The sequence below is a fragment of the Tauraco erythrolophus genome, chromosome 5 (assembly GCF_009769465.1).
Source record: "Tauraco erythrolophus isolate bTauEry1 chromosome 5, bTauEry1.pri, whole genome shotgun sequence".
NCBI lineage: Eukaryota > Metazoa > Chordata > Aves > Musophagiformes > Musophagidae > Tauraco > Tauraco erythrolophus.
In genome coordinates this window covers 46154363-46285478 of record NC_141469.1, presented here as the reverse complement: position 1 = coordinate 46285478, position 131116 = coordinate 46154363, and the positions used below count along the sequence as shown (strand labels likewise).

Here is a 131116-nt window from a genome sequence, read left to right as displayed (position 1 = left end):
TGTGGAGAGCCTGATCAGTAACTGAAAAGGCACAGGTTATTTTCAGAGTGGTAAAAACAAGCTGACAAAAGGAGAGATCTTGATCCACAGCTGAAAATAGGCAGTAATTGTCTGGAAGAGCTCTGTGGTCTTGCCAGTTCCTGGGTACATGGGCTGAACTTCCAGTTGCCATCTGTGTGAGTTGAGTTGTGCTCGTTTTGCCATAAATTGAAAATGTCATAAACTGCTGATGTGTTGGACTGTAAGAAGTGGTATATGTGCAAGAGATTTCTGGAGAATTGCCGCCTTTCTGTTAGCTAAGGCAAGAATAATGCTGTCCGTTAGTTGATCTTGCAGTCTACTATCTTGTGCCCATTTGTGTCTAGATACAGGTTCTTAGCTATAGTTGTCTTCTAGTGAGACTCCTTTGGATCATTGGCAGAAAGGGATATTTGTGTTCTGTTTGTTCCACCACTTTTGTAGACCGTGCTGGCTACCTCCATTTCTTCCTGGCAACTAGTGACCATGAGAGCTGTTTTAGATGGTAGTGTTTTTGTCCCTAGCAGGTTTTCTGCTGCCTGGACTGTGAATCACAACAAAATTAATTTGTCTTATGTTTTTATGACGTCATACAGAATCATAAAATAATCAATTGAAGGGAACTCCAGAGCTTATTCGGCCCAACCTTCTACTCCACAGAGGTCGATATAGGTCTACAACATGGTATGAAACATACAACACCTAGGTTTAGCTCGTTAATGCATGGGAAGCTTTGATCTTTATTGGCAGTGTCTGCAGCAGCAGCATATGGCTCTGCTGGGCAGGTGATGCAGTGTCAATATACTCTGTCTATGTTTGTAGAGTTCTTTATTAGTAAAAATCTCCCAGAAGCCTAGGGTGAAAGTTAAGCCTCCAAAATTTTCCACTGCTGTAACAGTTTCTTGTTCTTAGCTTGGATGTTAAATGTGTTCTGATTGCTTACCTCCAGATTTCAGCCCAAAATGCTAGCAATCTGTCTTCTGTTGCAAGAACCTAGAAGAAGAAGAGAACATACTGGTGTATTGCTCTATGTTGTTATTTGCCTATATTGCTATGTGCTATGGCAATACAGAGACATTAATATTCCCTCTAGCAGAAGGTATTTGTGGCAATTTCCCTGAGTCTGTTGTTAAAAAGATAACTTTTTGTTGCAGTCGATTACACTGTTCCTCAGGTACCGCTTTCCCGTTTTAAAGTTTTTGTTGTCAGGACAAGTGAAATAATGATTAGATAAGAAACATCTAATGAGTGGGACCTCTTACAGCTTCATCCTGCAAGTTGCCTGGGCACAGAGACGTTCAGGTACCCGATTCCTGTCGACGCTATTCAGCCAGCACTGAGAAACCACGACAATCTGACAGACAGGACTCTGTATGGAGCAGCTTCCTTTTCTTGCTTTGTCAAAATTGAGGACATGCAGCCTTTCATATGATCAGAATCTGAGAAATCAAACTACCCAGATGCTTAAAAATTAGTTAAGGGGAGGGAGCGAGCAAAACCAACTCCTGTTCCTGCAGCTGTCAGTGCTCATAAATCAGCTCTGTTTTTCCTTTTGAAGCAGGACAAGAGCATGAATTTAATTAATGGGTTTGACTTGCTCTGGAAACACACAGGAGAGAAATCACCCTACCCACACCTTTCGCAGATGCTGTAAACATACAAATGTTATTGTGTGTTTACTCATGAATGCTTTCCAGCATCATTGTGGTGGATACAGTTGAATGCCTCAGGCAGGTGGCAAGCCAATGACTGCAACAAATCCTTGTTCTTTGGACACCCAGATCAGAGCCACAAAGGAGCAGCAGGTTAGCTCCTGGTTTCTTGGTTCCACTTGAGTTCTGCTGGACAAAGGCATTAATAATGGCTGCTACAGAAGACTCAGGGGAAAGCAAAAAGAGTGGGTTTTGTCTGTTTTCCATGATCTCGAATTTAATTATAATATGAAAAAAAAATCTAGTATATTTATCCTGTCACTTTGTTTTTTTAAAAAAAAAAAAGGAAAAAAAGCTTATTCTTTTTAAAACTGTCCCTGCAATGTGTTGTCAGAAATATCTCTGCATTGTTTGATTTTTCTTGTATTTTTAATTCTACCTTATTATATGCAAAGAGACACAGAAACTGTAAGGCTGGATCAGACCCCAGTTCAGTGCTGTAGTCAGCACTGGATACCTCAAAAGAAGTTGTGCTATCACCCCTCAGGGAGCTAGTATTGTGCAACTTTTACATCACATCAAACATGACTTAAGTCTCTGAGTTTTGAAGATTTACGATCTCCTAAAACTTTTAACTCTTTAAAACTTATATTTCATTTTGTGTTCACTGTTGTGATGCTGGATAGTGGTGGTGTTTTCTGTGGAAACCTCATTACACCCGTTAACCTCATTACACTCTTGGTGACAAACCAACAAACCCTCAGTAACAAATTTATAGAGCAATTGCCCAGACTAGTTATGCTGGAGGAAGAATCTTGTTTGCTCTATTCTGACCTAGTCCCTTTTTTGACCTGATTGAATGTAACAATATGGTTACACTTTCCCTTCAGTCTACAATGCAGTGTAGGATTTCACTGTCTAGATAGGTGGAGGATTTTGAAAAACATGTACCGAGAAATGCAGCTTTTTTTAGAAGGAAGAGTTATTCACAGCATTATTTGAACTCTTCTATGTGGATGGGACTTTTTGGTTAGCATGGATGTCTGAGATGTGGAGTTAATCTCTAAGTAAACTAGAAAACAGTGGTGCTTTATTCAAATACTGAAAAATAAGCTTGAAAATACTGAAAAAAAAAAGGGTTGAATGTTGCTTTATATTCCCTGTGTTGCCTACAGGTGTGAGAGCATTCTGGAAACTTTAGGTGCAGAATGGCATCCACTCTCCTATGATTGATTGAACACTGTGATGTTGGACTAACAGTATCTGTTCTAGCTTTTTTTGTTTGTTTTTTTGTTTGTTTGTTGCTTAGAGAGAGTTGTTGGACAGGACCTACGTGGGGATTCAAGGAGAATCAGGCCTCTAAATTTCAGAACGTTATCAGACTTGTGGTGAGTGCATTTATGAATATTTATCTGGAGCTTAAGATTCAGAGTGAGTGTTAAGAGTGCAAGCCACCGCACATTTTAATCAGGCAAAATCTTCAGACCTCTCTTCCTTTCCCTGTCATGCTCATATCCTGACAATATCCATGATCCTTGGTTTTTTCATGCCAAAACAAGAACATCCGTAACAACTTTCAGTCAAAAAATGCTGCTTCTTTTCTAAGTTTAAATATTTAAACACACTTATAGCTGTACTGACCAGACACTGACATCGGTAATTCTGGGAAATGTTCACAAAGAGTACCAGACACCGGGTGACTGGTGCGCTGGGTCTTGGTGTTTATTATAAGAGAACATTTTTTCATTTAACTGTAGAATAAATATTTTAGCTTTCTCATCTATATATAACAACTTTAATCAAAAGACTTTAATAATTTCCTAAATTAGTATTAAAGCTATACCTAGCAGCATTTTATCATGTGAAAAACATCTTCATCAGCACATCTTTGTGTAACGGCTGTGGTGGACTCTCTAGGTTCTTATGTAGGGATGGCTGAAAAAGTAAATCATCATCCCCAGCTGTTGGCTTCATCTCATTACTGGATAAGGCCATATTCAGTGTAGGGAAGGTGGAAGAGATGACATTTCTTCTACTCCTTTTTACTAGGGTTCACAACACATATTAATGTGAACTGAAATTTATTGCAGTTTAGCTTTCATTGCTGCATGTTCTACCATGTCTTCTCCATGGCAGTGGGCCTTCCTCCAAGGGGAAGAAACTTGTGTGGTCCTGAAGCTTGGTAAAAGCTGGACTGTGAATCACTTGTACTTGAGTGTTAGACTTAGCTCTGTGTTGGTTTTTTGCTTGATTGCTGAAGCATCTGACAAATTAAAGGCAGGACCTTATCTACAAGTTATGCCCTGCTTTTAGCTGTTGGACCTGTCTCTGTTGTGTCAGGAGCTTCGTGGTGGTGTACTGGGGGAAAGGCTTGTTTTCAACCTTTTTGTGCTGTACTGGAAAACACTGAGGCTCAGTGCCTGACTGTAATGCTGTGGTGTCACCTAACAGTGAGAGATGACTTTGAGAGATGACTTACAGCTGGGCAGAGCCAAGAACATGCTGTAAGCCGGACCTCACGCTTGTTTCACTGATGTTCTGCTCCCTGCAGCCCCTCTCTGCAGACCTGCTGTGGATCTTTTCCTTGCTTGCACTTACCGGGAAGCTTGTTGTCTATATTTTTACAACAAATCATGTATTTTCTGGTGGAGGGGAAGGGGAGATGTGTGTGCTGTGGATGTCTGTCTTCTCTCTTCAGTAACTTTTTTATTAAAACTTATGATGTGACATGCACTACCTGATGCACATGTATCCATGTGATTAGCCAGTCTTGCCAGCTTTTATCTGGGTTGTGGCTATCTCACTTAGGACTTGGCTCTGTAAGCAGTATTCCCAGACACCCAGTGGTCTCCCAGTCTCTGCCTATTTTCAGGCAGTGGTGACAGAACAACATCTAATTTAGCTACAAAAATTCTGAAGGTTTCTGAACAGTGTAATGCACTGTCATAAGCTTATTAGCTTTTCTATTGGCAAAGAGCCATGGGGAGACACCTGTAGAAATGGGATTTTCCTCCATTCATGTTTTTGAGGATGTGGAAATGGATTACTTTAAATCATGGGCTATAATTTAGACAGTGAGAAGATTGCAGACTGATTCTTTAAGTAGAAAAATCCCTTGAGGAAACTCATCTATATAATCCTGTCAGTCAGAAGATTAGAGATTCAGTCAAAAGCTCAGATTGTGCTAATAGAAGAAAGAAATGCATTTTGCTGAAGGCTATGAAAATTAGGTAACTTTGAGGAATTATATTTCTTTTTGAGTAGATATCGTAGCAAAATGTTCTGAGCTATAATTAGTTGAACATGACTCTTCTATTGCAACATTTGAAATCAGTGTCATTACGTAGATTCGTGGTTGAAAGAATCCCAATGTGCTTAGCATTCACTTATATATGTGGATAACATATGCAGCCTTTAAGGCCCCAACTTCAGAGTGAGACTTGTTTATCGTAGGTTGTCGTTGTGTGAATATTACACTGACACAATTAAAGAATGAACTGATTGGAATAGAGCTGCTTCAGATGAGATTTTGAATATTCAGTGCTAGCAAACACAGGCTTGGGAGCAGGTTTTCCCCATCACTTTTTTGTTATGTGCATAAATATATTTATTCCTGCTTGCTGTGGTTAGTGTATGGAAAGCCCTACGCCATCAAAGTTAGTTTTTAATAGTGTACGTTCCTCTAGGTAGAAAGATAAGTGAGTTACAGTGGCTGCTACTTCATTCTCCTACTTTTGATAGGGTACCCCCTCCTTTTGAAAATGAGTTTTTATTGAGATGGTGGAGCCAGGTTTCCCCTTGATTAGAAAGTACAACATTGAGTGGAACAAATGGATAGGCCCTTATTTTCTAGTTGGCATACATTTACGTGGCTCATCTTAGGTCAGTAATCAATGTAACCAATATATGCTCAAAATGACGCATATATTCATTTTGCAATTTGTTATGAAATACTTGCACCCACAGTGTGAACACCCCTGTCACGTCCAGGGGATGGGGGTTGCTGTCCAGGGGAGTTTGGCTGACAGCTTCCTCATGTCTGCATTTCTCCTGGAGCACCTAGTGCTGGAGAGCCAAGGCTGGAGCTGGTGTCAGTGAGGTGAAGTGTTAGTACAAGGCTTACTTGAGGCTCACTGATTTTCCTAAAGTTGCTCAGCTTGTGTGAGGGAGGTGTAAAGCTGTCCTCAAAGGCCAGAAAGCCCCATTGCCAAAGGAGTCAACAGCTCTACCTTTTTCTCCTTCTACTTTCTGTGCAGCCAGTGCACTGCATAAAACAGACCAATACCAGACTGCAGCAGGGTAGCTCCTCTGCACAAGAAACTTAGGCGTTTTTGATAAACCTTAATGTGCACATAAGGGCCTAAAATGCACAGAAAATCCTGCTGAAGCTAGCTTCTCCTGGTCCGTTTGAAAACTCTAGCTTTAATACTAGCAATATTTTCATCCTCCAGCCAACTAAAAGCTCAGGAGGATGTATCAGCAGTGAGTCCACTGAGCGAAGCAGGCAGCAGCAAAGATGAAGATTTTGGAAGTCTTCTCAGCAAAGCAGGCAGTAATGAAGAAGAAGATTTTGAAAATGAAAACATGTGGTCTCTAATGCCCTTTCAAAGTGGGTAGCAAAGGTGTTTTTCAGACAAGATACTGCAATTCAATTAGACTGACCTAATTTTCATTTCTTCTCTTCCTGCCACAGATTTCCACGGTGATACAATTTAACTTTCTTAAGATCATATTATGGCCTGAATAGGACTTGGGTTACAGCACCATTAACTGGCAGAGTTTAAATATAGAAAATGTTCCCCAAATGTTTGCCTTGTGTGTATGCTCATCTGAGCTCAGAAAACTGAAAAAGGATTTTTTTTTTTTATTTTGGCAGGTGAAACTTTTTAGAAGGTAAGCAAATGCTGTTGCAGCCCAGAGTAAATGCTAGTGGGTATGACTTATGCAATGTATGTACTTTTTTAATTAGAAAGAGTGGAGGTTATAGGCGCACTCTTTTGTATTTATATCATTATCTTTGTGCTGAATGCTCACAGTGACTTATTAAATGGCATAAAACTCTCACTAAACACCTATAAACTCAGTCGTGTGCATCACATCCCACAGTTAGCAGAACTGGTTATGCATTTAAAGCAGTTTTATCCAGAAATAGAAATTCTTACTGGGCATTTCTTCAGCAGCATCTGTTTTCTTTATTTAACTTAATTAAAAGCTGCTTTAAAATGCATTGACGACATCAACATTTGGATAAGATTATGGAGTGATGGTTCTAGGTTCCAAGCCTTTGAAATAAATAAAAGTTATTTTCGAAGCATGAAATTACTTTTTCTTGCAACCTATTCCTTAATTTAAAATTGCTAATCCTATGAGACTGACAATCCAAGCATCTACTTAAGACTGAAGCCTTGTTTGCCCACAGAAATGGCACTGTTGTGAAGCAAGAGTAAACTAAACAAGATAACCCAATTTTAAATCAGTGCATGATTCTTATGTACAAAATTGCTTCAGTTTAACTATGCCAGTGCAATACCAGCCTTTTTTCAGAGCTGTGTGTGCAGTACACTGGTCTTTCCATGAGCTGCTCTGAGCAGTGGTTTTGCAGCTGAAGCAGTGCCACTGCAGCATGTAATACAGGCTGGATTCTCACGTCTCCTGTGCTGAGAGACCGCTGCAGTGCCCTGGTGTGAGACTGGCTTCCTTGGGGTTTGCCAGGTGTTGGTGTTTACTTGCAATCTGCATGTGCAGGATTGAAGCCAAAGGGATAGTTTTAAATGGTGAGAGATATCCTCCCTGTTTGCAGTCTTTGATCATTTCATCTGTAAAGAAGGTCTCAAATTCAGGTATTTATTTTTCTGTTGTAGGTTTAACTTAACTGGTGTGATTTGTATCTATTCCTGGGATTTTAAGCAGACAATGCAAAGGTGATTGTTAATCAGAATTTCTTTTGATTTTACACCAACAAATGCTGTGTATTGCGTCTTGAATAAGGTTTACTTAAATGTTGGAGTTGCTGAGGATGGTTAAATCTGTAGCAAAGACTTCCTTTTTCTGCAATGTAATTAGATATGACTGTTGTCAGTCCTTCAGTCATATAATTTGATTCTCAGAATGGATGATTCCCCAGCTTTGACAAAACATATTTTTTCAATGTTAAAATCAGTTAAAATTAAAATCCTGGACCTCCGTTACACATCCTAAAGCCAATATTGACACAGTGCTTTTCTTTTACAAATTACCTTTAATTAAGAGCCTAAGTGATCTATGGAAACTAAAAATTAGTATTATCCCACATAATAAGGACTTTTCCCGTCTCTCAACTGTTTGTTTCTCAGGTCCTGGTGGCAGACACATCCATGTGGACTGGGGACACTGGAGCCCGTAAGGGTCTGTTCTGTCCCTTGCACTGCAGTGTTCTAGGTCTTTTGTTATGGCAATTCACCATACGCTCTTCCCAGCATTTTGAAATCTAGACACATGAACATTTCTTGTATAAATATTTTCAAATGGCATGTGGTAGTAAGGATGAGTGGGGAATGGTAAGTCTGTTTTACAGATGCCACAAAAAATGTAGCTTTGTTCAGGTTGAGCAAACACATATTTTTGTTTGTGATTTCTTTTTGAAATTATCTGTGAAAAGACCATTTCCTCCTTAACTTTACAGGATGATCTTTGTGGTGGTCTTTCCCTATTTGAGAGAGATTTGAGGTTCTTGTACCCCTGGAAAAAACACCAGGGCTTAGTTTTTGTGCACCTTATCAGGCTGCCAGTTTGATTTCCAAACAACTGAGCTTCTTTCCCAGTTTGGATCACAGTGCTGGTAAAATGAGATGGTGAAGTGACAGGAAAGTGGTTGAGTTGCAGATGGAGACCCAGATAGCTGCTAGATTCTATCAAACCCTGCCTTATTCATGTCAAAAAGACATGAGAATTCATTTCAGCTAGGATGGACTGGCAAATCTGCATCAAAATATAGTCGGTGCTTTCCTAACCCTTCAGCTATCTGATCAAGTTTCAGTCCACACTGCTTATTGTGATGAGGTGAGGAAGGGGTCTGAAAGAATAAGATATTTTTGTCCTTTACAGAAAAGAAAGCTTTTTCATACTGTGCTACCTGGCATGTTACCTCTTGAAATCCTTTAAATGTATCAAGCTTATATTTTTATTTTATCTGTAGCAAAACTTTCTTCCAGCAAAAGTGACATATGAGTGACTTTCAATGTAGTTTCCTGTCACAACTAAATTTCTGTGATGCTGAACTCCTGCCAAATGGTGACCTTTTTCTCACCTCTTCCTTGTGCTGTGCTGTATGTATTCAAAAGGAAAAAAGTGAATTTGAAGGTTTGACAGTGAACAAAAGTCCTGAAAAAAACCAATCCAGTCTACTGTGGCTAGAGCTTAATATGAGCCCATAAGATGAGAGCCTGTGAACCAGCGACCTTGACACTGGCTGAAACCATTGCATTAAACTTGCTGAAACTCCTAAGGCAGCTGGAGTTGAGGGTGTCTCCAAGGTGTCCCCTTTGCACAGCACCTGGTGGCCCCCAGCAATGGAGGCAAGAGGTTTTCCCCAGAGGTGAGAGGACACAAAGGCAGCTCTTGGTGGATTTCCTCCTTTCTTTCTTTCTCTAACAAAGGAGTTCCTTATTCAGGTGGTATTTAATAGTCCGAAACTAACAAGGGAGTTTGCAAAACAAGCCTGCTGTTCAATTTGCAATGCCTGTGCAGTTGTGACATCGTCTTAAGCCAGCCCTGCTGCAGCCTGTGTGAGGAGAGGGGAGTGGAAACTCTTCACTGTTGTTGCCTCTGGAAAGGAATACATTGTGCATAATGTTGTACAAAAGAGACAAAGCTTGGCTAGCTCAACTGATTTTGAAAGATCCCCTGATATTTTTTTTTTTTTCATTTTTTACTTTTTTGGATAGCAGAAAGTTTTACAGGCGTGAAAAGTACGGAACCTGGGAACTCAGGCTTAGAGAAAGGATGTCTCCATTGGCAAAGCCCAAGAAGAAGGAAACAGGTGGCAAACATTAATATTAGGGCAATTAGCTGTGTGGTTTGGGTGGAGCAATGAATGGAAATGACAGCTTTGTGATTAAGAGGCCTGACTAACACCCAGCAGCCTGTTTGTGGCTTTCCTGCTGGCACTGCTTGCCTGGGCTCTCTGTTGCCCCAGTGGTGAGTGGGCTCAGTGGGACACAGCTCCAGCAGTGGTCAAGCGCCACATCACAGCAGAACAATTCACAAAGGCCCTACCTAGCTGTGTGGGATGTTAGTGATTATTATAGATGAGATTTTGTCCCACAAAATCTGTGTAGCTGTCTAAAGTCCTGTTACTGGGCATGACAACAGCATGCTCGTGGCAGGTACCCTTCTGTCTGAGCAAGGCAGCTTGACAGCCACATTGTCCACAGCAACTCAGGGTTCATAAACCTGGTGTTCCCTTGACCTTGAAGAGTCCCTGCTGCTCTGGGTGAGCTCTGAGCCCACCTCACGTGCAGGGCAGACACCAGAACCCACTGCTGTCAAAGCCCCATGAGGCATTGGCCACCACACTTTGTGTAATAATCTCCTGATGTCACCCATCACGTGGGATTTCAAGTGCCTGTGGTTAGGTACCTCCTAAATCCAAAGGGATTAAAACCTAGAGCATTTATTTCTCACAGATGGTGTATTCTCTCCTAACAAGCAAGATGAGATTAGGTTGTGCTTTCTTATTCTCCCTAAAGTAAGCAGGTGCCAGAAGTCTGGATCTGGTCTGGAACGGTCTAGTTGATCTGGAACTGTTTAAATAGGGTATGCCTTAGTGGCTCTGTGACAGCCAGAGCAATGAGGCCTTTATCACTTCTGGTGCCTGTAGATGCTGCTGTAACACAAAGAAATACTGCAAGAAACTGAAGGTAACTCAGTGGCAAAGCACCTACAGCCTCTTCATATGGGGAAATCTTGCAGGAAGGGAGGGCGCAAAAGCCCTGGAGTATAACGGAAGCTGGGTAATTGCACACTGTGAATAACAAACACGTCAGTCTTCCAGGAATCTCACCTGAATAATTCCAAAAAGGCCATTAATGGAAAGCTTTGTGGCAATCAATTGCAATCTTTGCTTCCATAAAGAGATCTCCAGGCTTCCTGGAAAGCAAATGAAGTGCCTGGAGAAAGAAGAAGAGTGAAGCCCAGGCTCTGTTTCAGGCATACCTGTGTTACCAGACCTCTCAAAAGGGCTTAATGACACGGGTTGGAGTCTTGTTTGTGTTGCTTTTTGCTGTACTAGAGCGTTTCTTAGCGGGAGAAAAGTGTAGTGGGGAGAAGATTTTCTCTTATTGGGCTTTATGATGCTCTAGTCTTCATTTTCCACATAGGTATGTTATTTTTTCCATGGGAGGAAAGTAGCAAAAGATCTCTGTGGGAAGGTAGCATGGGAGGAGAGTGAAACTAATTCTGCAAACAAGCTTGTTTCAAATACCACCCTGGAGAGAGACACTGCAGATTTTTGGAGATTGAGCTCCATGTGGTAGGTGGGAGGGGATTTCTGTGCTATTGATTAATTCCAAATTGTCTGGAATTTTCTTGGCATAAATGAATGAGGTCTTCGCCAATTTCAGCTTCATTTTCCTTCTGTCAAATGAGCTGCAAGAGCTGTGTAATGAGGAAGTTTTGAGGAAGGAGGACTCCTGAATCTGCAGGGCTTGATGGAGTTAACCTTTCTCTTTGCTTGGGAGAGGGAGCATGGCCTTTTCTGGGTGGTAGTATATTTACTCACATAGTTTCTTTTGCAAAGTTTCCAGCAGCCTTATTCCAGGAACCCTATATATCTCCTGAAGCACAAAGGGCTTTTTTTATGATATCTTTGGATATTATGCTCCTTACCGGGGATGCCATAGAGATAAGGAAAACCAAAACAACCTGAATAAAGTACAAATCCTGCAGGGTAACAATAGAGACTTGCACAGATTGGGAAACAGAAGGCCAAACCTAGAAAACAGGTGGCTTTTGATGGATTCAGTCCTTGGGTTAGGAAATTTGTGCCAGTATCTAGGTGAGGTGTTCAACTGTGTTAGCGCTGCACTGCACCGTGAGCTCTGCGGACAGAAGAATATTGCAGGCTGTAGGAATGTGAGATAAAGGAGAATTGAACCAGCCAGAAAAAATCTGTTTTACTGAACAAAGAAATCTCAGTCTATGATTAACTTTATGTCAAGAGTAGAACATACAAATCTAGGCTCTTTCATGGCATGATACTGAACAATAAAAGCTCTGTGGCACAGAGAGCATACCGGCACTGGATTATCTGCCCTAAATGTACTTTCAAGAAATTCAGTCAGGTTTACTTTATCCTAAAAAATACTCATTTAATGCACCTGTTACAGCAGTGCGAACCACAGATTTGCAATAAGCCGTGCTTCTGGGGCTCATCCCAGATACTGGCCCCATGAAACACTTTTTTGCATACATGTCTTTGTTGCATCAATCTGGAATGATACAGAGAATGGAAAAGAATCTCATGAAGTTAGAAGAATCAATGGTTTACAGACTTCAAAATGCTGTGACAAAGGCAATTTAACATGTTTGGCAGCTTAACAAGTTAAGGCAACTCAACAGGTTTGGGGGGGAACATGAAACTTTAGCTCTTTGAAGGGCAAACGGAACCCACAGGGAAAAGAGTTGATGTTGCTTTCATTGTTTCGAAGGAAATTTAGGTTGATACAGGAAAAAAAAGTATTTCGGGTGGTTGGCAGACTGGAAAATCTTTTAGAAAGATTTCAATTTGTAACTGGATCTTCAAATTGGAATGTAAACAGAAAGAAAAGATACTGAAATATGTTTATAAATAGATCGAGTTTGCAAGAGTGACATTCTTGATTTGTTAACTGCTTGCCCAAAGTGAATCCTACACAGAGGAGTAGGTGTGACCCACAAAGCACGTGCTATAAATTTATTGTTCAGCTAAAACTTATGTTTTCCTGAGAAGACTGAAAGAGAACACCGTGAATTAACAACTTGGCCTCCTTCCCAAATTCATGGCTTCTAGCAGGTCTGAGAATCAGAAGGCTGTGCACAGGGCACAGTCTTTGGGCTAAGGCATAAACATAAGAAGTAAACGTAAAGTCTGGAGAACAACAAACTTGGTGCAGATGAGTCAGTGAGTTTGAAAGAAAAATTTAACTTTGTCCATCTTAAAAAACAAACAAACCTCAAACTCAAACTTTCCTTACCCAGTTGTCCTGTATAGAAACAGTAGTAAAATCAATTTTATCACTTTCATCATGATTTCTTATCCTTGTTGCTTTTTTTAATTGGATCACAACATGAAATCCAGATAAGTAATATAGCTTGGATTCGAAGACCTGAAGAAGATCTTTTCTCAGCAGAAGAATTTGACATGTTGTGGGAGCAAAGTTGATTTATTTTGTGAGCAAAATGATAATATTGTTAGTTATGTCAGATATTGGTGGTCTGCAGCTCAGATGAACGCCTAGCTTGTAGGGGCACCAAATGTTTAGAATGTGGTGTTTGGTGTGCTTGGCTCAGGCAGTTATTTCTGAGATGGTCTTGTAGCCTGTGAGTAGAACTGCTTAGAGCCAGTCAGGTATGGATGTGCTTGAGAAGGATCAAATACGTATGTGAAAAATAGGCATCTTTCTAAAACAGTATAAGCCATATAAATCAGTGTCTTTATCAGGTTATATCTGTATCAGCTCTCAGAGCAGACATAGCCTGAAAGATATTAATACACCTGATAGATTTCTTTTTCCTTCACCCTCTTCTTGCGTGGGGGCTGGGGTGGGTGGGGAACTCTTTTCCCCCAGTTTAATTGCTTAAGGTGCTCCCCCTACATGATACTGCTTCTACATAACAAGTGTGGGAAACATACTAGGATGCATTTTTCACGTCATTGTTCCTGAATGTTTCACCTAAAGAATGGTCAGCAGATAGTAGAAAAGCAGAGGATTGGGCTGCAGTTACAAAGTACTGTGAAAAGGGATAACAAACCTTTTAAAACAGAAAAATACAGAAAACACTAAAAGCCACACTCAAAAATCTTTGAGAAAAGACTGATAAAATATCTTAACAAAGACCCTTCTCTGTGATGTGACTTTTTCTTTTACACAAGTTCTTTTTGACTCAAAGGGTTTTTATTTTCTGTTAAATACAGTACTTAGATTAATGTGTAAAGCATAGAGATAATTTAATTTAGAGCTGTTTAGAGTGCCTGTGAACTTTTCCACTTGGTTATTTTAAACTGATTTCCTTCACAGACATTGCATGATGATGAGTGGCTAAGGGAATGAATAATAATCACAATGATTTTGTAAACAAGAGCAAAGAGTTTTTACGTTATAAGTACAATAATTATTTCTGAGCACAAGGCAGATCGGAAGTATTGACCACTGCATTAAAAAGGTCTGTATGTGGCTAAGATATGGTAATGGTGAGATAGCAGTGAAATACAGCTGCATTTCTGTTGTATTATTGAATTGCTTATCTTGATTTTATTTGCAACCTTTTTCAGTCTCTCAGTAAAGCAATACTTAAAAGCTATAGAAGAGTATTCATTGCCTTAAAAGACTTAGTGTTGTCCGGATTCGAGCCATTTTAGTAATCCTTTACTTTCCCTCCTTCTTTCTTTTTCTTTTAATCCTGTGCAAAAGAAGGGGTTGTAGTCACCAAAATTATCAATGAAAATTACACAATTAAGTCTGGCTTGTGGGGACTGTGTTTCGGCAGTGGAGTAGCTCATGATGCTGTATGCTAAGAACAGGCTAACATTTCCAGCAGAACTTCTTGTTCCAAAGAGTTTATGCCATGGCTGTAAATGGTGTGTCTCAGGTAGCTCTGCCATAAAGCAAATACCAGCTGCCTGTGTGTTAGAGCTTTATTTATTGGCGAGTCCGACATACTGCCCTGCGACAAAGTTATTGACACTGGGTTGGATTTTTAAAGGGTGTTGAGTCTCTAGAGGCATATTTGGCTCTTGGAGCATTTTGGAGACTTGAATTCAAATTCTGCTTCCTGCACAGAGCCATGGGCCAGATTTAGCTCCTTGCTTCTAAAACCTGGCTTTCCCTAACATGCAAAATGTGGGTAACAGTATTTGCTCTGAGCTAAGTAGGTGTGCCCTCACCCTCTCAATGAGGAAAGTCCGGCCTCACTGATTTCAGTGAGTGATTTCCAAGCTGTGTTGTGGAAGGATGGCAGAGAAATGAATGAAACAAAGCTAAGGCTGTAGTTTGGTGAATACCGTGTGCTGGTATTGGCTGTGAAAGCAGCAAGCTGGCCTTGCCTTAGCATCTAGCTCTGTCCTTGGCTTTGCTCTGTTTTCTTAAACTGTCTTGGTTTTTTTTTTTTATCATCTGTGCATTAGCAAATATGTATGTTCATACTCTATATAAACATGAAGTGAATGGAAACGTTTTTATAGAAGGTAATTAATTGGATTATTGCACTTGGATAATTGCACTGAGTATTAGTTTTTGATGCATATTAGTAAATATGGGCTAGCCTTTTAGCAATCTGTTTGCATTCATCCAAAGCAATGGAAAATATTCCCAAGTGATGTTAATTTAAAAAGAGATGTTAAGGACAGAAATTGGACATTGTACATGGCTGTAGCTTCTCAGGCCCCTGGATACCTTCAGTTCAGGGCTGATGACCGTAGCTTTTGTTTCATTTACATTGCAAATGAAATCTTATGGTATTTTTAGTTTTAATCCATGTTTACCTCTGAAACAGTGCCTGGCAATTGAATCTGTATCTTTCCTGCACAGACGTTGCCTATTCATTACTAATGTTCAGTGGAGACAGACACGTACTCTGACAACAGAAATGCAGGGCTGATATCAAGCCGTGCAACATCTGCTAAATTCACATGGGGAAAAGGAACATGAAAACAAATACACAAAGGGCACAGCTACTGAGATGGTAAATATTGTTTTTTCCATGCCACACCCAAACCAAAAATAGAGACAGAGGGGCCCTTAACAAAGCTTTATTCAGGCTCCTGACAGCTGACAGAAATTGCTTGTTTTCCGTAGAGCCATAAGTGAACAAGGTTGCCAGCTTACTTCAAAAGCCTGAATTTGCCTGACTTATGCTTCTTTTATTATGAGTACCTCAGAAGTAGATGAGAAGAACAGCTCCATGGAAATTTGTAGTGTTAAAGTCCTCTAAACGCGATCGCTATCAAGCTTGCACGCCATAAGCGGAGTAAGAGACGACAATGTTGTATTGAGGGGGAAAGAAACTGCCCGTAATGTGGAGCAGTGTGGATTTGCTAGCTGGGCAAGGGGAGCCGCAGGCAAGGGAGGCCAGGAGCTGGCTGCAGGCTGCTGTCCCGGAGCTGGCAGGTGCCCTGGCATGGCCGGCCTTGGGGAGGGCTCCTGCTGTACCAGGGTGGCTGTAGGAGCGAGCACGCAGCCCAGAAGGGAGCGGAGGAAACTGTTGGGCGGCTATGTCAGGGCACAGGCAGTGCTTTCTGCATCCTAGACTGTTGCACAAAGCTCAGGTGCTTAATAAGGTAGATAAAGCTGGGCACTCCCAAATCTACTGCTGATAAAAGTGTTGCAAAGTGGCTGTGAGATGAAGGGGGAAGTAAGTGTAATAAATACAACCCAGTCAATAAATACAGTCATTGCAATAAATACAGTGGGGAGGATAGGCAGTCAGAGGAGGAACAAACCCACAGCCTGGAAGGTCCTCAGGACTGTAGGAATGTGGCTCCATATGGCTCATTTGGGACACTCCCTGCCTCTCCTGCCTGAAAGCTGCCTTCAGAGACACTGGCTCGGAGTGTATCATAGGAGGACATCAATGCCAACTTGCCTGGGCAAAGTGCCGTAACATCCAGATGCAGCTGTCCTGAGCATGGGAGATTGGGCAGAAGTGAAATAATCTGTTTTGATATGGTCTGGAGAGCTTCTGTCCAGCACAGGCAGACCTGTACTGCTGCCGTGCTGTCGTTTCTGCTGGCAGCAGTGTGCTGGGTAGCACTGGCACAGCTTGCATCAGGCTATTCCTTTTTCTCCTCGCCTCTTTTGACAGCATGAGGATTTGATAACTGTTCCCTCTGGAGACAGTATGAGAAGTTGCCATGGTGGACTGCAGGCTGAAAGGAATTTCAGCCATTGGGTGTATGTTCTTGACATGGGATAGTCTTGTCCTTGTTACTGTGCTCTTTCAGAAAAGCAGATCCCCTGCTATAGCAAGACATTGGACCTTGTTTACATAGAATCAGTTAACTGCTCTTTAACAGAAATACATGACTATATTATATTAAAGAGTTGGGAAATGAAGCAAAGCTAAGCCATGCTCAGTTGGTGACACTAAAAAAAGTAAGCCACAAGGAGGTGGCTTACTCCTCGCTATCCCAAATGGAAAAGTAACTTATGTGAATTAATAATAGAATGTTCAACCAGAAATATTTTTCTAACCAGAAAGCATCTGTGCCTTTCCAGCAAACATCTGTGGTTAAAGTAAAAAAAAAAAAAAAAAAGGAAGTTAAATAAACTTGTATAAAAACTGCAGGCAGAAAAACGTCACACAAAAAAGAAAACTTAGGCCTTTTTATTCCCTGCTTACTGCTGTAAGTGATTAAATGTTTAGTTTCCAAACAATGTACTTGGCTCTTAATAAAATTTTAAAGTTCCTCCATATGTCTAAGTGAAAGTGACTCAGAGGAGAGCTCACAGGAAAATTGCTGCCTTTTTTTCACCGTTTCCAATAATCCCTCTTGACCTTTCTACCAAAAATCATTTGTTTTGTCTATTTTGCTATCAAACTTTCAGTAAGTAAAACTACATCGTGTTTTATACCTGCTCTCCTTAGCAATACATCCTGCTTGCCAGCAATCTTCTATGGCTCAGCAAAAATTTCTGTGCATCATTGCTTGGGTGCGAAGTTTTGATGTTACTTCTCCAGCATGATCACTGATAAATGTGATGCTCCTGGTTAAAGAGCAGTGGGGATTTAGCCTCCTGCTCTGCGTTAGCCATGCCCTCCCCACGACAACTTTGTTGTATGGAAATCACGGGAATGTTCTGCTGACAGGTGACCATATATATTCCTGAGATCAACAGGGTCTGAAGGAGGAATTGTAAGTTCCAAATAAATATTTATTGCCTGACTACATTTCATCATGTTTCAGTGGGTTGTGTGTGTTGAGCTCATCTGTGCCCAAGTCTTTTGTGAAACAGGATCAGTGGAAGATGTAGACAATGCTGAGGCCATGTTTAACCAGATACTGTGCAAACATAGCAAACGACCATCCCTTCCTGAAAGATGTGAAGAAAAACTTTCCTTGGCTTTCATTCCGTAAAGCCCGAGAGCAAATACTTTACGTAAGTTTGTTTCCCTGAGATGCAAACAGTGTGGTTAGAGAAGGGCCTCAGCACTCACAAATGTTTACCTTGCACAGTGACCACTTTCCACCAGGCTTTTGAAGGAAACCCCAGTTCCCTTCGCTTGCAGGTTTTGCTCTGTCTTCCCACTTGCCTAGAGCTGTGCAAAAATCATCAGCTGGATGATTTTCAGTATTAGCCTTAAATCTGGTACAAGTTTCCTGAGATTTGCAGGCCTTTTGGAAGATCTGGATTAGCTTTTGACCAATGTTTGTCTTAGCTTTGGTTTTGGGCTAGAGAAAACTATTTCAAACTTCTGGTAGTGTTTTGATTTTTATGTTTGCTTGACTTCCTCTAAAATCCAAGTGAAAATCTCTCTCTTGCATTTCCAGTAATCTGAGTTTCCAGGAACCTCTCTCTTTCCTCGTTTGCGAGCAGGAAGTATTCGATTTGTGTGCCTTCCTTATGAAACAACACTACATTCGACTCTATATTGATGTGACCACACAAGAGAACAGGTTGGTTTATTTAATCAGGGAAAAAAAGTAATAGTTGGAGCAGTGCCAATTCCTATAATAAGTGTAAAATTGTGGGTATAAAAAACATCTGAACTACTAAAGTGCTAGACAGCAAGCGGCTCATTTGTATTCCTTTCTTTAGGAAAGGCGTTACAGCTCCCTCATTCAATGGACAGTCTGTCTTTCTGGCCACAGAATAATTTCAGTGTTCACCTTCCACCCTGCAAAGATATTTTGTGTAATTAAAATTCAACAAATTTAACTACTGAGCTACTAAGTGCTGGTTTACCGTGGCACACCCAATCTTACAAACATTTCTGAAAAGAGGCTGGCCATGGCAGGCTGTTCCTAGTGCGTGAGGTGCAACGTTCCTCCTCCGTGAAAGCTTGTGTAATAGGTTGGCTGTTTATTTGGGAGCTGGTGCATTCCCCTCACTCTCCTGAGATTTAAATTTAGCTTAGCAAATAAGCCCCTTATCCACAAGAGTTTCCAAACAGATTTTTGGAAATAATTTAAGTTCAGAGGTCAGTTATAGTAAATTTGGAACAGTTCTTTTAAAGAGTAGTGCCTTCTTGCTACATTCTCACCAGCACAGTTGTGAGCAGCTCTGCTGAGAGGTTAGGAGTACAATTAGTTTGATAGGAAGATATTTGATGTCTCAGGCAGAACATACTAGGCCATAGAAGGGTCTTGGCCCTGCTCAACATTACACCTACTGTGTTTCGAGGTGGGCACCCTGAAAGTGAATGACAATACTCATTTTTTGAGCTCAAATTTTCTCAAATTTATTTTAAGTACTGTTAATGACAAAACCCTTCTTTGCAAAAAAAAGTTCAGAGTTTATCTGAAGCAAGTTGCTGTAGGTATTACACTACTCTCCACTTCTTTTTAGTATCCCCTGGCATTATGTGGGAAGAAGAAAAAGAGATGGGTTTTATAGAATAAACTGAGGAAAAAATACATTACTTGCAATCACCACCTGACTACTGTACGAGTTAAACAATAAACACTGCTTGCTGCTTTTGTGCAGTGAAAATCCTCAGGGGGTGAAAATCTTATGATGCACTAGAGATCTTTTAGTACATATAGATTCTGTAGCTCTGTAGAATGTAGTCTCTAACTAAATTCCTATAAAGGGATTAAAATGCTGAGTATTTAGAACACTGTCTGAAAACTATTACAGTTTTAAAAAAAATTGTGATGAGGAAAAGATCTTTGTGATAAAATGCTAGTGCTGTAGCCTGCAAAAATCCTTCAACACAAATGAAAAAAAATGAACTCCTGCAATATTGCCAGCAATTGTCAGTGAAACTTTATCACTCCATGTGCAAATGGATATGCTTTAATGCAATTTAAATTCTGGATTAACTGGGTTTTAACTATTTTTCCTCTTACTCCCCATTTTGTAATTTTTTCTCCTTTTATGGAGCACTGTAGTACTCCCCATCTGCCTTTCATTTGCTTTTGTAAGTTTTGTTGGTTTGTTTGGTTTTTTTAAAATGCACCAAATTCTAGGAGGGGAAATCAGAAATCCATGTAAGTTAAGTGAGGAAGCCACATCTGTTAAAATACACTTTGAAATGACTGGAAACAATGTGCAATTCATGGTACAAATGAAGTCAGAAGAGTTCTCAATTCCTTCGTTTCAGACATCAAAGACATATCAACTCCCCCTTCGCCCCACATACTCTCACACAACCATTTTAATAACTAAGATATTTTTTTAAATTTTACTTTTTAAGTAGATTTGGCTTAAAAAAATTGTTTTGTTTGGATTTCCACTGAGCCAACTGTGTTTCTGAGTATAAAACTGATACTGACTCTACCACAGGTGGAACAAGTGAGATCAGATATGTTCAGGATAAAAGTATTAAGACTGTTCTGAAAGCTAAAAAAGAGAGAGAGTGCAAAATACGCCCTGTAAACAGTTTCTCTTGAAAGCGTGTTACAAATTTAAAGGAAGAAGAACTTTTCCTACCTGTAGCTTTTGTGCGGATCAGGAAGTGTAGCTTTTTTCTGATTACAATCTTCCATGGCTTAGCTTGGCTTCTGCATTTGAATGTTAAATATGTAAGAATGCCTTGTTTAGCTTGGGAGTTTGCATGACCTCTTAATGAGACACTGTAGTTAGTGTCATTGGGTATTAAGGCGTCATGTGACTGTAGATGAAAATAAAATCCTTTAAAGTTTGCATTTAATACTTCCTAGAATCTGTAACCCTTTACCTGCAAGCTGGATAAAAACCTGTTAGAGCTCACCGTTTTCTGGTCAGGGTTAGAAAAAGGGGAAGAGGAAGAACACGTGCCAAATAATTCCTTTTCCTCCGGGACAGTCGCTTACAACGACCACAACAAAGTCCGAGCCCGTCAGTGTGTGAATGATGTCATTTGCATATTCTTAAAATGAAATCTCCCCATGTCACAAACGGCGCTGCAGGGATTTGGCAGAGTTCCTCTGTTACGCCGGGGAGTTGTGCCTGGCAATGGCGTTTCATCCCCGCCGGTTTGGGGCAATGCTCCGTGGAGGAACTCTGATCTCGGGTATATTTGCAGGCATCGCGTAATGTTTACCTGTGAAAGTCTCCGACTTTCCCAGAGTCGTTTTGGTTGGTTTGTGGTGTTTCCGAAAGTGATCTGAAAATTCTGCTGCCACAGTCCATTGAGGAGAGCGTTCCCTGTGCAGGAGGGGAGGTTCAACTTAGGCAGTATCTGCGAGCAGCTGGCTGAGGTGTTTGCCAGGTGTAATCTTTAACGTATATCGATGTACCTGGAACTGTAAAAAAAAAAAAAAACCTGGAAAGAACTGGCAGTAGCATTGCGTCATCTCACTGCATGTGTCACAGCTGGGGGGTCTAAAGCAGCGCTAACAGAGCCTACTCCATAATACCTTGGGAATGTTTTACTAAGTCCTTTGTTTGTATGTTTGTGGTGTTAAGCCTCATGGAAGCAGTTATATGAGGCTCGGCTGCTGTACGAGTAGGTGTGCTGTTCTCACCCTAAATTATGGTGGATTTAGGGTTGCCTCCCTGCCTGGCGGGGGTTGCGTCCTTGCCTTCCCGGTGCGAGGGGCGTGCTGGAGTATTGCTTGGGTTTGCGCTGCTGCGCTTCCCTTCGTGCGGGCAGCGGGGGATGAGGCCGCCGAACTCATTTCAGCGGTGGGCTGAGGAGAGCGGGGGGGGGGGAGACTCAGCTGCGCCGCCTCCCGCCGCCTCCCCTCAGCGGAGCCGCGCCCCCGGGCGGAGGCCTCGGATGCCAGCAAAGAAATGGATAAAAGCTGCTTTGGATACGCTTGTTTTAAGCAGAGAGCTATGGCGTAACGCGAAGGCGAAGTAGCGTTTACAGGCGGTGAGCTAGAGAACTGCAACGCGCTGCAGCAGCTCGTGGTTTTAGCGTTAGCCGAAGTTGGACTTCGAGATACATGTCAAATATCTAATTACAAACCCTTCACTAAACTCTCCCGACGGCTCTCTGGTCAGTAAGCAGAGAGCTGTCAGGCTGACGCGCCCCCGGGCTGTCAGAAGCGGCGAGGAAGGCGGCAGCCGGCAGCGGCCGGGGCTGCCTGCGGGGCGCGGAGCTGGGCGCCCCGGCGCACGGTGCCGGCGGACCCGGCTCGCAGCCCTGCGCGGCCGGAGCCGGCCCCCCCGGGCCGCCGCTGCGTCCGGCGGGGTTTTGTCGTTGCCCTCGTGGTGTTGGCCTATGAGCGGGGCTAACGGGCTGAGAAGTGTCCCAGTCGAAAAGCTGCGCTGTAGACCTCGGGGCAGCTGCCTCCCCCTTTCTCCTGATACCCGGCCTCCTCTTCAGACCCTTTCTAGGGCTGCCGTCTTTCTAGTGTTTCACGGACTTACTCGTTCTTGCGGTTTCTCGAACACACCCCGGTGTTTCTGCCGTAGTAGAGGAGTTCTGCCGCAGCCCCTGTAGTCCCAAGCATGCTGTGCTCCTATAGTACTGTTCCTGAAACCTAATGTTTTCTATGAATATGTGCAAACTGCTGCCATCTTTCCAGGCTGATCTTTTGGTCCGGTTTTCACAGACGTGTCCTGCATGACATGATCATTTGTCTCACCAATCTGTAGTCCTTGCTCAAAAACACGACTGTGACAAGCTTTTTTCAAAGGAAAAGTAGCTGAGACATTCAGCCTGCAGAAATCCTCTTTTTCCTCTAATCTCATTCTTGTACGTTAGTCAACTGTTTTGGCTGAGGTTTTCTGGAGAACATTCCTGCTGAGATAGAAGTCTGCCTTGAAAAATTACAGCCCAAAAGGTTAACTTTGTAACTTCAGATACTGTTCTCAACATGGTATTACAGCGGGAAGTGCCGGGCAATTTACTAACAGGCAATGGAATAATGGAGAAAAACAGCAGCAAACTATCTTGCTGCTTTTGAGATGTTCTGTTTTCATCTGTGCTACAGCATGTCCAGATTTTTGCTTCATCCCTCATCTTGCAAGTGTGTATTTCACTTTAAATACACTGAATAGATCTATTTTAGCCTAGCAGCTTTCTCACATGCACTGAAATGCGTATGGAATCCCAGCTGTGACATTAAAGTGAGGAGATGATTTTATTTATCTCTGTTATATGCTACATAAAAATAAGACCCGTGCTGATGTGGCAGTATTATGTAGTGAAAGCTGTGAGAGTGGGAACATGTGAACGTGCCTTAAAACTGCTTTTGTGTGTTGGCTGCTGAGGCTGGAGAGGGGACCGGTGTGCTGCCAAGAGGGCAGGCACTGCAGTTGGAGAGTGTACCATGGCTGACAACATGTTAGGGGCTTTGCTGAGTTGGGGTGGGAGCATCATCCGCCCTGGGAGGCAGGGGCATTGTGGGCCTGGGACAGTGGGGCAGTGGAGGCAGGGAGAAGAGCTTGCTAGGGGCAGATTTGAATGGTCACTTTGGGAACCACTTGTGATTTTAAGAGCATAGTCTACTGGACTGGACATCTTGGGAGAATGTTCTGTCACGCTTTTCTGGTTATTGGCCTGTGTTTTCAAGTGAAATTAGTACTTTCACTCAATAGTGAAAGTCTCATTTTCACAGAAGGGTGGTGGTGCAAACTGCCCCTTCTGGAGAAGCACATGATAAAATGCCTCATCCCGCCCTGGGAGGGATCGTGCTGACTATTCCTTCTGCCTTTGACCTCCCTGTTGAAACTGAGAATTGAGACTATGATTTAGACCTATACTGAGAATATCATTTCACTTCATGTAAGTCAGGAGACTACCTCCAGAATGCAAGGAATGATGTTCAGTGACTAGGCTCGAAAGGTAAAACACACGAAAAAATGTAGCCCATTACTCTCCCTGCAGCAGCAACATGGTGTTCCAGGAAGAGATAGCAAGTAGGGTCCTTAACAGGGTACAAGAACTTTGAAGTAGGTCATATTTGTAGCATAAATGATTGATAATGATTCTTAATTACAATTTCTTGATAACCAAAACTACCCAAAGGCCCTAGTCCATATTTGGATGATTTCATAATCAATTTTATTGTTACCTAAAAAATAACGTGAAAAAGTAAAATGTCTTTGGTTTTATAGTTAGAAGAAATAGAAACAGATTTCAGAATTTTGTCATTTTGCAGTCTTTATATTAAAACAGGTATTTTTGAATCCTTAATCAACAAAATAAACCAATGCAGATTGTTGCTACTAGCCTAATGGCAATGGCCCAAAGGACTCGTTTTATGATGTGTCATACAAACACACATAAGTTTTTGACAAAGGGCAAAATCTCAGGATTTTAAGCTGATCTGAGGCTGAAATAGTCTCCCCTGCATCTGAATGCTGTTTTAGTGATGAGTTTTGCTTTAAATTCCCTCTGCTGGATGGCTAAAACTTCTGTATCTACAGGTTTATTTACAGAGCTTGAGTAAGCAGCATGGAGAAATGAGGGCTGGGGAACCACTGAAACCTGAATGCCTTCTGAATGCCTTTTCCAGGCTACATGTTAACTCACATTTTGATGTTATCTCATAATAACGTGAAAAAAGTCAAATGGCCACAGGCTGTATGAAATGAAGTCACGGGCCGTGCATTCCCCAGCTGTGGTGCAAAGGAAATGACTGATAAAAATATTTTTTTCTAGCTGACCTCCGGCTTACCTTTGCCAAAGAATTTCCAGCTAATTCCCCTTTAAACCTTTCTTGCAGCTACAGCCTATTCCTAGAATCTTCTGTGTAAGAAGATAGGGACCCCATCTGAGCCTGTTTATTGATGCACTTTAGATAAAGAATAAATGAAAGCTTTGTTCTAGAAATGCAAATAGAGCTCCTTAAAAGAAAGTAAATTGCTCTATTCCTATGTAGAGATAGAACAGCACTTGGCATTCAGATGGCTCATTATTAAAGAAACTATTTTGTCCTGTAAAACTGCGTAGAGGTGCCTGGGGGCAGATTTGTGAGGGGCTGTGAAGCGCTCACCCTTGCAGCAGTGAGTATTTGGGTACTAAGCAGCCTAATGCCATTCAGAAACCTGAGTCTGCTGCTTAGGCTTAATGTGTGTGAGGAGTCTGACCCTTAAGAATAGATTCATAAAATTGGAAAGCTGAATGAGAGAGTTTATCTACTAAGACAGAGATAAACCATGAGGAGGGACAGGACTTAAACAGCATCCTTCAATGAGATTAGGAACCCAGTACTTGGCTGAAGGGCTTAAATGGATTAGGAGCCATCTTCATGGTCATCTTTCTCATTGTTTTACAATTAAGAAAAATAGTAGTGCTGCCTCACTCTTGCTGTCCTTGGTTAGAACATAAAAGACTGAGGTTCACAGCAGGACAAGAACACCTGTGCCTTTTTATATACAGCATCACGGCTTTCATGTGTCAGCTTATTGCTTTGACCAACTAGATAAGGCCTAAAACCAGTTCCCTCTTTGGCTCAAGATGTAGGGAAGCCTGGTCTCCCTTTTAGGCCGATCCTTCATTTTGCTGGGAACCATCTCCTGCCCCAAGAAGCTGTGCCGCTGTGCAGACCACAAAGTTCATTGAGCCAGAAAACAAGAGGAACAAGTCTGGGTACTCTATCAATAAGCCACTCAGTGGGCTGAGACCAGCTGGGTTGTGGTAGCACTTCCCAAAAAGGAAGAACATTTCTCTGTTTCTGTGTTTTGCTTTGTTTCTATGTTACCCTCCTTTACCACCCTAAGTTAGCCACCCTCCTGGCAGACAGGAGGTGTCTTTTTCACTTTTCCAAGATAACGAAGGAACTAACTTTCCAACATTATGCAGGTTATGCATATGGAGTTCAAGGCTGAAGTGCATGAGTCCTGCCCAGTGTTTGAAAGAAGGTGGAAGCTGCTTACCTTCAGGACAGGATCCTAGGAGGTGTGGATCCTACAGCCCCTTCCCGTAGCTCCACAGGTCTGAAGGGGAGTGGGTTTTCAGGTTTTCCTCTTTTTTCTGTGCTTTCTGCTGGGTAGGTTACATGTGCCTTTGTGTCCGTTAACTTGCACACTGGCAGTGTACAATCTAGTCATAAGCAGCATCTAAGCATGCATTTTTTTGGTGAATCTCATTGGTTTTGGAATGATTGATTTAGTTAACTGAAGTGGGAAAAATATTGGAATTTTTCCTTAGGAATACAGCCGTTAAAAATGATTTAAATACAGGTTAATGGGAGCTGCAAATGCCTTGTGTCCCTCTGCCAGAGGGAAATTTCCCTGAAATTAGGGAACACACACAAGTCTGTTTCCGTAGTTTATTAGTACAAACAATGCATACACAAGACTGTATATTGTTTGAAGACTGCAATAGATTTCTAATTTAACAACTCTGTAACAAAATTTAACTAAATTTGACATTTATGAAAATATAAATCTCTGATTGGGTAGGTTTTCCCAACAATACAAAGTTTACATAAAAACATTCAATATGATCTATTAGTTGCAAACGAGTTAGGAAAAATCATTCAAGTCACTTAATATACTATATTGGCTTGTACATTGAACATTCACACACTACATTAAATTCTAGCTTAGCATTCATTTCTTGGAAATTTGCGGCATGGAGTTCTGATTTTAAAAATAAAATTGTTTCGTTTAAATAATTTGAAAATATTTCCACAGGTGTGCCATCTTTAAGATATGTAAGGAAGGAAAAATCTTCTTATCCTGTAAGATGTTGTCCAGTATTTTTTTTTTTCATGTGGGCAAAATATAATTTTTTTTAAAGCATTTGTCATTATTTCACAATTTCTGCCTTGAAACCGCTAAAACTGTACAAAAGGCTCAGAACAGTTCTAAAGCAGAAAGTGAAGCTTGTAAATACGTGGAAGTAACAAAAACCCATTACAAATTTGACCAGTAAAGGAACTTTGGACAGCCTTTACATTTAGTGGAGTGTTTCAGCACATATACAAGCAGTCCCAGAGTGTTTGGTCATCTGATCTGTATTTATCACGGGAAAGAACAGAAATGACAGTAAGGCAAATGTTATCAAGATTAATACATGGCATGTCTGAAAACTTTCTATTAAGATTACTTTGGGGACATAGGGGAGATGCTTTAGACTTTCTTACAACAAAACGGATAGCAACCTTTTAAAATAGAGAAATTAATGTGTTTAACTGTTCAACTGTAGCGCCCTTTCTCTTTGAAAAAGTTTTTGTTATGACCTGTACTAATACACACTGCGAAGACAAAAAATTCCCCAAACCAAAAAATAAACCACAAACCTTATATTCCTTTTACAGCCTAGGTTTTTATCATTTTTATCACAGTACAGAAACCTGAAATCCCTGCATGCAATTAAAAAAAAAAAATCTTTCAGTCCGTTCTTTGAGGTGGACAAACACTTACCACCTCAAGTGTTGACATGTTTGCAACTGACTGGCACCTACTCCTTTCAACCCAAAAATTAATCCCAAGTAAAAATAAAAAAAATGTAGGTAATTTTAAAATGATGATGGAATGTATCAAGTGTTCCAGGTTGGCAGGTGACATCTTGTCATTGCACCATCAAGCAGAAAAACACATTTTTGCAAGTGGGTATAAAGTTGGCTGATAGCTATAGACCCATCTAGGCGACTTGGTATATAAAATAGTGGTCTGACTCTTTCTCACCGATCTTGTGGAGCTTTAGTTCTAGTTAAAACAGTTTGTCAATCCTAGATAAGATTACCTAACTTCTGTAATAGCATAACAATTTTGATAGTATTGCTAGAAATTTTTAATCAAGGCCCTGGTGAAATCCTGGACTGAACCTTGTATTCCGAAATTTAAAAAATCCTGCAGCCCATTTGCTTTATGTTTGCTTTTATGTTTATATAAATGTAAGAATATTTGTAGAGGAAAAACCAGCTGGCCTGCCCTCTGCTGTTCCTGTCTGTCTTTCAAGAAATGCACTGATTTTTACGTGAATTCAGTAGACAAATCTATCTGTGTATACTATTATTCAGATAAGCTCGTCCAGACTGTTACTTAGTTGTCAGGAGCAAAACTGTGTCCTCTGCAATCTATGGCTGAACACACCTTCTCATAGCAATAGTTGTGTTTTTTGGTTGGTGTTGCTTCACTCACCTCAGGCTCTGTAACCGTAATGGGGCTATCCCTTGCAAAAACTTCTGTTGATTCCCTCCAAATGCAGTCTGCAGTCGCTTTGAAGCTATAGTTGTGACATTTTGGCCTAATCACTTGTGTTGTGTTGTTGAAAATCTGACGGCTGTTTGAAGTAGCAATTTTGATTTTCAGTGCAGCGTCGACTCGATCTACTACAGTGTAAGTACCTATACTTCCGTCATCAAATCCAATAATAATATTTAAATGTCTCTGTGAGAGTGCAAGAAAAGTGGGAGTTTTATAAAGAGAACAGGCACCGATGTTTTTGCCATCTGCTAGCCTCATTACAATTAAGCTAGAGACCGCACCGTTATCGTCATCTTCTTCGCTGCGAAAACAGATGTACACAAGATAGCGGCCATCACGAGACAGCCTCTGCCGCCAGATGACACCTGGAGCGTGAACCACACGAAGTTTTCCGCTGTATAAATCAAGCACATTGATGTTCTCATCACCACGGGTTATAATTCCTAGCTTCCCATTTGGGGATATTTCAAAGTCTTCCAGATTTTTTAAGAAATTGGTAGGCAATTGTACGCGTCTGCAGATGACTTCCTCTGTTAGGCTCCAGATGTTCACAGTCTCAGTAGATGTTATAAATACTATGATATCTGGGCAGTCTGGTATCAGCTTAATATCCACAATGCTTGCACCATCATCACAGCAAAACTTCTTGGTTATACTGCCCGTCCAGAGACTCACTGCCAACACTTTATTCTTCGCCATTCCGACTACAAATGTATTTGCAGTTGTTATAAATGCATTCTGTAAGGCAACTAAAATATTGCAAACCCTATGTCCTGTAGCCAGTCGCCAAACTCTGGATGCATTTTGCTCGCAGAGAGAAACTACAAATTGATCGTTATGAGTAATCATTAGTTCTGAAATTTTTTGTCCGTTAATGCGGAAGATATTTTCCCCGCTAACTGTGTGCCATACGTACTGGCTGCATTTATCATCTGATGTAACCATTATGTCTCCAGAAGAGGTCAGCACACAGTTTTCAACAATACCTTCATGCTTGAATACAGCTTCAATAAATCCGGTGCTGAAGTTCCACTTATGGACAGAATCCGATCCATCCAATGTGTATATTAATTCACCTCTGGCTGGCAAGACCAGTCTTTGGATAGGCTTGCCAGATTTGTCAATATTGGACATAGCAGTTATGATGTCTATATCCCAAATAGAAAGGACACCACTGGTGGATAAGGATAGCAGCATGTTATGATGATTTGATTTAATTAGCCTGACTATAGTTCCTGAGATTTCCTGTAAGCTTGCCATACACTGTCCCGTATCTCTTCTCCAAACAAAAATGGCTGAGGTATTTTCCATTGAAGCAATTATACAGTTGCCATTTTTGGACAACACGGCAGATATAAAGCGCTCGTTGTGTTTAGCTCTAAACTTTTCAGCCACCTTCCACACACGAGTGTCAAGAAGTTCAATGCTGAGAGCCTTACAAATTAAAATGGCACTTTGGTCTTCAGAAAGCTCTATGCTGACAACTTCACTGTCTTCTCTTCTGCAGTCAAAGTCATCCGTAAGCTGGGGATTCGCGATTTCCTCCGTATTCCAAACAGAGAGGCTACCCTCGTTGTCCACCATCACCATTTCTTGGGCTGTGTCCAGGATGAGAAGGAATTTCACAAATCCACTAGAAAATTCAGAGGTCACAGTGGTCAGCTTCTCTCCGCTGCCCAAGTGAAAAATGGTCGCGGTGTTCAAATACTGTCCGCAGAAGGCATAAACCCCGTCTGGAGAACACTGCACACAGGTCACTTCGTACCAGCAGTGGAAGTGATAGAGAGGCCAACCGTAAAGCAGATCTATCACAGTAACGTCTTTGCTGGCCTCCAGCCAAGCAAGCGCGTGGTTGACTGATAATGTAAATCCATTTATAAAACTGGAGCCCCCCCCAATTCCACAATGTTTTGACCCCTTAATTTCCACCTCAGACAGAAGACAGGAATTTATGTTATCGTATATCAAAAGAGTGTTTTTTGTTGTAGCCACTACAAGGTACTTTTCATCACTGGTAAGCTTCATCCCTAAGATAACAGACGGAGATGTGGTGATCTGCCGTAGTAACTGGCGAGTCTCTACATCCCAAGTGCTGATGGAGCCATTTTCTAAAGCAGCAATAATTGTGCTGGGATTAAAAGTAGGCAAAATCTCAGTGACGTGCATGCAGCTGGACGACAGTGGCAGGCGCTCGGGGCTGTAAGTCACATCCATGGAGGAATGCAAAGGGACGATAGAGCAGTACTTGGGTCCGTCCTTGTCACATTCTAAGAGGAGATGTCTGAGTTTGGGCAATGAGCTTACTACTGGGAGAAGCCTCTGCTGCAATTCAGCGGAGAGTGAACCTGGGTATTTTACTACTTTGAACTTTATACTGCGAAGGGTACTGGCCAGAAATTTCAGCTCCTTTTCTTGAGAGCAGGTGTAAGCCAGTTCTATGTCAGAAAGTGCCTTATCAAACTGCCCTATTCTAATCATGGTGTACAGCCAGCTGAAGTTCATAATGACTCCGTACAGCAGATCATCTGTTTTTCCACATCTTGTCAGGTGATGAATAAGCTCCGTCATTTTTCTGTGATTGATAAAAAAGATATCAGGCTCTAATGGATTACACTGAAAGACCCATGGCTGATCAGGTGCCTGCCTGTCAAAAGCAGTCTGATCCAAGCAGTGCTTTTCATCCTCGTTCAGGCCTCTACTGTCACGGTCAGGACAACCATTCAGATATTGGTCATTGCTGTAAAAAGGTTTTCTTCGTCCACCTGACCAAACACCAAGGAAGTACTCTGCCATGACTGTGTGCATTTCATGCAAATCTTCTTCATTGTGCAGGTACAATTTCTGGGCAATTAGCTGTAAGTGCCTATTTGCCCAAAGAAGCAGCGTGACATTTTTCACCTGTCGCTCTATTAAGTACCCCTGTAAGCCCTCCTTAAGCCTTGCAATGTATATGTATGGAATTCTCAGTGGGTTGCTTTCTCTGACACGCTCACTTAGTTCATACATAACACTGTTGTCAAGGGCTAAAATATCTTCCAGTTCCATTTCACTTAGGCCAGATTTGGACATAGTGATGTAGCCAAGTGCTCTTGACAATAGCCTTGATCCACACTTGTTTTCCAGTGACCAAAACAACTGCTCTATGCTTTCATGGACAGTGACACAGAGGGAGGACTCATCCACATCTTTGTGAGATCTCCAGTTCCTGACCTCTCTGAAGGTTAAGTTCACAAACATAGGCAGTGTGCACTTGGAGAATGCTTCATTGACGTAGATTTGTTGTCCTGATGTTACCTTTCTTTTAACTCGCAGCAGCTGATGTTTCAGTACTTGGCTACACATCTTTCTATCCCTGGCAGTCAACTCAACGTAATTGTTTTCTTCATGAATAAGGCACCTCAGTTTTTGCAGGATCCCGTGCTTGTTTGGCAGTGTTGACAAAATTATCCGTACTGAACGGGGGAGGTGAACAGGAAGCCACCAGAGCTTCCTACCATCATCACTATCTGTTAGCTGTTCTAGGGCATCAAATATTATCACCAGTGGCCTGTGGAATGAAGACTCATTCAAGAGATTGATGAACAAGTCCCGAAGGTCGTGAATCTTTTTTGGGTAACTTTGTATGAGGCAACGATAGTTGACTGCTAATTGTTCACAAATGCTTTGAAGTATATTCTTTAGATCTGTACTTGTTTCGGTGGATCCCAAAAATCTTATCACTACCACAGGGTCGGAATTTGGTCCCATCTCTTCTTGCAACCAGGAATAGGCCTAGAATATAGAGTATAATTTAGTTAATATTTAAATGAAGCACAGTAACAGTGTTTATAAATAGTGATTGCCTATATAAAAATGAACATTTTTAAATGTTACTGGTTGAATGGAAATGCTTTCACTGGCAGAGTTCAAGGCAGGTTTGATTTACGTGCACGGAATAAAATTAGTATCATGTCATCTTTGTTTAGCACAGGTAATACCTTGAAACACTAAGACCCAGACTCGCAAAAAGGCTTACGTCTAAGGGGACACGCGTAGAATGTAGTCCCAGGGTACTCTTTTAAAATCTGTGTCTTACTTCAGAAAGTCAGTAGGTAGATTCTCTTATAAATAACTTCCTCAGACACTAAGTAATGTCGTCCTTGGCCAGGCAGACCAGCTTGCCACCTAAACTTGTTTAACATTGATTCCCAGCTGAGCATAAATGCACGCCCTGATGGTTTTGGAGGACAGGGATCAGAGCACAGATTGCCTGTTACTAGCTAGTTACCTTAATTCCTGGGCCACAGAAGTACGCTTTGTCTTGGTGTGCCTGTGGCTTTTGCACTTACACGCTGCTGCAAGGAGTAAATGTATCTCTTGCTGTTCTTTGGTTAGATTACTTTAAGCAAGTGAGAAATGTAGCTTTAAATCCTCTTGGTCTGTGCAGGCTAAAACACTCAGTTCTCTTACTTGCTAAGTCTTTTCACCTCACTTCAAGTTTTAACAGGATATTTTAAAAGAAAAGTGTAACCAGAGTCTCTAGGTTAACTTATGTACTCAGATCTGAAATGACATCTTGGGTTGCAAATCCCAATTTCATAGATGCAACTAATGCGAATCTATAGGAGGTCACATTTGGGAAAGATATGGGATTTTAAACGTTATTGTTCCCTTCTCCATTTCCTTGTGGCTGATATGGCTGTTTCCCAGCCCACTGTGCTAAATTCTCTGAGCACCCTGCAGGGAACTCAAAGCTGGGACTCCCAGCTGAAGAATTAGGCTTAGAGATGCCAGCTTGGTCTTTTTCTGCATCTGGTCCTGCCTTGCACAAAAAGTTTCACTCATATCCCTGGAGTACTCAGCTCAGTGACTTAAACAGCATATGTCAGATAAGTAAGTACAGGTATTTTTTCAGGTTATTACAGATTTGTAGCAAGTTTTTCAGACTAATTCCGGAATAATTTCTGATGAGAACATAAGATGGCATGACTTGGAAACACATATTGTATTTGTGATTAAGACTAAAAACAGCATATGATGTTTAGATGGTTCCAGATTTGTAGGACCTCAGTGGAACAAGAGGGAAAGAGATCCTTCTAAAATACATGTTGTTAATTCAAAAATATATTGGTGCCTAATAGGTTTTTAAGACCTCTGATAAAGTATTTTTGTTTTGGCGAAGCACATGATACAGACACGTTACTACTGAAAGTCTTTTTGTGAATATGTGTACAATAATATGCAGAATATACTTTTTATTATTTTTATTTTATATGTTGAGGGCTGAAATCAGATCTGTTGACAAAAGGAAGAATGAAAACTTAAGTTAGCCTTTACACACTAATACTCCTAACATCACCATATTAGGTAAGGTATTCATTTACCTTCTTTGCCACTTCAGCTAATAAAAGAGTCTTCCCTGTGCATGGTCCTCCGTATACGATGAGAGGGTTAATGTGTCCTGTTTTGCTAGGTAGAACGTACTTGTGGACTATGTTTAATGCCTCACATCTATATTCATAAAAAGTGGAGTATGTTTTACATAGTGACGAGTGTTGAAGAACTTCATCGTACAGCAAGTCTGTCTCGGTGTCAAAATTCTGCTGTACTGTTGCTTGGATTATATCAATCATGTCTTCATAGAACTGTTTACCAAGTCCTTCGATGTAGTGGTTCTCCACTTCTTGGGAGTAACCCAGTTTCATGTCACAGTGAGTGACAGATGTGTACACTCTCAGATTGGATGATGCGACGATGGTAGGAATGAATTCATCCCTGAGCTTGATGAGTTTCTCATGGGCTTCAGGATCTCGTAGAAACTTCCCAGCTGTATGTACCACATCCATGTATTTCCCCATCTCTGGAATTTTAACGAAACGCTCAATGTTGGCAATTTTCCGAATGTAGCAAACACACTTCTTGAGGAAAGCTGGTGTTTGTTTACCCAAGGCAAAATCAAGTTCATCTTCAATAGCTGAGGATGAAAAGAGAACACAGAGTCTCTGTTAACTCTTCTTTATAAACAGTTAAGAACATCCCCCACCCTCAACATGCAGACTCTTAAATGATTGCATCTGTTTTCTGTGAAAAACAGAAAAAGCACAGAAAAATCCCTGGGTGCTTTCATATGGGTTTTGGTCTCGAGCAAGCACAATGAATGTCTTTTTTTTTCTCTTCAATTGTAAGAGAAATGCTGACAATAATATATTTTCATGTTGTGGAAAGGTTGATAGAAAAGCTAGTAAATGAATGTATAGAAATAGTTAGTCTGAACTTTACCAGAGGAAAGATATCTCTTTGCTTGGCTGTGTTTCATTTTTCCTTTCTCATAGAGCAATTTCACAGCAGTCTTAAAAATCTTCTTAATCTCTTCTGATATATCTTGCCATTTGTTCTCATTCATAGAGTTTGAAGAAGCTTCCATCTTTTAAAAATATCCATAGTTAAACAGTAGCTGTAATACACACATCTACAACTTCAGAAAGTAAAAGTCTAATATTCAAGGTCATAAATAACATGATAACAGAGAAACTCATACACTAAAAATAAATAAAAAAGAGTTTGGCCTTTTATACTGCAGATAATCATTATGTATTCCATTTTCGAATTCTAAAAGATAGCTGCTTTGAGTATTTTCTGAATTCCTACTGTAGGCAGCTAATGCAATATTTTTCAAGAATAAGACCAATAACACCTTTATAGAAAGAGAGTTTTGAGAACCAAGCCTGAAATAATGATAATAAAGCAGCAGTGATACTGCTAAAATTATCACTCCTTTAATAAGAAGTAGTAGTAGTAATAATAATAATAATAACAACAACAATAATTTAAACTTGGATCTCAAAACTGAAAACGAGGTTCCTGGTACCTGTAATTGAGCACCTCATATTAGCTACTATATTTAAAAAAATGGGATTACATGTGACATTACTTTGGTTCATTCATTGCTATAGCAACAGTAATCTTACTGTCCCCAGAGAGGGACTCTCATATAGATTCACTAGTCCTTTCAGATGGTCTCGCAGATGCCATGACGGAGGTTTCTCTAAGGCAGCTAGTGGTCACTGCTGCATTACTTACTGCAGGTGAAGTGTTTAAAGGGTCTCCAGTTTTCCTGGAGGGTGTGATAGGAAGAAGAACAGCCTCCAGGATAAGCTCCCTAGCAACTCTTTCTTGACATGTTCAGAGCTGTGTATCTTTTATTACTTTCTGTAAATTTATGAGATGTAACTCTATGTTAGCTTTAAGTTATGAACACCTTTTTACTTACTCCTGCATATCAGCAGCTTGAGGAAAGGTACAAAGTTTTAATAACAAAAAAGCCAAGCTTCATTCAAAGGGATATTGTGGGCATTAGCAAAACATTGCAAAGTAACAAAATTTGTAATACTTCAGAATTAGTCACCTTATGCTGTCTTCAACTCATTAAAACTCTTTCCGTGTCTATGTTTTTCATGTTTTCAATGTTTTTTCATGCAACAAACATGCTGCTACAAGGTAACTGAGTGCAGCATAATGGTTTAATTTAATTTTATTGTATAATACAGTATGCACTCAAAATGAAGTGAATACTTTGTTAAGGACTTCACTTTTTTTTACACTGAAATCTGTCCTTTGGTATATTAGATGTGTAGGATGGTAGAACTGAGCCCTGGGTAATATACAGTTTTTATTGTCATCAATTAAAAATATATGCCTGTTTAAAAAATGATAATGAACAGTGTTCAAAAATCTTGTGTTAGAATACAGTTAATAAGTTAAAAGTATGAGATTTGACTCGGGACAGCACTAAGCACTTGTTTGACTGTTAACGAGCTTTCTTGTATGGGGATAGAAGGGAAAATGTGTATTTCCTCTGCAAATCCTGTTCATTGAAATCAAGCAAAAGCACAATACCAGGGCAGGAGAGGCTGAGCTCTCGCTATTCCAACATCAGGGAAGGGAAGGGCAGTCTGTCCCACTGTCCCACTCGCCCCAACAGGTCATGAATGACTACAGTCATACACTCATAGAATGGTTTGGGTTAGAAAGGACCTTAAAGATGGTCTAGTTCCAACCCCCCTGCCATGGGCAGGGACACCTTCCACTAGATCAGGTTGCTCAAAGCCTCATCCAACCTGGCCTTGAATCCACTTGCTCTAGCTGTTATCAGAGAGCACACCAATGCGGGAGCCATGACCCGTCGTGTTTCTTGGTGTTTCGCAGCTGCTGCCTTCCCTGTGTATGGGAAAAGAGCATCACAGCACCAGTTGCTCAGGTGTGCACAGGGCTGTAGAAGCTAATTCAGACACAGCAAACACCTGGCCCTGGGGACTGCCCACCACTGACAGAGGAGAATTTTGTAAGGAGGTGACTATGACTTACTGTATTCTGGTAGTTCTTCAGCATTTCAGATTTTGGTCTGAGGTAATATGCGGGTGGCACTGCGTTCTCATCCCTGCAGTACCACTCTTCTAAAATCCTTGTCTCTAGCTTGGCCTCTACAGCAGCATCCAGGATCATTTCAAATTCTGCTGACTCCACTTCCCCCGGTATTCGGATGTTCCCGTACTTCTCTCCCAACAGACCCTGTGTATTTGCAGAAAAGTAGGGATTAAATTTTTCTTTCTTTATGCAAAAACCCTCCTCAGGATCTGAATTAATAAAAATCAGTGTGGTAGTAGTTTAATGACTTTGAAATTACTAGGAAGGGAGACAGATATAGTATAAGATGAATTATTGTTAAGGGTACTGTACTGAGCTGTATGCTACTATGATGACTTGGTAAAATTTCAAGTAGATGCATTGTCTTTCATAATAAAAATACAAAGGCATTCAAAAGAAGTAATTAAAAAATACCCAGCATACTTAGCACGATATTGACTCGTGCGTTACTGATTCGTGTTAGTCACAGATTGGGATTAATCTCACATGCAAAAGTGAATGCGGAAATCCTTTTCTTTGGACTCAGGATAAGGATGCATGTCTGGATTCTTTACCTCGTGGCTTTATTCTTAGTTTCCACAGTAATGGAACAGATGATTTTATATTCTGTTTGATGAAAATTCACATGATATTATGTACAGCTCATATTGGTATTATTAAAGATGTGGCTTACACCAGCAATACCAAGGATCAATGTTGCAGAACCACAAGCTGCTTTGTTGTCTTATATTCCCTTGTTGCAAAAAATGTTCAATGTGTTTGCTCCAGTAGCTGTCCACTGAATGAACAGTGCGGCAAGGGAAAACAGATTTGACCAAATACCAAGTAGAAATGGATCAAGCCTCATCAGTACTTCAATGCATATTTTTTGTATTAAGGTAAAGGTTTGTGGGAGTCAGTTCTTAAACAGTGGTACAGGAAATATTTCACTTTAAAAAATAATGATTAAAATATCGGTTATGATGTTCTGAATACACTTTTTTGAATTTATTTGTGTAGTTTGCTGTCCATAAATATTTTATAAAAATAACATTTGTAATAGAATCATAGAATCATAGAATCATAGAATGGTTAGGGTTGGAAGGGACCTCAAAGATCATCTAGTTCCATCCCCTTCCACTACACCAGGTTGCCCAAAGCCTCATCCAACCTGGCCTTGAACACTTCCAGGGATGGGGCATCTACAACTTCTCTGGGCAACCTGTTCCAGTGCCTCACCACCTTCTGAGTGAAAAACTTCTTCCTTATATCCAATCTAAATCTCCCCTCTTTCAATTTAAAGCCATTGCCCCTTGTCCTATCACTACATGCCCCATGTCCTATCACTACATTACACTACATGTAATGTCCTATAACTTTATAGAAGATAGAGTTGTAGGAAATTACTGCATTCTTTTGACAATTTTTTTCAAATCTGTGATCATTAGATAAATTCTGCATTCAAATCTTGGTCCACAGAAGTCAGTGAGAATTTTGACTTCATTTCAAATAGGTGGGTTTTTTTTAAATTTCTTTCCTAATTTAAATGTATTCAGTAAAGATCCTGAGTTAATGAGAAAGAATACTTAATGTGGAGAGGAACCAACAGTATCAGCATCTTGAGTTGAATCGGAAAGATCTCTTAGTCAAGTAATGCTAATGCAAACACAGTAGTACCCTGAAGATGCAAATGACCTTGTTTGTAAATAATAAAAATCTAAATATTCATTATTTTTAAACCACTTATCATAATGAAAAGCTGTTTTAAACTCTTCCAGCTGTAACTAAACTTTGAAAATCTGTAACGGATGATGATGAAGCCCGCTTCACTGATCATAAAAGCGTGAAGCCGCAGACTATTTTTCTGAATCCAGTTGTGTTGGCAGCAGGTACTCGAGCGGCACATCACGCTAGATACTGTGGCCTCAGAGCAGAGACATCAGAGCAGTGCATGCAAACGCTTCCCAGCCTCTTTCAGGCAAAACCACCTGGGTTAGCTCCAACCACAGTTCACATTGTGTAAATTAACCTGGCTGATTTGTGCCTGGAGCAGGTTAGGAAGAGCTCACATGGACTACAGTGCTGGCTCTCATGTCCAGTGGTTGGCATCCTTCAGCAGAAGGGTAGTGAGAAAGAGCTGGTGGACAGGAACAAGTCAATGTCTGTCTGCTGCTTAGGAAAAATGAAGGAATGTAGGAATTGTGATAGTTCGTATAGTCCAGGTTCCAGTCTCTGACAAGTCCCAGCACCCAGGTCCTTCAAGAAGGCTGCTCCAATAGAGAGGCATTAGAGGAAAGAGGGGTTTGCCTGGCTGCCCATTCATGCCCCACAGTAGCTTCATTCAAGGTGCACATCAAGGAGTCAGGAGAAAGGAACAAATGTGTTCAGTAACTAGAATTAAATAATAACAATTTTAATTAAATGATCCAGTGTTTTTATTACGTGAATTTATTTTTTCTATGTGATCATTCTAACTAGTAGCTCCCCTCATAGAGAGACCTATGTTGCTTCACACAATGAGATAACGGGAAAACATCTACGTTTTTACTGTTCTGATCTGTTCATAGAGCCCTTTAATTCTGGAATTATGAAGCTGCAGAGGTTAAACAAAATATAATATTATTTTCCTTCTTTATTTAAGTGAGGTTAATAACTCATATCACGCTGAATTGCAAGCCTTTGCACATTCAGATTGATGTAGAAATCTCATAAATTTCTCTCCGAGGAGCTCTGCTATGCAAATTTTGCAATTACCTTGTATAGCAATTATTACTTGAAAATCATTAGGCTACACTTACTCTGAATTTAAGTCCAGTGGATTCAATAGACAGTTGCCCGAGCAAAGATCAGTAGCTGGCCCCTTCATTAATAATACTTAAATGTCAACATTAAAATGTCTGGTACTGCATTTAATCAACTAAATTTGTTTTGGAATTATTCTGTGTACTTTTCTGCTTCTCTGGTACAGTTTGTGCTGTTTTTTCTCCACTGTACTATAGGTAAATAGCAAATGGCAGTACTTTAAAATGAAAAGACGGATGTTTTTTTCTTGTATCTTATCTGTCACTGCAACAGACATTATGTAAATAATCTTGTATTAGGGATCATCCTCCTGGCTACTTGAGCAAAACACAATAAAAAGGAACTTTGACATGATCAGAATACTAGAATCACTGAGGATGGCTGTATCACGAGCTTTTAAATAAAATGGAGTCCTATGCAAATATTATTTGAAAGCCTTCACTTTTTTAAAGTCAAATGGTGAACAGTAGAGGACATACATTTATCACGGTGTATCTTTGTGCTATAGAAGGCATTGCTAATATTTTGCTAGAAGTCTAGCGTTAGTTGAGAGAAGAATAGACATACATAGATGAGGAATCACACAGACAGAAGCGTGTCCTCCATTTGGGATGATGGCAGTGAGTGTCCATAAAGATTAATAAACAACAAAATAAGCATTGTATCATTTTGCTTTCAGGTATTTCTTCTCTTCTTGTTTGGTTGTGGTTAATGTATAAGTTTTAAGGTTAGTCTTAAAAGATGACACATGCATAGTGCTAGGAAGAAAAGGAATGAAGAAGGGTAGAGGAAAGAGAAGTCTGAGCAAGAATACGTTGCACTGCAAGGTGAAAACTGAGTCTAGCTTGTTATTGTTGATGCCTAGTGTTTAGGAGAGCCTAAAGCTAACAGCTCTACCAAGAAACGAACACATCAGTTGAACATCATGTAAGGATCTGCCTGTGCTAAAACATTTAGGTTTAGAACTTAAAAAGTGGACCATGGCAAAAAGGAAGCTGCAGAGGCCATGTCAGCACCCCACTGCCACATATTTTTTCCCTGAGAACTGCTCAGGGAACAGCAGGCAGCACAATGCTGATCAGTCTTCTGTAACTGTAGCCACTGCGCACCAGAAAACTATTGTAGGTATTATGGTACAAGTCCTTCATACAAGCTGTATGAGCTGGCCAGGCTCAGAGTACACCTCTGAAATTTGTTTGTGTTTAACTCAGGAATACTGCTTCACATGACTGATGTGAGCGAGGACTCCATGTTTTAGCCAAAACTCAGGCATTTCTGCAGTTAAAACAAAGTGAAGTGAAGGAACAGTTGAACAGACACCTGAGGCACTTACTTGGTGATTATGTGCATTTAGAAAGGCAATTAAAAGAGTTAGTGCCTTTGATGTTCTAATACAGAATTGACAAGTAAACAAAGAGAAACAGAAACAGGAACAGGATAGAGAATAAAAAGAACAGCACTGGAATGAAGAGGGGAATTAATTATACAAGTAGAACCAGCAAATTGTAAATACTGTCCTGAGCAGGTCTGTCATTTAGTGCAGGCACTGCACTGCAGCTGTGTTCCTCTTAGTGCCCCAACAGAAGTTAGCTGAGGTTCTGGTATTAGTACCTGACTGTGTAGCCATTTGAAAAATATTCTGGTAAAATATTTTATGTGGCAGAAAACTCTTCATGGGGTCATTCCTGAGCTTTCCAGTAACTCCAGACTAGCCTTTATCTACAGTCCAGTTTCACTGGACATTTAACTGACGTATTGAAACACAACTCCTTTTCATTTTTCTGGAGAGGACAAAAGTAACTGACACTGTTTTTTGTAAAGGACTGAGATATCACACCCCGATGCTGGAAGTAAGAGGTGTGCTGAATAAGTGCAGCTGTTTTCTACTGAGAGACTGATGCTCGAATGCTGGGTTACATCACAAAAACACACCAGGTTCCTGGGGAACAGTTCTTCACCTAAACACACCTTCCTCTAGATGCACTGCATGTTTTCCACTAACAGTGGTCACTAGTGTAGAAAAAAATAAAAGGCTAAGGACTATAAACAGACTATATGTGTTTGCTTGTATCTTTATAAACTATTTGTTTGTTTATGACAGGCTCAGGACGGGTGCATTTGCATGCACAGGCTGTGAAAACTACACCTTCCCAGGTTTAGACACAGAGGTGAGGCTTGGAAGTACCTCATTCTAGCTGGTAACAGGGAATAGCCACTTCCCTTCCACTCTTCTGGTGTCATTATGGTTAGATTTATATCTGGGTGTATAAACATAGTCTATCAGGGTACCACAAACCCACTCAAACCTTTAGAGGCCTAAATGAGAAGCTCTGAATTGCACTTTCCCTCCAGGGGCTTCAGTGTCTGAACTGCACCCATGCCAGAGGCTTGCAATAGCCTCTGGAAATATCTGCCCTGTCTCCATATTCCCTGTACATTCAAATAAATGCAGATTTCTTCATAGAAAAATGAAGAAAAATGGAGCAACAGAATTTAAAGAAAATATAATTTCTCACAATCTTCATGATGTTTCATACTAAGTCTGCAAATAAGAATTACTGTTATTCCTCCAGACCTTTAGGAAAAATATCACAGTAGTCTGCAGTAATAACCTAAAACTTCAATTTCTGATAACAACATTGCAGCATTTTGATGATTATTATAGGAAATTATTTTTAAAAGGAACAGTAATGTTTACAGTATGTTTAGTACCAAGAGACAGTTTTATATGCAGACTTGTGAATCAAAATCTCCCACCTGATGAGTCATTTTCCTTTAATAGTAAAACAACAAATTAAAGATTCATTCGATTGAAGGTGGTTGAACTGCTTAAAGCTACCAGGCTGACAAACGTGCATGAAACCCTCAGCAACCATTTCTATCTAACAATACTTTATAAATTAACACAGAGCAACCTCAGCAGTAGTCTGAAGTTACTATTAAATGAAAACTGAAAAATTAATGTTTAGATCAAGATGGGAAATAGTTTTCCTTCTAATATTCTTGGTGTGGAAAAAAGATATTAAAATTATAGGCACAGTCACAAGAATGACCAAAAGGAGGAAACTAACAAGATTTGGATTTGATCTTGAGATATGATGGATTCATAGTGCATGTCATGTAATTAATTCAGACAACATCACTAAAATGTTCATCCTAATACCATACCTTATATTAATACAGAACAAGTTGAAATTTTAGATATATTTAATTCCAACTAAAATATTTAGTGATAATTTTAATAAAAAACAAGCTGTCAAGTAACAGCAAGGTATATTCATTACTGATTGGTTTCATTCAAAAGAAACTATATATTAACATTTGCAAACCAAGTAATTTGGGAAGTCAGATTTGTGATGTTTTGGGAAGTGATTTCAGATACTTGTCAACTTAAAAGTAACATTTTTTTTTTCTGTTTTGCCAACACAGAAAGCTGCAGATTCTTTGAAAATACAGTTTTGTAGCTGGTGAATGATCTGATCCAGTGATCTTTTGCTGGGCTTAATGGAATCAGTCCTACCACTTTTACTTCTTGGTCTTTATGAAGTGATACTGAAGCACACACATATGTCCTCTCTGCCTCAGAGCAGTCCTTGATTGCCAGCTTTTTGAAGAATAAGCATTCAAGAAATCATCCTTGAAGGAATTAAATCTAACCACAATTAATTTTTTAACATAAGATACCTCTGTGTGTCCAGATCTAAGCACCCCTTAAACAATTGTTTTTGCAAGATCCATGAGGGATTAGAAAGTATTATGGTCCCCATTTGACATAGGAATTAGGTGCAGGGAATTAAGCCTGGGTAGGGATTCAGAGCTGTGACAGGTATGCAGGGGTTAGTTAAAACTGGGTAGTGGAAGCTGCTGTTCCTAATTCTCAGTCCTGTCCTTGCAGAAACTGCTCACTGCTGAAGGAGGAAAGCCTTGCCCACTTGTGAATGAGGTCCCGAGTGACTCACATTCCAGCTTGCTAAATTAATGTAATCTTAAACTGAGATCACTTATTCAAAGTAGAACAGCTCCATTAGGAGAAAGAGTATCTCACATTACTGAAGATGGGGTGAACGTTTCAAGCTCTGGGCTGAAAATTGCCTGCAGGCACCCAGCATTGGCTTTCAGGTGTCACTGAGATGAACCAAGTGGTTCTTCAGCAGCTGCTTGACTTGTAGGGACTTAAGTGCTTTTAAAGTGCCTTGGGATATTATGTTGTTCATCTCTTGCCAGGGATTGGGAAATGTTGCTCTCACTTATGTCCCAAAGGTGTCCTTATACCATCCCTGAAGATAATGCAGTCCGGTATCACACCATGCCTCACCAGAAGGCTTCATACTGAAAGCTAGTGAGGAGCAGGCTGTAGCTAGAGGGCCATAATCTAGAGCAAGGTGGGTAATGAGTGAGCTCACCCATGAAGCAAGAGGCTTGTTTCAAAATCTCCCCTGAACTGGAAGAAGGACAAGTGTATGGGCACCAGGGATATACCCTACTCATCAGGCTTCTGGGTGTGAATGATGGGGAAACAGTAGCATGTCAAAGCTCCTGCTAGCGCAGCTCACATAGCGTTCTATGAGCAACTGAAGATTAATTGCAGCAGGAACATGAACCTTGTCTTTCCACAGTTTGCATGAGTGCCCTAACCAAGGGCTACAAAGTCAGTCCTCTGGATCTCTGTCTCTCGTGGTCACTTGCTCTTCACTGTCTTCTGTGAATCTTGGGGTTAGAGACCTAACTCTCCACTTCCTCAGCCTGTACTTCCAGGCTTCCTTTCTCTTGCAGTTAAATCTTTCTTACGAAATAAAACCTTTTTCCTTTTTAAAGCCATATGTTTCAGTCAAATGGCTGTTTTGCTCAGAAAAAGGTGGGTTTTGTTCTACTGCTTACTGTGATGTTAATACATCTATTAGCTGATAAAAAGTATGTTACTCAGTAGTAGATCAGACTTCTACAGAGAAAAGACACATAAAGAAAAAATACAAGTAAAAGATTGACATTTCTGTTTAACACCAGGTTTAAAAGACTTCAAATTTCTTCTAAATATTTTGTCTAAAAAGCATACTTATAATCAGATGCTAATACCCATCAATTTCTTTAAGTATATTTACTTAAATTTATTTTCAATGCAATAATGATTTCTATAATAATAAGAAAAATATATGAAATAATTGAAAATCTCAATGGAGTAACCGCTTGTTAAGGCAAACTCCAAGCCATTAAACTGGACTGAAGTGAACAGCAACCATGATGGAGAAAGCTGTAATAACACACTTAATCTAAACCAAGTTTTAGGAAGCTGGAGTTCCAGAGTAACTGGTGCCCCAGAGGTGCCCTGAAAATAGCTGCCTCTACTCCTTTTTCTTTCCTTCTAGCTGCAATGTAGTACAGTGTGAGGACCTCCTGATACAAGCACAGAGAGAATATTCCTCAATTAAATAAGTTTGACTGCTTTCCTTGCCTATCCATGGTAGTGATCAGAGGACAAAAGTTATGTTGCATTGGAATTAAGTCTCCCAAAAATACTTCCATTAGAAATCAAAAATGTGAAGAAAAGGCCAAAAACATTGTCATCTGCGATTTCTAACATGTACAGGTCAAAGTGCCTTCAGAACAGCATTTTTCTTCTGCTGCCAACAGTTGTAAGGCAGTGTGACTAGCAGACACAACCTCAGAGCTGCTGCAGGTCTCTTAAATCTTCTTTCCACGTTTGCTTCATCTCAGTATGGAAACTGGTCACTTCCTGATGCTTCTGCTACTGCCTTAGATTGCCTATCTATAAAATGAGGCTAATGATAGCTTGCAAAATAAGCATTTCTATTTTGAGTGTTGCTATGCAAAGGATCTTGTGTATTTATGTATCAGCAAAGATAGGACTGTTGCTTTACATTGTTTGTCCTGTTTAGTTTTTAAGAGAAAAATGATATCATAGAGCACACTATGATATCAAACACTTTCATTTGATTTTTCTCCGTACCTATGTGATAATAATAGTGTCCATGCCTCAGTCCTTTGGTTGAAGCTTATGGGTAAATAGATTTAGTTTTAGAACTTCAACTAACTGTACAAAACATAAAATAAGAAATACAGTTTTTAATTGAAATTACTGAAGTGAATAGAAAACCGAAGGCATTATAAAGGCATTTCTGTGCCGAAAAATAGATTTTTTTTTTTTTTTTCCACCTGCCTGGATATGCATTTATGTTTCTTGGCTTGAGAAATATTGCTGTGCATTGTTTCACAGAGCCATGCCCGAATTTCTCTCTTTCTTTTTTCCCTGGAGGCACTGCAGAAGTACACTGTGGGGGCTATATGTATTTCAGAAACTTGAGATGGGTATTGGTTTCAGTTCCATGAAAAACAAAAAAAGGGCTGTTAAACTACCTTGTAAGAAAACTGACTGGAATTGGGACAGGAAGGATGAGGTGCAAGTGCTGAAGTCTTTTGCTGTGAGTAAAGTTCCTGAGATAAGGTGTAAGATGAAAACAATGGTGGAGTTACTTGATGCTTAATGTGTTTTTCAGAAAATTAAAGAGAACAGCTGAATCCAGCTGTAAATGAACCAATTCCCTCAACTCTGAACTTCACCCACAGTGTGGTATTTTTAAATCTCAAAACTTTTCCCTAGTGGTAGGGAGATATGAAGTAATGATGAGTAATTTCTCAGGACATAGTGGGTCAGAGCTAACAGTCCATCATGCAGAGTGAATGTGCTTCCTCAGAATAAATTCATGACCTACTTCCCCGATAGCTTTGCTTCATCAGAACTCTTCTTTCTCCTGTCTGTGAAAGTATCAACAGTCTTTTTCCTCCACACTCCTTCTCCTGTCTTCTACATGATCATGAAGCATCAGTTTAGTTCATTTTGTTGCCTTTTCCTTCACCATTTTTCATGGCTGGGTCTTTAATCTCCCTGAGCATGGGTGCAGATGAAGTCAAAGAGAATAAAATTAGGAAAGAGGTCTGTGAATAAAGGTAGGGTAGAGGAAGAACTGGAGAAGATTTTGCCTACCTCTGGATATAGATTTGAGCTGCTTTCTCACTCTTACTCTCCTTCAAATAAATGTATCATTCTCACTTTGCTCTTTTTTTTTTTTTAATTGGGTGGCAGATTTCTTGACATGTACATTTTTCCTCTCACATAAAGCTCAGGACCTTGCAGGTAACTCCTACTGCAGTCCAGATTCCTGTCAGCTCTCTGACAGGTCCTGTAACACTTCATAATAGTGGAGCTGGGTAGAAAAACAAACTACAAGGGCTAGGTTTAAGAAAAGACTTTAGCACACAGCCCAGACTGGAGTCAGTAACCTTATCTGTGGAAATCACTACCCTTCCTACAGGGAGTGGGAAACAAACCCTTCCTGGAGACAGCAAGGCGATCAATTTTGTCTTTTAGAGGAGGGCATGGTGGTGTAACCTCCCCTCCTTTGTAAAATATATCACAACACTCACCCAAGCAGGAAGGAACTGTGAAAGGGTTTGAAATCCTGTCTTGCTTCTCACAGATGAAGTCTGGCTAATGGAGAAAAGCTTCTCCTACTGTTGCCGTTTCATGTGCCTTACTGAGTATCCAGGGATACTGGCATCATGGAGCCAGAAAGAAAGAAGATACTCTGAGCCTATCAGTGTAGGCAGCTGGGAGGACAGGGCACTGGCTTCTGGACACCAAACCCTGGCGTTAAACACTGGGGCTCTTCTGCGTTCTTACTGCCCTCTTTGGTACGCTTCATAGGTAAGAAAGTTCGCTGCCTCCTGCTGCAGCCATGCACCCTCTGAAAAGAAGAGGCCATATCTTTATTTTCCTGGAAATATGATCTTGCTAGTACTTGTCAGAAGGGCTGCTTAGTTTCTAAATTCCCATTTTGGGATAGTATTTAAGTGATAAAGGATGAGCCACAGAACTTAGATTGAGGTAAAGTTGAGCATGGCAAGAAGAGATGAATTAGGCACTTAAAGGACTGACAGAGGCATCTAAGTCTGTAGTAACCTCCAAAGTTGCAGCAACTGAGGAGGAGTTTTTAGGACTGCAAAACCCTAAATCCTACTGTAAGCACATACATACACTCTTTATTGGAAATAGACCTATATATTTATGCTTTTCTTTAACATAATTAAGCTGTGTTTCTCAGTGACATACATAGCCACTATGAAGGTATTAGAAAGTGTTAATTAAAGAGCATCATCAGAGGCAGAGATCACTGATGGTATAATGGAATTTTTAACGCCCCTCCCAACTTTAGGAATATTGAAGCTAGTTGTAACATGATATGACTTTTCACTGCAAATTTATTTTTGCTGATTTTTTTTCCTTCTTGTTAGCGCTAAACAGATTGGTATTCATTGAGTCTACAAATGAAAGCCTAATTTTGTAATTAAATGTCAAGAAAATGTTTTCACAACTTGGATAGAATATACAGTCATCATGAGGCTGGTGTGACCCATTACTGTGTAGTGTATAGTGAAGCACCTAAAACACCATTACTAAATGTTGAGCTCGACAAAAAGACGTGTTTTGCAGGGAGATAAAATAAATGAAGGCCCAAAGGCAAATTTTTAGTATAAGGGACATTAGCTCTTGCACATTATGATGCCATCTCTCTACAGCACAGAGAATTTAGATAGTTTATCATAGTATGCAAAATGAGTAGCATAACATAACATTAAATCTGCTTTGCAAATACATGTAGAATGGCCTGTATTATTTATTTTGACTAGTTCCTGCATTTTGATGACTTTTATTTATGATTTTTTGTATCCTTATGTGTCAACTGTAACAAAACATTCTTTTTTCCAAGCCAGCTGGCATTAGTTTTAGGGCCTGTTATTTGGGACAGTTGGTGGCTGGTATTCTCTGAACAGATTATCAATCTAGTCCTTCAAAGATGAAAAGAATTATTAGATAATTCCTTGCACAAATAGAGTATCATTTTCCTTGCCTAACAATGCTATCAGTATGATAGCCCAGCAAACTTAACCCTGATGCAGAAGTATCAGTCCTTTTTGTGTGTTCTTAAATTATTTGCATGCATTCCCTACTTTTCACACACTTGCAGGGAAGAACCATTTTTTCTGCTTATTAAATGACTATAAATTTGGAATAAGCTAGAAAATACAGTAACATAGTTAAAGGATGAAAGGAACTAATTCCTATGAGAAGAAACTAATAATCTAAACTGTAATAACACCTAAGGAGAGAAAGCAAAAATGTAGAAGGGATCTTCGAGGAAGCTGAACTGAAGGAAAAAGACTAAGACAAGCACTGTGATAATAGAGATCAAAGCTTTCCTTGGCTTCCTAAACCACACCCCTTATGCACTTGACAAAGACTACAGCTTATGAAGAACACCCTTACTTAAAGTATTCAGAGTGTCAACAATCTTTATAGCCAATTCACATCACCAAATATTAATGAGAATGCCAACCCTAATAATTTGAATAATATAATAATTTGATTCATATGAATCTATGAATTTAATTTTTATTAAATACAAATCCAGCTTTTCATAAAGACACCTTCACAACTGCCACATTTCAAAAATTATTGTTCTTCAAAATTACCCAATATTAGTTTTCCGTTTATAATACAGATGAAAAAAATCACCTTTATGTATCCTCTTAGCTTTCACTTGCCATACTTCTTCAAGAATGGAATAGATCAAAATAAAACCTTACCTATACTAGTTTTCTATTGGGATATCTTCATGCTTTTTCTAACACTAATTTTAAACTAAAAATAATCAGACTTAAAATTAGCAGTAAGTGTACAAGCACCAAACACTAAATGCTGCCTGCAGGTAATAAGTCATTAGCCAAATGTTTAAAAATTCGGTACCAAATCCCCATGGAAATGAGTGAAATATAGCAAAGAACATCAGGTCATGACACGTCTCTCCATAAAAACACTACCTTGCCTATGCCATGCAATGGCATGACTGAGAGGCAAGAGTATACGCTCTGCAAAAGAATGTGGCCAGGTAATGAGCTGTTTTTCCAGCCATGAGTAGGACTACTATTCTAAATTATTTTTTAACAGTTTTAAGCATTAGAGTAATTTCTATACTATGCAAAAGAGTTAACAAGAACATGTAGTTTACTCATAATAATCGCAGTCTCCATAGCATGCTAAGCAAGTATTCTCTGCTTCATTTTTTTCAAGGTGCAATCGAATAAAAAATTACTATATGAGGTTTTCCAGTTATGGAAGAAAGAAGCATACAATAATTACTTACTACATTGCATGCTAACAGAATATAACTCCAAAAAAAGCACCTTGCACTGAAAGCAAATATTTTAAGAGAAAAGAGGCAATACCTTATGGATGGATACCAGTATCACTGTGAAGAACACTGATACTGTCTCTTATTTTACTTTAGTAAATTAGTATCTTTCATTGAAGAAAAAAAGATCCTGTGAAATTACATGCTCTGATTATCTTAAAAAACCCACAACCACCAGCTACTGCTAGCTGGATCTAACAATAATCAAACTGAAAAGTGACCTAGTTACTTTCTGGGTAGGTGTTTGTTTCTGGGTCTGTTATAGGAGTACCAAAAGATTCCTGAAGTGAAGCCCTGTATTTGAAAAAAGGGAAGGTATATACGCTAGATGGAAGCAACAGCATTAAGAGCTGTCTTTGAACTTATCACTGCCTGCTAAATACGGTGAAGTATGCTGTTTCTTTACACAGAAGTAGCATTGCAAGGTTTAGGATTTTTTTCCCCCTCCTCACTTCTGCAGAATAGCTGGCTTTCTGACCTACAGTTTCATTTGTAGAGCAGACCATTACATCTAGCTGATTACAGTACTACCTCAGAAGATGGTTTGGTAAAGCTCTTGAGGGTCAAGAGAAGATAAATCTCATGCAGCCTATTTCTTCCTCTACACATTACATAGAATGATGGAAATTTGAGTTCGTGCTAATCTTGTTCTCACTAATATGGTCATTTATATTAAACATAATACTTACCCTTTCTGGAAGGCAGCATGAAAAATTCTATTTATGTAAAAAAAAAAGAAATACAGTGTCTTAGCAGAAAATATGTACAGTCTTCTGACTGTAGGCTGAAAATGCAAGCTATTTTAAGACTACATCAAAACCCATGCAGTTTCTATGTTCCATGGAAAAGCTGCCTGATGAATGCTGTAGCTATTTTCAACGGGATATGTTTAAAAAATGGGTAAGCATTTTTAGATCCTAGATTTTAGATTTAGAGAATCAGAGATGATTCACAGGAAAATACATTCTCATCCCTAAAGCAGATCAAGGAACTCACTTACAATAGCTTAACCATATAATATCACCCTGTGCTTGATTCCACTCTGGGAGTATATCTGTTGTTCAGAGACAAACAATGTGGAAATGGATATACACCCTTTGCCTGTTAGTCTGGAGGCTGTGAAAGGAGACCAAGGCTTGCTGAGAGGAAAGTTGCATACTATGTCTTCAAAATTTAATCACTGCATCTGCTTTAAAAGGTTTTAAAAAATATACAAAGCTCTACTTTGACGTTCACAGAAAAATCTTTTCTGTTGACAAAGTACCATTAAAACAGGATTAGCATCTGCAGACATATACTGTACTTCAGATTAAAGCCAACAAGTCCTATGGAGCCGTTCCTGATATGTTGTATGACCTCAAACCCAATTATGTTAGAGGGAGTTCTTATTTGGACCAGTCTGGAATCAGATGGGGAGTGAGAAAAAAAAATCATAATTTGATATTTGTTTCTTGGAATACGCTTTATTAGGAGAGGTGGGCTCTTATGCCATGTCTGGTTCCAGCTATTTCTTCTCATTCACTTAAAAACTATATATAGAATTGCTTCCTTGAGGAAGATTAAATTCTGAAATGTACCAAGCATGTGTAACCTGCTGAATTCCCAAAGAGCACTGGGTGCTTAGCATTCCCCCAAAACTGACTGGTTTAATAGAGACTCATTTGACTGACTTTAGCCTCTCTGACTTAAAACGTGCTTTTACTCTCCTTTTCCCAGGGGAGTAAAAGCAAAATGTAACTCAGGTGTTCCAAAACCTATATATATATTTGGTTTTCACATTAGGAATAAACCCTAAAGTAACACCAGAAGTGAGAGTCGAGGAGGTTCAGCAGAACTGGAGTAATAGAATTTGGAATTTTCTCTGAGCTGGAATGCACTAAGAATTAATTCTCAACCATTTGCACCAAGCAAAGAGAACCAAGTAGCAGTGTAGTTCAGGGAATGATTGAAAACATGAATTGTACTGTAGGAACAAAAAGATCCAGAGATGTAAAAAGATTTCACTCTTCAATTCACCATATTTCATCTTTCATGGTGATTTAAGGACATGCCAAATATTGTAAATTGCTAACGGCCTTTTAAAATCCTACCGGAATCCCAATTTCACAATGCTAGTTCTTTTTTAATGGTTCATTAATGTCGAAATTAACAACAAGCTATCAATAATCTGTAAGGGATAATGTAAATTACAATGGCTGTTCCGATAGGTAGAAAATGTTTTTATTATTCTTTGGTCCAGATTATTTGAGTGATGACTGGAGAGAATCCCTTAGGTTTGTAAAAACCCAAACATATTTAATTGAGCAAATCATTACAGGTGACAAACTACTTAATTTCCATTTCTCCTTTTTGTTTTACAATTTTTCAGGACATAAGCAAGAACAGCAGTTCAGGCAGAGTCTGCGTGGTGCCGCACAGATGGAAGAGAGCACCCACGTGTTATAACTTGCAGGGTGTGTTTGAAGAGAAGCGCAGAGAAGCTTGCCAGTTCTCTCATCTGCACTAGGCGTAATCAACAGCAGGTCAGTGCTGGAGCGTTAAGGAACCCCGATGAAAGGGCAGTAAACTTATTCTGCAAATAATCACTATAGAGTAACGACATCCGAAATAGCTCAATTGATATCAAGCGCCATGCTTGGGTTCCTAAATTAGCAGTCTAACTCCCTAGCGTCTGCTTTCTGTTAATGGAGAAACAGTCATCCAGAAGATGACTTGGATATTAGCGGAGGTACCTTTATCTTTGTCGAGAAAGGTGTCGAGACTAGATCCGTAATAGATGAATCCTGTTCATGACCAGTACTAGTTGAGGGATGATAATATAACCTTTATCATCACTCTGCCATCCTGTCTGTATTGCCATCTCTCGTGAATTTACTAGGAAATTTAACCCAACAAAATGTAAAGGTTCCAGTGATGCACTGAATGTATTTTGTGTTTCGTATCGTTATGCAATGCAGAGTTTAAGCAGTTCACAATTTAATAAATATACTGCATTTCAATCTCCCTGCTTAGATTCCAGAGATAACCAGTATGATTTCTGCATAAAATTTGTACAGAACATATTTCTCCCACAGAAATAGTACTTTTCCCCTCGCAAATAAATCTCGATACATTATTCTGTAGATCAAAAATAGTGTGGTATGTATTTACCTACAGTAAAGGCTATGAGTTTTTAAATGATCAGTTATAAATAGGCACTGATTTTACACAGCAAAAAACCAACTAAACAAAAAAAACCAACCTAACTAAGAACCAAACAATTCCCCTCTCCCTTAATTGGATCAAGCATTGATAGAGCTCAGGCAGTAGGTAAGAGGGGGACTGTACATTCCCAAAGAAAGTGTCACAGGAAATGAATTACCCTTTTTTTCCAGAACGGTTTCCTTTTTTTTGTTTATGAATATGTGTTCATTTGGATTTGTTGTTTCGTATCTAAAGAAAAGCTTAGGACTTCCAATTATGCACTGCACTAATTTAAGAACTGAATTTCATTTTCTCTCCATCTGATATCACAATGCAGGCGCAAAGTGCTATAAAGAAACACTTTCTAAAATCAATCCGTATCTGCTAGTTAATTCTGAATAGTCCGATTTAATCCCAGATCTGTGTCTGAATTAAAAAGTGGTAATTGAAAAGTAAAAAAAATACCCAGCTGAATGGAAGTGGCACATTTTATAGAAGTTTCTCAGGAAGTGGGAAGTTGCCCAAAGCCTGCACTGCCAAAGTCAGTTTTTAATTATGTTACTGTAAATTAAAACTAATTATGCTTGTTGGAGTAGAATCATCTTCAATTTGTGTTGTAAATGAAATAAACCCCATCCCACTAAGGTACAACAAAGCAAAAACTAAATGCGTGTAAAGAGATTTCTGTAGTTTTGCCAGTCTAGTCATTGGAAGAGTTATTACTCTGGCCCATACTTGGAAAACCTGGAATAAATATTGAAGTCATCAGCTCACTGCAACCTCTTTGCTAACTGTTTTGTTGTTTAAAATTTCTGATTTGGCTTGATTGCTTTCCTTAGTAGCAATATCAGACAGGCAGTTCTTAACAGCTTCAAAATTCTGAGCTGCTAAAATATGCAGCAATGGTACATGATGAGGTTTCCTTCACTGTCAGAACATCCATGTCTAAGGACTCTGGGTATTGCTACAGGAAAAATGCCATACCTTTCTGCTCCAACTATGTCATCAAAGGGAAGATAAAAAGTAGAAAAATAAACCCAGAAAACTAAATTTAGTCACGTAAGATGGAAGCTACCCAAACTCTCTAGAGATCTGGGCCAGTATGTCCTTGTGAAAAACATTGTCATGGCAGCTTCAAACCCAGCCCAGACTCAGTGCTCCAAGCTTTACGGTCAAGTGCTGAGGATGGCCTCTGTCCCCCAGGGCTCTGAAGTTAAACGACAGAGTGAGGCAAGCAGGTGAATGAAACAGAGCCAGCAAGATAGTTGTAAGGGTGTTATAAAAGTACAGAGCAACACATGCTATAGTTTGCGCTTTGTCTAATCTTTGGCATGGAGAGAAGTGATCAGCAGGCAGTGTTTTGTATCCCTTCCATCCCCGTGGGATTCTGTGGTTTCACTTTGCTAAATCTTTAAAATTCTTTCCTTAAAAAAGAAAAATAATCAAGGCCTTGCCGTTTTTTCAGGACTCTTCTCTGCCTCATTATGACAAGTCTACGAATTAAGAGTTCACTTAGCCCTGTTTCGGCATAGAGGAGAAATCTACCTTTTCTAAATTATTATCTGAGCAAATATATTATAGAAAAGAAAATTAGGAATAGCAAAGGCATGGTCTTAAAATCGTTTTGCATTGAAGTCTAACATCAAAACATAGTTTAATAAGTTGGAATTAAATAAGCTGTCAAAGGAGAGTGGCAGGTGTCCTTTGATGTCTGAGTGACAAGCACTGCCACTACCCTTCCAGTTGCAATAAACAAGTGACTACAGAGAGGACAATCAGTACTACATCAGTAGTAAACAGAAGCTATGGTTTTTTACTTTCAGACCAATCCTTGAAAACTTGTAATAAAGACGTGTAATAGCAAAATGCTGTAATTTAGTAAAACTTATACTAACAATTAGTATAACAAAATCAGTTAAGTAGGATTAGGCATATTTACTTGAAAACATATCCAGGCTGATCGATAGATACTGAATGAATCAGTCTTTTGCTGCACATGCTCTGGTACTTCTACGGCACTAGAATGAAACTGGAACTAAATTCATCCATTGTAGGCAGGATATCTTTTTTTTCTCTGCAAGTAGTTTGTCTTAAAATAATGTTGTGTGTCTTCTTAAAAACAAAGAGTTTTAAAGAGGTTAACTTAACTTGAGACGTATCCTAATATCTCTGCAGTCCTACAACTATGCAAAGAAAAATAATTGTCATATATCCCCCATTTATTTCTCAAAAAGGTGGAGCCTCAAGATAGCTGATAAAGCATTAAATACATTTTGGAATAAGAGAAATATTTACCTTTTAGAGAAGTATCCTTGATTATAGCAAATCCCACTCATTGTAGCCATTTTTGTACTTTCACTTAAGTCTCCATTGCACATAGTACTTCTCATATACAAAAGAAGCTCACATTCTTCCCAAATAATCTTGTCTTTTGTTTTGATGCTATAGTAGATGCTGTTAAGTATGCAGTATATATCGCTAAATAGCCAATCTCATTAGAGACATTCTCTACCTAGATCTACCCAGAAAGTTAAAGAACAGCCTTACTCTTCACAGATAAGGAACATACACTACTTTCTAAGCAGCTGGGAAAAGGCATTTATCCAAAGTCATAATTTTTTTGTTTATGCACTGAAAACTAATACAGTCAGCATACCATGCACTAAACTGGTCTTTAAATATTTTTCAAGTTAATTATGTTCACCTTAAAACATGGTACAAATCTTTCTGAGTACAGAGAAAGAGAAAAAAATGCACTATTTTGAATTATATATTTAATGTAAAATCAGTGACAGCCAAATCTATTGTATACGATTCACTGGAAGGGAGAAAAGCATACCTGGCAGGACTTTACATGTACAGCCTACTCCCAGTGCCTTTCAGCTATTAGGACCTTACACAATGTTTAGCATGACTTCATAAATTCATGCTGCTTCTGCTGTAAAAACTGTGAGGGATAGCTAAAGACTGTTGACGTTGATGTAAAACAACAGATTCATTTACAGAAAAAGACCTCTCTGACATCAAAAGAAATATGCTAAGCTTTATAAGCCACTCCTGTAAAAGTGTTTCTGTCTCTCGTTTAGGCCTAGTAGGAAAATCCAGTGAAGATTTATCTTTTTTACCAGCTTTACTGACTCTTGAAGAATCCTGAAAGCAATGCTTGTTCTGGCAACAGTAAAGAGAAGGCAGAGAGTAGGAAAAACATAAAGACTTAGAGCCTTCTCAGGTTGTCACCGACCTCCAGTCTTTTCACACTCTCATACCTGGCATCCTAACTTCTCCTGGCTTTATGACACAAAACGCGGATGAGAGAAGATAGTTCTTGGCTGGTGCTGTGCTTTTATAAGTTAGTCCTTCTAGGCCAGTCAATAATGCATGTGTGAGATGCGCCAAGAATTAATTAATGGTGGCCTCCTTAAACAAGTAGTCCATGCTTCTGTTGTGCTAGTAGTACAATCACACCTTGTGGTTGTCCTGGTTTTAGCTGGGACAGTGTTAGCTCTTCTTTTTAGCAGCTAGAAGAGCTCTGTGTTTTGGTTTTACTCAGAGGCTCACTCTGAGAAGAACGCTGACAGCGCACTGATGTTTGTAGTTGGAACTGAGGTCTCAAGGACTTTTCAGCTTGCCGTGTTCTTGCCAGTGTGCAGGAGCACAACAGGACAAGGGGGGAGCATAGCTGAGACAAGGGGTCCACGACTCTTCTTATGGTTTGTACTTGAACTTAAGATGGAGGGCTAAACTGGCCAATTAGTATTCCATATCATGCAGCATCATGCCCAGTATAAAAGTGAGGGTCAGCCGGAAAGAAGGGCTTTTGCCCTTCAGGGACTCTCACTTTTGGACTCTTGGGGTGTTTTCTCTCTCTCTCTCTCTCTGTCTCGGGGCCTCCCGTTCATCTGGGATTGCAGTATCGAGTTTTATCTGTTTCGGGATTGCAGCTTCGGGACGAGACGGGCCTCGGTCAAGGGGTGGTGAGCAATTACACCGTACATCACTCGTTTGTATATATTTATCCTTGTACATATCCGTACATATATATATTGGTAGCGGTAGTAGTAAATTTTTCTTATCTCAACCCACGGGTCTCTTTTCTTTTTCTTCTTTGATTCTCTCCCTCATCCCTGGGGGTGGGGGAGTGAGCGACTGCGTAGGGTTTGGTTGCTGGAGCGGCCTAACCCACGACAGTGGTTTCTAAATCTATCTTGCTATGTGGACTGATCATGAAGGATCCTTCCTTCCTCTCCACTAATACTGAATAATCACTGTTAATCTACAGTGCTGTGTAGGGAAACACTTGGATGCAGTATAGCAAATGTACAGTGAGGAATAGCAAATGTTTTAGGAAGAAGAAAACAATACATTTGTTACTGAATCATGCATGTTAGGATAGGTAACATTATATTTTTGTTTTAAAGTAAAACATTATTTTTATACCCACAACAAAACATGGACCTGCAGAACTTTTCAAGCAATCTTCTAACAGCTTCATACGAGTCTTCTGCAGCTCAGGACTGTCCCATTCATCTGGTTCAACTCCCCAGTATAAGTCTATGACCTGGAAAACAGGATGCAACATTGTTATTTTACGACATACCCTTTCTACCTATCAAGTTAAAAATCAGATTTGTCAACATTTCACGTACTGCTAGGCATTGCTCTGCAGTGCAGTAAAAGGCAATGAGGTCTATATCCAGTCCTGACAGACTGGCAGGGTTTCCTTAGGTAAATGACAATCCAAGCCTCTTATTTTCCCTCCCAGACAGTCCCTCCTGGGACAGTCTCTCATCTCATATTCATATTTTTGTGCAGAGATTAGCATGACAAGATCTTGATTTGATGTAGTCTTTATTTGCTACCGGATTGCATATAATGAATAGGTAAGAATAATGACAAAAGCATTGATAAAATCCTGGCTCCACGGAAATTAATGGGAGTTTTGCTGCAGATCACAGTCAAGATCACGACTTGACGCCCTGTGTCACTTGTATCGACAGAATATAAACTCATCCTGTGCACATGGCTCAAAAGAAAGAATACGTGCAGTTCTGTAATACCGTGCTTCCTTTGTTAGCTGCTCTTTGTTACTTTGGAAGCAGAGAGATTGTATAGATATGCAATGACAGACAGCTTGCTGTTCTGCCTTTCATCTGTAGTTACAGACTCAGTTTTGTGATGGTAATTAGTTGCAAACAAACTCCTGGAAGAAACTGGAATATGGATGTTGGACTTATTTGAAGAAATTAAGTGATAAAGGGTGATTTCACTACATGTTTTAACTAAAAGGCTGAATTCTTACTGTGAGAAATTGAATTTAAAAGAATAAGGATCATATGTACGCATTTCTTTTGGAATAAAACTTATGCTACATGCTACTACTCTCTCATTTAAGCTACTAACATCATGTTAACATCATGTACGTAGCTTGAACAAAAATCCAAATGGATAGTTAAAAAAATAATCAAAATTGTACTAAGACATCAATATATTACAATTTTGTTTATTGTAATATTATTTGTACTGTGGAAGAACTCTGCTGCTTTCATAAGAAACAGAACCACAAAACTAGCTATTATCTAAATAGATCGTAAAGTCAGCCTGAAGACCTAATATAAGAACTAATAATGGCTTGACGTAGAAGTAAAATTCACCAGTTTACAGCTGATTAATCTCCTTGGGAAATTTCTCATAAAAATAAATGCCAAGGTTTAAGACCTAATGCTATAAGCATGTTTAATTTTACTACCAACAGTCTCGTTGGTTATTTCTGCCACAAGAGTTTGGGACACGTGTCAGTGCTAGCTGGGGTAGGTACGCTGTTGCCAAACACAAGAGGTACCATACCGTCTGACTGATGGTGAGTGAAATAGCCCGATGTATAAAATGCATTATAGCTTACACTGCCAAGAAATTACACTTAATATCTTTATTTTTTTACAGAAACTCTGTTCCACAATTTTTGCTGGAAAAAGCAGCTTGTGCTTTACAAAACTGCACCCCAAACAGCCTTCCTGTCTTCCTCATTTGCACTGATTTCTTCTCTGTCCTCTTTACTTTTAGTCTGATTAGGAAGAAAGTATTCCCTTCTTCCTCTGTCCCTTCTGTTATTTATCTATATGACTTCATTATTGAACCTTACATTGCATTCAGCTGTCTGATTACTTTTGAATGATGTATGACAGAAGTATTCTAGTTATAAAATAAGAACATCTCAGCATACAGTCAAAAGTATTTGAATTACTGGTTGAATGAATTTATCGTGCTGCTCAAGTTGATCGGAAACATAAAAGCAATTTCTGTTTTAACTAACTGTTCAGAAATCATGCTAATTGTAAACTTGAAGAAGAAATTTTCTGGAATATCAGAGATCGTAGAGGCTCAGTGGCCACCTTCTGTGTGTTACAATGTTATAGATTATTTTTACTGGGTAACACAATTTTGGCACATAGTATCTTAACATGTTACAATTTTGCCCTGCAAGAAGAAATATTGTAGCCATAAAACCTCTGAAGGCACTAAGAATTTCAAGATGAGAGTCTTGCCAGTTATTCTTCATGCTAGCTAAAGTAAATACGATTTACAAAATTAAAGAAACAGAACAAGACAACAACTGTGTCTAATGTTGAAGTACGTTTAAACTTATACTTGGAAAAGCTGTGTGGGAGACACCCACTCTAACTTTCAATAAGGCTGCCAAGGTGCGATGACAACCAGTGCTCTGTGCGAGAGCCGCTTACAGGCAGGGGACTGACACTGGTTCCGTTCCACACTAGTCATCTAACGGAGACTTTTTATTCATAATTCAATGTTTCCTTTTGCTTATTTTAGCTTTTGTCCTACCAATCTTACAGTTTCACAGATTTTTCTAAGTAAATGAAATAATTTCAGCTTTATCGCTTCCAACTGCTTAAAAACACACTAAAAAAAAATCATTCAAGGAAAATTCCGCTTTCCCTCTAGCATATATCACACGGTGAAACTTATTTGAACAGCTCATTGTTCCCAAGAAGAAAAGAGTATGCTGCTAATTAACCATGGTTTGTTATCCTCCAAAAACTTTCTATTATAACTACTTTCTTTAACCTTTCTAGTCTTCCTCTAAAATAATACTTTATTTCAGGTATGAAACATCGTGCACTCTGAAGTCTTTTTCTCAGCTTACTTGCTTTCTGTCTTCACCAATACCTGTTTTTGAGAAATATTTTCTGATTCAATGGAAAAGGAAATCCATTGAGCAAACAAATTCATAGAGTGATTGAATATATTCAGTTCTGCTTCCACACGCATGGTAGTTATGTTCCCTAATAGCTCCCATCAATTTGAGGATGCTTGACAGATCCCATGCTTTGCAACAACTGAAACACTTTCAGTGCTGCCAGATGACTTGGCGGAAGGTGGAGCTATGAATGTACTCAAACACATTTAATCTAGGTCATGATTTGTCAGGAAGAGGACATCTTCAGGACACCTTACACTGTAACGCCTTTGTGGCAGTCACACGCAAGGTAGTTGGTGTTTGGTCAGTAGAAGATACCAGGATGAAAAGTTATGTGTTCTGCTCTGCACAGGGAAATACAAATTTATCCCTGTATCTGAAAAGTACATAATAATTTCTTGACACCACTGGGCTAAAAACTGTACTCTTCATTTTGCATGCTAACCTAAGAAACTCAGTGTTACAGGAATGAAAAAGGCAAAAAGAATGTTTTGATAAAGTCTACCTCAGAGCCTCCTCCAAAATGCTTTACTGCTTTCCCTTGGTAATTTTTTGTACAAGTTTTCCTACTTTGCTTCCACAATAATGTGATAGCTTTCTAGCCGTTTTCAGAAATGTGTCAGTGGAGCTGTCTCTCAGACCTCATATCACATAAGGATGCTCTGGGTGTTGAAACTATATAATAAAATAAATTGCTTCCATGAATATCAACTAAAGTAAACTTAATTGTTCCTCCCCTAGAGACTACATTACAATCCATTTGAAGACAGACATGTTTCCTCTCACAAAGAATTCGGTGGATTATGATCTACTTGGAGGAGAAATTTCCCTCCTGTCACTGAGATGTCTCCTCAAAGACGACTCAGAAATAAAAGAGTTCATATTTTCCATTAATATCACATGGTAGTAACAGGCAAAAAATGCTTTATTATTCAAATATCTTTTGCTATTCTTTGCATGTACCGCTGCAGCTGGGACTTCCCAATCAGCTGATGAGCTAGGACCTTCAGATGAAATTTTTTTATAGCCATAATCAAAAATCACTCTGGAATTTACCACCATGCCGACTCAGCAATTCCACTGTGACTCAGGGATATAAAACCAAATATCCTAATTTAAGAACTTGTTATTTTGATTAAAAACCAGCTGCATGTGCGTCAAGAGTAATACACTGGGAGGAACAGGATGCGCTCTAAAAGGTATTAGCTGTTTCTGAGTAAGCTACACTCTGGAAAGCTGAGGTTTTGGGGTCACTGAGATGGGAGGTTAATACTAAGGAAGGCTGGAGGATGAAGAACCAGAATTTTTTAAAACTGAAAAATATTTTTACAATATTGCACGCTGTATTTGTATCTCTTAGCAGAGAGACAGTTCCAGGCCTGCTGACATATATGGGACTTTACAGGATGACTTTACTGGACTGTGAATTATGATATATCTGAGTTAAAAGTACCAGTGACTTTAACCGTGATGCCAAACCCATGTGTTTTAAGTCAAATGCAACTGTATTGGCTCTTACCAAAGATGCGGATCGGTCTGCATCTTTCCTAACACAAAGGAAAACATGAACTGACTGAAGCAGTGGGAATTTTACCATTGACTTTAAAGGAAGCAAATTCCATAGTATACAATCTCAATAGAAATGTTCCACATTCAATTAATTTTGTTAATTAGTTTCAATATTCACCTGGTTAAACTATTTTCCACATTACAGTGGAAGAGAAACCTGTATTTAGATATAACAATTGTGTGAATATACAGGTGGTGATGATTACATGAAATTAAAGTTAGGTTGCATTAACTTAGGCATGGTTTCTAGAACATGGTAATGCAGATGTAACATTATTTCTTCTTCAATAGAGGTGGTTTCATTAAGTTTCTAATGTGAAAGTTTTCAGTTTGTTGCCAGTGGCTTTTACCACCAGTGCAATGTTGCATTGAAAAACCCTGTGTTTTTTTTCACCTATTCCGAATTTACCTCAAATCTGCCTGTAAAACAATTTAAGCACATCAATTCAGTACAATTACAATGTGAAATATATTTTTAGCAATTTTCTATTTTACCAATGATATGACAACTGCAATATTTAAAAATGTTATCCATTGTAAACAGTGTTAATTTCAAGAGAAAGTAATGCAGAATTCAACACCAACAAAACGTACCTGAAATTCCAGCCCATAGTTTTCCCTGCAGAATTCTCTCAGCTTAGGATACACATGTTCTCTTAGGGCACTCCTTTCTGCTATTGTATCTGTGTTGAGGAGAACGATGTTACTAGCAATATTGATATGAACTCTGTTGTTTTAGCCAGAGATATAGATTAATCACATAAAAAAGAGCCCTTAAAACTCTCTCTCACACACAAATCTAATCAAAATCAAGTGCTGGGATTTAATCTCCAAACTGTATGTTGCACTTTGTGATGTTTCACATAAATGTGTTTGAATGTGCAACGTTAGGCTTCATACATATCTTAATATTGCAGCATATTTCAATAATGCACAGCTGAATTAATTTTGTAATTCACCAGTCAGGATTTCTTTATCAGTTTGACTTCTGTTTAGTTTTCAGAAAGCTGAATTTTACTAATTAGAAACACCCTGGAGCAAAGAGATATTCTGAGGATGAAATAGATCTCTATACTTAGAAATAAATCAATAACATGAATTAATGACATTGTGTCAAAAACTATAATTTTCTTCACCATCTTTAATAATATTTTAAAAAGAAGAAAGCTGTTAAAAGCAGTACTTATGGTGTCTTTTGGTCTAGGTGATTCCTGCTATCATATACTAAATGCAGAGTTCTGACATCACGTTATTCTTACCATGCAAAATAACATGTGTTTTGATAATAAAGTACAGTATGGCAATGACACAAAAATTATTATTGTTCTGTCTATCCAAGTAAATCTGAACACATTGATATAAAATATATCACTCAAGAAACATACTGTCAAATTTGAAGTAAATTTGGTTAGTAATGAAATCTTGTATAGATAATAAATTTGATTGTCTCGCCCAATAAGACTAAGATACATGATGGATTGTGCTAGGTCTAGACTGTGACTGGTGTCGACTGAGTTAAGACACAAAGGGATGACACCGTTGCTAAGTTATTTTCAAAAATAAAACACAACTACTCGGTCTAAGCACCACAAGATGAAAAATAAACATTGTTAACTTATGAATGATGAAGAACATCTACTGCAGTTACAGCAATACTTGTATAACTGCACTGAAACTAAACAATAGGTTAACGCTGATTTAACAATCCCCATGTTTTTGTAAACCAGAGATACGTTTGCAAATCTAACAATGTTTTGTTTATCAGAGCCACAACTGATACATTTAAGCCAGAGGTCAGTTCATAGAATCATGGTCATAGATTTATAATATTTTTTATTTTGACAATTCTAGGAGAGTGTGAAATCTGTAACTTAATTAATTACAACAAGTTCTTAATATTCATCTTAAAATTTAAATATACCTTTGAAATATTACACAAATGTGTGGTATAATTACCACTTATCTTCATAAACAGAAAGCAATCCAGAACACCTCCAGAGAATTATTTCTTGTGAAATCTACATCAAGGTAAACAGGCTATACCGCAAACCTCAAATGTACAGTCATGAGCTTAATCTGATTTATCTGAATTACCACAGTTCTTCCTTCACGGACTTTTTTGATGGGGGAAAAAGTCAAAAGCGTAGCAGTTTTCTTAAAACATCCTTTCAGTGCTACAAAGGGAGATAGAGGGATCTGGGCTTGTTTAGTCTGGCAAAGACACTAAGGGAGACCCAACTGCAGCCTACAACTACTTCTAAGGCAGTTACAAAGATAGTGGACAAGAACCACTTGATGGATAAGGAATTGGCTGGATGATCACACTCAGAAGACTTGTGGTCAACGGCTCAACAAGTGGAGGCCAGTGACGACTGGTGTTCCTCAGGGGTCGGTATTGGGGCTGGTGCTGTTTTAACATCTTTGTTGACAACATGGACAGTGGGATTGAGTGCACCCTCAGTGCTGATGGCACTGAGCAGTGTGGCATGGTCAACATGCTGGAGGGAAGGGATGCCATCCAGAGGGACCTTGACAGGCTTGAGAGGTGGGCCCCTACAAACCTCAAGAAATTCAACAAGGCCAAGTGCAAGGTCTTGCACATGGGTCGGGGCAATCTCAAGCACAAGTACAGGCTAGGAGGAGAATGGATTGAGAGCAGCCCTGAGGAGAAGGACTTGGGGGTGCCGATTGAGGCATGAGCTGGCAATGTGTGCTCGCAGCTCAGAAAGCCAACTATATCCTGGCCTGCATCAAAAGAAATGTGGCCAGCAGGTTCTAGGAGGTGATTCTGCCCCTCTGCTCTGCTCTCATGGGACTCCACCTGGACTACTGTGTTCAGCTCTGGAGTCCCCAACATAAGAAGGACATGGAGCTGTTGAAGCAGGTCCAGAGGAGAGCCACAAAGATGATCTGAAGGGCTGGAGCACCTCTGCTATGAAGACAGGCTGAGAGAGTTGGGGTTGTTCAGCCTGGAGAAGAGAAAGCTTTGGGAGGGACCCTCTAGCAGCCTTCCAGTACCTAAAAGGGGTCTACAAGAAAGCTGGAGAGAGACTTTTTAGAAGGGCGTGTAGTGATAGGACAAGGGGCAATGGCTTTAAGCTGAAATAGGGTAGATTTAGGTTAGATCTAAGGAAGAAATTCTTCATTCTGAGGGTGGTGAGGCACTGGAACAGGTTTCCCAGAGAAGTTGTGGATGCCCCATCCCTGGAAGTGTTCAAGGCCAGGCTGGATGGGGCTTTGAGCAACCTGATCTAGTGGAAGGTGTCCCTGCCCATGGCAGGGGTTTGGAACTGGATGGTTTTTAAGGTCCCTTTCAACCCAAACCATTCTATGATTCTATGATGGAGCTAAACTCTTTCTGGTAGTGTCAGACAGTACAACAAAGGCAACGATAATGTATTACGGCTTAGGAAATTCAGGTTGGACATTAGGAGAAGCTCCTCTGTCCTTGGAGCTCTTCAACACTCAACTAGACATGTTCATGGTTGACCAAGTTACTGTTGGCAGCACTTCAAGAGGGAGGTTAACCCAGCTGACCTCCTGAGTTCCCCTTGCAACCAGCAGTGATCGTGTCTCTCAGAAAAAGCTGCAGGTTTGGCTAGGTCATCCAGGCCCATCACGCAGTGCCTGGGGAGACTGTTGCAACTGCACGGGCCAGTAGGAGCAAATGTAGAGTAAAGCAGAAGCTGGTGCCAAGGACACAATGTCCATGTCATATGTATTTCAGGGGATTTCACTCTGGATTTGGCTTAATGCCCACAAACACTTGGAGTGCATTAGATGAGATCCTGGAGTTATCTTTCTGCTTTTCATGTGAAAGGATTCAGTTCAGGCACACCAAGACCACTCTATGATGTGAATCGAAGTATATTAGATGGTGATGATCAAGATTCACCTCAGAAATGTACTTCAGATCTGGACGAATACAGACACATACTACAAATATTTAGGAATGGAGCACAAAACCCAACATTCTCAGCCCAGAGCTGCCTGAGTTAGTACACAAGGAACAGAGGGACAGATGAGTTGCTCCCTCCTTAGGATCCACAGTCATTAATTTTCTCTCACACTTTAGTGCCTAGGTCAACCTTTTCTTGCAGAATGAAGTACACAGCTAACAAGGCTAATTAGTCCAAGGGTTGCACTGTGCCGATGCAGCAGTATTATTTTGTCTCCAAAGCAACTTTTCTCAGTGCTAGCTTGGAGTCACTGTACTGCACAGTGTTGCTGTACCTTGTGATAAAACCTATGTGCGTACTTTGCTTCATTCAAATTATTTTACTTTTTTTTTTCACCTTCACAGCCAGTGAGGCCCTTAGATCAGTCTTTGACCTAAGACTGTGTTCTTTGCCTTAACACAGGTTAACTTTGGCATGCAAGTGTACCAAAACACAGAGCATCACATCTTCATAACTGAGAAGAATAAACTCTGTTGAAAACCAACTTACTACTCAGTTACTGAGCTAAACCAAAATGATTCTTGCCTCTCTAAACCGAAATTAATCATGATGACAGCTTTGTTATTAAAGAAGCAACAATTCACAGGTACTGTTTGCAATTACTTAAATGATCTATATGACAGCAGACAGAACAGTCTTACTAGGAAACCAAAATAGGCTAAGTTGCGGGAACAAATGAAAAATTAAATTACTGGAAAAGGGTAGAAATTAAGAGTAAACATGATTAAATGATAAATGGGAACTACATTGTCTGAGGTACACAACAGATAAAACTGTATTCTGCTGCTTTCTATTTATGTTCATAGGACTTACGCTGTGGAACCCCACCGGCTCCAGTTTAGAACGTGGTACTGTTGCTTGAGGCGTTAACTTGTGCGAATCTTGTTCAGAAAATGAAAAATTACACTGCAAGAGCAGTGCTACATTTCTAATACCTTATAAATGAAATAGAAAGAGATAAAACATTCCTTCAACTAGAACTGTGTTCTGGATAAGACACTCGCCATATCCATCCTGTATGTTTATTCCTACCCCTGAATCTAATGGAATCTGCTTATCTAATTGGAATTTGAGTTTGGTGCTTATATTAATGAATATTAAGAATTCCTGTATTTGTAATAAGTTGTGAAACTTTAAGGAAACAGAATTGCATATAGTTAAGATGAACTACAGTAATTAGTATGGATGGCAGATAAGCTAGTTTAATTAAATAAAATCCAACCTGATTTACAGTGACAGCAAATCTGTGAAGCTGGCAGTTCCTAACAACAAAAATGTCACACAGGCAAATTCCACCTTCTAGGCTGCTGCTGCAGATGAACGGATTAACTAAATGACATTCTTCTAACAGCCAAAATGAGACAGTAGCTGTGAGACGGGCTTCATATACCTCCTAATATTAATTCTGATACTCTGAAATCCAAACAATAGACCACAGTAAACCATGGGAGTGAAACTCCATCTGCAAAAATGCTAAGACAAGACTTAAAAAAAGCCCTAACCCTAAATTCATCTCCAATGTTTAAATCAAACCAAAAACTAACCCTGTCTTGAGCAAGATAGTGACTTGTTGTATACACATCTTCCCTGCAAGTGCTGGCTCTTGCAGATGGTTGCCTCCTAAGCCAGTCCATAACCACATCATCCTGCCCACCCCTACACTTGGAAACAGCTGAGAACACCATCACAGCCCTCCCTCTCTCCATGCCTCCCCAGTGTAATGCTGAGGACTGAATTAGCCACATATGCATTTATGGCCTTTCTGTCAAATAATAGGCAATCAGTGTTTAAACACCACTGTTTGTGTGAGGTGTGATTTCTGAAGGCTTCTAGCTCAGTCAAATGACTGCCAGTTTTCATTAGAGTGCTCCAAGGTGCTGCTTCTCAGCATGAACTATTTCCATGCCCAAGTCTGACCTTCAAACACAAGCTGTTCTGCTGCTAATGTTGCTTATTTTATTTTTAATAGGGAAAGTACATTTTACATTCTTGTGGAAGTAAACAGATGATGTGCATTTACAAACAGTTGCCAAACATTAACCTCTGGGACAAAACAAGTCATGGAAAATAGCCTAGTTCAAGAAAATTAAAAAACGTCTATGCAAGTGAACAGAAAGAGGTAACATGGAAGCCCAAGGGAAATTGCCTGTTTTCAAGCACCAGTTATTCTGTCCTAAGACCATGGATCCCACAGTTTCTCTTCTTGATGGTGGTCATACTGGTCCGAGTTCAGCCACAGTGATGGGAACGGCTGTTTCATGTGCGTGGCCTGCAGTCACACCATGACTCTCACTCAACTGAGGCTTGATGCAGCTGACTAAGGAGGTTGCTCAGCCATATCCTGCCCTCGTGAGACCTCACCTGGAGTACTGCGTCCAGTTCTGGAGCCCCCAACATAAGAAGGACATGGACCAGTTGGAGAGGGTCCAGAGGAGGGCCACGAAGATGATAAGAGGGCTGGAGCACCTTTCCTATGAGGACAGGCTGAAAGAGTTGGGGCTGTTCAGCCTGGAGAAGAGGAGGCTCCGGGGTGACCTTATAGCGGTCTTCCAGTACCTCAAGGGGGCCTACAAGAAAGATGGGGAGAGGCTGTTCAGGAGGGCCTGTTGTGATAGGACAAGGGGTAATGGTTTTAAAATAGAGGGAGGTAGATTCAGATTGGATATTAGGAAAAAATTTTTTACCATAAGAGTTGTATAACACTGGAACAGGTTGCCCAGAGAGGTGGTGGATGCTCCATCCCTGGAGACGTTCAAGGCCAGGTTGGACGAGGCCCTGAGCAACCTGATCTAGTTGGAGATATCCCTGTTCCTTGCAGGGAGGTTGGACTAGATGACCTTTGAAGGTCCCTTCCAGCCCTAACCATTCTATGATTCTATGATTCTATGATCCTGCTATCGTGTGTTGCACAGGGGGTGCCAGGTGGGGACAGTGAGCCCCACTTGACTACCCTCAAAGGAGCAGCCCGTTCAAGTTGACAGTCTGTTCACAGAAACATAGCCAGTGAGTAACCTGACCCAAGCACTATGCGAGCTAAGAACCTCAAGCAGGGAAAAGCCCTAAGCAGGGAGGGTGTTTGGGCTGCCACAGTTGACTGACAGATGAACGTGGCATTACGTGGCTTGCAGGAGCCAGCAGGAAAATTGCTGACTGACGTAACAGGTTGAGGCAGGCAGCTGAACCTGGAAAGGCCAAGGCAGAAAAAGAAGAAAAAAGCTGCCCTTGCAGCTGTTCAAGGCACCACAGAAATTAATGTCATCCAGGGTCATAGAGCTGCCTGCAGGTTTCATCTCCAGCCTGTCACCCAGGAAAGAGCAGCTCCTTGTGTGCACAGAAGAAACAATTCTGTATCACCCCCCCTGTGCTTGGTGTTCCTGCACTTCACAGTGGGTCAGGACAGAAGCTTGCTGGGGGTCTTGACCTCACCTCTTTCACAGCCTACTTCTCCACTGGCTTAGGCTCCTGCACAAATGCACACAGATATGTTTATTATCACATAACGTTGGAGTCTTCTGTGCAACTATGGAGGTCTGAGGCCCTGAATGAGCAGTCAGCATCTTCTAATCTAGTCCTGAATCCATATCCACTAAGACACTCATCCTCTAAGTATTCTAAATGCTTAGATTTGCTGGCTGGGTAGGACAGATTCTTGCCATAGGATCTTTTTAAATGCATTGCAATATTGAAAAACGTGGGTATTTTATAACCATTGTCTACTAACTGCAGTGAGAATTTCTGTACTTGAATTATCTAAGGATATGATGCAACTGAGGTTAAAAATTACTTGGCAGCAATATCAAGTAAGGAAGTGGCTGCCAAACTTCTTAATGCTATTATGTTCTTGTCACATAGGACTACTAAACTGAATTATTCCTTTTAAACTGCCTTTTTTTTACTGATAATGGACAATAGCATTGTATATTACCTCTGATACTAAAAGCTTTGAATACCAGTAGGTAACAAATGTCCTTAAATATTATGGAAACCTTGTCTCTGAAAATAATACCATAATAATAAGTCATTTGCATTTCTATAGTGCCTTTCATCTGAGAATCTCAGAGCACTTCACAAGCAGTGAGTTTGAATCATGTAGCTGTTAAGAGAGGGAAAAATTACTGGAGTTACCTACTATCCTTGCCTTCCTAGAAAATTAACTCCATGGACTATGTTGTTATTTCCTCCTTCCCTTGGCGTTTCTGTGAGTAGAGAACATTAGAATAAGCATCCAAACCTCCCCAAGACTCTTTTTAGAGAATGGGAACAGACTGGTCTGGGTCACTTCTCCCAGCACGCCCTCCCCAAACACCACTGCCAACCTTCAGGTCTCTACTGGTTCTCTAAAAAGGCAAATGAGAAACTGGACAGACTGAAGGCCATTCATTAATAAAACTAAAACTCACAACTGACTTTAACCCTCCAAATAAATTCTGACTAGCAAAATACTGCAACCTTACTGTGATGCACACAGCAGTGTGTCCTCACCCAGCCTCACAGTGGGAGCTCGCTCATGGGACGTGTAGAAAGTGTGCGTGACTGCTGGGCTAAGGAGGACCTAGATCGCAGTCCTTCCACTCACAGGTTAGTGCTCTAGCCACCAGGGTATGGCATAAAAGTATTGGTGGCATGTCCCTCTCCTCAGCTTTCCCAGTTCTTAATAAATACAACAACAGTGAGCTGAGCACTTGAGCCCAAAGGAATGGCCACTTGACATGAAAATCAGAAGACTAACGGAAAATAACATTAAAATAGTAAGTAATCCTGAAACGTGTCTCTCAGTTGTGAAGAAATGACAGGATGTGACTACAAATTTGTGGTCTGAACCAGAACATTTAAACAAACACATTTGAAAACAAAAGACCTAACTATCTGAGGCAAGATTCAAAATATAGGGCGTAATTACTAGCCTAAAACTTCTAGTTGCAGCAATTAGCTCTTCTTTTTTAGCCACAAATCAAACAATATCTGATTTAAAGTGAGATGTAGTTTTAAAACCTATTTCTCTGAAATGTTCCCTGCTGTTAGTTCTCTGAGATCACAAATATAAAACAGTGCATATAGAATACGTATTTATTATTTTTTAATTATAATGCTTAATAGCTGGCCACATTTCACAATGACATCTTACTTATAAAATACCCTGCATCTTGACTGTTAATATGATTAACCAGTGCCACCTATTGGCTTACCAATAACACCCAGTTGTGAATTTATATACATAAAAAAATAAGGCAACTAGTAAAATCAAAGGGGACCCATGTTAAAATACAGAGTTTTGGGGAAACATCATATGGAACTGACATGACAGAAGGGAAAAGAAGTTCCTATATGTAAATATCAAAAGACTTTTAATTATTCACACATATTTGTGTTCCCAATTTAAAACAAATGTCAGTTTCTGAGAGTTCTGAGTTTTACTATGTGTACAATATGCTTACATGAAACAGACTTGGATTCTGATCCAAAGGTTGGTGAAGTTAATGGAAAGATCTGTTAATCTCAGCAGATCTTAAATGAAGTTTTACATATGTGGCATGTATTGAAACCCAGTACCTTTTGATGCCTTACTGACTTCCACAGAGTCTGGATGAAATCCTTCAATCCATAAATAAATTAATAAATAAAACTCCACTAAATACTTATTAAATCTAGTGAGTGTGGTATGAGTGAGGACTCTGAAGCAGAATTCTGTCTCATAATGTGTCCTAATAACTAACCTCACATTACTCCTTGGGAATATAGCACCCTTACATGTAGATGTTCTTAAAGAAAAAAAAGAGGAGTTAGGTTGACCTGGAATCCTTTCCCAATCCTGCAAATGGTGCCTAGATTGCAGCTGGGGTGCCTATGATTTCTGGCAAACACTGCAGATGCAAATGCATCTGCACGGAATTGCCAATGCATGGTGAGAGCTTCAGCAGCAACATGAGTTGAAGGCAGAATCTCTACAGGGGGAGGATTTTGCATACTGCTAACTGCAGAAGTGGAAGAATTCAACAAAATCTAATTCTTCCATTTAATAAAGTAAACTAGGAAAAATTCTTCAAAAAACATGACCATTTACAAACAATTATTGTCATACAATTAAATGACGTGACAGGAGAAACTGAAGAGACAGCACATTTAGAGACATCAAAATTAAGTCTGAAAATTATCTCTGCAGAACACCAAAGCTTATTATAAACTAGGCACTGGAAAACGCCAAAGCCTACCAAAGCCTACAAGGGCAAGAATTTGCAACTATAATCAAAATTAACGTGAAAGAAAAACTTTTTGTAAAATCTGAGAGGACTTCTGAGTGAGCTGTGCAAAAGCATGTAACAGAAGACCTAAAAAGGACCAGTGCAATAACAAAGATTTGTGTAAAAATCCTATTAACTCATCTAGAGGTGGCAACTCACACTTCAAAAAATTATGGAATTACCTAGAAAGCAGAAAAACAAGCTGTACAACAATGGTAAATGTTTTTAACAATTAAGTCGTGTGTACTGCAGTAGCTTTACCTTTTTTTTTTTTTCTAACATCACTAGATCAAAGTGAAAACAATCAGGGTACTTTACTAAAGCACTTGAGGTAATGAGGCAGTCACAATCAATAAAGCAATGGGATGTCACAGACATTTTGTCTCCTAACTGAACTGTAGATTCAAGTGTTGGAAGCCAAGGAGGTAGTATGTGGTAGGCTTTGAGAAGGCACAAAGCAGGTGTGAGCATGAAAAAACAAGTGAAAGCAAGGCTCATAAAAGCACACACGCATTTCACAGTACAGGCCAGAGCAGGCCCATTAAATACACCTTGTTCTGAAGAAATTTCAATAAACACTTCTATGTGACTTCAGATTTGGTGCTGCAAAGCTATGGAAGAGCTCTGCAAGCACTGTTGGCTCTCCGATAAAGTTGCCCTTCCCTTCTCTGAACTTTCTATTTAAGTTCTTTAGTCACAAATTTCTAATCCAGGTTGTATTTTTCCTTAACTTTGGTGGAACATGGCCATGGTTTGGGTTACTACAAAACTGCTGAAGTCAGTCGGGCCAGCCGGAAAAGCATGACTGATAAACGTAGCCTGCTGTATGGGCTTCAGGTGAAAGATGTTAAGACTTTTATGTCAGAAGATGAAAAGGTCTTGAACATGACACTTGTGGCTTTGCAGAGACACCCACAGAAGAAGTGAGAGATGCTGCTTGCTGTCAGTGCGGTAAGTCTGCATCAATAAAGCAGGAGTTTTCTTTGCAACGGTCTTTTTCTTTCTTGATAACTAAATGGAGACGACTATTAAATAACATCGCTGCACAGTCAGAATAGTACTTGGCTGCTGTAGAAACAATAATCAAAGATGAAGAAACTCAGTGACAATCCTGGCAAAGGAGAGCAGCTGCAAGAGGGCATGAAGCCCAGAACAACAGGACTACGTGAGGGAGGGTTGCCAGAAACTCAACCACACCTTGCCTAAATAAGAGAATCTCGACTGATTTCTCACAGGACTCTTCCACATACTGACAAGACAACTTCTACCCAGCTATAACCACCCACTTACAGGCATTGCGGTGCAACAGGTTTTAAAACTGAGAATTCCAGGTGGGCTCTGCATTAAAGGTCATTGAGCATGACCAAATAATTCACAAAATTGGCTCGTTTTGACGGATTATGTAACGTCTGAGAGGAAAACATGTAAAGGAAGAGTGATTTAGCTTTCCTCCGTTCTCCCTTTCCAATTCTAATGATTCATCTAAGCATCATTTTTAGAGAAGATTATATAATCCAGTTGAAAAGGCCATTTTAAAATAAATTTTCTAATGCATCTGTTTTTATGAGTAAAATATTTTTGTGATGACTTGATTTTACTATATTTTGTTTCTTGTTCCAGATTTTATTAATTTCTTTTGCTTGCTAACCACATTTGGTTGATTATGTATATTAAGGTAATAGTGAATTTGCAGTTTAACAATCTTGAGGAGTTAGTGATTGAAAAGACAATACATATTCTAATCACTTAGTCCATTTGAGAAGCAAATGTAGTTGAAACAACTCAGTTCAACTTCCCACTAATACATTTCACCAGTGTGATACAGAAAATAATATTTGAAGAACTTCCAGAACTGGTATTCCAATTTAATCAATCAATGACTGAACTACAGACGGTCTTCCAAATTAGTGCTTTCAAATGACTTCAACCATCTTCCCCAACTCTTTGTTCTTATTTTCACAATAACTATACCCAGTGAGCTACAATGACCTTTAAAGAAGGAGAAAGATCTTCTATGATGCTATACCCTCAATGGCAGTGTAGAAGATGGCTGAAAGTGTGGACTTGACTTCATTTCCATTTCTTGCACTGCCAGACACTATCAGTCTTTCTCAGTGCCTGTGAAGGTATTTGTCCTTTGGCCACAGAATATCTAAAAATATCTGCAAGTCATCTTTTACCTTCTACACCTACATATGGTTCAACACCACTGAATCCACAACTGGAGTTCTCATTTCTTTTATTTGAAACGATTTTGAATTTACATAATGACTACGAGGAGCTGACTGTGGTATTAACACTGGAACAATACACCACCAATAGAATTGCTCAGTAGAATTATATAGTATTATACATGGTTTTGATTATAGAAAGTGTAAAATAGAAAATTCATAATTAAAACAGGTGGAGTGTAAGGAGATCATTTGCATTTTTAGCTCTGTTTTCTAAAGAAAGGAAGAATATATGATCATCTGTGCGTCTTCTACATATCTTCTGCTCTCTTTTGAAAAATATTTTTAACTCATTGACTGACATTAAACAAACTGGCAGAATGGTGTTAATCTCAAATATAATGAATATCCTAGATGAGAATCAATCAGCGGGTAAATAAGAGAAATCCTGTAAATGAGTTGCCTGCTCCCATTCATAAATAAAACATCAAAAGAAAAGCTGTAACATGAGCTATTAGATATTTGATAAATGCCTTATTTGCAGGAAAGCTTCACCTGGAACAAGCATTCCTCTGCAGGATATACATAGATGGTAAAATAATCTTTATGGGAGTTTATTGTTTCATATTATATATGCTTTTCTTGGATGCATATATCAGCTTCCTGACATGGTAAAAGGATGATGTGTCAGAAACTAGATTTGAGAAATTTATGAATAATTACATTGACTAGTGAAAGTTACGGAAACTCAATCTAGGCAAGGAAATTTTCAAGGAATTTTTTACTTCTGGTAGTTTCTATTGACTAATGAGTTTATCTTGTGTCTGTATATGTTGCAGTAAGCACTACCATTAGTGCTGTTGAAGACAGTGCAGCAGTATGTTGTACAGTCCATTTTCCTATGTATTTTCTTAACTGGTTTGGACAGAGCTCATGAAGCGCTAGACTGTCTTCTGTCAGGAATGGCGTAGGTATGCTTGATCCTACTTCAGGCAGGAGGGCAGATCTGAAGGCTTCAAGAGCTCCCTTCCAGCCTTCTGGTCTGTGATTTCCACCAACAAATAACTGCCTAAGGAAATAACTGCCAAAGGTCCCTAGGACCTCTGTTATGGCCACATATTTCTGGTTTAAATGGCATGTCATTGAACTCAATGGCACTCATTTTGCTCACCACATATTGCTTAATTCTTTATAATCCGATGTTGTAAATGACTTGCATTTCAAAGTAAATCATCATACAAATTTTGCTAGGGTCTTGATATGCCAAATTAGGGACCATGTACACAGGAATGCTTTAGTAACTTGCTTCAAGAGCACTGCATAATTCTTAATCACATTTAAATGTAATCCAATAAATATATAAGTAAATCAAGACCATTATCAAACAATAATATGATTTTCTCGATTTACCAGTAACCACTCCTAAAAAGAGGATCAACACTTACTGCTCACTACTCTCAGCATCTTAGCCATCAGAAATATTATAAGGTGGAAAATGAAGAAGAAAAATAGATGTTTCCTTCATAACAAATAACTTTGTCTTGCCAGAACAGTGCAGACTGTGAATCTAGCCACCAGGATTATTATGAAGTAAGAAAATATTTTTTCTCTGATCTCCTTTTCTAGAATTTATGGGGTCTTTAGTAAATGACAGTAGGTAAGAATAAAAAGATGAAGTCCTTCATTTTAAGAAAATTACTTATAAAGCAGTCATACATGATTTATGTTATGTTTGATTATGACAGTATAGCAGGAGCCTCTAGATGTGTCATGCTGGCACAGGTAGGTGTGGAAAATTCTTGGTAATAACATAACCCTTAGGTTAGAATCCTGTGTGACACAGTGGAGTCCTTTAGATTAGACTTCATACCTAGGGCTCCTGAGATTACTGAACACTGTCATTTCCTTATCTATTTCTTAGAATGGCTCCATTTTAATAACCTCATGGAAATAAGGACATTCAGATAACTAGGTCTTCACAGTTAACCTCTCTTTTGATAGACAGACAAAAATAGATCATTAAAATGATAGGTTTGGATAACTGACTATGACCAACATCACTGCATTTGCTTCTCGTTTATCTTATACATAATAGCTGATGTGCCTAACTCTACAAATATGGGTAACTCCTCTCATCTAAAAGTATTAAACCCACATGGTTATTCTGTGGTTCTCATTAATTTAAAAGTAGTCTTTATCTTAATAAAATCCAGCCAGTGAGATCGCTTGTGAATAAACATTGAGTGTAAGCTCAGGCAGTGTCAGGGATTCTGTTACAAATATTCCAAAGTGCCAGTCATTTCTTCCTACATTGCATGGTCAGGCATCAATCTTGTACAACACAAATAAAAAATACTAACTAATAGATAATATATACTGAAACCATTATGCTAAAAAGAGGTTTTGGAGGGTTTGCATAAGCCATTTATTTTGCCAGTGACTTTTAACTTTGAACTTCCATATGCTTCTGAATGTCTATTCTGTACTTTTCTGAAGTGCTGTAGCTTGTAAGAAATGCAAATGCTCTTTAGCAATACAAGCACATCAAAGGGTCTAAGCTTCAGAAATGCCTGCCAATAGCAAACACTTCAACTGGGGAGCTCTCTGAAACTAAGGCTGTCCAGATAGAGCTCTTAGTCATTAATTCTCATTTCATCTTAATGTTTTGTAAAACGTTACTAATCAGAGACTCTAAATAATAATTTTACAAATAACATCGCTATGTATCATACACACACTATAATAACTACATACCTGAATACCTGATTCAGATAACAGAGAGTTGGAGGAAAAAGCTGGAGATTGATAAAGCATAGGTGGGACTGCAAAAGTACTTAATTGCTAGTAGAGTCATATGGACTCTATTAATAAACATTTTTGAGTGTTTAATCATACCAAAGACACATGTTTCTGTAGTGAAGACTGCAGCTGTGCCACCCCAAGCAAACGGTAGGAGCAGGCTGTACAAGACTATTTTTCAGGCTCTGATAATTTGATATCTGATCTGTTCAGCTATTTGATCAGTCCCAAAGACTAATACTTAGCAACAGCATGACTCCAGATTAAGCCCAGCGTGGAAATCCTGCCATTTCCTAGTCTCTCCAGCTTCTGTCACTCCAGCACCAAGTGTATTTTGAACAGCCTGACAAATCTAGTCTGTAAAGATGACTTTTTTTCTCTAGATCCAGATTCTGTACAAGACTGACTGTAGTTGGTCAGGCATAAAGTCTGTCCAGCACTGCACCTTATCTCTGACATCGGGCATTAGCAGATGCTTATAGAGGCAGTTTAAGACCAGGGCAAAGACAGAGGCAGGCATGTAATTATGGTGGTGATGGTGTGGCTTACAGGAGTTGCATGTGGTACATCTCCTCCCTGCCCAACACAGCAGCACGCATATGGTACTCTGTGCTGACTGTTTACCTTGCTACACTCCCTGCTTTCAGCTACCTGTCATTTCGCCCTGCTCCTCTTTTGACTAAAGATTTTGGAAGTGAAAGCCTTTCTCTGATACAAAATCTAAATTAATAAGAGTAGCATCAGGCCAGTGGAGTTATTTTAGAGTTGCACTGGCACAACATGATTAAATTGGGTTCTCTAATTCTATCTATTATTATCCTTCTTTAATTAAAATTCCAGTAAGGGGATAAAGCAGTTGTCTTCAACAGCACTGCCTATATTAAAAACTGCCAGATTTCTCTGTATTCTATACACACGACTATCTATGACTACATTATATTTATATCTACCACCTTTAATATATTCAAACCTTAAATTACTGGTAGCTAAATATCACTAATGTATTATTACTGCAGCATGAAAGGATATCTTATCACAAAATACTCTTTAAGCAGATGAAAATTCAAAGAAATTTCATTTGCTTCAGATGAAAAAAATTGCTGCTCAGGCACTGCCTGAATTAGAAGTATCTTGAATTAGAAGTTCAGTAACTCCTTGATCTAAAGTTTTCTTTCTGTGATAAGTATTTAAAAATTATCCACAGCTCCCCTGTGTTGATGGGGGGAGGCACCAATGCTGCCGGCACGGTGCTGCCTCTCATTTCAAGCTAGGTCTCATACCTTGCTGAGGAACGATTCGCAATAAGGACTCAATTCAATACTGCTGCTGTCCATCATCTAACCTACTATTGGAGAAAATAATATCACATGGAATTTGCACGAGTGTTTCGTTGTCCCTCACTGTACCTAGAAACTGTGTCAAGCGCACAGGGGCGCAAGCTCCTCTTTGTCTGTCTCGGAAAGGATGGCCACTTCACACAAGAATGAGGCACGCTCCAGTGTCCTATGCACATCTTGACTGCTCTGTATTTCTAGTTTAATGAAAAGATGCATGCAGATATATGTATGTATATATACATAAACTACAATATGTGAAACTAGTCTAGCATGCAAATACATCTGAAGAAATAAAGCAATATTTGCAAAGTTAGGAAGAAAAGAAATTGTAGGTTCTGCTCTAATATTATTTCTTCAGTACAGTCACAGAACCTAAGCTGCACGTGCATACAACCCTGAATGTTTACAAGTTTACCTGTAGATAAAATCTAAACTCCTCTGCAAAGCTTTTACTTTTACAATAGCATTTAACAAAACTTAGGCTGTTCTTCAGTAATTCTAGAATTACAACTTTGAGTGATGCCCTTGGAACGTAAATACCCGTTCTCATAAGGGGTCCTAACAGCAAGTTTGAAAATTATCTATGACTATGTGGCTGGAGTTTCATATATCCATTTACACCATTTTATACAGTTTATACTATTTTATGTAATTAGTGTATATGTGTGTATGTATACACACTATAGACATACATACAAAAAATACAGAAAAATACAATTTTAATAAAAAGAATGGTCATGTGGTTAAAAATTTTAAATGCTGTTTTTTAAGTAGATAGTGTAAATACCTAACCCAAACTTTTGGAGCTGATAATTGCAGATGCAGCTTAGCAGGAATGTGACCGGGTTTCAGTTCATTTTTCTTATTTCTAAATGTCAAGAAGAAAGAACAAAACCAACAAACTAAATAGCTTGCTGTTTTACTAAAAAAAACCCAACCCACCCCTCTTGATCTTAGTCTTGCACGTCCTACACTTAAAGTACATGAATGAAAAATGTTGTTGAAAATTAAACAAAAGGTCTCAATGTTTCCACTTGCATATTTGGTACATTTAGAGCAAATCCAGTCCCCAGGCTGCATAAGCAAAGAACTCACAAAAAGAACAGGAGGACAAGAACAACAGTTCTTTTTTTTTCATACAGTTTATGAACAGTTTCTCAAGTTTATCTGTCCGGCAGAATAAACTTCAATTCAGTCTCCATCGTAGCTCAGAACAATCGTTTCCTCTAACAGGAACAAAGGCTTGAGGATCTGCTCAACAAAAAAATCATCTTGTACTGGTTCTGCTTGAGATCTCCTGGCCCTGACTTGCAAAAAAAGTTAAAGCCTACGGGAGACTTGGTCATACAGTCTCAAGGAGAGTCAGATCTTGCTTTCTGCTCAGCCACACCAACATCTGCGGCACAAGAGGAAAGAGAGAAAACCTCACATAGAGGCAGAAATACTGAAAATGCCAGGCTTCTTTCCAAGCTAATGAACTGTAGATATCTCTCACCTCTGGGCCTCCTGAAATAAGACATATTTCAAATCAAGGCCCATATCAAACCCAGATACTTGAACCATGTTGCTCTCCCAAACTCTGAGATACTCAACTTTATCTCTAAAACTATTGAACTTTTTTTTTCCCAAGTGTAGCTTGGTTTGTAGCTCTTAAACACTACAGTGATGTGCGTCACGTAAAACCATAAATAGGTACAAAGTTAGGTAACCAGAACTAACACTTTGCATAAAAAAAGTCCTGGAGTTATTTGTCTCCACATCTCCGCAACACCTCCCTTGCAATTTCATACACTTGAACATCTGTGTTTTCCTTTAGCTAAGGAATAAATTCCACCCAGATTATATAAAATTGTCTTTATAAAAAGATCTTCAGGCAATGTATCTAAGTAGGGACACCATATGGTATTTTGGGGCTGGCCAAAATAGACCATCATTAACTAATCAGTATTCTGGCTTTTGAGTATTTTTCCACATTAACTTTTACTCAATTATATTTTTCTTAAGGCAAACAACATTTCAAGTAAAAATAATATAATACAATACACCTGGAACATGCTAAGAATGGAAAGTTATACCTTTCTCTTACCGCATATGGCAATATCTTTGTAATTAAAGCAATCATGATTCATCTGTTACGAGTTATCCACCCTCATGTTCAGTAGCACTAAACTGCAAATGCACATAACTTTTTTTTCTTTCACATGTAGATCAACATGCATAAAAATACATGTAACTCCTGCAAAGCAGCCTACAACAATAGGTCCAAACAAAAACATTTTTAAGACCCATTTCTGCAATCATTATTAATAGGAATAATCCTTTTCTAGTCAGCAAAACTAACTGCAGGTGACAATTCTGCTTTATGTGTCCTGAGAAAATATGTAAAGTGGGCATCAAACATTTGTACTATATTGGAATCAAACGTTTTTCAAATTAATACAATGTTCCGGATGATGTATGTCAATGGAAATCAACTCGTCTGAACAACTGTATAATAACTCAAGAAAACTCAAATTCATTCAATAGTGTAAGACACGGAAATCTCACTCAGGCAATCTAGGGGGAAGCTGGTGAAGTTCCAGCTGTACAGGTTAGTTTTATACCTTGCTTGTACAATGGAGACATTTAAAGTTGTGGTAATATCAGTAGTATCTTCTATTAGAGTAAGATCTTCATTTTACTTCATTTGTCCCTTCCAGCCCTAACCATTCTATGATTCTATGATTCTATGATTTACATTCCTAAACATAGGACGTCATACTTAAGATTGTTAATCATGCCAAAACTAGTATTAGTTAGGTTTTTTAGATGTAGTTGAGTTTATAGTTTTGAAACATGGGTACTTGAGGCACAGAAACCATGAGGAACACAGCCTTTCTGTATTAAAAAGGGCTGTTAAAACAAAGCTTGATCATGATCTCATCACAATGGTTTCTGTTTGTACAATAGAAATGTTCTGAATGGCTAAAAATGGCTAAAAAGTATTAACTGTCAAGATGCAATAAAAGAAATCCTGCAGTGGAACTTAGGAAGTATGCAGAGGTGCTGCATGGAAAGGAGCGGCAGCATGCAGCTGAAATAACGGATGGAAAAGGGAGCATCCTTTCCGTGTGAAGTGCTAAACGCAACCTTGTTTACACTTAGAGACAGGACTGGCTCCCACCACTTATGTCAGGACATGCTCAGATGCTATATAAAGGTATAGCATATGTCCTGTCTCCAGTGGAACCACCTGTGTGTAGGATTTGGCTTTATATATATATATCCCTCTTCAGTGCATTCATTGGTCTCTGCAAAATTACAGACATGAAAGCATTTTCATAACCAAAACTTAAAGAGTTTAGAGTAAAAAGTTATCCATGTCTTAACTAATGGAAGCAATAACAAGACCTTAAGTCAAACTAGCAAAAGGCTAACTTCTCTACTTTCAGAAAAGCCAAGAGAATTTGAAATTATCAGTGTTTTGACTGTATGTTCCAATTCACAGGATCTTGTTTTCAAGACAAATTCCTAACTCCAGTTAAGGCATCAGTTTCAACCAGGGCTTGTAATATTGCCTCATATCGCCACATAATTTCTTGAAATAGCAGACTTTGCAACTCAAATAGTTTTCTGCTTGAAGTAGTGATGAGAATCGTTGGAAGGTTCTGAACCTATATAGGGCTGATGCCACAGCTCCAGGTAACAGGACCACATGGAAGTTTATACCTGTTGTATTTAATATGAACTGTATGTTAATAGCAGCATCCGTACAGGCACAACTGAGTAGCAGAGAAATTGTCATTAACTGATTGCTGTTACAGTCCACAGATTTCTACATGAAACAGTAAAAGCAGGTGAATGTAACTTACTTTCCTTGTCACTTTGAAGCAATAAAAATATGTTGACAAAACCAATGAATTATTTAAAGCCAAATCTTCAACCCTTCTTAGCCAAAATACATATTTAAAATGTCTGATTGCTTATATCTACTGAAATGAGAAAACAAACTTATTTATATTCAAATAATAAAGCAACTTCAGCATTTCTAAAGATCCAATCATTTTCAGTTATCAACAATTTGAGCAGGACAATCCTGTTAACTGCTAGGGGAAAATACAGTTTCACTTACCTACAAAATTTCCTCTAGACAACAAGAGACTGTAAAAGCAAGCAATTCTAATCCTGTTACCCATGCTCACTGTCACCACTTAGTGATCTTTTTATGGATTTCTGTTTAAGAAATTTTACAAATAACTATTTTCTTAGTTGCATAATAAAAACATATTTCAGTCATACTAAAGTATGCTCATAAAGAACAGACAAAACACTAACTCACCAGAGTTGTCCAATATACACGTACTAAATTGATGTAATTCCAGAAAACAACTTTTAAGCGTGCACGCTTTAAGCTGTAGATAAAGTTTTCTTGTGATGGCTAGCAGGATGGGTCCCTAAGCTTCTCCGACACCATAGTTCGGATAGGTACAGAGCAGAGCCAGGGGGTATTCATTGCTACCACTAGCAGTCTGGGGACTCAAAGCCCCTTGCAGGAATGATCAGCACCAGGAAGAACAAGTATAAAGTGTACTGATACGCTGAAAATTAAGAAAGGTCTTAGTCATGCAAATATACGTTGTGGTTTGGGGCTTAAATATGCTAAATAGTTTACTAAGTTGGAAGAGCTTAACCTTTTTTTCCAGAACTCTTGCATGGTGAACTCTTCTAGGTATTTTGCAAACTATTTTTATTTCTAAGTACTTTACTAGATGATTTCTAAATCCCATTGTAGGCTACTTTTTCTTTTTTATCCATATATTCTTTTTTTAAGGTCACATACAGTTAGTAATAATTCTATCAGTGGTATCGCTGATAAATAGTCATGGTTCTTTCTCATCAATTGGAGTCCCTAAATGTTCATAATGAAAATCTGTAACCACTCTGAAATTTCTGTCCCACACTATCATTTTTAAAAGCAGGAGCAATGTTGCAGCTAAAATTTTGGATGTGAGAAGTGTTAATCATTGTGACCACGTGAGTCTACAAGGAAGCTAATGTAAATAAACCTAAACTGACCAAATTATTTTCTTCCTCCCAGTTTATTTTTTTAAAGCTAAAATTTTCAGATAACAATGCAGGGGTAAAATCCTGCAAATGGATATATATGGCTTCAAACCCCAACTTTTAGAATAAGTTTAGTAATTTTCTTTTTTATTTTAGCAAATATCTAGCTGACATACCAAGCTATCCTAAATGCCATTCACGTCAAATACGGAGGCATCAGTAGCTCCACAGTTAGGGCGATGCTGGCAGAAATCCATTTCCAATGAATAACATATCTTCTAAAAATCCAGCCAATCTTCTTTCAGAGCAAACAACATTTGTTTTCGATTATTGCTATTTATATATCTTTCCTTAGATTGCAACAATAAACTGCAAGCATTTTCATGCCTTCCTTAAAGAATGGCATCTTTTTCAACAAACAGGGATGTCGGATGTGAGAGCTGAGAGTTTCCTTGTGTCGAGCGCAACTCGGAAGACCTGGAGGTGTGGGAATTCTCCGAGGCAGCGCTATGCCCACTTTTTTTTTGCTTGTGAGCTCTATTTCTCGTACTCACGTAAGTATCGGTGCCAAGATAATTTTCACTTCAAAATTCAAACTATTTTGTCATTTCAGGCATGATTTTAAGATCTCTGATGTTTGCCTAAAAGGTGACGGTATTGTTGAATTAGAAGCGTTGGGGGGGAAGGTGGTGGGCGGTGGTGCGAAAGAGAATTGTGAATACAGTGGGCTCGTTTTTACAGACAAGAAATGTCATAGGTGTGAACGCTTAATTTATTACTTCCGTGCTTCAAGTGGGAATATGCTTCAGCAACTTAAATCTTATGAGTGGGAATGACACCTCCTGAATGTATGCAAATTCCTCGTTATCAAAGGGTAATTTTAAAAATAGGCTTTAAGTAGCAGGATGCCTAATTAGTTTAGGCACCGAGAATGTGATCCCGACTTACTAAGCTAAAACTACACTGCAGGTTTCAGTGCACGCTTCCTTGGAAGCCGCTTATGACCGGGATCAAAGGACCACATTCGCTGTAGCCTCAGCCGGCGGAGACCTGCTTTCGCTGTGCTCTGAAATCAATCGGAAACTCTATTAACCAGCCTCCCCAGGAGAGCTCCACAAAACATCCCCCCGGAAAAGCTTCCCCTTCGCTAGAAGGCAGCCCGTTTCCATGTCCGGAGCCCGCCCAGCCCCGTGTGCCCTCCCGCTCCGACACCGCAAAAAAGAGAGACACCCTCCCCCGCCTCCCCGCCCGGTGCCTTTCAGACGTGCCACTTATAGGCATAAAAGTTGAGGAGCAAAGTATATCGGCGCCTCCAAATTCCTCCCCCGCCGCCCCGTAAAGCCAGCCGCTGCCACGCGCCTTGCCCCGCCACCCCACCCCACCCCACCGCCGCCCCACACGTCGCCCCGCGGGACGGAGCGGCCCCGCTCCCCGGAGCGCGGCGGCCGGGCGGCCCTCGGGGCCGGCTGTGGCAAGAGAGTCGAGGAGCCGGTCCCGGCCACGCCGCGGACCCCCTGAGCGAGGGCGCCCGGCGCCGCCCGGGAGCAGCGGGAAGCGGCACGGCGGCGGCCGGGCCCGGGGAGCGGCGCGGGCGGCAGGGGGAGCTGCGGGGCGGGCGGCGGCGAGCGGCGGGGCCCGGCGGGCCGCGGGTTACCTTCAGGGTTGGCGCTGATGAAGACGCGGACGCTCCTGCCGCTCGGCACCAGGTGGGACGGCAGCGCCGAGAGGTTGCCGGAGAAAGCCGCCCGCCGCAGCGCCGCGTCCCGCGGGCAGGGCACCCTGCCGCCCGCCCCGGCCGGCCACATCCCGCCGCTCCGCAGGGCGATCCTCGCAGGCGGCCGGCGGGCTCCGGCTCAGGGCAGCCCCCGGACCGCCGCGGCGGCAGCGGCGCTGGCCACCGCGTCGCCGGCAGCGGCCATGCGGACCCTCCGGCTGCCCGGGGCCACCGCCTGCCTCCTCGGCGGCGGCGCGGCTGCGGCTGGGGCCGCCGCCCGGCGCCGGAGCGCGGGGGCAGCGAGGAGGGGAGGCGTCGGCCGCCCCCCACCCCCAAGCCGCTCCCCAGCGGCAGGGAGGGCGCGGGAAGAAAGTTTGCTGCGGAGCGGTGCCGGGCGCGGCGGAGGCGGCGGGACGACGGCAGCCTGCCCGCGGCCAGCGGCCGCCGCGGAGAAGCGGCGGGACGCCGGGAGAGCCGCTGCTTGGTCTGGCCGGCGAATGTCTCGGGTTCGCCCTTCGCCCTCGAGGGTTTGCGGTGTCCAAAGCAGGGACGTCTCCGGCGAGGCTGACGGCGCCTTCTCTCCTCCGAGTGTGTCACAGCCCCGGGATCGGATTTTTATAGGAAAACTGCTGCCGGCTCATCCTTCGGGCTCTGAAGAGTTCAGAGCCCTTCTTGTGTTTTGTTCTGTAATCGCCTGCACAGGAGTCCCATCTGCTCAGACACAAAAGAGATGCTCTGCTGCTTTTTTCTTTCCTTTTTTTTTTTAATCAGTTATTTATTTATCGGAATAAATGAAAAGCCCCGGTTTGAAGAATGAAAGAGGAAGGAAGCAGCGAGAGCAGCAGCCGGCGGGATGCGGTCCCTTTGCAGCAGTCAGTGGCGGGGCATCCCGTCGGGCAGCGCCCATCAAATATTCAGGAGGGCGGCGGGGTCGGGCCGCGGTTCCGCCGTGCGCGGGGGCGGCGGGCCGGTCTCCGCTGGCGGGTGGCGGCACGGCACGGCACGGCGGCCCCAGCCCCAGCGGGCGGCGGGCCTTCGGCGAGCCGCGGAGTTTAGCGACCTCCCAGAGAGGGGCGGGCAGGCGGGGAAGGGAGGGGCGGGGGGGGCGGAGGAGGCAGGGAAGAGGTGGGCACCGGGCCTCAATTAGCCTGGTGGGTCTGTTGGCCGTGGGAATACCTTCTTGGGAGGAAGATGCAGACTTGGACAGAGGGATTTGCAGGTGTTTCTGCGTGATTAAGAGGCTGGAGAGAAAAGTCTTTATTGCGGGTGGTATCTGTATAGGCTATTTCATGTGCTACATGTGATACAATGCCGCTTTGTGTATTTATTTAAATATGTGTAAATGTATATGAATGTATATAAAACAACCTTATTGTGTATTTATACGCAGTATTTAAGAGCTGAGTTCTTCCTCCCCCCGTCCTTTCGGTGCTCTCTCGCTTCCCCCGTGCCCCGCCGCGGTCGCCGCGGGATGAGTTGCCGGCTGTGGCAGGCGGTGCCGGCAGCAGGGGAGGCTGAGCTGGCTTTCAAGGAGGTAACGCTGCTAAAGTAGGCGAAAGGGAACCACTCAGTGCTGTTTCAGAAATGAAGGTGACAGCCAGATGGGTTCCTTAAGTATTGCTGGGCAGATTTTTTTTTTTTTTTTTAAATCCCGATTTCTTAAAGAAATAAGGCATATGCAAAATTGCATTCCGTGTGTATTTGCATGTGAGTATAAGGGAGTAATTTTGTTGCAGTTTGCTTGCTGTTGCTTTATTAGTTCTACACCCCATGAATTTTGGGCCGATTTCAACCAAATGAAAGAGAAGGGGCAAATTTTAAGATATTAATTCTCAAAGAGATTACATTCCTGTAAATTCTGTGAACATAACTGTTCACAGACAGTGAAGGGGAGAGTGCACTCATCTGCAAAGAAGAAAAATATGCCATGTACATTTCAACTATTAATACTGAAATGTCAACATTGGATGAAGAGGTTGTGCCACTGTGTTGGGAACTGAATGCCTAGGGATTGAAAGATCCCTCTTTCAATCAAAATGTATATTCCTGTAGGATTCAGTGGTGTTCAACAAGGAGCAAATCTCTTTTGAGGCCTTTCATGGTAGACATGCATGTATGTCTTCTCTGTGGATTCTCTGATGCTCTGTTTAAGACAAGCCTGAAGCTTTGGTATAATTCGGTTAAAAAATCTGACAGTCATGAATGCAATTCCCTAGGAAACGAGGCTTCATATTTGTCACTGCTTACAAAACTGTTGGTCTTATCTGCACTTCACTTACCCTTTATATAGCCAATGTGCTTAGACGCGCCTTTTTCTGGCTTGTGTCACGGACAGGTAATTTCTCTAATACAGAGCTGAAAAGCAGATCCTGGAGGCTGCAGACAACCAGTGAATGCACGAAGGAAATGATTTATAGTGTAGGCTGAATTACGTCTCATGTACTTTGCTGGGACTAACTCTCAGCTGGGCTACCTCCTTTGCGTCTCCGGCATAAAGTGCTAGGCGGTTCTTAAATATGTTTGTTTGTGGAAGCATCTCCTGGTAAGGATGCAGAGACTCTCACTTCATATTGTTGCTGCCTTAGTGTTATCATCAATAAATTTCTCAGACAGCTTCTTGGGAAGATGAGGTTCATTGATCTACCCCTTTACCATGCCAGGCACGATACAGTGGTTTTTCTAGACTCTTTTTGGCAGTCACTTTTACTAATGGAAAACTTGAGTTTACATCATTTGAATTATTTTGGAATTTTGTCTTTGACAGTGTTGACAACAGCATCAGCTTTTAACTGAATATATTGTCTCACGAACCCAGGCTGAATGAAACAGGACCAGGCCCGTCATTTCCAGCTGTTGACCATGTCTGTTCGTTGGCTGAGTGTTACTGCTGTTTCGGCAGGGATAGTTGCATTGCATATGAAGCAGGTACTCCGTGCAGCTTGCAGGCTCCCACGATTACTATTTTGATCTGTAAACTGGATTGCCTTTATGCATGACTCAGCTTCCTGTCACGGTGGCTGCCACCTCTGCGAAAGCTGAAGCGGACGGATGCCTCGGAGTGGTAATCTCTTCAGCTGTCTGGCTTCAATCTGTCTGTGTTCGGGGCTCAACATCCTCAGATTCAGCACCTTTGACTGTATAATGCTGGGAATGAAGTACAATGAGGCTGAAATGGAGAGGATAAAGAAATGATTAGAGAAACTAATTTATTGCTTTACCTGAGACTTTATGAAAGCACTCTTGGTTAACTCAGTTTGGAGATTAGTTGGTAGCTTTTCTTCAATTAAAATTTTCATTAATTTAACACAAAGAAAAACAATATCAAAGAATGTTATGTAAACTCAAATACAAATCATAAAGAAGGTACTGCTGTGTTCATTATAAAATGTACATCAAAATTACCCTGTTTCACACCGAATAACAAATTTTGTAAATTTTTCATTTAGCAAAACATACTACTTTATAAGTGATATTCTGGAATCTGTGTCTATATTTGAGTCTCAGACTAGTTGTGTAGAAGCCACCTGAGCAGAGATTTTCATCCTGTAGAAAGAATTGCCGGAAGGCCTGATGCCCAAACTTTCACACAGGCTTTGCTGTACTTGGAGCAGATCTTTAGTGTCTGTCATGAAAATTAATGCAAGAAGTATCCTTGTGCTGAACAGGAATAAAACCAGAGCTGTAATTCTGTGAGTAACTTCATATAAACATGGCTAGTAGCTTCATCCTGAAAAACCATAAATCCATAAAGTCGCATGAATTTTTAGTCATATGCATTCAGTATATATTTTTCCCTTTTATCTGAATATTTCTTGGTTTTCATTCTGGCCTCATTTGCTCCAAGTTCAAATATATTTAAATGATGAAGCTGCAGAATGCATCCCTTGGTAAAACACATGAGTAAACCCAAGTTATTCCTGATGGCCTGATCCTGCTGTAATTCAGACAGGTTGATGCTTTACTTCTTGAGCAGTCCAACAGGGAATGGTAAGACACTGGAGGTATGAAGTATAGCTCAGTAGTCCTCATCCAAATCCATGGAGATCAGTAAAAAATGCACCAAGTTGGTTGGCTTAAACCCAGCATGAATAAGGGTCTGCAGCTGACACAAAGCATTCTGAGACATGTCATTCTGAGTTCAGTTTTATGTAGAAATGAGCATTATAGATCAGCTCTAATAGTCTGAAGAGCTTGGGAAGTAAGCTGAGCGATACGCTATAGGCAGCGTTGTGATACAAACTGAACTATGAGAAACAAATTTATTCTGTCTGCAAGCTACATTGATGTTCATATGTGCGTTAATACATACCGTGGGGTGTGCAGAAGTGCTTGGTAGTGGTCTGATTTCAATCCCACTGCAATCAGTGGAGACGCGTTCAGTAATTTTGTTGGAAGTGAAGGCATACCTGTAGTTAGCGCTTTTGGAAATCCTGTACCAAATATGTGACAGGGTCACAATAGCAGAGTTTTTTTTTTTTCCCTGTGCTAAAATACAGCCACTGGGTTGTGACCTAGGTACTTAAAATACCCATCAGTTCTCCTCAGATGTTTAGAGCCTGGTTCTGCCAGGAGCTGCATGTACAGGCTTTCTGTTGTCTTCTTTCCAAAATGATAGCTATTTGCAGGAGTTGGGAAGGCAAAGTTTTAAGATCAGGTCAAAAATCAAAGTTTAAGGGTCAGCAAGTCAACCAGCATCTCCCCTTTCACGCAGAAGCTAAAAGACTCCTATGTGGAGTGATTGAATACTAACTTAAAGCTGAGTGGTTTGTTGCAGTTCCCTAGCAAGCTGGCCCAGTTTTAGGAGCAGGCGAAGCAGGCGGTTGCCTAAAGCGACAGATGAAAGGAGGCAATAAAATCACATTTTAAGCAAGAAAGAGACCCTGTGACTCCATGCCTGTTTCCACCTGTTTAATGAGGACTCAGTGCGTCCCCCCCAGCGTCATTCTCCCCAAGCTGCTGAGGTGCTGAGACTGAGCAAGCTCCTCACCACAGGAGCTGTGGCCACGGTCCTGTTGTTTGAACATCCCATCTATTTGTTCTTGTCTCTGCTTCAGCTTGCTGCTGCTGAAACTGAGGGGAGAAACTTTCTGTGCTTCTTCTCTGCTACTTTTTCTTGATGGTGCTGTATTACTTTTGCCAGGGTGGTTGGATTGGCAGGAGAACAGGGGCAGATGTGCTGAGACTAGAGAGCTCACAAAATTCATGCTACGCTAAAAAAAACCCCTGTTATTATTATCCTTGCAAATTAGGAATGACAGACTGCCTAGACTTACTGAGTTTATACTTGTGTCAAGAAACTGATTGCAAGAAATAAGAGATGTCTTAGCAAATCTTACACAGGTACTCGATCCCTGTAAGGACCTTTTACAGCCATTTCAGGGCTCAGTTAACTCTACTTGATGTAGACGTTCATTTTCCATCCAGTTTCCAGTGCTAAAAATGTTTGTGTCCTTCTTTCCCTACCCTCCCCGCCACTGCTTGTGCTCTGATGACACCTCTAGGATTTTTTGGATGAATCTCTTCCATCCTGTGAATAAGTTGCTCTATAAAGCTTTGCCAATAGACACACTCGACATTAGCCTTCAGTCTCATTGACAACGCGGTTACAAGCTGTAACAGAGAACCTGTCGGGAATGATGGTCATTTTGCTCTGCTGCTCTTCGGAGGAGAGCAGCAGAGTTTTGTGAGCTGACTGCAAGGTCTGAGAGATGATGCTATATTGGTTGGCATTAGGTTCACAAGTTTACCGTGTCATCCAAAGGCATGCACTGAAGGCATTGGTAGGTCAGCCTCCACCACACATCAAGATCCTTAATAGCAAGGTAGGAAATGTATATAGATTACAAAAAAAGACAATCCAGTCTCATCATAAGTAATAAGAATTTGGAAAGCATATTGCATTTCATTAGACTTTGCAACTTCAGTCAATCATGGCATCACATCAACAGGAGATTTATGGGAGGCAGATTATCCCATGGTGGCCCACCGGAATGTTCTTACAGTTTCTCTGAAACACCTACATTGCTACATCCAAAAGAGGATGCTAAACTCTGTGGTTTTTAGTCCAGGAATACATTTTTCCTGTGGGTGGGTCTGTAATGAAATTCTGCTAACTTCTTCATGTTCTCTGCACAATTTAATAATAAAGTTTTCTTTTTCCATTTTGCTCTTTTGCTTTTGAATATACAGTATTGGAATATCTGTTAAGTCTTCAAACCACATCACTTTCACAAGCGCTAAGGAGGAGATTCCAACCTGGAATAAGATTTTCAAATACAGAGGCATAAGAACAATCCTGGTTTTCAGGAGCAGTCAAGCAATGTAATTATGCACCTGTACAATATACAGATTGATTTATGTTTCAAGGAAAACTAGGAAGATAATAAAATCATAGAATGGTTAGGGTTGGAAGGGACCTCAAAGATCATCTAGTTCCAACCCCCCTGCCATGGGCAGGGACACCCTCCACTACACCAGGTTGCCCAAAGCCTCATCCAACCTGGCCTTGAACACTTCCAGGGATGAGGCATCCACAACTTCTCTGGGCAACCTGTTCCACTGCCTCACCACCCTCAGAGTGAAGAATTTCTTCCTTATATCTAATCTAAATCTACTCTCTTTCAATTTAAATCCGTTGCCCCTTGTCCTATTACTACATGCCCTTGTAAAAAGTCCCTCTCCAGCTTTCCTGTAGGCCCCCTTTAAGTACTGGAAAGCTGCTATAAGATCACCCCGGAGCCTTCTCTTCTCCAGGCCGAACAGCCCCAACTCTCTCAGCCTGTCTTCATAGCAGAGGTGCTCCAGCCCTCAGATCATCTTCGTGGCCCTCCTCTGGACCTGCTTCAACAGCTCCATGTCCTTCTTGTGCTGGGGACTCCAGAGCTGAATGCAGTATTCAGTACCTCCAACCTGGTTAGGTTTGTACCTTTGTAAGCACAGCAGTACTTCATTCTCACCTCCAAGTCCCAGTCTGATTTGCCAGCTGGCGTTGGCACAAGGAATTCTACTTTATCCTAAAAACAGTGCACCACCAGGAATCTGCCTTAACCCCTGGCATGACAATGATCTGGAAGTAGAAGAGGTCTGCATGGGTATTTTTTCTTTTTTTTTTTCTTCTTTTTGAGCTTTAGAAATTTTCTATTTTCTTTGAAACTTAGCAAGGCAAACATAGCCTTTCCTCTTAAAATGTTGTAAGTGGCTATACCACATCTTTATTTTTATCTCATGTCACACTTGATTGAAAGGTTCTTCACAGCTAAAATAACGTGATGAAGGCATGGAAATTATTTTTGTCTTAGTTTCCACTGAAAGCTTAAAAGAAACCTGTTTCTTCATACAGAATTAATGTTCTCTTGCACATGTACATGGATGTGCGATCCCCAAGGATAGGTGCATACACACTTGTGCGTGCACACTCGAAAGACACACAAGGACTCATGGATTGCTAAATTCACACAGGGAGTGAGCAATAGTAAGATCTTCAAGTTAGTAATTCCAATTTTTCCATAAGGCTTTAAATTTTACCCTGTTGCACATATACATTACCGCCATCTTTAATTAACTGACCCCGTACTCTATTTTACCATCCCTTGACGTAACTTAGTGTGGAAAAGTGGGCTGTTCACTTAATGAACAGTATTCACCTGTTGGTCAGCATGCATTCAGTGGCATACTTGTGGCTCACCGTTCAGACCCTGTTAGAAGACAGTAGCAGTCGTCTTCTCCTGAGTTCTTCCATAAAATTTCCCAAGCTATTAAGTATATAAGCACTTACAAAATCTGAGTAATACTCAAGCCAGAGGAAGTTTCGTCATTGACGCATACTTGTTCCACTGAAGCACAGGAAAATCGACATCCAAAGTATCTGTTAATTTTGGATGTCCTCTCTGAGATATCAAGGACTGTGTTTCTTCAAAGTAGCTGGTATTGGATACTAAGTACAAGACAATGACTTTTATCAGCTTCATTTGTAGCTGAGAGCATTCAGTGTTTTTGTGTTTTAACCTTCAGACTTCCAAGTTAGGTGCCCAAAAAATGAACAACCTAGAATTAATGACCGCGCCTGAAACATTTAAATGAATTAATTAGCATCCTAGGGAATCTGTGGTGAAAGCCAGAATGGGATGTAATTCCCTCCCCCTCTGGAGCAACATTCACTTTCTTAGCCATGAAACAATCTTTTCTTTTCCTGTAATTCCTTGCCTCATTCCTGCATCTCCTAACCTCAGCTAAAAATAAATCCACAGTCTGCTTTGTTTTACAGTCCTGCATCATCCTTAAAGGTTATCCATGGTTACAACAAGATAAGCAAAATATGCCTCCATGTGTTTTTAACTTAGTAAGCTGTAATTCCTCTCTTCAACCCACCGTCACAGTTTTCCCACATGCTTAGTCTGCTTCTCTAGGGACTTTATCCTACTTCATTCTTCATTTCTTTATCCCATTCAGCTTGTCTTACCCAGTCCTTATATCTTTCTCCCAGATTCTCGTCCAATGTGTGTGTCTCTTTCCATTGCCCACCACCTGTTTTTTTCCCTTTTTTATCTACTGCTCTCTCTTTACACTGTTTTTGTGCAATCTCAATGTCTTCCCCCCATCCCCAATATTGTCCTCATCTCTTTGGCCAACCACTCACTCTTAGCTCTTCTGTTCCTGTGTTTTCTAGAAATCATGGCTTTGCACAGCTCTTTTGAGCTCCCCTTCTCCCCGGTTCCCCATCCGACTTCAGCCCTCCCTTTCCCCTCTGCCTGCTCTGCTCCCTCCCATCCCGAGGGGCAGTGGGATGGCCCCTGCTACTCCCTGGCAGACGCTTCTCCTAGAACAGTAAAAAGGAGCTTTAGTCTTTAAAATACATACTGGTAGTTACGACAAGTGTGGTAAAGTTCCATATGGTGAGAACATTTGAGATAGACTTAAAGGCTTCTGGGTCTAGAACTTGCTTATGGCAGCAAAGAAGATACATGTCGCACTCCCTTGGAGAAAATGCAATGCAAATACAAACCAGAAATTAAAGGAGGAGGAGGGGCAGAAGGCTGAGATGTTTCTCTGCGAGTCTGTCCAAGTTTCTGTGCCGCTGCTTTTGCATAGATTGTTATGGCAAGTCATCTTGGAATCATCTTTGAAACGGCAATTAGGGAGAGGCTGATCCTAGTGAACATGTACATGTCTGCATCAGTTAAGAGAGGGCCGTCTGCTGTAGAGGTCTTTGTGAGTGTTTTCCTCTTCTAAGTGAACTACACCTGCTGCACGTGTGGCAAGTGAATTTTACATAGATGAATCAAAATATTCATGCTGCAAGCTGCTGATGAATAAAGTTTAACAATCTGATTATATGTGTATATGTTTATTTATTTGTGCATATTGCATGGAAAATAAAACAGCCACTCTCTGATGTGTTTGTACTAACAGAAAATGACGCCATTTACACTCCATTGTTAATGTGATTTTGTGGGATTTATTGACATAGCAAGTTTATTTTAGACATATGAAGACCCAGGGGAGTGGGATTATCATAGAAACATTAATTTGTCTTCTTAGTGCTAAGAAAGAAAAAAAAACCAAACAAACTTGCTAAGCTTTGTTTTACCTGCAGGGGTTCTGAAAAAGCAGCTGTCACTTTTTTTAGTCTTATTTAATATATGCCATCATTTTTCATCTGGCTCTTGAATTGATACTGCAGCTATGCTGGGGGAAAAGGAAGCTCTCCACCTGCTCCAAGTCCAGAACAAAGTGCTTAATCTTGGAGACAAGCACTGAGAGCGGATTTCTGTCTCTAGTTTACTGTTGCTAATACTGATTTCTGTAAGTTGATGGAGCATGCAGTACCTTATTACCAAATGCCATCATAGACATGTTTTGCAACCACTGCTGTGCCACAGTTGTACAGTGCTGTGCTCTGAAGTGTTATGAAGGCCCTTAGGCAGCCTGAATGTAAAAACATTCGTTGAAGAATCATGAAGACAACTATCATCATCCAAGGGTGAATTTAATTTGAAATAATCTTTATCCTCAAATAAAATCTGTCATTTGGGTCATTGCTTCTGTAGAATGATTTTTTTAAAAAATTTTACTATTTTAATAACAGAACCAAGAATAATTTAGATCTGTTCTTGTCAGTTAACCATATTTGGTAAGCCATGTAAATAATTCAGTAAGTCTCTTTTATAAGTTATGCTTTTCTTATTGTGAAGAATGGCATCAATGTACAAACCAGATCCCAAAATGTTTCAGAGCTCCCAGCTATGGGGTCATACTGAAGGTCACTGTCATGGTGAGATCATGGTCCAGCCCCTCTTGTGCATTGCTTTTCTTGTGAAGAACATCTGCATGTTCGGGCTAGATGGGAGCAGCATCAGGCACCAGACAGGGAGACAAGTGTCCCGACACTCACCAGCTTCTCACTCCAGGCACCAGCCTCTGACTGTCTCTTTGCCAAGTATTCTGTGAGCAGGTAAGTGTGCTGAATGTGTGATTTAATATTTCCTTTTGGCTGAGCTGCTCGTTGACTGAGGAGTGCAGTGACTCCTCTCTCAGTTTTCCTGCGTAAGAGAGTTGGCGACTGGTCTTCCAAGAGATGTGGTTTTCTCGTTTGTCTGGATGCCAACTGAAACCAGTTGGGCAGCTTTAAATCTTTTATAAAAACAACTCTCTAAGTAAAAGCTTTGCTTTAAGGTGTCCAGCTACCCACAAAAACCCTAAAAACAATAAATTCTCTCTTGTTCAGAAATAGAGCTGTTTTCCCACTGGGAGTGCATGAACTTGCTTTCTTGGCTTTTTTGTGGCCCTCCTCTATTGACAGAAGTGATGCCTGGAGATGCTAAGTGACAGTTCAGGCATGTTTGGGACTCCAAACCCCAGTTTCTTGAGTCTCAATTGAAGTGACTGAAACTCATGTTCAGTTCTTACTCAAAAAAAAAGAATGAAAGCAACTGAGAGCATTTTTTCACCACCGTCCAAAATTCATTTGCTCATAAAAGCACATAAAAGGCATGCAAGCTGAGGACAAGTGCCTTTCTCTGAAGATGTGAGTACTGTTGATTTCAGTAGGAGACGGAGCACAGCCAGAGCTGGGATGAAGCCGTCTGCTTCCCGCTATGTCGTGTCTTGCTTGTGCACACGCAGTCAGACAAATCACTCAGATAATCTGAGTCGGAAGGACGATTCCCCACAGGCCAGGTGGGCTGGGGCTGTTGGCTATTTTTGCTACCCACTGTTTTGGGTGGCCTGATCTGCTTCAAACAGTAATTGAGCATATTCACCCCACAAATTCTCATGCCTACAGTAATTTTTGGCTTCGTAGTGTTGCACGAGGTATGCAGGCTTCAGTTGGTTACTGAATGTCAAAAAACGTGTTATGGTGTGTAACAACATGTAACTAAGTAAAATGGATTTCCTTTTTCTTTTAGGTTTTCTTCAGCTCACTGAGAAAAGGGTCTACTGAATGAGGCATGGTCAGGGTGTCAGGAGACTTGGATTTAACTCCCAGGCCTGTAAAAGTTTGCTGTGCAATGACTAAGCAAGTCAATTAGGACTAGATCTACTGAAAAATATAAGGATATAACTCTAGGTGATCATGATCCTTCTTTGGCTGCTGCTGAATCCTTAGTTCCGTGATTGCTAATTTAGGTCACTCAGCCTAATGGCTTCTGAGAGCCTCTTTCCTCAGAAAATAATTCTTCCCATGGGTGTTCAGGAGCCAGGGAGTTAAAGCTAGGGCTGAGGACTGAATAGCTTTAGCAGTAAGTTTATATACATAATTTTGTTATTTGTAAGCTATGAGGGAGCTAAGATACAAGCTATAGTATCTCCTCACCTCACAGGGATGCTGGAAGCATTAAAGATCATGAGGAAAATGTAAGCATGAGACCCTCCAGCTACTACCGGATGTCCTTACAGCTTTCAGTGGTTGTGATCCTTAAAAAGGAAGAATTTAATTTGAAAAATTGAAATAATCTAATTTACCAAGTCAGAGTTTAGCCAGGACAGTGGACTTAATGCTGCTACACTTGAGAAAATTGCTTTTGTTACTCTCATAATGCAAGTGCGTGGGACGTCATTTAGGTTTTCACCTGGAAAATAGCATTTTGGTCCATATCCTGGGCTAAATTCATCGCATGGTATTGAATCAGTGAGAGGAGATAGGCGTTACATGTTACCATGGCACCTCCTCGGCGATTTCCACTTCATGGTTCCCTTGAGGAGCAGTGTCTTTTACGCGAGTACTGAATTTTTCACGACGCTGCTTCCTGGGACAGTGTGTTTGTATTAAATGTTCCTTTTTCTATTTTTGTATTCAGGTATAACACCAAAACCGAGCTTTTCAGATCAAACATTTTTCTTTGAAGACACAAACTTCATATGTGAAACATTACGAGCTCAAACGAGGTGCTGAGGCTGTTTGCATTGCTGGGTCTGCTCACCTCTGCAGAGCTGCTTGGCAAGTACCGTGGTCATGGTTTGGTGGTATTTTGGGAAGCCGACAGCACAGAGGCTTCTTGACATAGAGGTGGCCTGTATTTAGGAACGAATTAAAGTTTCATTCTTCATATTAAGAGTGTCACAAAGGTTGCTTGCTGCTCTTCAGAGGAGACAGGCAGCTGAGCTGTTCAGAAGATAAAAGCTCGCTGCCAAATAATCTGTTGAGCAAATAACTGGCTGTGCCTTCAGAGTGCAATGATACCATGACTGTTCAAAGAAAACAGCGCTGAAAATGTCTAACAATGGTAAAGTCTCACAACTTTAATCTCACAAGCTTATTATTCACAAACTTAATTAGGTATCACAGTGAAATGCATAAAGCTGTTTGCTTCTGTGCTCTTAAGGGCTTTTGTGACATTTTGCAACAAAACAGAAATAGGTGGCCCCTTACAGCTGTTACCTTTCAGAGCCTTGCTGTGTTTTCAGGAGGCACTAAAATGGTCAATGGAGATTTTTTTCTCTTAGTTATAAAACTTTAACTTTACATGTATTCCATCCAGGTAAACAGGATTAAGTTTAATTACCAGTACTTTTCTTAAGTGTGAATTAATTTTATATCATACCTATGCTATAATTTATTTAATGTCTTAATGAATACTTATGTTAATATTTTTTGATGCCATGTCCCCTGCTTTCTCTTGCAAGTAAACGTCCATGTTGGAATTAACAAGTTAGTGCATTCTGGAGAAGAGAATTGCCTTTTCTTCTGTGGTGCAGATTGATTTTGAAACCCAGAAGTGACAGCAGTGGAAGGGCAGGCACCACTAAGTTACAGGGAAGTGCATGTGTATTCATTTTGGGTTGAAGTGCACTTCTGAGATGTCTCTCAGTTGTCCCCACTTACTGGGTTTTGGCTGGCATTGTACAGTGGTCTTGCAATATGTGAACTGGATTCTTTTCAGGTGATCCTAAACTGAAAGACAAACTGTGGTTCAGCCCATGGGACCACACTGGAGATAATCTGAAGTAGAATATCAAAACCTAAAATGTATGTGCTGTTGGTGTCAAAACCTCTTCATCAACAGTTTTACTGTACAGTGGTCCACACTACTTGCTAATGCAGACGTAGTTAAAAGGTAGCACAAACTAGAGCCTTTTTCTGCTGATAATTTCCAGAAAACAGGGAACAAAAAATATCCCTCATCTGTTGAAAGACAGAACTCAGGATTTGTATTTTCCAGTAGTCAGAAAAGAAATAGTGTTCTTGTGCATTATTACTGATTATTTAAATGGCACCATTTGAAGTCTTGTGCAATTGAAAGATCAGAAATAAGGATGCCAGGAAACAGTTTAATCTGCTGCTCCAATTTCTCTCCACTGCTAGATAATCAGTTTTTCATGGAAAATGTGGCCAATGTATTGTCTCTTTTATAGTCAGCACCTTTGACTTCTTTAATTTCAGTTTCCCCTGTTCCACTGTTCTTAAAAAATAAAATCACTTGTAATGAAACTGAAGTAAAGATGCTTTGAATCAGCCCAGCCATGTGCATTGTCTGCTTACAGCTGTGATAAACATACTAGGTGAGGAGGACTACATGATACATCAGCATATATACACACTTGTATATGCACACAGAGCCGATCCAAACTGATTGGATGCTAATACATTTAAAGCCATGAATGCCTGACATTTATCAGGTCATTTCTTATGAAATAGTAATATAAATATATAGCAAATATTTAGTAACATTTAATAACATATAATAACATACATATTATTCTAATATTATGTGATAAGAATCATAGAATGGTTAGGGTTGGAAGGGACCTCAAAGATCATCTAGTTCCAATCCCCCTGCCATGGGCGGGGAAACCCTCCACTATACCACGTTGCTCAAAGCCTCATCCAACATGGCCTTGATAATAATACAATATTATAAATATATGAATATATTGTATTGAATAAAGTCAATATTTATCCTTATAAATGACAAGTGTTTTTCTCTGGAAAGTTTTTAACAAAACTTTCAGTTCTTACATTCTGTAATATGGTGTCCATGATAGAATAAAATGCAGAGAAAGCACATAAATATACCTCATAGTCTGTATGTTTAATTCCTAATGAGACAAGGGAGAGCAGGTTCCTTAGGTCAAAACCAATTGACTTTTCATTGATTTCAAAGTGTTTGGGCCAGACAGGACTCTTTTGGGTCCTCACATCTGCCTCACTTCCATTAGCTGGGGCTGACTTCTGTCTGTGTGCGGCAGGATGTGCTGCAACTGGAGGAGGATTTTCATTATGCTCACTCAGATGGCCATTTCCTCACAGGACATGTTCTTTTCACTGAAATCCTCTTTTCTTGGACCCTGCAGGAAAGCATCGGAGTGAGATATGAATTATTTATTGAAGTGACTGGGTCAGGCATGTGGCAATAGTTTATTCTAGGCGCAAAACAGTGCACAGTGAATTGAAGCACTTGGATGTGATTTTCTGCTAATAATGGCTTTTCAGTTTCTAAGAACCAAAATTGAGAGTATGTATTGAAGTGGAAACTGGAGTGTTTTCCTGTTTTCTGAGCTGGCATGAGCTTTATGTGTCTTTAAAGCACAGGGCTTGGGAAATGCTCTTGTTCTGCGGTGTCTGTCTTGGTACAGCCAAGCGTTCTGCTGTGCCTGCGGTTTCCAGAGGAGGAGCACAAAACTGAGGAAGAGGAAGACCTACTAGGAACACAAGTTGTGGGAAGTCCAAGCGTTCAGGGAAAGAGGCTCTAGACCTGGAACCTGCTTGTGGACTCCTCAGTGAGAAGGCCACGTGGGACGTCTTGCAGAGGAGGATCCGGGCTGTGGTCTGCAACAGATCTGTCTGGGCAAGGACAGCAGTGGAGGCCTAAAAGTACGTACTGCTGGAAGGGTTCCTGGGAAATAGTGAAGCGGGTCAGGTTGACCACTGGAAGAGACAGCTTCCCATTGATTTAATATGCTAAGCCTCCAGTACTACATGGAGAACATAATCCTATTCCCCTGATACTTGTCTGGAGGTGGTGAGACAGGAGGACTCCTAAGCTTTAACAGAGGCTACCAAACCTTGATATGAGAGGAAAAAGGGAGCCCTGGAATATGGACTTACTGGGAGCAGTCAATTTGCTCTGCTTGTCTAGAATGTTCATAATTCCGTGGAAAAAAAGGGAAAACACTGTAAATCCAGGTAGCACATAGCTGTCATTTATGTCAGGAAAAAAAAAAAAGGTCTATTTTTGTTCTTGAGCATTATCTTTTCACTTTTCTTCTTTAAAGCACAATGACAGTTAATGATTAATAGACACAGTCTGCAGTGCTGCCAGCAGGAAGCCAGTCTAAGTGTGGGGGAAGTCTAAATAATTGAAAGGAAAAGGTGACAGAGGCAGCCATTAGTTCTTCTGGATAAGAAAGTCTTCACTGCCTGGCTATTTGCCCAAATGAAAGGGAAAATTTACCATTCGAGTAGTGCAATCGGTAGACTTTGTGATGCACTTCCCTTGGGGACAAAAGAAACAACAGGGATCAGTGTTTCTAAATTAATAGAAATTGATGCAACCCCCCCCCCCCCTCATTTTTAATTGCATTGCAATGTATTTGCAGGCTTGCAACATAACCACCTTGTCAGAAATAACTGGGCAGCATTCCAGAAAAAAAAACACCTGAACATCGTATAGCAGAATGAATGATGTTGCATTGGGCAGTTGCCTTCACAGAGTGACTCTCTGTGAACATTCTGATGGTCATGGGAGACCCTGTATACTTGCGAAGAAGGTCAGTAATTTTTAGGGCTGAGCAAATCAGAGTGGCAAATGTTGAGCAGAAAACTAGCTCCAGTCTTCCCAAACTGGGTGATGAAAAACAGAGGTATCCAAAATAAACACTTTTCAAAGAGCAAGTGTCGCGGACCGCTGGTCTCACGTTCTTCAGGAATCACAACCCAGAAGGTTGTTGTGATTCCCCTCGTATATCAGAAGGTCTTATTTTGCTCCAAAGGTCTATACCGCAATCAAAGGCTTCTAACAGAGAGCTTCAAGACACTGCTCTCCAGGGGCTCCTACGACTCCAGTCTCCAGGAGGGAACTGCCCCACTCCCTCTTGGGAGTGCCCCGCCTTTAACCATCCATGAGTCACGTGGTCTCCGGCTGACCAATGTGACTCACAGCACCTGTCCTGACGAGGCACAGGTGCTTTCTATTGTAGTAGCCCATGTAGCAGCCAGAAAACTTCCGCAACAATTCCCCCTTTTTTTTTGAAAAAACATCTAATGACCTTTAGGGGTTCTTAACATTCCGATCCCATGTACAGCCACCGTGTCGGATACCTTTAAGACTAGGATCATGAGGAAGTGATTCTTATATTTTTTTATCATACCAAGTCGGCGGTGGATATATCCATTGTTCTGATGATGTTGGATACATCCACCCTGGCTGTTCTGGCTGCTTTTCCTGATGGTTAACCTGCGGTTGCCGTAACATTCCTTCAAAGGGTTGTCGTAACATTCCTTCAAAGGGTTGTCATAACATTCCCTCAGGGCTTTTTTCTGGACTGGTCTGCGGCTCCCGTATTGCTCCCACAAAGAGCTTGCTAGGGCTGTATGTCACGTATTTCTTAGTTCTTCTGTTGTCATTTTTTGACCAGCCGTTGGTGTAAATCCTTGATCTACAGTTTTTTGCAAAATGGCCCATCTTTCCACATTTATAACACTTCTGTTTCTTATTATATGAAGCCATCAAGGTGGTGGCTAGTACAGTCATTTCATGCTCTACAGACCCGACCTTAGCACACGCAATGACCATTTCCTCTAGAGAGGGGTCCCCTGGCAGTACTTCAATAACTCTTCGGCAATCAGTGTTGGCATTATCCCTTGCCAGTTGTTTTGTCAACAGGGCCCGTAGATTGCTGTCATATACTTGTTTTTCTATTGCCCCTTGTAACCTCTCTACAAATTGTAGGAAAGGCTCCTTTACCCCTTGTTTGATCGTGGAGTACCTTGCTTGGGGTTTCGCCATTTCTGTGGTGCGCATGAGGGCCTGCATCCCTATTTGTTTGACCTGCTCAAGAATTTGGGGATGCCATTGGGCTTGTACTGCCGGATTGCTAAATACTTGACCCGTTCCCATCAGGACATCTGTACCAACGGCATAACATGGGTCGCCTTGAGGTAGTTGTATATTGTGTAGTGCCTGACGATCGGCCAACTGCCTCCAAGTGCTCATAAAAATGGAGCGTTGTACTGGCTGGAACATAATCTGAGCCAGATGTTGAAAGTCATACGGCACCAATATCTCTAGGTTTAGCAATCGCAATAATTGTGTCACTGCTGGGGAATTTGGCCCATATTGTGCTACTGCCTTTTGTATATCCTGTATGACTTTCCATGACCAGCCCAAGTGTTGATTGGGCTGGTTAGAACCCAGGAGGGCCAGTTCCACAGGGAATACACTCGGCTTTCCCCCCATTTCCATCATGGATAATTTTTTATTACTGAGTGGTAACCCCAAGACTTGAACCAAGTCCCAGTCCCCAGCCTCTATTGCTTTCATTTTTACCTCGTTCCAGAAACAGACTGGGTCACGAGGTTGAACTGTTGCTGTAGGGGTTCCCAAGGGGTCTGGTTCCAGTAAACAGACAGATTCTAGCGACTTTTCCCTTGGTGAAGAAACCGGTGGTAACTCCCCAGCTGAGCTGTCACTTGCTTTGGAAGTTTCTCCTAAAATCTCTTTTGCTGCAGGGGGGGTCATGGCCTGCTGCAATATCTCCACTACAGCTGCTAACTGCTGGGATACTCCTTGCAGCATTGTCACGGCCTGGCGCACTAGTGCTGGCTGCATGGCTCGTACCTGTGTCATATATGTTGCTGGATATGAAGTTGCCGGGGGTGGGGCCATTAGATCAAGCGGCGGAGCCGTAGGCGTGACACATCCTGAGGAGGAAGGGGGAGCTGCTGGGGAAAAGGGTGGGGGGCGCTCCAATATCTCCTGCAGGGTGGGGCAGAGTTCCTGCATAGTCCCCGCAACTTTATTGATCTCCGTGAACAGCGAGGATACATCTAATTCGCTGTCCACACTGTCTGGGGCCAGTCCTCCTTCAGACAGTTCATTGTTTCCTTCATACCCTTCGCTTGCTGATGCATAGTCTGTTAATTCATCTTCCTCCTTTTCTGCCACCCCCTTTTGAATTATATTATCCAGGGTCCTCCACGTACACAGCAGGTCAGTATCAGTTAAGTCCTTTTTTCCAAGGACTACTTCACAAAGTAGCTTATATCCCAACTTTTTCCAAAGTTCTAGGTTAAAACAGCAGTTCTCCCACTGGTCTTAAACTTTGCTGGTCTTTAACACCACCACAATTCACCTTGAGGTCCAGACGGTTCACATTTCGCCGAATCACGTCGGGGTCACCAATTGTCGCGGACCGCTGGTCTCACGTTCTTCAGGAATCACAACCCAGAAGGTTGTTGTGATTCCCCTCTGTTGCAGCCCAAGTGTTAACAGTAAGGAATGTGTATCAGCGAATATGAAAAGAACACTGTCCTTGAGATAAGAAGGTAGGTTGAAGCTGTGAAAAACACACTGTCCCTGGAAAAAAAACAAGAAGGATGAAACTATGAAAAACAAGATTCTGAGCAAAACATACTAACTGCAAAAATATTAAAATATTGTAACAAATATAGAAATCTGTATCCAATCACCGTGTGTATCATACTCGTGCTTGTCGCGTGAACAGTAGTGTTAGACCAATTAGCTTGCTAAGTACAGCGCATGAAAGCATGCACAGAACCGAGCTATGTTATAAAAAGAGCAGTATCACAGAATAAAGCTGAAGCCTTTTTACTCATCATATTGATGCGTCTTGCTTCCCCGTCCTCGGCCGCAACATCTGGTGACCCCGACGTGATCAAGAGGGTTTTCAACGACCACAACGCGGACGAGAGAGAGGACGGCCATCCCGGCGCCCGAGAGAGGCGGATAGCCCGAGAGAGGCGGATAGCCCGAGAGAGGCGGATAGCCCGAGAGAGGCGGATAGCCCGAGAGGCGGATCGTCCGAGAGAGGCGGAATCGTAGCGCTACGGACTGACCGGTGAGTCAGGCAGACCGAGGTCTGGTTCGGGATGGGAATGCTGCAATGACAGCCTGGGAACGAGATGATGGAACGGGACGTTGCATTGTCGTTGTTGAAAAGCTTCTTAGAGGAGCGTGGACTAAAACTTGGAAAAAGATATTGGCCCCTGATTGCAGGGGGGTATGCAAAAGAAGTAAGCGACAAAAAAAAAAAAAAAAAAAAAAAAAAAAAAACCACAAATAAGCGACAACTGCCTCAACAGGAGGAGGTAAGCGACTGGGACAAAGTGCTAGAGAAACCAGCACTACTAACAGTTCTAACTTGATAAAACTCCCGGTACTCCTGGTTTGGGTATCAGCCCATGTACCGGAGGCAAGCTCTTCAAATATATACCTGACAAGGACTTGGGACACTATAGACGTTAAACTTTGCGATGCAGCCACCCGTGGGGATGCTGCCGTGCAGCGACAGCTGACAGCCTGGCGTGCTGTGTTCGAGGCGTTGAAGGGCGCGGAGGGAGAGAGCGAGGGCGAGGGGACATCGGTGTCCATCTCCAGCGGCCCCATCCCCGCCTCCCCCGCGGCCCCACCGGCAGAGGAACTGTGTGGAGCTGCCGGCCTGGAAAAGCCATCATCGAATCTTTTAATCCAGGGCCCCGAACGAAAGACAGACTTATTTCTTTCCCCCTCTTCCAACGAAGTCGGTACACCGGCACCCCCGCGCCGCGCCGCCCACCGCGCCCGGCGGCGCCCCGGGAACGCCGCTGCTGCTGCCGGCCGGGGCCGCGGGCGGCGTTTGCCTCGGCGCTGCCGCTCGTGTGCAGGAGCGAACCGCGGCTGGAAAGGACGGAGACGCGCTGCGGGCCCCGCTGCGCCGGCTCGTTCGCGGCTGATGGTCCCCTCGGCGGGAGGGGGCGGCGGCGCTTACGGAGCGCGAGCGGCCGGAGCTGCGGCAACAACAACAAGAGCAACAACAACAAGGGGGGGGCGGCACAGGGCTGCTGGGTCGTCATCGCCACCCCGCCCGGCTGAGGCGAGGGAGGGCTGACACCCCCCCCCCCCCCCCCCCCCCCCCCGCCCGGCCGCTGCCTGTGGCCCAGGTTGTACCAAGAGAGAGCACATCGTAACTTGGATCGTCTCGATCGGCATCGCGGGAAATAACTAATCCTCTTTTGTTCCAGCAATTTCAACAGTTAATATCAGTGTTGCAAAACCGTAAACATGCACATTCCATTATACATCTGCGAGCGCACACCACGCTTCCAGGGCCTATAGCAGAAGGGAACAGGCGAGCTGAGCCTCTCACGAGTGCAGCTCTGGTACCAAACTCGTTAATACAGGCAAAATCTTGCAGGACTTCTACCATCAGGATACTGACGCTATTAAGTGACAATTTGGTTTAACACGACAACAAGCCCGCTCAATCGTACAATTGTGTACTAGCTGTTAAAATATGATCATGCCACCAGTGAATGGTGTTAATCTTCGTGGTTTACGCTCGCAGGAACTTTGGCATACACTTCTTATCAGCCATATGTCTTTTTGTCATCATAAAGTATTGAGCATGTTGCTGGTATTTCTTACAATCCTACTGGGCAACCAATCATAGAACACGCACATGGTACTTTGGAGAATATGCTTTTGAAACAAGAATGATGGGGAAATCTCCCAATGAAACAATAGCTAAAGTGTTATAGGTGTTAAATCTCTTAAATCGAGAGCTAAACATTTTGGGATGAATAAAATGTCACTCATGTCAAAATTAGGCACAGGCAGGGTTACAGCAAGTGGCTTTCCAACAGCTGACTGAATTGGCTACGAGAGCATTAAGACGTGTCCCTGATTTTGGGGACAGGGGAGGCTTCCTCTGCTTCCATTCGGCAGGGAGCACAGGAACCTTATGAGCATTTTTTTTTTTTTTTTTTCTTTGATCAGCTACAAATGGCAGTTCAGAGATAAACAGAAAATCCGGCTACTGCAGATGTGTTGGTATTCCAGTTAGCCATTCAAAATGCTAACACAGACTGTCAACAAGCTCTTGATCTTATCAGAAATCGGGCAAAAACGATTGCAGATTTAGTAAAGGCGTGTCACAATGTGGGCTCGAAACACTATAAAGCAAAATTTTGGGAACCAGCTAAAATCATTGCAGCTTCAATATTTGCACCAGGAGTTGGAGTGGCACAGGTGTTAACTACACTGAATAAGTTGGGTTGTTAGCTTGCAAAACAAACTAATGCTACAGCTTCTGCTTTATCAATGCTCTTAATTGACAGGATGGTTAAAATCTTTAATAAAGCAGACATTATATTGCTAGTAGTTCTTTTATGCATAGCAATAATCACCCCCTGCCTATTGTCACGCTCCCAGCAGACGGTACAGAGTACGGTTAATCAAGTAATGATCACAGAAAAACAAAAAAGGGGGGAGTTGTTGTGGCATCATACACACAGCTACAGTTGAGGTTTGACCTTGATGATTTAAGCCTGTGCTCTTTTCTGAAGTTGGGAAACACCGATAAAGAGGATGAGAAAGAAAAGGGAGTGTGAACAGCTGGTGCAGGGAGTGTGAGAAGTTGACATGAGGAGTTTGGGAAGTTGATATAGAGTGTGTGAGAAAATGATGTTTAGTTTAGCAAGTAAAAAATAGCTCCTTTTTAGGCATAGCCAATAGTAAAATTAAAATAGGTGCGTGCACTATTGTTTGTAATCAATCACAGTTGGGTGAGAGCCGCATGGACACATCGTGGCCAGAGTAATAATCTATAAAAGCTGCCTGTACAACAACAATAAAGGTCACTCTGCTATCACAAAAGAATTTTGGACACAGACAGTCACAGCTGCACAGCCTCCTTTAACAGTAATCATTAATGGGAAGGCTTTTCTGGCCTAGTTGACACAGGGGCTGATGTATCTATAGTGAAAAATCCTGACTGGCCGCCCTCTCGGCCTCTGATACAAGCCCTGGCAGCTGTGATCGGAGTAGGTGGAACACAGATCCCACAGCAGAGCGCACAGACCTTGTTAGTAGTAGGCCCAGGTAACAAACAAGCTGTTTTGAAGCTATATGTTTTTGATGTCCCATGTACATTATGAGGTCGGGATTTGTTGAATCAGTGGAATGTGGGGCTAACCTCAAAATTTTTAGCATGTCACTGATGTCCAGCCCTGACTCAAGCTGGCAAGCCGGTCTGGGTTGATCAGTGGCCACTAAAAGGTGAGCGACTGGACTGAACTCAAAAATTAGTCAATGAACAGCTCAAATTAGGACATATAATTCCCTCCAATATTTGTTATCCCAAAGAAATCAGGAAAATGGAGATTTATGTTAAAAGATTTAAGAGCTATTAATACAATCATTTCACCAATGGGTGCATTACAACCGGGTGTACCAAATCCTACTATGATTCCAGAATGTTAGCATTTGATGGTGATTGATTTAAAAGATTGGGTTATTTCACCTTTTTACTTTTTTATTTATTTACACCCTAACGATTGTCCTAGATTTGCCTTTTCAGTTCCAGTGCTTAACAATGAACGACCCACGCAACAATATCATTGGATTGTACTGCCTCAAGAAATGATGAATAGGCCTACAGTTTGTCAATTGGTAGTAGATGATGCTCTCTGTCAGGTCAGACAGTAAATCAAGCTTAGCAGATTGTACGTGCCTACCCTGACCGTCAACATATTGTGCCTTCAAATACTCCAGCAGGTGTAAATCCAACAGGTTTATGTGACAATGAATTATGGCAATCTGATGTTACTTATATTCCATCGTTTAATCGATCTAAATATGTTTTCTGCCTTTGTTATTGCTACTGCTCACACTGAAGAAAACCATGGAAGTACCAAAGAAAATCGGGTCAGACAGTGATCCGGTATGGTGCCTTTTTACAGGAGTGGAGAGTGACTCACACTACCAGTATCCCTCATTCACCTATGGGACAAGCTGTTATTGAACAAACTCATTTAACGTTAAAACAAATGTTTGATAAACAAAAAGGGGCAGTCTTCCGTATATTTCCCCGCAAAAATCCTTGGACAAAGCCACATATGTTTTAAATTTTCTTAATTTGTCTGCTTCTAGGCAACATACTATGGCTATGGATCACAATTTTTAACCCAGTGCCATTTTTGCAGAAAAATTAACAGCATGTTATAAGAAGCTGGACTCAACTCATGGGATGGCCCTGCGCCTCTGCTTACATGGGGAAGAGGGTATGTTTGTGTTCTTCCCACAGGTCCATACTGGTTACCAGCAAGAAACGTAAAGCCAACCAGGACTTTTGAAACTACAGATAGAGAGGGGTAGATCCAGGAATTAGCAGAGCAAGCAGAGATCACAGAAACACCGAATGAAGAGAATGGTTCAAATGGACAGACTTGTAATAGAAGATTTCATGTTAATATATCAACTGTTCTTATGTTTCTCATTGTTAGGTATATTATGTGTGTGAAAGTTGCTTGTATATATGCTTTGTGTCTTTTCTCCGATCGGAAAGTGTATGGATTCCACCCGTAGCTACTGGAAGGAAAAGAATTAACTGGTACCAAATTAATGACAAAGAATTACTAACTGGACTTAGTTGTAAGCACGTAACTTTGAAAAGAGAAGCTAGGAGGATTGTTATTGAACAACATGTTGCGATTCGCAAAAACCGCTGTTAGCCGGCAGAGCACATACTGGGCAGCCTTGTTGCGCGCACTGGCCACGCGTGCGGCAACGCCGTGTCAGTACCTTTGTCGTAGACTCTGCTAAGGGTGAAAAGAGATGGCTCAGAGCGGAGTTGAGGGAGGCTGCAGAGCACACTGTGTAGATAAACAGGGGACGCCCTGAAGGTGCCGTGCCTGCCTCCCTTCTCCACAACGACCCTGCCGATTGACACCCTCCTGCTCAGCGAAATCTTGGGTATAGTGGAAATAGTAAGGCCCTCGGAAAGGGAAGTAGTATACTAGAAACTGCTTTTGCAAAGCTGTACCAAAACAATATGCTAGTAACTGAAATTGCCAGTCTCCTACACAGAGTTTTATTCGTGCAAGAAAAAAAAAAAAAAAAAAAAAAAAAAAAAAAAAAAAAAAAAAGAAAAAGGGGCAACGCTGTCACTGATCGATCACACAAATTTTTTCACCAATCTGCTCGACCTCTTCAGAAAGAGTTTGCACTGTCGCGAGCACAAGCCCGTGCCATTGTCGCTGCAAGGCACCAACCCTCGAGGATTGCAACCAAGAGGAGTGTGGCAAACTGATGTAACTGAGTTTCCCACCTTTGGTCCACTGCGCCATATCCACGTCACCGTGGACACTTGCAGCAGAGCTGTATGGGTGACACCAGCGCCTTCTACCGCCTTCCGATGTGTAAAACAACATTGGCTTTCAGCATTTGCTGCCCTTGGCTTACCACAAGTCATCAAAACAGACAATGCTCCTGCATACGCAGGAGCAGCATGTGCTGCATTTTTAGCGGATTGGGGAATTGAACATAGAAAAGGTGTTCCGTACAACAGTACGGGTCAGGCTATTGTTGAACAGTGCCATCAAGATGTAAAGCGACTCGCTGCCATTTTGAAAAAAGAGGGGGAGATGTCCCCCAACACGCGAACTGAAAGGCGAAGGCAATCCAGGAGTTCCCAAAGACTCGGACCTTTCTGCAGAAGAATAGAAGAAGTGCTAAATCTTCCAAAGAACATATTAGACGACTCTGATCTAGACGAGATAGATTTTGCCTTTATCCGTAGTTTAATACGCACGCGCAAAGTTGCAAAATTATACCCGCTAACGCACTGTAGGTGTAGATGTAGAAGGTTACAGGTTATAACTATAGAGTGTGGAGGTTGTAGTCGCATATGTCATGAATCGCAACGTGACACAGTGCAAGGCTGTGCAGATTGTAGACGCGCTTTAGATATTAACCCATACCAGGCGCTTGCTGCTTGGCTTAGAATAGAGAACGCTTCACGACAAAGGTTAACTGCGTTGTTTGAAAGTGCAGAAGAAGCTATATTAGCATACGCAGCCTTTAGGTTACAAAAACTACTGACTGTTGTAGAAGTAGCACAAAAGACACAAGTGATGGGTACCAGATATCAGAAGCAGTGTAGACATCATGACAAGGATGGAGGAGTTTATTGGTAAGACAATACCTATAGTAACAGGAATCTTAGTTTGGTGCCAAATGACCTATGGAATCAACTCCATCAGCCCGAGAGACAACATTTGGGTAACCATTGCTAACAAAACAAACCAGTCATCAATCTGCCTAGCCCTGGGTGGTATTGGAAACCCATTCCGTACCTGTCTCATAGGAGTACCAACATGGAAAGTGGCAGCCTTTAGAGGGCTAGTAAACACCACCAACCTAACATATAGCAACTTCAATACCACAACGATCTATAGAGCAACCCCTCAACAGTATGACGGAGCAGTACAATGCCGGCTTATTCATGCACTTAATGCTTCCCTCCAGTCTGATCCAGAAGAATTAGACCTGCTTGGTAGCATGCATGCAAACACTACCGCTGGGAAAATAGGAGGATGGTTTTCATTTTTGCCGTTAGACCCAAACAGCTCAAATAAAAACAGGAAACTATGGGCAACCTTAGATTCTAATCTTGACAGCGCATCGGTAATTCGCTTTCTATACTCGAGCTGCAATGGCAGCAGCATTACTGAACCTCGAAGGTTGCCCGAAGGAATTTTCTTAATTTGTGGAGACAGGGCATGGAATGGCATTCCAAAACAACCAGAAGGAAGTCCTTGTTATTTAGGCCAGCTAGCCCTATTCCATCCCAATATATCCCTGTTGAGAAAATGGAGTGAAAATCACACCAGGAGAAAAAGAAGCCTTCATGATCTAGACTGTAGCAGTGTAGGCAATCCCATGTTTTGGAGTGAATTTGGACGAGTAGCTGCCTCCACACTTTTCCCAGGGTTAGCAGCAGCAAAAGCGCTCACCTTAGCAAAACAACTAGGTTGCTGGGCTCGTGACGAGATAAACTTAACATCCAGCATTCTAGATGAATTAACGAAAGATGTAGAAAGCGTCAATCATGCAGTATTGCAAAACAGAGCAGCGATTGACTATTTGCTTTTAGCCCATGGGCATGGTTATGAAGAGATCGAAGGAATGTGTTGTATGAATTTAACAGGTCCAGGAGAGTCAGTGCATAGAAAACTTAAACAACTAAAGGACAAACTACATGCCTTGAAAGAGGTAGATGGCATCGATGGATGGTTGACTTCCTGGGGAATAGATGGTTGGGTGAGAGATCTCATCAAAACGTGCTTGGGGCCTCTTTTGTTGTTAGGCTTTCTCTTGCTTTTTGGACCATGCTTAATGCAATGTATGACCCAACGCTTGTCAGCTATAGCGCACGCCGTTTTTGAAAAAAGAGGGGGAGATGTTGCAGCCCAAGTGTTAACAGTAAGGAATGTGTATCAGCGAATATGAAAAGAACACTGTCCTTGAGATAAGAAGGTAGGTTGAAGCTGTGAAAAACACACTGTCCCTGGAAAAAAAACAAGAAGGATGAAACTATGAAAAACAAGATTCTGAGCAAAACATACTAACTGCAAAAATATTAAAATATTGTAACAAATATAGAAATCTGTATCCAATCACCGTGTGTATCATACTCGTGCTTGTCGCGTGAACAGTAGTGTTAGACCAATTAGCTTGCTAAGTACAGCGCATGAAAGCATGCACAGAACCGAGCTATGTTATAAAAAGAGCAGTATCACAGAATAAAGCTGAAGCCTTTTTACTCATCATATTGATGCGTCTTGCTTCCCCGTCCTCGGCCGCAACATCCCTCGTATATCAGAAGGTCTTATTTCGCTCCAAAGGTCTATACCGCAATCAAAGGCTTCTAACAGAGAGCTTCAAGACACTGCTCTCCAGGAGCCCCTACCACTCCAGTCTCCAGGAGGGAACTGCCCCACTCCATCTTGGGAATGCCCCGCCTTTAACCATCCATGAGTCACGTGGTCTCCGTCTGACCAACGTGACTCACAGCACCTGTCCTGACGAGGCACAGGTGCTTTCTATTGTAGTAGCCCATGTAGCAGCCAGAAAACTTCCGCAACAAGCAAGCTTTAGTTTGTTTGCTGAACTGTCCATTCTGGAGCTCTGTGTCATGGACTTGAGTGGAGAATATTATTTCAGATTCTTATCAGGAGCATAAGAGGATCTTTTCAGCGTTTTTTGAACAAACTGTGGATTACTGTCTCATCTGACACTTTGCATAATTTAGTTTCCTTTTATTTCTGGTCATGATTTAACAAGTGCCATGTCACAGGCTGTCCTATCTTCTACAGAAAAAGTTTTCTAGAGCCTAATTAGTTCTTTTTGCACAGTAATATCAATAAGGCAATTGTTAAATGTGTTCGTTTAACTGGTGATGTAAAATGAGGGGGTGGAAGCAGTAGCTACATCCAGCCCTTGACAGCATCACATGCTGGACAAAGCTCTCTGGACCTGTGAGGTGATTATGGTAGTAGCTGTACCCCGTGCAGTGAAAGAGAGGTGTGTTGATGCCTCTCCCTGTGGTGTGACAGCAGAGCTTTCTGTCAGCTGTGACATTCTGGGGAAAAAAACGTGATAGTATGTACGAGGAGAATCATTCAGGAAAGTGAATTTGAGATCCTTGACTGTGGCAGGATTTCTTGAATAGCTTATATCTGCTACTATCCTGCCCTCTTGGTAACGTCTTGGTTCTAGTTCTGGGATGCTGCTTGCTTTCACTGATTGTCTCGCTTCTGTATAACCTTTATAAGACAAGGATGGTATTGCTTACAGTCTCCTTTTGAGTTACTGATTTTGAAGGAATGCGTAGAGTCCATCTAAACTAGGTAGAGTCAGTGCAGTTGTGCTAGCCAGGTAGGCGGCTGCATAACACCCTGGTCATGGGGATACCACTGCTAAACACTGCAAAGATTTGAGAAGCAGCTTGTTGCACACATGCACTTTACCATAATTCAAGAGAGCCCCCATAAAACAATCTTTTTCCTCTAATGTTTTTCATTGTGTCTGTCACTTGCAGGTGGCAATGACCTGAAACCTTTTCATATTGAGATTTTCACTCTTGAACCATTTAATTAGGATCCTGATGCACGTGCTGTGTGGACAATAAGATCTGGAATTAATTTTTAACACTCTTTCATCCAGTAACTCCTGAAAGTTGTAGTTTTTTTAAATCTATAAAAATATAAGGAGATCTGCCAAACACAAGCTTGTACTTAATATCTCAGTGAAGAGGATATTGTTATTGCACAACTTATTTCTAAACTGACATTTAAATATTTACACATGTTCATCGTAAGGGAAGTTTGTGACATTGTGTAACATTAAGTGGCTCTCCACAACCAAAGTTGTGTGTCTGCTTGAAGTATTCCAGAAAGACACCAAAACTAAGTAAGAGAGGATAGTAGAGGTTAATGCCCTTTTCAAGGAGTTCTTAAATGAAGGGGAAACACAAACATATTTTCATAGAATCATAGAATGGTTAGGGCTGGAAGGGACCTTCAAAGGTCATCTAGTCCAACCCCCCTGCAAGGAACAGGGATATCTCCAACTAGATCAGGTTGCTCAGGGCCTCGTCCAACCTGGCCTTGAACGTCTCCAGGGGTGGAGCATCCACCACCTCTCTGGGAAACCTGTTCCAGTGTTATACAACTCTTATGGTAAAAAATTTTTTCCTAATATCCAATCTGAATCTACCTCCCTCTATTTTAAAACCATTACCCCTTGTCCTATCACAACAGGCCCTCCTGAACAGCCTCTCCCCATCTTTCTTGTAGGCCCCCTTGAGGTACTGGAAGACCGCTATAAGGTCACCCCGGAGCCTCCTCTTCTCCAGGCTGAACAGCCCCAACTCTTTCAGCCTGTCCTCATAGGAAAGGTGCTCCAGCCCTCTTATCATCTTCGTGGCCCTCCTCTGGACCCTCTCCAACTGGTCCATGTCCTTCTTATGTTGGGGACTCCAGAACTGGATGCAGTACTCCAGGTGAGGTCTCACGAGGGCAGAGTAGAGGGGGAGAATCACCTCCCTCGACCTGCTGGCCACGCTCCTCTTGATGCAGCCCAGGATGCGGTTGGCCTTCTGGGCCGCAAGAGCACGTTGCCGGCTCATATTGAGCTTCTCTTCCACCAGTACTCCCAAGTCCTTCTCCTCAGAGATTTTGGATTCTCTTTCCAGAGAAGTCACATTCAGTGATAATAGCACTAAGAACAAAGGCTGAATAGAGAAGCTTGAGTTAAGGGACTTTTAAAATATTACTGGAAAATTTAACAGAAAATACTAGTGATTCCTTGGATGTCAATGAGAAGAAAGAAAAAATAGAAGCAAAGTAGCAAGCAAAGTCAAGCAATAGAAGGTTATGGAGGAGGAAAGAGGCTGTGGCTGTGGCAGGAGAAAGATAGTTGAATGCACAGGAGTTAAGAAGAGGTCCACGATCCAGACTCGGAAGCATTTAGCTAAATTACAGACTACTCTTATGCATGAATGAATGTCAATGGTATGTTCTGTTTCTTATTTAAATGTGAAACATCTATAATAGTATTTCCTGGAGGCATTCTGCCTGCAGAGACTCAGGATGTAGCAGCTACCTTCCCACAGTGACAGTCAGTGTAGAAAACTGCAGAAAGGCCGTGTCCTGATCCCACCACTATTTCCCATCTGGTAACACCGAGATGATTTTCCCTTCCTCGCTTGACAACTTTGCAGCAAAATGCGGCTGCAGTCAGGTACCAGAGCTGTGCCTGATGGAAGGGTCTGAGAGAGATGTTACAGGAGGATGTGAGGCAGGAGAAGGGCTCCTGCCAGAAAAATCATCTTGGAAGATAAGAGAGGGACTGGAAGCTGAGGGCTTCATCTGAGATCATCTGGCTATTAAAGAGGGGGCACATCTCATCCTGATAGAGAGTGAGTTGGAGACTTTTGTTGTGTTTGATTTTCTAAAGCAAAACTCTTGTGTTTGCTGTGATCTTTTAAAGAAAGTGGGATATAATTATTTCTTTCGAGCAACAGTTTTTATGGGGACAGTTTGTATGTTTAAGCTGTTGACAGCAGTTCAAATGCTATTCCTAATCGAGCTAAATTACAGAACAGAGGCTTCATTTCTGTTCGTCAAATAACACATTGTAACTCTGCACTGATCCTTAGTGAGACTGGGGAAAAAATAAAAAATGTGTGACCTGTTTTGATTGCTACATCTGTCATGTTTCTCCTTTAATCCTGATTTTTCTCTCCACTATTTTAATATCTTTGAGTTTGATAAATTATTTCTAAACACAGAAGTGATGAAAACTACAAGAACTGGCTCTAAGACTGCTTAGATATTGCACTTTGTGAGGATAGTTTTCATTAAAACCCCACCATATTTACAAAATACTCAGAAGCTAATTTATTACGTCTCCTGGGCAGTCTGCACTCCTCAATGGATATTTTCCTGAGCTCCTGTGACTTCTGAAAGTCTGCTCTCATTTGTCACATGAGAAATTGATGAACCAACCAACTTGCTTAAGATGATGAGAAAGTCTGTGTTAGAGGTAGGTACTACCAGATTTCAAATCCCAGACTAATATTTTAAACCCAAATTTTAAACACGTCTGTGCTCAGCTGGATCATCATAGTAATTTCAATTTGACTTCCTCACACGAAGCTGACTAAAGTAGTATTTTCAGTGCATTGATATCCTTAAGTCATTCTATTCTCTTGTGCTTTTTTGAGGTAGGAAAGGTGCTGCAGGTGCCTTCTACTTTCATTTTTCAGTTGGCTTGCAAAGGAGTTTAATCAGCTTTTATTCACTGAAGAGTATCTCCATCTAAAGAGTTCACTTACTGACAGAAAGGTCAATGAAATCATAAGGGATCCATCAGTTTCCATTCCATATCCATGCTGTAAAGTGTAAAGGCACTCTTATTCTATCTCCTAGCCAGAACATCCTCAACATTTCTGAGAAGAAAAGGACAGTCTTTTTCTCTGTTCTGTGGAAGCATCTATCTTTCAAGCTTTCATCTCTATCTCTAGATTCAGACAAGGAGGCATACCTGTCGGCTTTTCTGAAAATCAGCTGCTCATGAACAGGTGTGCAGGTGTGGGTTAGTTGCTAATAAGCAAGGTCAGTGAGGAAGGCTGGTCCTTACCCTCTGTAAGTATAAGATGGTAGGATATTCTTTTGAGTTAAGAACTGGACCGGAACCATTTTGGGTTTGAAATTTTCCAAATAAATTTTTTTTTAAACATGCATGTATTTTCAGAATGAAATATGCTTGCTATACCTTGGAGCTACTCTATGAACCTGAAAGCCTTGTCTAATTCATATTGGCCAGTAAAAAGAATGCTGAATTCACTGAGCTGTGGTCTACGATGCTAGGGTTTGTGGTTTTGGATAGAGGTAGGGGTTTTAGATTCCCAGCTCCACTGCAGAACTAGAGTCCTGAGTTATTCATCAAAAGATCCACCCAGAAAGTGTGGACCTTGAAAGAGCTGTGCTCATGAATTTGGGAAGGTCCTGGGGACAGGCACACTTGGACCATCAAGGGCTCTTGATTCCACTAATTTCCATGTCCTAGAGCACTCAGTCAGGGTTTAGCAAAAGCTTGTCAAGCCTGAGATAGATACTTTTAATAAAACAGTTTGTGTTCCACACATTGACGTTTTCTGACAAGCACTCACCAGAACTTTTCCAGTGCATTTAATTCCCGAATAACAGAAGCCATAGATTTCACCAAGCAATCCTACAACAAAAGGATATATTTGGGTCAAACTACAGCATGCATCTTCAGTGCTAAATTAATATCCTCTCTGCTATTGTTAGTCCAGGCAGCTCATAGCTAGCCAAAGCACAAGAGAAGCTGATATTAAAAATTACTGAGCAGTGGCTAAAACGACCAGAGAAGTGGTAGTATGTCATGTAATTATCTTGATACTTGAGGAGGCACTGTTACTACCTATTCAAGTTGTGTATTTTACATATTTATAGAAAGCCGCTGTACTATGGCTTTGGACTGATTTAGATGCCATTGTCTAGTCAGAATTAAACACAAATTTTATGAGAAAAGCAACCTTGAACTGTCCAACAAAAAATATTCTGAATGTTCAAGTATTCAGAACAGAGCTTATGATCAAGGATGGTTCTCTATTGAATTAATTATAAATTATGTGAGCAATAACTTAAACATGTTTCCATGAGGAATCTAAAATCAGATTTTTAAAAATACTTTTATAGTAGATAGCTGTAGGTTTTCTAATGAATTAAGCTTAAGTTCCATATTGTGTTATCACTGCCATATGGATTATCTTTGCCTCACCCACATAGACACCACAAATTGTTGGTGACAACATCTATAGCTCCTGCTCTGATTCTGTGCTAGATTATTGTAAAACAGAGATAGAGATGTTTCAGAATTACTGTCTGCAGATGTGATTCTGCTGTGGGAGCATAGCCTGATATAATAGCATAGCTACTTTACTACATTGCTAGAAGGATAAGATTTTAAACACCTGTTCAGATATGAGTGATACATTTACTTATCATATCTCTACACTGAAAACTCATTTTGCTCCCAAGATAAAAGTAGTTCCTCCTGCCAAATCCCTGAACACCCTCATTTCCACCCAGGAACCTGCTGACCCCTCAGAAGCAATCTGTTCCTCCCAAACTCAAATCAGCTGGTTCCAGATGGAACAGGTCCATGCATGGGAGCAAGTTTTTGAAGAAGATGATTGGACTAAAACTACATACGTGCTCTGGCTGGCACTTGTTCACATTGCCCCTGGTATATACCAATCTGTTTAGAACAGGTACCTACAGAGTAAATGTAGCTCACCTGTGGGAGAAAAAAGTATTCAAGCTTTTTATGGAAGTATGATAGCCCTGTTAAGCAGCTATAGAACAGGATAGAAAAAGTTTATTTAGCACCCAGAGAACAAGTCATAAATATGATGGAGGCCAAATGCTAGGTGAAGAACAACCTGCCTTGAGCTCAACTTAGTCTATATACTATGCATCATGTTTTTCATTGTGTGCTTGGATGACTCCAAGTCTAGTACGTGGTAACATGGTGTGCTCTGGTAGGTGGGTATCAATATGGAGTTGTGACATAGATAACGCTCAGAAGCCAGTTATGAGGAAGAGCATATAATGCCTAGACTAACGAAAGCGTGTTTCTTGAACTTACACTGAAGTAAGCTCTGCATGTAGTAGGCCAGACCAAGTCATCCATAAATAATATGGAAACGCCTGGAAGGGAGATAATCAGTCTGTAGAAGTAATTCATACTCAAAAGTCCAGAAAGCAGAATTTAAGAGGCTACAAGAATGTTTCATTCTCCTAGGAATGTCTTTGCTGCTATAAAATCAAACTCTTCATGTTGACACTCAAGTTTCTTTTGTGATTCTGTACTCTAAACGCAATTTTGAGTGAGGATTTTATTTGAAAGTCAGAAAGCTCTGCAGAAGATAGAAAAAACAGATCATTGACAAGTTAGATGTTGTTAAGCTAAATCATACTGTGCAGACCTTCTGTGAAAAATTAGCTTCAGAACTTACTGTGCTACTTAAACGAGGCCTGTAGTAAAAAGCAAAATTATTTTCACTATGAGCAGACTAATTAATTTCCTATTCTGCAGGACATGCCTATAGTGGGAGTGATTCTTCAGTGTCAGTTTAGCAACAATATTTATGTCTGTTTATACACCTCTTCTGAGACAGAGCTGGTGATCCATCCCATTAAAGGCTCAAATACTTCTTTGATACTGAAATATTTTTCTTTTTTCCATAAATACCTGGTGGCACTGTCGTGGGTTAGGCACTTATTCTACACTGCAGAGAAGTGGAATGTACTGCCTATTGTGACATAGTGAGCTACAAACTCGGAGCCAATAAGCAATGTCAAAGTGTGTCTTTTTCAAAGCAATTATTTTGATAAAACTCTTTAACAAATTCTGTAGGCCTATAAAAAGACCCGTCAACATTGCAGATGCCTGGTGTTAAGTATTTCATTACTACAGCTGGATTTAACAGATAGAATGGGTAATTTAAAAAAAAAAAATTCAGAAACTTTGAGCAGCGCTGATCCCAGCAGAGCAATGACTATAGTGCTGTGTAGTACAAGCACTTCTCCGAGCATGTATCCACCCACCATTTCTGTCTCGACCCAAATCCCCAGCTGCACTGACCTCTGCATGGACTGGGTCTTTAGGGTTACCTGAAAGGGAAGTAAAGGCAAATCAGGAACTGAGTGTCCACTTAACCATGGCTTTTGTGAAGAGAACCTGTGGGACCTTCTTTTGAGAGGCTGTCATTAATTTTAGTGGATGTTGGTTCAAAATCTTAAAGTACCTCGTCTCTTTTTTCTTCCCCATGCCTGGTTCCTCCTCCCTGCACCAACACCCCAAAACCAGGGTCAGTAGTGCAGATGAGCAAACTGGCCTCCTTGGTGTTTCTTGGGATGGGTTTTGTCCAGTCAGGGGAAGGTACTTACATCTCAGGCTTATTAAGATAAAATATGGAGTGTCAGTAAAAAGTAGCATCATTGTGGTGATTGTATTTACATGCTAATAAATGCATTGTGCACGTGCTTCACACTAAAGTAACAGTTTCATTTTAATTTGATCTTCTCATTTTAATTTGATCTTCTTCGTAGGGGTCAGAGAAATAAGTGTGTCAAGTTCTTCATCAAGCAAAAATGCAAAAAAGTTAAATGATGTTTGAATCCACTGACTTTGTGGTTATCTCATAGGTTTTTACCTGAAGAAAAAAGTACATGGATTATATCACTGTCAGATTGCTGCCCTATGTAAGGTGTGAGGACAAGCTGGATCAAGGTAATGTATGTAAAATATAAGACAAATGTTATTTCAAATGTATGCTGGTATTTATTGAGACCTTGCAGAGTCATCATTAGATTTAGTTCAATACCAAGGTCTTTGATAGAAACAGCAACAGCAGCAACTCTTGCAGTGCTGCTACTGCTGCTTTGGGGATTTTATCAATATTAGAAAACTTTTATGAAAGCTCCAGAATATTGCCAAGGAAGAGAAAAAAATGGAGCACTCAAATTGTGGTGTTGAACCAGAAGAAAATAAATAGAAGTTGGCAACTTTTTACCAAGAAATCTTATGTTTCAGCTGGGGGGAAAAAGGTGTTAACATGTATCAGTATGTGCTAAACATAATATATAAAAGCCATTTTAACTTGTCATCTATCAGAGGTTAGTAGTAGAGCAAAATGAAAGTGAATTTACCAATGACTTCGCATTAGAGGTTAGTTAAGTCTGAAATACTCACTTTATCTAATTTATCTGACACGCTACATATACAAAATTTATGAGGGGTGTTTTAATGTTATTCACTGTGTATCATCTGTTTAGAATATAAGACATCACCTCAGCTGGTGTTACTGTTTGTCAGTCTAGGCGTATTTCTGAATGGAAACTCAGGCATCTCATTTCTTTTAGAAATTCTGTAATCTTGGCCTTTGTGAAAGACTATGTATCATTTTAGATTTTTTTTTCATGGCACCAACATACATTAAAACATACAACGGTATGACATAAAGGATCTGTTACTGACTAGATACTTTGAAATGAATGAATATGAGCACAATATATATGACGTGTCATTTTCCAGCAGGTAAGCCAGTTTTTGTGCTATTAAATTCACCCAGAGGCGTCAGCCTTCACCCAGTTCCCTCCAGACTTGTCCTCTGATGCAGGTTGACCACATGTATACCTGGCATTGACACACATGTACAATAGTAGGTGGGTATCTAAAGATGTATCCTAGGCTATCTCAACACTCTTGGTATTCTGTATTATTGATTTGATAATAAAATAACTGGAAAAAGACAAAATGTATAGGAAATTAAGTTAGTTTTGAAAAAGACCGGGCACTACTTCGCCTTTGCTGCCATTCCCAGTCCCTGCTGAAATCAGGATTGGAAGGTTTGTTCTATTCTCCCTTGGTTTCAGGGTGAAATGTTCATATGCTTCTCACTGGAAGTTCTTGACAGTGGTAGGTACTCAATGCATTAGTAAGAACACGTATACAAAACTATTAAAAACTGATTTATGTACTCTTGTCTTGTTACATATTCATTACTTGTAATGCAATCAGAGTTATCAGAAAACACAGCATACTACAATTTCTTCCTGTCTGGAGGAGGAAGCACGATGGCCACTCTGTGTAGTTGCAGTGGATGTGTCAGGATGGCGTCTGCATGCCAGACAGCTATCAACACTGTCCAGATGATGGACAGTGTTTGATGACACACTGGCAACATATTGGTGATAATGATTGTTTGTTAATTATTTCTCCCCTCTGGGTAGGTAGTCTGGAAAATCTAGCATAAAGAGCTTAGGTAGGATTTTTGTAGGTTAGCTTTCTAGGAGTCAGATGTCTAACTTAAACCAATCATTCGGGCTGTCATCATTCATGATAAGAGAAAATATCTCCACAGGCTATACACTGCATCCTAAGAGGCTTTAGGATACAGGAATTGAATAGCTAGTTAAACATGCCCATCTCTCCCTGTAGACTGTGGAGGAAACCTAGGTAGCTAGTTTAGGTTAGATCTGAATTTGAAGAGTTAAAGTGAGATGTCTGGAATCTTTGTGTCTTTAAATTCTAATTGAAGGCAGGCATTAGTTTTCATAATTCTGTTAAGGTCTTTTGGACGTGTATGAATGAAAAACACACAAACAAAACATTCCTGCTGATCTTTATTGCCTCCTATTTATATTAGGAAAAGATGGTGAGAAAAAGCACATTCCAATTTTTTCTTGACATTTTGAACCTTTGAGAAGATGATATTTAGTTATTTCATGAGGATTCTGTAAAATCTTTAGCTAACTGAAGTTTCTAAAACATGATTAAGGCCAAAGAGTATCTGAGGTAGGACTGCATCTTGTGGGATTTTGATTCCTTATATTTTGCCTAGTGAAGCGTGTAACAGCTTTGATTTTAGATTTTCTGACCTATGAGGAAGAATACTGATAGAAACCAGATTGAGATATGATGCTCTGTTTGTGATTTAATCTCCCATATGCCTTTTGAAAGCAGATCAGTAATTTCTATCATCATCTGCATTAATAAAATTCTGGAAAAACATGTTAGAGAGTGATTTCTCTCTTGGTCATAACAGTTCCTGACATTTTAGAATTCCATCTGTAACTGCAACAGAAACATCATGGATGAAACAATGGAAGGGCAGAGGAGTTGGTGCAGATAAACCAGATGCAGTGGCTGTAAGAATAGTGCAGCTGTGTGAGCATGCTGCCAGTGTCTCATTAGATCACAGCACTCCTACTCTGTTTCTGTGACCTACACCAGTGCTGTGCTTTAGCACATTGCTAGCTTTCATGTCATTGTGGAGGTCCTTAGAAAGGTGAGTTAAAATCCAGGCTGCAGTCTCCAGTTTTTAAACTATTCCCCTATTCCCCAGTTTTAACAGTAACAGTTTCAAGGAAAGTAGATGCATTTTATGTGTCATGGGGTTGCTCCTTGTAGTTTTCTTATTTCTAGGAATAAGACCTGCAGTATATGGTTGTACTAAGAAACTCTGAAGGATGTTTATAATGTTCTCAGTCTTATTTGTGCACTTCAGAGACTTCTCATTCTGACTGGAGACAACATATGCATGTCTTAGGCTATTTAAATAAATGAATGTCTGGACTGGAATAATCTGTGCAGGGATGAAAAAGATAGGAAGGTTAAAAGCTAAATGAGATCATTCAGAAGATTTACAATCAGCTGTGAAAGATGTTTCCCTGCACTAAAGCTAATCAAGACAATGAATTTTCATGTTTGTCTTGTACTACAGAGGAAATTGAATCAGACGTCTCCCGGGGATTCCTTTATTATTTGGTATTCACAGACTGGCACCCACACTTTTCAGCTGCTGGCAATAAGATAACTTCGATGCACATATGGTAACTAGGCTTCTCGCAAGGAAGTGAAGAAGCAACATTTCCCAACAATCCCAAATGTATGTCATCTAATGAAAAGAGATCTGACACTCAGATAAGGAACGCGTTCATTTCCTAGCTGTAGGGCGGTCCAATTTTGTCAACTGCATGGGTCAGATTTGGGTTTTAGGATCCCTCGTGGGCTGTGTTTTGTTCTCACTGCTGGAAGTGGGGAAACGCCTGTTGCCTGACACAAAGAGCCCATTTGTGCTGCTGGGCTGAGGGTGGGGCGATGCTTGTGACTAGTGGCCAGAGGCGAAGGTTCCCCACCTGCAGCAGCAGGCACACCGGTGCCTGTGGCAAACCATGGTGCGGGCAAGATTAGGAGGAGGCACTGACCAAGCTGCTTCCCTTCTCCTTTCAGTAAGAGGAAGCCAGGGCGGCCAGTTAGACCAGGCTGCATAAGGATTTTGTATTTGTAAATCAAGGATCACTTTAAAAAGGTACGCAACAGCATTATGCCTTTTTTTTTTAGACACAGCCCTGTTATTCTTTTTCTTTTTTTTTTTTGAGAGGGGCAGAAAATTAAAATTGACTCTTTAAGTGCCTTGCTTTGGGCAAAGAAAGAGACTACAAAGTAATAATTCAGCTGAAACTGTAACATACAGGTCCAACTACAGTTAAATTTGGCTCAGGTGATCTGTTTTAGAAGATTAGTCTTGGTTGGGATTAACTTGTGCTGGTGCTAGCACATCATGTTTAGGTAGTTAAGATTATTCCGTCAATTCCTTTCTGGTATCTTAAGATTCATAAATTATAAGCCAACCTTTGACTTTTCAGAATCTGAGAAAGGCCTAAATAAGTAAAATAAGACTATTCAGCAATTCCTGGCACAAGGAAATGTCACAGAATAACTGTCCTGTTTTTATTAGGTCCAGAAGAGATAATTAGGATGATTTTTTTTCTGCAAAAAGAATGTGAGATACTATCTGATTAAAGAAAATGTGTTCCAGATTGCACAGAACTGCAGTTTTCATAGATCATTTAAGAACAGCTTAAAAAAACTCCAAGCTGCTACTTCATAAAATACAAGCATTTTTTTAAAAAGCAATGCAATTAGCGTTCTCTAAGTGAAATACCTATGGAAATCTGGCAGGGTTTCATTAGAATTAGCAAAGTTACTGACATTCCAGCTCTTTCTAAGCTATGAAAACCAACTGAAACTAGTACGGACTCCTTGCATATAAAGAAAAAGAGAGTCAGCCCTCACCCTGCTGCCCCATGGAGCAGGTGTTCCCCATCTGGCCCTGATGAGGTGGGCGGGCCAGGTGGCACCTGCACCTAGAAAGGAGGAGAAGAAAGCCACGCTAGTGTTTGCATGGCTTCCTGGGGATTGCCCTGTGTTCTTTGACTCTCCTGAAGAAACAAAGGTAACTGAAGGGCTTGCTGACTCTGTGGTTTTTTTTGAAGAGAAATGCAGTGGGACATGAGTTTCTATTTGCTTGTTACCTGGACATTGAAGGAGAAAAGGGTAAGTAGGAGCTCAATTTTTCAGGAGCTAGGAAAGAAAGAGAGGCAGAAAAAAGTTCCTAGGAAGGGGCCGTGGGTTTCTTATTGAGAAAGAGGAGGTAGGGTTAGAAAAAGTAATTCAAAGGATAGAGGGATCCTGAAGATATAGGCATGTTTGTGGTGGTGTACACTTCAGCATATTCTGATTTTTAGTCCTGGACATAGGAGAGGTACTCTATGAATGTTGCTGCTCCTTTCTATAAATTGAGAAGGAATGCATGACTGCATTAAGAGAAGTTGGGGAGAAATGTAATGAAGCATGTAGCTACGTGAGAAAGGAAGCTGTAGCTTATCTGTGATAAAGAAGATGTGATCTACTGGCTTGTGATGAGGAGTTTTCCATGGAAATAAAAGAGGAAGAAGGACAGAGAGGAGGCTTATAAAGGGGTTCCTGGGTAAAGTTTTCATGATTTCCCACTATAATGCCCATCTTCTATAGGAATATTGCAAGACTGCCATAGAAGGGCAAGATGCAAAGGCTAAAGGGAGTACTTTCCTATGTTGTACGCTTTGTAAAGTGGTTATTACTAGTAAAAAGGGTCACATAGCTGCATATCTGATACTTTTGTCAAGTGGCGGTGCTAGAGGTATTGCTCTGATTCAGAAAGAGGAGTCTATACAAACGTGTGAAATTCAGTCTGAGAAATATCTGTTCTGAGTGTGTGTTTTTTTGTTTTTTTTTTTTTCACCTTTAAAACAACGGGAGCCCTAATACTGTAGCCATACTTGAACAAACTCTCCTTTGGAGAGATGCTTTTTGCTAGTGTGAATAATACTCTTCTTTAATGATTGGGAGTATCTGTAAATTGTGGACTACTGAACAATCTTCTCCGCCTCCTCTATATACACACCCCATGCATGTTGGTTTGCTGCTAGCATGGCGACATGACCTTGGATGTCACAACTCCTTCCTGCAAAAAGGGTTCATGTGTAAGTGCATTTGGCTGTGTGCTATGCTCACAGCTTCTTTGCATGTGGCAGGAAAGAAAACAGATCCTTTAGCAGCAGGAGAAGGCGAGGCAGAGTGAGAGGGGACAGGAAGGCTTGCTTGTTTTTTTAAGCCAGTCAATGACAGCTGAGTTGTGCTGACCAGCTAATTACCCCCACCTGACTGTAGAAATGAAAATGTTGTGTACTTCTCTTTGTCTGTTCTCTCAATTCAGCATGTTTTACCTTGTATTGAAGTCATTTTCCTCCAAAGAAGGCATGGTAAACCCCTTTCTACTGTGAGCGCTGTTCTTATCCTGTTTGCTCAGCCATGCATCTGACTGAAGCTTATACCTGGGTTTTGGATGAGTGAGCAGAGATAGCGATTTAAGTTTTGGAACGTGGAATTGCAGCAGCTTCTTGAAGAATGCCCTCTGTTTTTGTAGAAGATACTTCTATGTGAGGTAACTGTGAGCTTGGATGAAACAGTTGCTGAAAGTCTATGCAGAGACATCTCTTTAAACTGCTCCTTGATGGAAAAACTGGGGGCTAAGCGAAGCCTGAAAGTTGTCTATGCAAATATAATGGAAACACTAGCATGCATGGTAGCAATTACAAATTTCAGGAGTTGCAAGCAGAATTTCAAGCTCCAGCAAACCAACCCTTAGTTGCTTATGTTGTCTATGCCTGTCCCTTTTCTATATCTGCAAAATAGCTTTGTGTAGCCCACAGTTTTTGGAGTTGTGGAGTACTTGGATTTCTTGCTGTAATGGCTTTCAGGTGTCTGACATTATCTTTTGCTGTGACAGAAGGTTTAATGTTACGAAGCATGTTGAAATCAGTCAGGTGCTGATGCAAAGAGGTGCTGTCCGCAAATGCTCTGGATGTACTTCAGTGGAAGATGGAAGGATTTCCCAACGAAAGGAGGAGAGATGCCATTGTTTAGATGTCACCCTGTCTATAACAGAGTATGCTAAAGCTGCCTTGCATTAAATAGCATTTTGCTGTTACCAATAAAACAAATATTTATCTCCACCTTTGTGCATCTCTTTCCCTGAAGGTTCACAGCACTTAAATGCCACTTAAGAAAGTTTCTTATGGTATAAATAGTATGAACATCACTTTTATAATAAGATTTGAACCATACTCAGTACATCAGGGAATATGGTGATCATGACCTTTAGTTTCTTATGTTAAGGTGTTTAATTGTGATGTGTGTTGATATTAATGGTAAAGAACTTTATATGTGCATTTTCAGGGAAACTGTACACTTTTAGAAGGCATTTAATATAAAAAGATATTAGTATATCATGATGTCTCCTGCCACCTGCAAGATTTTTTGATAAAATATTACTTGGATGATTTTCAAACTTCAGAACAAGGCGGAAAATGTTAGGCCTGTCTGGAGGCACCTGCTATAGAAGTATTTTTGTTAGTGTGGTGTTTTTTCGTGTGTGTTTTTTTATTTTTTTGTCGGGGTAGACAAATGTATGTGTTTCCTTGGCTCCGAAATTGGTCTGACCGGCCTCTGGCCAGGGCTGAGCCAGTCAGTGCCTCTGTGAATGGCGTATTTCAGAAGGTGACAAAGGAACCTGAGCCAGGAGTGGGCTGCTATGAAGGAGCGGGGGAGGTGGGGGCTGGGCACCTCCTCCCAGGTGTCAGCTGCCTGCGCTGGGCTGGTGCCACTTGACTGGAGTTGGCCGCAGCGGGCGCAGCTTGGTGAGCGCTGGAGCGCCCTGCTCCCAGTGCCTGTGGGGCAGAGTTAGTCCTGCCTGGACTACTGGGGTTTGTTGGGCCTGGCGTGGCTGCAGTGGAGAGAGGGCTGAGATGGGAGAGAAATGCCCCCACAGACACCAAGGTCAGTGAAGATGGAACAGGAGGAGGTGTGGGAGCTGATGTTCCCCTGCAGCCTGTGGTGAGATGGCAGACGGCCCCTTGCTGCCCATGGAGATTAACGGTGAGGCAGAGACCCACCTCCAGCCTGTGGAAAACCCCATGCTGGAGCAGAGGTGCCTGTGCCTGAGGGAGTTCTTAGAGGTTTGTCTCTGTGGGAAAGGACCCTCCATGCTGCTGGAAGCTGACAGTGGAGCAGAGATGCGTCTGCAGTCAGTGGGAAGGGACTCCATGCCGGAGTGGGTGGCTGTGTCCCAAGACATTGTGGCTCCATAGGAAAAGCCTGTGCTGGAGCAATCAGGTGGGTAAGGATTGCATCCTGTGGGAAGGACTCATGTCAGAGAAGTTTGTGGACGACTGTCTCCTGTGGGAAGGGATCTTACGCCAGAGCAGGAGAAGAGCGTGAGGAGTTCTCTCTCTTAAGGAAAGAGAGGCAGAAACTGTGTTTTGAACTGACTTGTACCCCCACCACCCCCATTCCCATCCCCCCGTGCCACTGGCAGAGGGTGTAGAGCCGGGAAGAAGGGAGAGGTGGGGGAAGGTGTTTTTAAGGTCTGGCTTTGTTTCTTCTTGTCCTCTCTGAAGTAACTCTTGATGAATTAAACTGATTTGTCCCCAAGCTCAGTCTGTTTTGCCCCGGGCCATGGTCGGAGGGTGCTCCTTCTCCGTTCTTGTCTCGACCCTCAGTCCTTTTGTTACATTTTTCTCCTCTCCACCTCACCAAGGAGGAGAGAGAGAGCGGCTGAGTGGTGGATGAGCTGCTGACTGAGCTAAACCATGACAGTAGCTGTCCTATTTAGATTTATTTATTAAGGTAGGAGAAGTGAAAGCTCTCTAGCTTGTATCTTGCTGTAGCTACTCCTGTAATTTATTGTACTTCCAAGATATCTAACTAGATAGGAGCACTGCCTGGTCTAGAGCTCTTCCTAATTAGGATTTGTACAAGGGTAAAACATTAGATCTAGACTTGTGTTGAATCTGTTTCTGGGGAAGGATTTGGTCTCTTCATTAATGCCTGCTGTATCTTTCTATCTCCTTGACTTTACTGCAAGGTATCTAAAAAGGGAATCAATGACTTTGGAGTTTGGATTAACTGAAATAAAAATAGTTTGAAGGCTCAGCTTTAATCAGGCAGTATTCTGAGATCTAAATTGAACTCTGCAGTTACTTAAAACATGAAAGAGAAATGAGCTTCGTACAATCAGTTTGTGTAGTTCTTCCTAAATTGACACACATTTCATAGATTTCATAGATTTCTAGGTTGGAAAAGACCTTAGAGATCATCGAGTCCAACCATCCCTAATCCCCATTAAACCATATCCTCAAGTAGCTCATCCACCCTATTCTTAAACACATCCAGGGATGGGGACTCAACCACCTCCCTGGGCAGCCTATTCCAGTGGCTGACAACCCTTTCAGAGAAGAAATACTTCCTAACATCCAACCTGAATCTCCCCTGACTAAGCTTATGCCCATTTCCTCTTGTTCTATCACCCGTCACTAATGTAAAGAGCCCTTCCCCTACCTCCTCACCATCTTTTCTCAAGTGTTTATAGGCTGTAATCAGGTCTCCCCTCAGCCTCCTCTTTTCCAGGCTAAACAGCCCCAACTCCCTTAGCCGCTCCTCATAAGTTTTATTTTCCAGCCCCTTGACCAGTTTGGTCGCCCTTCTTTGGACTCGCTCCAGGAGCTCAATATCTCTCTTAAAGCAAGGGGCCCAAAACTGGACACAATATTCCAGGTGCGGCCTCACCAGTGCCGAGTACAGGGGCAGGATCACTTCCCTGCTCCTGCTGGTCACACTATTCTTGATACACGCCAGTATCCCATTGGCCTTTTTGGCCACCTGGGCACACTGCTGGCTCATATCAAGCCGGTAGTCAACCAAGACCCCCAGGTCCTTCTCTGCCAGGCAGCTCTCCAGCCACTCCTCCCCGAGCCTATAGCGATGCTTGGGGTTTTTATACCCCAAGTGAAGGACTCTGCACTTGGCCTTATTAAAGCTCATGCCATTGGCCTCAGCCCAACGATCCAGTCTGTTCAAATCCCTCTGAAGGGCCTCCCTACCCTCGAGCAGATCGACACAGCCTCCCAGCTTGGTGTCATCTGCAAATTTACTGAGGGTACATTCAATCCCCTCATCCAGGTCATTGATAAAGATGTTAAACAGAACTGGACCCAGCACTGAGCCCTGGGGAACCCCACTGGTGACCGGCCTCCAGCCGGATTTAGCCCCATTTACCACCACTCTTTGGGCTCGGCCATCCAGCCAGTTTTTAACCCAAAAGAGGGTGTGCCTATCCAGGCCAGCAGTTACCAGTTTCTCAACCAGAACACTATGAGAAACTGTATCAAAGGCTTTACTGAGGTCTAGGAAAACTACATCCACAGCCCTTCCCTCGTCAACCAGGCGGGTCACCCTGTCATAGAAGGTGATCAGGTTTGATTGGCAAGACCTGCCTTTCATAAACCCATGTTGACTGGGCCTGATCACCCGGTTAACCTGTATGTGCTCATTAATAGCACTCAAGATAACCTGTTCCATGACTTTGCCCGTCACCGAGGTCAGACTGACAGGCCGGTAGTTCCCCGGATCCTCCTTCCGCCCTTTTTTGTAAATGGGGGTAACATCCGCCAGCCTCCAGTCCAGCGGAACTTCCCCAGTGAGCCAAGACTGTCCAAAGATAATGGACAGGGGTTTGGCAATGACATCCGCCAGCTCTCTCAGGACTCTCGGGTGGATACCATCAGGCCCCATAGACTTGTGGGCATCCAGCCGAAGGAGCAGATCCTTGACCCGTTCCTCTTGGATCACAGGAGCTTCAATTTGCTCTCCCTCCCCACACTCAGACACCGAAGGCCTGCTCACCTGGGAACTGCTGACCTTATTATTAAAGACTGAGGCAAAGAAGGCATTAAGGACCTCAGCCTTGTCCTCATCCCTAGTGACTAACGTACCCCCTGAGTCCAGTAGGGGCTGGAGGTGATCTTTAGCCCTCCTTTTGTTATTAATATATTTATAGAAAGACTTTTTGTTGTCCCTTACGGAGCTGGCTAGTCTAAGTTCCAATTGGGCTTTTGCCTCCCTGATTATCTCCCTACATGTCCTAACTTCCTCCCTGTATTGATTCCTGGATGCCTGCCCATTCTTCCAAGACTTGTAGACATGCCTTTTTCTTTTGAGATATTCCCAAATCTCCTTTGTCATCCAAGCTGGTTTTCTACCCCGGCGGCTCGATTTCCGGCACACAGGGACAGCTTGCTCCTGTGCCTCCAGAATTTCCTTTTTGAGTAAAACTAAAAAAGTCTTCCATGCTCATGTATCATTATTTTTAGGAAATGCCTTATTTAGTACCTTTAGTTGATAGTTGACTTTTATCTGTGATGCCAGTTGATGCAGTAGTCATATTGGACTTGAACAGACAGGATGTGTCGTCTTTGCAGGATGCTTGATGAAGCCTCCTGGGGAAAAAGTCACAAATAAGTATCATCTTGATTTCTCTTATGTGAGTGCTCTAATGACCATTGACTGGTATGCACTCGGA

At 41.0% G+C, this 131116-nt stretch overlaps 1 protein-coding gene across 1 annotated transcript; it reads right to left on the bottom strand.

Moving 5' to 3' along the window:
• Window positions 1-27934: 27934 nt before the first annotated feature.
• On the bottom strand, window positions 27935-84869 carry NWD2 (NACHT and WD repeat domain containing 2). Its single transcript, XM_086612245.1, has 7 exons — window positions 84719-84869; window positions 62111-62199; window positions 57173-57289; window positions 36443-36646; window positions 34358-34502; window positions 33463-34052; window positions 27935-31870 (listed from the first exon to the last, which is right to left on the bottom strand). Exons 1-7 carry the CDS (start codon window positions 84867-84869, stop codon window positions 27935-27937), a joined length of 5232 nt encoding a protein of 1743 aa, XP_086468371.1.
• Window positions 84870-131116: the final 46247 nt, after the last annotated feature.

Excerpts from the sequence above, each read along its gene's own strand:
- NWD2 (XM_086612245.1), bottom strand. The coding sequence starts at position 84,869 with ATGTGGCCGGCCGGGGCGGGCGGCAGGGTGCCCTGCCCGCGGGACGCG. Across the intron at positions 34,503-36,442 it reads TGAAGAACTACCAGAATACA|ATGGAAGCTTCTTCAAACTC; the intron begins GTAAGTCATAGT and ends TATTTTTAAAAG. Across the intron at positions 34,053-34,357 it reads AAAGAGATATCTTTCCTCTG|CTATTGAAGATGAACTTGAT; the intron begins GTAAAGTTCAGA and ends TTTCATCCTCAG.